At 29.9% G+C, this 117,025-nt stretch overlaps 5 protein-coding genes and 3 long non-coding RNA genes across 13 annotated transcripts; 4 read left to right on the plus strand and 4 right to left on the minus strand.

The window, feature by feature from the left end:
* Positions 1–10,699: 10,699 nt before the first annotated feature.
* On the minus strand, positions 10,700–32,184 carry cass (apoptosis inhibitor cassowary). The gene is made up of 9 exons (XM_075296704.1): positions 31,794–32,184; positions 31,559–31,720; positions 31,309–31,461; positions 14,745–14,918; positions 14,319–14,522; positions 14,041–14,241; positions 13,769–13,974; positions 13,509–13,695; positions 10,700–11,204 (listed from the first exon to the last, which is right to left on the minus strand). Exons 1-9 carry the CDS (start codon positions 31,860–31,862, stop codon positions 10,959–10,961), a joined length of 1,602 nt encoding a protein of 533 aa, XP_075152819.1. The 5' UTR covers positions 31,863–32,184; the 3' UTR covers positions 10,700–10,958.
* Positions 32,185–35,456: 3,272 nt separating this feature from the next.
* Positions 35,457–36,767, plus strand: LOC142224260 (uncharacterized). The gene is made up of 2 exons (XM_075294035.1): positions 35,457–36,190; positions 36,256–36,767. Exons 1-2 carry the CDS (start codon positions 35,543–35,545, stop codon positions 36,580–36,582), a joined length of 975 nt encoding a protein of 324 aa, XP_075150150.1. The 5' UTR covers positions 35,457–35,542; the 3' UTR covers positions 36,583–36,767.
* A 3,557-nt stretch (positions 36,768–40,324) lies between these two features.
* On the minus strand, positions 40,325–41,051 carry LOC142224261 (uncharacterized). Of its 2 annotated transcripts, XR_012719097.1 has the most exons (3): positions 40,987–41,051; positions 40,702–40,867; positions 40,325–40,637 (listed from the first exon to the last, which is right to left on the minus strand). It is a non-coding gene; the product is annotated as an uncharacterized LOC142224261 (long non-coding RNA). The 2 variants fall into 2 exon arrangements; XR_012719096.1 differs by lacking the exon at positions 40,987–41,051 and having other exon boundaries at positions 40,702–40,969.
* Positions 41,052–41,911: 860 nt separating this feature from the next.
* LOC142226611 (uncharacterized) lies at positions 41,912–44,944 on the plus strand. The gene is made up of 3 exons (XM_075296705.1): positions 41,912–42,570; positions 42,629–42,724; positions 44,665–44,944. Exons 1-3 carry the CDS (start codon positions 42,172–42,174, stop codon positions 44,881–44,883), a joined length of 714 nt encoding a protein of 237 aa, XP_075152820.1. The 5' UTR covers positions 41,912–42,171; the 3' UTR covers positions 44,884–44,944.
* A 631-nt stretch (positions 44,945–45,575) lies between these two features.
* Sgt (small glutamine-rich tetratricopeptide containing protein) lies at positions 45,576–47,376 on the minus strand. The gene is made up of 2 exons (XM_075296706.1): positions 47,126–47,376; positions 45,576–46,708 (listed from the first exon to the last, which is right to left on the minus strand). Exons 1-2 carry the CDS (start codon positions 47,265–47,267, stop codon positions 45,852–45,854), a joined length of 999 nt encoding a protein of 332 aa, XP_075152821.1. The 5' UTR covers positions 47,268–47,376; the 3' UTR covers positions 45,576–45,851.
* Positions 47,377–48,390: 1,014 nt separating this feature from the next.
* On the minus strand, positions 48,391–48,914 carry LOC142224262 (uncharacterized). The gene is made up of 2 exons (XR_012719098.1): positions 48,661–48,914; positions 48,391–48,593 (listed from the first exon to the last, which is right to left on the minus strand). It is a non-coding gene; the product is annotated as an uncharacterized LOC142224262 (long non-coding RNA).
* Positions 48,915–49,116: 202 nt separating this feature from the next.
* On the plus strand, positions 49,117–49,621 carry LOC142224263 (uncharacterized). Its single transcript, XR_012719099.1, has 2 exons — positions 49,117–49,350; positions 49,408–49,621. It is a non-coding gene; the product is annotated as an uncharacterized LOC142224263 (long non-coding RNA).
* A 1,284-nt stretch (positions 49,622–50,905) lies between these two features.
* vari (MAGUK p55 subfamily member vari) lies at positions 50,906–115,719 on the plus strand. Of its 5 annotated transcripts, XM_075296708.1 has the most exons (12): positions 50,907–51,107; positions 51,452–52,106; positions 56,450–56,568; positions 95,831–95,983; positions 98,793–99,284; positions 105,387–105,485; positions 105,568–105,729; positions 109,986–110,196; positions 110,616–110,786; positions 114,709–114,869; positions 114,948–115,022; positions 115,088–115,719. In XM_075296708.1, exons 2-12 carry the CDS (start codon positions 51,965–51,967, stop codon positions 115,262–115,264), a joined length of 1,962 nt encoding a protein of 653 aa, XP_075152823.1. In that variant the 5' UTR covers positions 50,907–51,107; positions 51,452–51,964; the 3' UTR covers positions 115,265–115,719. The 5 variants fall into 5 exon arrangements, with proteins under 5 accessions (XP_075152824.1, XP_075152823.1, XP_075152822.1 ...); XM_075296709.1 differs by having other exon boundaries at positions 50,906–52,106; positions 98,793–99,236; XM_075296707.1 differs by having other exon boundaries at positions 50,907–52,106.
* Positions 115,720–117,025: the final 1,306 nt, after the last annotated feature.

The raw sequence follows: 117,025 nt of genomic DNA on the forward strand, positions 1-117,025 counted from the left end.
TAAAATTAACAAAAACTTTCCTTTCCTGGATTCACTGTTTCTTGAGTGTATGAAAAATGGTTTGTGCCTTAAGTCTTTCGTTTTTATTCCTACTAAATTTTGGAATTATTATGACATCGCAATAAATCTATTGTATACGTTTAGTTGGGATACACCGAATGTCATTCTTCACAGTGATGCAATGGTTAGCATGCCCACCTTGCATACACAGAAAAAATATCACCAAAATATTTCCAATTAAAAGTTTAATTGAAGTTAAAAATGTTATCAATTAATAAATTAATTGATACAATTAGCTTTTTAATCAAGATAGAAACATTTAGTTAATTAAGTAAATGATTGAAAATTTTAAAAATTTTAATTAAAAAATTAATTAATACAATTAACTTTTTAATCAAATTCAGAAGACTAATGCTATGGTCACACTGGGCAAATATTTGACAGAAATCAAAAAAGAATACGTCGCCACAGCCAAACCAGCAAACATTTTTAGCTCATATTGTATTCATAACATCATGGTAGGATTGTTTTCCAAAACCCGTATCCAGATATTGGGAAAATAGTTCTGGAAAAATGTTTGACACTCATTTTTGGTCAAATATTTTCCTAGCGTGCCAATAGCCTAAGTCAGTTAAAAAAAGTGATGAACATTTTTTTGTTTTATAATTAAAAATGTATTTCAAACAATCAGTTGTTATTCTAAATAAAAACTCTAAGCCAATTCAGAAAGTAATTGGAAATATTTACCTTTAAAAAAAAAACTTAATTGAGTTTTGCAATCAACATCAATTAAATTTTTAATTTAATCAATTAACAAATTAATTGCAATTTGCTAATGAAATCAATTATTTTTTTATTCAAGATTTTTCTCTATGCCCAATTATTGATACTATCATTTTCGTGATTGAAACCATTTCAATTAAAAAATTAATTGGATCAATTAATTTCGTGATTGAATCAGAAAAACATTTTTTTTTTTGTGTTCAAAGGATGATTTTAAATTTAATGAAAAATCTTAAAGTAATTGGAAATATTTACCTTAAAAAAACTTAATTGAGTTTTGCAATCAACATCAATAAAATTTTTAATTGAATCAATTAACAAATTAATTGCAATTTGGTAATGAAATCAATTATTTTTTTAATCAAGATTTTTTTCTATGCCCAATTATTGATACTATCATTTTCGTGATTCAAAACCATTTCAATTAAAAAATTAATTGGATCAATTAATTTCGTGATTGAGTCAGAAAAAATTATTTTTTTGTGTTCAAAGGATGATGGATTCAATTACAGTTTCGACAAAACACCAAACAGTTTTTCAGTGTGGTGGATTGTCCCCTCTCAATTATGCTGGTGGCATTTCTGAGTGTTTCAAAGCTTCTTTGCGTGGTTGAAATGCCGTTCTGACTCGGCTATAAAAAGGAGAGAAGTTCATCCCGGATTCTCACACATTGTGAACTAACAGTTTTTCGTTTCTTTCTTAAGTCTTTTGTTTTTTTTTTTCAACCCCAAATAAATGACATCCAATGAATAAAGCTTGTTTCTTATGTCAAAAAGATGGCACAAAAAAGAGATGGCACTGCGGTGCCGAGCAGAATCTCGATGTGCTCCACGTGCACTTCCAACTCTGTTTTCCCCCATACCATTGATCACATGAACATGTTGCAGAATTTCACTAGTCCATAATTCTCTCCCCGGCATCGTAAAGTTACACTCGACGCAAAGAGTATCCGGCCGTGAACTGCTGTTGAAGGAGGAGCATCTCCAATTATTATCTCCAATATATTCTAATGGTTCGTTTGGTTTGTTTCCTAAGTCTTTTGTTTGTTTTCTCTCAAATGAAATACGATACATAAAGTTTGTTTCTTAAGTCTTTAGTTAGTTTTTTTTTATCCCAAAGGAGATGGCACCGTATACATACGATTTGTTTCTTAGGTCTTTTTTTAAATCCCAAGATTCCAATAAATACGTGTTAATTCGGATATTTAATAATTTGAAAAAACATACACAGAAAAACAAGTAAACTGTGTTATAGGAAGAATAAACTAACTCGTACGAAAATTGAACTAAAGGAAAATTGAATGCCCTGTTGTAATTTTTAACTTCAGTTCAGTACATTACACCCTCTCATAGAAGAAAAAATTAACTAAAAGTAAAGAAAAAAATCATTGACTCCAAATCATGACCATTTTAACCATACAGTAGTTCATTCTTACTATTTTTGGGAATGGTAGGAAAATGTTCATTTGCTTTAGTTTAATTGTACTTATATGTACGGTAATCGAACTTTATATCAATGTTTAGTTTATAAAATATTTGACACATACTTAAAAAAAACGAAAATTTCATTGGGCTCTGGAAATTTTCGCAAAAAATAATAAATTTTTTTTATTTGCATTAAATCGTTGTACCTTTAATTTAAAAATGTTTCAGTTACTCCATCATATGCATATCACATTCGCTTGTATTTGCCTTAAAACTTACTAAAATATGTACAATCTACTAACTTCTATGAACTTGTGTTATATTCTGAAAGATATAGAAAATTTGTTAATTTCACATATAATGATTATTGACTAATTAAATTTTTAGATTCAAAATTAATAACTGAATTTATGTGGAATCATTCAATCGTACACAGATTTTGATTGATATAGGAGGATAAACATGAGAATATTAAAACGCAATGTTAATCTACTTTTTCCGATAAACAAAATCACAAAACTATAAACAATTATACTAATTTAGTAATATCTGATATTTTTACCATTCCCAATGAAAAGCCCCATATTAAATAGTTAGAAATTTAAGCAAATAAAAAACCTTCTCTCATTCCTTCCCATAAAACCACTATAACAATATAACATTTAAAATAGCAAAAACAACATAAAGTTATACATTAACAATATAAATAAACCAAATGCTCACCGTACAAATTGGCCTAAAATTGATCTACTATATATAGTTATACGAAAAAATATATACAAAACTAAAATAAGTTAATTTTAAAACAATTTAAATTTTATCTGTGAATATCAATGATATTGATGTATATGTTGTTTTCTTTTCTTTTTATTGTTGTAAATGAATGAGGTTCAAAACTCTCTTCCTCGCCCTCCATACACCCAATAATGTAAATGTATTTTGTTACTAATCCATACTATTGTATAATTGATGTAAATATGTTGCACTATATTTTCTTTATTTTAATTAAGTTTTTTCTATTATCTCAAATTTAAGTGTTTTTGTTACTGTCACTATTGACTACATGCAATTAGTTATAAATATAAATATATTTTTTAATTATAATTATTACTATTATATTAATCTTAATGGAAAAAAAGAAATTTTAAAATGAAATAAAAACATATTTTTCCTTGATGTACAAGAAAAACAAACAAGTGTTTCATTTCCATTGAAAATAATACCAGCATTTCTTCCAGATAATTTGACACAAGTAAGCTTTGTATAATCAAAACTATCATATGCCATGAATTTTTATACCCTCCACCATAGGATGGGGGTATATTAACTTTGTCATTCTAAGACCCCATAAAGTATATATATTCCGAGTCGTGGTGAAATTCTGAGTCGATCTAACCATGTCCGTCCGTCTGTTGAAATCACGCTAACAGGCTATCGACTTGAAACTTGGCACAAGTAGCTGTTATTGATGTAGGTCGGATGGTATTGTAAATGGGCCATATCCGTCCACTTTTACGTATAGTGGACCGATATGGCCCATATAAACCGATGCCCAGATTTGGCTTGCGGAGCCTCTAAGAGAAGCAAATTTTATCCGATCCGGCTGAAATTTGGTACATGGTGTTTGTATATGGTCTCTCACAACCGTGCAAAAATTGGTCCACATCGGTCCATAATTATATATAACATAAGCAAATTTCATCCGATCCTGCGGAAATTTGGTACATGGTGTAAGTATATGGTCTCTAACAACTATGCAAAAATTGGTCCACATCGGTTCATAATTATATATAGCCCCCATATAAACCGATCCCCAGATTTGGCTTGCGGAGCCTCTAAGAGAAGCAAATTTTATCCGATCCGGCTGAAATTTGGTACATGGTGTTTGTATATGGTCTCTCACAACATTTGTCCACATCGGTTCATAATTATATATAGCCCCCATATAAACCGATCCCCAGATTTGACATCCGGAGCCTCGTGGAAGAACAAAATTCATCCAATTCGGTTGAAATTTTGTACGTGGTGTTAGTATATTGTCTTTAACTACCGTGCAGGAATTGGTCCATATCGGTCCATAATTATATGTAGCCACCATATAAACCGATCCGCAGATTCAAGGCCGTATTCAGGGGGGGGATGAGGGGGATCAAACCCCCCAGAAATGAATGAATATTTTTATATAAAAAAATATATATATGTATTTTTAGCTGCATAAAAAAATCTTATCGAAGATGTTGAAGAAAAGCTGGAGGTTTTATTTTGAAAAACTCTTACCTATGAAACTTGCACAAATCATAGAATACTAGTTGAAAAGCCCGTCAAAAGACGGTCGAAAAAAACAAATTGTTTTTGTTCTCGCACCACAAATTTCATTTTTGCAATAAAGAGATATTTCCAAACGTGCATATTCTTTTAAAAATTTTGGTCACTTTGCCAGTTACTCAGGGATGGAAAATACAATTTTTAAGAAAGTACAAAAAAGGTATTTTTTGAGCGGAAAGGGGTACTTTTTACTAAATTTCAACAAAAATTTCACTGTAAGATTATTGTCAAGAGACTGAATTTTAAAGAAAATAAAATTTTGACAAAATTTTCTATATAAATAAAATTTTGCAAAAATTTTCTATAGAAATAAAATTTTGCAAAAATTTTCTATAGAAACAAAAATTTTGCAAAAAAATTCTATAGAAAAAAATTTTGCAAAATTTTTTCTATAGAAATACAATTTTGCAAAAATTTCCTATAGAAATAAAATTTTTACAAAATTTTCAATTGAAATAAAATTTTCACAAAATTTTCTATAAAAATAAAATTTTGCAAAAATCCTATATAGAAATAAAATTTTGACAACATTTTCTACCGAAATAAAAAGTCGATAATATAGAATCGCATTCTTTTTTCGACTAAAATACTCTTGAAGTTCAATAAAATCCTGTTTTTTACTATGTCTTTTACAAAATCGAGATTTTCTTCCCACATGAACATGTCTGTTTTGCCACATTTGTAAAAGACTATTAGCAAATAAGGTTGATAAAGACTTTCTCAAAATATTAAAATATTTTGTCAAAGCTATTGTACCATAAATCTGAGATCGACTCAAAAATGTCTACACAAAAGGTAACGGACGGACAGACGAACAGACGGACATGGTTATATCGACTCAGGGACCCACCCTGATCATTATTGCCAAAGACACCATGTGTCTATCTCGTCTCCTTCTGGGTGTTACAAACATATGCACTAACTTATAATACCCTGTTCCATAGTGTGGCGCAGGGTATAAATACGGGAAGCATTTAAATCTGAAGCAATTTTAAGGAAACTTCGCAAAAGTTTATTTATGATTTATCGCTCGATATATATGTATTAAAATTTTAGGAAAATTACAGTCATTTTTACAACTTTTCAACTAAGCAGTGGCGATTTTACAAGGGAAATGTTGGTATTTTGACCTTTTTTGTCGAAATCAGAAAAACATATATAAAAGAGCTATATCTAAATCTGATCCGATTTCAACCAAATTGAGCACGCATACCTACAATGCTAATTCTACTCCCTATGCAAAATTGCAACTAAATCGGAGTATAAAATTGGTCTCTGTGGTCATATGAGTGTAAATCGGGCGAAAGCTATATATGGGAGCTATATATAAATCTGAACCGATTTCAATCAAATTTGGCACGCAAAGCTACAATGCTAGTTCTGCTCCCTGTGCAAAATTTCAACCAAATTGGGCCAAAACTCTAGCTATTAGAACCATATTAGTCCATATCGGGCGAAAGATATATATGGGAGCTATATCTAAATATGAACCGATTTCAATTCAATTTTGCACACTTAACTGCACTACTAATTTTACTCCTAGTGCAAAATTTCAAACAGATTGGGCAAAAACTCTGGCTTCTAGGACCATATTAGTCCATATCGGACGAAAGATATATATGGGAGCTATATCTAAATCTGAATCGATATCAATCAAATTTGGCACGCATAGCTACAATGCTAATTCTGCTCCCTGTGCAAAATTTCAACCAAAGTGGGCCAAAACTCTGGCATTTAGGACCATATTAGTCCATATCGGGCGAAAGATATATATGGGAGCTATATCTAAATCTGAACCGATTTCAATCAAATTTTACACACTTGACTATACTACTAATTGTACTCCTAGAGCAAAATTTCAACAAATTTCGGCCGAAAATCTGGCTTCTGGGGCGATATAAGTCCATATCGGACGAAAGACATATATAGGAGCTATATCTACATCTGAACCGATTTCAATCACACTTGACTATACGACTAAGTGTTATGTTTGTACAAAATTTCAAGAAAATCGGTATAAAACTCTGGCTGCTGGGTCCATATTAGTGCATATCGGGCGAAAGATATATATGGGAGCTATATCTAAATCTGAACCGATTTCTTCCAAAATCAATAGGGATCTATTCTGACCCAAATTAGGAACATGTGCCAAATTTGAAGGCGATTGAACTTAAATTGCGACCTAGACTTTGATCACAAAAATGTGTTCACAGACAGACGGACGGACAGACGGACATGGTTATATCGACTCAGGGACCCACTCTGAGCATTATTGCCAAAGACACCATGTGTCTATCTCGTCTCCTTCTGGGTGTTACAAACATATGCACTAACTTATAATACCCTGTTCCACAGTGTGGCGCAGGGTATAAATATTGTATACATACCTATGCATAAATAAAATTTTCTACACATGAGATTATATGAATATTTTTTTTAAGTTGAACCCCCCCCCCCGAATTAAAATCCTGGCTACGGCCTTGCGCAGATTTAACCTCCGGAGCCTCTTAGAAGAGCAAAATTAATCTGATTCAGTTAAAATTTGGTACGTGGTGCTAATATATGGCTTCAAAGACCCATCCAAAAATTAGTCGAAATCGGTCCATAATTATATATAGCCCCCATATAAACCGATCCCCAGATTTAGTATATGGTCTCTAACAACCATGCAGGTATTGGTCCATATGAGTCCATAATTATATATATCCCCCATATAAACCGATCCCGAGACTTGACCTCCGGAGCCTCTTGGAGGAGCAAATTTCATCCGAGTCAGTTGAAATTTGGTACATTGTGCTAGTATATAGCCGTTAACAACCATGTTTAAGTATTACCACAACCCAAGTAATTCGATTGTGGATGACAGTCTTTCGTAGAATCTTATGTACCCTCCACCAGTAAGTTCGGCCTGCCGTATATACTTGTTTTAACTAACAGAGGCGATTATATTAATTCAAGTCTATTTCTATAGAAATAAAATTTTAACAAAATTTTCTATAGAAATAAAACTTTGACAAAATTTTCTATAAAATAAAATTTTGACAAAATTTTCTATAGAAATAAAATTTTGACAAAATTTTCTATAGAAATAAAATTTTGACAAAATTTTCTATAGAAATAAAATTTTGACAAAATTTTCTATCGAAAAAAAGTTTGACAAAATTGTCTATAGAAATAAACTCTTGACAAAATTTTCTATAGAAATAAAATTTTGACAAAATTTTCTATAGAAATAAAATTTTGACAAAATTTTCTATAGAAATAAAATTTTGACAAAATTTTCTATATAAATAAAAGTTTGACAAAAATTTCTATAGAAATAAAAATTTAACAAAATTTTCTATAGAAATAAAATTTTGACAAAATTTTCTATAGAAATAAAATTGTGACAAAATTTTCTATAGAAATAAAATTTTGACAAAATTTTCTATAGAAATAAAATTTTCACAAAATTTTCTATAGAAATAAAATTTCGACATAATTTTCTATAGAAATAAAAATTTTAACCAAATTTTCTAAAAAAATAAAATTTTGACAAAATTTTCTATGGAAATAAAATTTTGACAAAATTTTCTATGGAAATAAAAATTTGACAAAATTTTCTATATAAATAAAAATTTGAAAAAAATTTTCTATAGCAATAAAAAAATTTACAAAATTTTCTATAGAAATAAAAAAATAACAAAATTTTCTATAGAAATGAAATTTTGACAAAATTTTCTATAGAAATAAAATTTTGACAAAATTTTCTATAGAAATAAAATTTTGACAAAATTTTCTATAGAAATAAAATTTTGACAAAATTTTCTATAGAAATAAAATTTTGACAAAATTTTCTATAGAAATAAAATTTTAACAAAATTTTCTATAGAAATAAAATTTTGACAAAATTTTCTATAAAATAAAATTTTGACAAAATTTTCTATAGAAATAAAATTTTGACAAAATCTTCTATAGAAATAAAATTTTGACAAAATTTTTTATAGAAATAAAATTTTGACAAAATTTTCTATAGAAATAAAATGTTGACAAAATTGTTTATAGAAATAAAATTTTGACAAAATTTTCTATAGAAATAAAATTTTGACAAAATTTTCTGTAGAAATAAAAGTTTGACAAAATTTTTTATAGAAATAAAATTTTGACAAAATTTTCTATAGAAATAAAATTTTGGCAAAATTTTCTATAGAAATAAAATTTTGACAAAATTTTCTATAGAAATAAAATTTTGACAACATTTTCTACAGAAATAAAATGTTGACTTTTTTGGTATTGTTTGTACAAATTTCTTCAAATTTTGGTCGATTATTTTTGGCGTGAGTGCCAACCGTGATGTTGATACAAGTTGGTATACCAAAGCATAAAACAAAAAATGAATGAAATCACAAAAAACTGGTACAACAACCGGGGTCACCTGGATCGCGTCGATAAAACAGACCTCTTGTTCATAAAATCTGCGACTTTCCCAATTCCTTTTCATCCCGTTACGAGTTCCACTTTGTTCCTATCAAAGGAGAGGACTGCTGCATCAGGTGACATCTGTCGTACATTTTATGATACCTCGTGTCAGTCCCTGCATACAACAAGTGTCGATCGTTGATCGTTGTTTTAATAACAAGACTTTAATGCAGACGAATTTAATGGGACCCCTATTTATTAGATAACATTTGCAGATATTTAGGAATGAGTAGTGAGTGAGATTTGCACCTATTGTCCACTAGAGGCGCTGCTGTATATTTTATATCTAGATTACTTTTCTGACTGTTACATTATTTCACGATTACCTTTCTTTTATATTTAATTTCATATTTTGAAAGCATACATATATATTTATTGCATTGGACTAATTCGTTTTCCTGTTGGTCAAAATTTTATATGAATAAGCACGGTTTTATATTTTTTTATTTTTCTGAAGTTTAACCAGTGTACCCACCTTTATTAAAGAAAACCATTTTTTATGTTTTATTACTTTAAAAATTTATTGAAGGTTATATTGTGTTTTATATAAATATTTATGATGCAAACTACGATACATACACGCTCTTTTCAATATCGTTATTTCCATCATCATCATAATAATATTTATATGAATTATATTTGATCATTTATTATTCAATTTATTTTATTTTAGAAAAAACATCTATAGCTATAAATTAATCAAAATAAATGGAGGAAGCCAAACAATTTGTCTTTTTGTGGAAAATGGTTTCAACTCCATACGAAAATAACTAAATTCCATTGTAATTTTGTTTTTGATTACTTTATAGAGTTTACTTCGTGTTATTGTATTTATTAATCATTTTAATTGATTTTATATTAAAAAACATTATAATATATATTTTTGAGAGATTATAAATAATAGGAAAAAAGAGAAAAGGATTTGTTAATAAATTGCAATAGAAGACAGTAGAAAAAAACTGGCAACAAAACGTTTCGTGGCTTAAAAAAAGATAAAATAAAATGTAATACTCTGGCGCTAGTCCAATATATATGAGAAGAAAATAAAAAAAGAAAAACTAAAGAAATAGAAAACATAAACAGATACTATTGGTGTGGGGAAAACGGGTAAACAAAACGTTTTGTTTCGAGTTTTTCTTACTGTCCATTGTATTTGTTATTGTATATTGCTGTGATACATTTTTTCGAAATTTAATTGAGAGTGTGTCTTTTGAGAGTTAGAAAAAAAGATATTTTCCCTTTTTTTGGATTTCTGTATGGATACATATAAATATAGATAAGGTTTGTGTACATTTTTCAAAAATGTTAATTGCAAAAAAAAGTAATAATGTTACGTTTATAAATTAAGCTTTTTACAATGGCTTACACAAAAAAAAAATAAACAATTAATAAAAATGAGGGAAAATGAGAATAATTATGGTGTAAAAAAATCGGCATTTATGAATTGACTTTCGAAATCAATCTCAAAAATATTCATTTGATATTTCGAAAGCAAGTCTAATGCTCGATGAAGGAGTTTGCTGAAATAAGAAAAGAAAAACAAATTAGTGAGAAATGAATTTGATATCTTACCTTTGGCGTATCGTTTTTATTAGCTTTCCAAAGGACCAGGTCGTCTTTTCCAGTTACCCCATACGATATTGAATAAGGATCAAGTTCATGTTTCCCATTGAGAAGCAGGCCATAGCAAAAAAAGTAAGACATCAAAATCATGTTTGTCGAGTTTTCATTAAATCACACTCTTCGAGTAGAATATCTTGCGGAAAAAGATAGAAAAGTATTTGTAACCCTAGTGTTGAAGAAAATTATAGACTAGTTCTTGTTGTTGGTTATTTTCATGTCGAACTAAAGATGATTCAGCATTTGTATCTTGACATCTTTATTTGCGTGGAGGAGAACGAGGTGTGTTGTGTTTATAAAAATATCAGTTCGTTTTCGTTTCCCAACTTGCTATCGCCGCCTTCTTGTTTAGTATTTCTTGTTAAAGTTGCGTCGATTTCTAAAACCTCCACCGCCACCACCGCTACCTCCATTACGGGATCGTTGACGATTATTGTTGCCACCATAGTTTTGTACTTTGCCCGAATATTTGCCCGATGGTGGTGAGTAGATCTTTTGCTCAGAATTACTTTTCGTTTTCTTTTCATCGTCTTTACCATTTTCAGCTTTGCCATCGAATGTTATGGGTGCATGACGTTTAGAACCAATTTTTGTCTGTGAATAGAAAGGCAGAAGATTTAATTAGACTTGTTGAAAGTTTTATGAAAAAGAAAAAGTTATATAATTTATAACATATTCGACTGTTGACATCAGCTTTCGACTAGAGGTGTGCGCGTGACACGAAATTCTCGTGACACGCGTGATTCACGCTTGAATCAAGTGAGTCGTGAACAAAATCTAAAGCAACTCTCGTGAATGTGCGTGAATGGGACTAAAATAAATATGTCGTGCGTGAGCGTGCGTGAAAAATAAAATCAGTTCGTGAATGTGCGTGAATAAAATTTCTGCAAAATCACGCTCACGAATATAATCAAGATTTAATTCACGCTCGTATGTTAACTGAAATTAATTTCACTCTCGAATTGTATTCTATTTTTGAATTTTGTTACATTGGTTTATTTCCGTTTGGAAAATATCGTGAGTCTCGTGAATTGGTCATGAATCACGTGAATCGTGCGTGAACGTGAGTCTTTAAAAGTAGTTCGTGCGTGAGTGTGCGTGAGTACTGGGTTTCATTTCGTGAATGTGCGTGAGTGGGATTGGTTACCACACGTATCGTGCGTGAACGTGCGTGAATAAATATTTAGCTTCGTGAATGTGCGTGAGTGTGAGATAAATTTCAGTCACGCGCACACCTCTACTTTCGACAATATTTTTTTGTTAAAAAATCTCGTTTTGGCAAAGGCCGACTATCATGTAAAACCTTTTTTTCGGAAGGTTCAAGTGTGGTTCACTTTGGGTTTAGTGAATTTATTCCGATAATTGGTTGATAGTACTCAATTTTTCAGCTCAAGTTTTAAGCTGAACTCAAAAACAACACAATTAAATAAAATTTTGACAAAATTTTCTATAGAAACAGAATTTTAACAAAATTTTCTATAGAAATAAAATTTTGACAAAATTTTCTATAGAAATAAAATTTTGACAAAATTTTCTATAGAAATAAAATTTTGACAAAATTTTCTATAGAAATAAAATTTTGACAAAATTTTCTATAGAAATAAAATTTTGCAAAAATTTTCTATAGAAATAAAAATTTTGGCAAAATTTTCTATAGAAATAAAATTTTAACAAAATTTTCTATAGAAATAGAATTTTAACAAAAATTTTCTATAGAAATAGAATTTTAACAAAATTTTCTATAGAAATAAAATTTTGCCAAAATTTTCTATAGAAATAAAATTTTGCCAAAATTTTCTATAGAAATAAAATTTTGTCAAAATTTTCTATAGAAATAAAATTTTGCCAAAATTTTCTATAGAAATAAAATTTTGCCAAAATTTTCTATAGAAATAAAATTTTGCCAAATTTTTCTATAGAAATAATATTTTGACAAAATTTTCTATAGAAATAAAAATTTTGACAAAATTTTCTATAGAAATACAATTTTGACAAAATTTTCTATAGAAATAAAATTTTGAGAAAATTTTCTATAGAAATACAATTTTTACAAAATTTTCTATAGAAATAAAATTTTGACAACATTTCTATAGAAATAAAATTTTGACAAAATTTTTATAGAAATCAAATTTTGAAAAAATTTTCTATAGAAATCAAATTTTGAGAAAATTTTCTATAGAAATCAAATTTTGACAAAATTTTCTATAGAAATAAAATGTTGACAAAATTTTCTATAGAAATAAAATGTTGACAAAATTTTCTATAGAAATAAAATTTTGACAAAATTTTCTATAGAAATAAAATTTTGACAAAATTTTCTATAGAAATAAAATTTTGAAAAAAAATTTCTATAGAAATAAAATTTTGACAAAATTTTGTATAGAAATAAAATTTTGACAAAATTTTGTATAGAAATAAAATTTTGACAAAATTTTCTATAGAAGTAAAATTTTGACACAATTTTCTATAGAAATAAAATATAGAAATAAAATTTTGGACATAATTTTCTATAGAAATAAAATTTTGACAAAATTTTCTATAGAAATCAAATTTTGAGAAAATTTTCTATAGAAATAAAATTTTGACAAAATTTTCTATAGAAATCAAATTTTGAGAAAATTTTCTATAAAAATAAAATTTTGACAAAATTTTCTAGAAAAATAAAATTTTGACAAAATTTTCTAGAAAAATAAAATTTTCAAATTATTTTTTTGTTGGTGTTTGGTGTTTTTGGCTCGAGTGGCAAACGTTAGGACCCATTGATGCAAAAATCGATTTTTGTTTCCTGGATTTTTTTTAATTAAAATTTCAATTCATATGAAAATTTTCTACACTAACCGAACTGTTAGAAAATCTATTAAATCAAAATGAACATTTTATTTTTCTGTTTATACTTACATTTTTTCTATTAACCCAAGACAACTGAATTTCATGCTTGAAACTAGGAGGTGAGTGGAAAAGATCACGAATTAAAATGCTAATATTCGAAGTTGTCTTCAACGCTGTCAATTTTAATTGATTCTCCTCAGTACTAAGTTCTTCGGCGGTTTTGCCTTTTACAGCTTCTTCCAATTTTTTAATATATCTGAAAAACATAGTAAATACGAAAAACTTAAATTTAAATATTCCGTTAATAATATATTCCTCCTTCAACATACCCTTGTGTTCCTCTGGCCAAATACTGAAGTCTTGAGCGAAAATCTTTCAATTTCTCTGGATCTGTTACAAATGTTAACATATCTGGATGTTTTTTGCCTAAAGTATGCAAAGCATACAATAAACATTCGGCATGAGAAAACTGGAAGGACGGTGGAGGGCTACTGGCATCTTCTTCTTCAGATAATTTTGGTAAAGGCATATATTCCTAAGTGAGTATTAGTAATTGTTGAAATCGTCATCTTGGATGTTTTTTTTTTTTTATTTTGCTTACCCTTAATACTTGATAAACATTATCAATTCGTTGAGCGGCATTGTCCAAAACATCGGTAAAAGTGCACATTTCAGCGAAAACTTTCAACAATCGAAGTTGCACTTGATCCTGAGCCACGGCTGTGGCTATCATATTCCATGTGCTCAATGGTAAAAGTTTGTCGCAAACATAAACAACAAAATCTGTGGATTTTATTGTGTTCTTAACATGGACGGACATAGGAAAAAATATCGATTAATTATAGTAAATTCTATAAAAGAAGATTTATGTGTTCCTACCGAAAAGTATGGCATAGCATGAGTAGCACATTGTATGAATCGTTCGACAATTTCATCTTCTACGGTTATAGCATCTATATCGGCATTTAGTTCAGCTTGTTCTTTAGCCAAATTTACAAGTTCAGCGTGTCCAGTTATTGTTGTGCCAAGTTTTGTGCTACCCAATATATTCATACACAAAAGAAATTCATCTGCAGTAACATCCTATTGAGTAAGACAAGAAACATTTTTTTTATCCCAAAAATATTTATGTGATAAGCTTTGGCAAACTTTGAAAATTTCCCCCAATAAATAGAAATCATGATTTCCACTGTATTTACATTCATAAATCTAGAGGCTATTTGTTTTTCTATTTTGTTTTGTATTATTTATTAATGCTTTTATTTTAATCTAATTTAACCATAAAATAATATAAAATTAACTTACCTGCAATATTTTTTTAATCTCATCAATAATAAACTCTTCAATTTCTTTGGTGACAATAGTTGGTCCCATAGCAAAGAGTTTTGTGGCAATAAATTTAAAACACCTTTCTCTTGTTGCTTCATCGCCCGTTGAAATTTGAGTGAAAACGCCAGTTAATGCACCTTTGGCATCCATCTGAAAGTGAGATCAATTGTTGATTCTAAGCAGAATATGTTTAGGTTTGTAAGGAGAATGAAAAGGTCGACTTTTTCCCTTATCACCCTTTTTGCTCAAAATTTGAAAAAGTCAATTTGTGATTTTCGATTTGTTGTTGTTGTTGTTGTTGTTGTAACAGTTTATTGTGATCTCATCCATTTCATGTTATACGCTTGGTACATCAGCTTGTTGGCAGATCAAGGAACTCTGCGACTAAGATGGGGTGTGTCCAGAGTGATCTGGTGGTAAGTCGGGTTGGTTTGGCTGGGCAGGAGAAAAGATGACGCGTGTCGTGTGGCCCTTGGTTGCAAATTGGACAAACGTCAGCTACGCTGCTATCAATCACCGATAAGTAGGAATTGAGGCGGCTGCACTTGCCTGATCTTAATTGGGCCAAAACTACCCTAGTCTGCCGTGGGAGGTCTCTTTCCTCCGGTGCTATGGGCGGTGGTCGGACTCCAAGAACAGGATTAACCTTGTAGCTTCTCACCGCTTCAGCTACAGTATCCTCATGAATCCTGTTCAAACCTGCCTGGTACGCTGCTTGATCTAGAGGCTCTCTTTTATAGCACTGGATCTCGCGCTCTAGATTATGTATATCAACCCTTACGTTCCTGGGTGGTGGTTGTGTATCCATAAGATGGTGGTTTGGATGATTACTGCGATAACAACCCAGGAGATACTGCTTTGACAACATGTAGTTGTGTCTTCGCACAGGGATGATCTTTGTCTCCACATAAAGGTGATCCAGGGGTGTGCTGCGGAGACACCCAGTCGCAGTTCTAAGAGCAGCGTTCTGGCAGGTTTGTATGTTATTCCACTGCGTATCACTGGTCTGCGGTGTCCACACTGGCGCTGCATAGTTTACCACTGACCGGCCAATTGCCTTATAAGTAGTTAGCAAGGTTTCTTTGTCCGCACCCCAAGTACTGCCGGCTAGTGACTTGAGGACCTTGTTTCTACCACGGAGCTTATTACAAATTGCAGTGGCATGGGCAGATGACCTAAAAAGGCTGTCGAATGTGACCCCAAGAATCTTGGGGTAATTTGTGGTCGGAATTATTACTCCATCGACTCTGATATTCAACTGCCTGCGCACTTCTGCCGTCCATGTAGTAAATAGTGTGGCTGAGGATTTGGTGGGGGATATCCTCAAGTTTCTCGCAGTGAAATAACTGGTAAGATTAGCTATGTAGACGTTCAACCGATCGCAAATGTCATCAACATTGGGCCCAGATGCCAAGATTGTACAGTCATCCGCATATGATACAATCTCGACGCCGTCAGGAGGGGGTGGAATCGAGGACATGTAGAGGTTAAACAGTGCCGGAGATATCACCCCACCTTGGGGAACTCCCTGTTTAACTCTACGCGGTCTTGACTTTCTGTCCCTGAATTCCACGTACGACTGGCGTCCACACATATAATTCAGCACCCAACGCTTCGCTCCTGCCGGTAGGGACGTATTCTCGATGTCCTCAAATAATGTGGCATGGTTGACCGTATCGAATGCTTTCGATAGGTCAAGCGCCACGAGGACCGTCCTGTGACACGGCCTGGGCTGGTTAAGTCCCTTATTAATATGTGTCGAAATGGCATGTAAGGCTGTTGTCGTACTATGTACCTTACGGAATCCATGTTGATGGTGGGCAGCTGGAAAATTCTCCACAAGGCTGGGGAGGAGTAATGCCTCAAGTGTCTTGGCTACTGGCGACAGAAGGGATATCGGTCTGTACGATTCACCTTTGCTCGAATCTTTGCCCGGTTTCAGTAGTGGAATCACCCTTCCCATTTTCCAGACATCGGGTATAATGTGTGATTCCAAAGACAAATTGACGAGTCTGGTCAGGTACTCAACTCCCAGTATTCCCAGATGCTTCAGCATTAGCATTGAAATTCCGTCAGGGCCCAGCGCCTTAGATGGTTTCGCGCTGTTGATGACATTGGTAACTTCGACTGCAGTAAATTGTGGTGTGTCATCGGCTCGGAGACCACGTACACGACGGGTGGCTCTCCTTTTCGCTCTATCACTCTCGGGATGCTCGACAAACTGTCGGTTGAAGTATTTGGCGCACCTCTTCGGATCAGTCACAGTCACGTCGCCAAATGTGACTGAAATCCCATCATCCCTTGTGGAGGGGTTCGAGAGGGCTCTAACTGTTGACCACAATTTACCAGTTCCTGTTCCTAAGTTACATTGCTTCAGGTGCTCTAACCAAGTGTTCCGCTTGTGCTCGTCGACTATCTTACTAATCTCTAGATTTAGTTCTCTGATTCTAGGATCAGCAGGGTTAGCACGACGGCGTTCATCACGCTCGTCTGCGAGTCCCGCCGCTTCGGCTGGGAAGTTGGGCCTCACCTGGGCAATTCGACCAGCGGGTATGAAGCGAGCGGCTGCTGCGTTGATGATGTCCCGGAACTCCCTCTGGGCAACATGAACATGTGAGGGGGACGGGAGCTCACTGAAGCGGCGATCGGTGTATTCTCTGAAGCCTTCCCAGTTGGCTTTCTTTTGATTAATAAACGTCCGGCGTTCAGAGGTTATGAAATCGGAGGGTCGGTTGATGGTGAGAATTATGGGGAGGTGGTCCGAACCCAATGAAATGACGGGTTGCCAGGAGACGTCATTTATCAGACCAGGCGATGCTAACGATAAGTCTGGCGAACTGCTGCAGTCACCCATAATTCTCGTGGGGGCCTCTTCGTTCACCGTGCAAAATGTGGAGTCGTCTATCTGCTCTGCCAAAGCTATGCCCCTCTGGTCATTACCCAGGAGAGAATGCCAGAGTTCATGGTGGGCATTAAAATCTCCTAGAACCAATCGGTTATGCCCGCTCAACAACCACTCAATGTTTGGGCTATAACCAGGAGCACAGCTACCAACCGGCGGTATGTACACATTGTATAGCTCTATCTCGGCAGCCCCACACTTAACTGCTACCCCCATACATTCCATGTACGGGTCATTAGTGTCTAGCACAAGCGTGATAGGTCTATACTGCACGGAACGGTGTAATATGAAAGCCAGGCCACCACCTCCATTTCTTGTGCGATCCTTCCGTAGGACATTGTACCCATCACAATGTCGTAGGCTGCAGGTGGGATTCAGCTTTGTTTCCTGGATCGCCGCGACCCTTATCCTTTTCCGATTCATAAAGTCTACGATCTCACTAATCTTACCACGGAGCCCGTTGCAATTAAATTGCAAAAATGATGCACTCTCCGGAACTGGTACAACAATATTCGGTGTAAGATGCTGCGGCGGAGAATATTGTTGTGCGGGAGAAGTCGGTGGGGTCACATAATCAGATGACCCACTGCTGCTGTCATTGGCACAGCATCCTGCCACGAAGTCAGTTTGACTATACTCCCGCAGCGATGTTAGGCCGGAGCAATTCCGGAAGTGCACCCATTCCATGCACCGGTTACACCTCACCGAAACCGAGCGATGGTGAATTCGATTTCGGCAGACGGCACAGTACCATGGTCCGGGGTTTTCCTCTATCCCGGCTCGGACCAAAAGCAGGCGGAGAAGGCTCCCCGGGATGCACCTTCTCCAACACGAAAAAATGGACGAGACAACACGTACACTGAGGTGGCAGCCGCTGGCCGATGGCTGGTATCCATCGGGTCAATCCGGTGCGTAGAACCCGCCGCCGTGGGATTGCGATTTGTTTATAGGCTTTTAGTTCGCCTCAAAAACAATACTTATTGATATTTGGAAAAAATCGGTTTAGATTTACATATAGCTATATACATTTATCACCGATTTGGTAATAATTGACGCATGTATTAACCGATCTTCAGTTTAGATTTAGTTGTAGCTCTCATATATATGTTTCAGCCGATTTTTAAAAATATAGACATATTACTTTTATCAGTCGATCTAGTTCCATTTGTTCTATACTGACAATTAAATTTGGAAGTCAAAGTTCACAAATGAATAAGTCAAGACGCTAAAAAATACTTTTCCAAATTTGGAAAGTGGGAAGTTCTCTCGACTGTCGAAATCTCTAATTTTTGACGAGGGATGTTTCGACTTTCCTTGAGAAAGTCGAAAAATTTTCTACAGAAATAAAATTTTGACAAAATTTTCTAGAGAAATAATATTTTGACAAAATTTTCTAGAGAAATAAAATGTTGACAAAATTTTCTATAGAAATAAAATTTTGATAAAATTTCCTACAGAAATACAATTTTGACAAAATTTTCTATAGAAATAAAATTTTGACGAAATTTTCTATAGAAATAAAATGTTGACAAATTTTTCTATAGAAATAGAATTTTGACAAATTTTTCTATAGAAATAGAATTTTGACAAAATTTTCTATAGAAATAAAATTTTGACAAAATTTTCTATAGAAATAAAATGTTGACAAAATGTTCTATAGAGATAACATTTTGACAAAATTTTCTATAGAAATAAAATTTTCTATAGAAATAAAATTTTAACAAAATTTTCTATAGAAATAAAATTTTGACAAAATTTTCTATAGAAATAAAATTTTGATAAAATTTTCTAGACAAATAAAATTTTGACATTTTCTATAGAAATAAAATTTTGATAAAATTTTCTATAGAAATAAAATTTTGATGAAATTTTCTATAGAAATAAAATTTTGACAAATTTTTCTATAGAAATAAAATTTTGGCAAATTTTTCTATAATAATAGAATTTTGGCAAATTTTTCTATAGAAATAGAATTTTGACAAATTTTTCTATAGAAATAGAATTTTGACAAAATTTTCTATACCCGTGTAAAAATTGGTGGATCTAAATAGATATAATCATATCTCAAAATTGGCCGCTTCAGATCTAGGCAGATACACCCAGATATGATGATATAGAATTAGATATAATTATATGTAATTCCATATATAGGGAGATCTGACACCAGATCTCCTTACATATAGGGATAGATATAATAATATCTAAGACATTAGATCTGGGCCAATTTTGAGATCTGATCAGATCTATTTCCATAGTAATTAGATATGATTAGATCTTACCATTTTTCGGATCTACTCATATCTAATCATATCAAATTAGATCTCTCAATTTTTACTCGGGTACCCGTGTAAAAATTGGAGGATCCAATCCTATCTAATAATATCAAATTGGGTCTAATTGGATCTGTTCAGATATTGGTTCAGACATAATTAGATATGCACATATATGCTATATATGGTGCTAGATCTGGTTAGATATAATTGCAGATCTCATCATATATAGTATAATATCTAATTATATCTGGCATATCTAATAATATATGCTTGGATAGGACCATATATAGCACTATATCTAATAAGATATGGTAGATATAACATCATATCTGACTATATATGGGGTTAAATACGGTCCAAAATATAATAAAAAAATCATGAACAAGTTAAAAAGATTTTTGAAATACACGTCTAAACCTCAATGCCATTATGTCAAATGTCAACGCCGTCAGGGGCATCACTTCTAAACAAATTTAACGCCAGACTAGCTGATAAAATTAAATTTAATATAATTGTTTTAAATGTGTTCCTTTGATAAAGTGTATATCGTTTCATTTATTGCGGAGATTATGTAGGTAAATAGATTGTATTTGTTATTTCCTTAGTAGTCATTTTCATATTGTTTTACTATTTTCTCGATTTGGAAAAAAAAGGAAACCTCAGTGGTGTACTGGTTAACATGCCCGCCTTGCATTCAAAAGGTCACGGGTTCAATCCCAGTTCCGACCAACACCAAAAATTATTTCGGCGGTGGATTATCTCCTCGCAGTAATGTTGGTGACATTTCTGCTTCAAAGATTCTCTAAGTTGTTTCAGCGCAACGTGAAATGCCGATAGGACTCGATTATAGCAAGGAGGTCCCATGTTGAGCTAATTATTGAATCGAGCAGCAGTCAGTGATAAGTGAGATGTTGATCACTGTGATGTCAGGATGGTCTGAATAGTATGTATGAGCCTAAAATAACAGCCTATCGCTATACCTAACCTAATCCCGAATACACTTTAAATGTGAGTATTAAAAGCAACATAAAATTATATGGCAATTTTTATTGCAACTTAAAGAAGAATGATCCAAAACAATACTAATACTTGCTTACATAGTTCAATATATTCCCATATTTGTTTATTCCTATATTTGTTTAATAATTGTTTTTTTACTTAATTTCATTGCAGATTGTCTTAACGCTGTAATACTTTAGTCGAGTGTCTAAGTCCAAAGCAGAAGAAACAAACGAAAAAACCCTTGGACAACACTCTAACTCAACTGTCAATACTCTTAAATAGCTTTGATGGATCAATTTTAATTAAACATATTTATTATGCACATACTTTTTGTCTGTATTATTAAATAAAACAATTGATCTCATTTTATATACAAATTATGGGCTTTTATGTGTTGAAAGATCTCGAAAGATACAATTGTATCAAATAATATACAATTATATCAAATTAGATCTGATTAGATGTGTCTCATTTTTGAGATCTGATCAGATCCAATTTCATAGTATTTAGATCTGACCAGATATAACCATTTTTCGGATCTGCTCAGATCTGACCATATCTTGGCTCAGATCTAACCATATCAAATCAGATCCCCCAATTTTTACACGGGTAGAAATAAAATTTTGACAAAATTTTCTATAGAAATAAATTTTTGACAAAAAATTCTATAGAAATAAAATTTTGACACAATTTCTATAGAAATAAAATTTTGACAAAATTTTCTATAGAAATAAAATTTTGACAAAAATTTTTATAGAAATAAAATTTTGACAAAATTTTCTATAGAAATAAAATGTTGACACAATTTTCTATAGAAATAAAATTTTGACAAAATTTTCTATAGAAATAAAATTTTGACAAAATTTTCTATAGCAATAAAATTTTGACGAAATTATCTATAGAAATAAAATTTCGACAAAATTTTCTATAGAAATAAAATTTTGGCAAATTTTTCTATAGAAATAGAATTTTGACAAATTTTTCTATAGAAATAGAATTTTGACAAAATTTTCTATAGGAATAAAATTTTGACAAAATTTTCTATAGAAATAAAATTTTGACAAAAAATTCTATAGAAATAAAATTTTGACAAAAATTTTTATAGAAATAAAATTTTGATAAAATTTTCTATAGAAATAAAATTTTGATGAAATTTTCTTAGAAATAAAATTTTGACAAATTTTTCTATAGAAATAGAATCTTGACAAATTTTTCTATAGAAATAGAATTTTGACAACATTTTCTATAGAAATAAAATGTTGACAAAATTTTCTATAAAAATAAAATTTTGACAAAATTTTCTATAGAAATAAAATTTTGACAAAATTTTCTATAGAAATATAATTTTGACATAATTTTCTATAGAAATAAAATGTTGACACAATTTTCTATAGAAATAAAATTTTGACAAAATTTTCTATAGAAATAAAATTTTGGCAAATTTTTCTATAGAAATAGAATTTTGACAAAATTTTCTAGAGAAATAATATTTTGACAAAATTTTCTAGAGAAATAAAATGTTGACAAAATTTTCTATAGAAATAAAATTTTGATAAAATTTCCTACAGAAATACAATTTTGACAAAATTTTCTATAGAAATAAAATTTTGACGAAATTTTCTATAGAAATAAAATGTTGACAAATTTTTCTATAGAAATAGAATTTTGACAAATTTTTCTATAGAAATAGAATTTTGACAAAATTTTCTATAGAAATAAAATTTTGACAAAATTTTCTATAGAAATAAAATGTTGACAAAATGTTCTATGGAGATAACATTTTGAAAAAATTTTCTATAGAAATAAAATTTTAACAAAATTTTCTATAGAAATAAAATTTTGACAAAATTTTCTATAGAAATAAAATTTTGATAAAATTTTCTAGACAAATAAAATTTTGACATTTTCTATAGAAATAAAATTTTGATAAAATTTTCTATAGAAATAAAATTTTGATGAAATTTTCTATAGAAATAAAATTTTGACAAATTTTTCTATAGAAATAAAATTTTGGCAAATTTTTCTATAATAATAGAATTTTGGCAAATTTTTCTATAGAAATAGAATTTTGACAAATTTTTCTATAGAAATAGAATTTTGACAAAATTTTCTATAGAAATAAAATTTTGACAAAATTTTCTATAGAAATAAATTTTTGACAAAAAATTCTATAGAAATAAAATTTTGACACAATTTCTATAGAAATAAAATTTTGACAAAATTTTCTATAGAAATAAAATTTTGACAAAAATTTTTATAGAAATAAAATTTTGACAAAATTTTCTATAGAAATAAAATGTTGACACAATTTTCTATAGAAATAAAATTTTGACAAAATTTTCTATAGAAATAAAATTTTGACAAAATTTTCTATAGCAATAAAATTTTGACGAAATTATCTATAGAAATAAAATTTCGACAAAATTTTCTATAGAAATAAAATTTTGGCAAATTTTTCTATAGAAATAGAATTTTGACAAATTTTTCTATAGAAATAGAATTTTGACAAAATTTTCTATAGGAATAAAATTTTGACAAAATTTTCTATAGAAATAAAATTTTGACAAAAAATTCTATAGAAATAAAATTTTGACAAAAATTTTTATAGAAATAAAATTTTGATGAAATTTTCTATAGAAATAAAATTTTGACAAATTTTTCTATAGAAATAGAATCTTGACAAATTTTTCTATAGAAATAGAATTTTGACAACATTTTCTATAGAAATAAAATGTTGACAAAATTTTCTATAAAAATAAAATTTTGACAAAATTTTCTATAGAAATAAAATTTTGACAAAATTTTCTATAGAAATATAATTTTGACATAATTTTCTATAGAAATAAAATGTTGACACAATTTTCTATAGAAATAAAATTTTGACAAAATTTTCTATAGAAATAAAATGTTGACGAAATTTTCTATAGAAATAAAATTTTGAGGAAATTATCTATAGAAATAAAATTTTGACAAATTTTTCTATAATAATAGAATTTTGGCAAATTTTTCTATAGACCCGTGTAAAACTTGGGGGATCTGATTTGATATGGTTAGATCTGAGCCAAGATATGGTCAGATCTGAGCAGATCCGAAAAATGGTTATATCTGGTCAGATCTAAATACTATGAAATTGGATCTGATCAGATCTCAAAAATGAGACACATCTAATCAGATCTAATTTGATATAATTGTATATTATTTGATACAATTGTATCTTTCGAGATCTTTCAACACATAAAAGCCCATAATTTGTATATAAAATGAGATCAATTGTTTTATTTAATAATACAGACAAAAAGTATGTGCATAATAAATATGTTTAATTTAAATTGATCCATCAAAGCTATTTAAGAATATTGACAGTTGAGTTAGAGTGTTGTCCAAGGGTTTTTTCGTTTGTTTCTTCTGCTTTGGACTTAGACACGCGACTAAAGTATTACAGCGTTAAGGCAATCTGCAATGAAATTAAGTATAAAAACAATTATTAAACAAATATAGGAATAAACAAATATGGGAATATATTGAACTATGTAAGCATGTATTAGTATTGTTTTGAATCATTCTTCTTTAAGTTGCAATAAAAATTGCCATATAATTTTATGTTGCTTTTAATACTCACATTTAAAGTGTATTCGGGATTAGGTTAGGTATAGCGATAGGCTGTTATTTTAGGCTCATACATACTATTCAGACCATCATGACATCACAGTGATCAACATCTCACTTATCACTGACTGCTGCTCGATTCAATAATTAGCTCAATAACATGGGACCTCCTTGCTATAATCGAGTCCTATTGGCATTTCACGTTGCGCTGAAACAACTTAGAGAATCTTTGAAGCAGAAATGTCACCAACATTACTGCGAGGAGATAATCCACCGCCGAAATAATGTTTGGTGTTGGTCGGAACTGGGATTGAACCCGTGACCTTTTGAATGCGAGGCGGGCATGTTAACCAGTACACCACTGAGGTTTCCTTTTTTTCCAAATCTAGAAAATGTAAAACAATATGAAAATGACTACTAAGGAAATAACAAATACAATCTACTTACCTACATAATCTCCGCAATAAAGGAAACGATATACACTTTATCAAAGGAACACATTTAAAACAATTATATTAAATTTCTTAATTTTATCAGCTAGTCTGGCGTTAAATTTGTTTAGAAGTGATGCCCCTGACGGCGTTGACATTTGACATAATGGCATTGAGGTTTAGACGTGTATTTCAAAAATCTTTTTAACTTGTTCATGATTTTTTTTTTATATTTTGGACCGTATTTAACCCCATATATAGTCCGATATGATGTTATATCTACCATATCTTATTAGATATAGTGCTATATATGGTCCTATCCAAGCATATATTATTAGATATGCCAGATATAATTAGATATTATACTATATATGATGAGATCTGCAATTATATCTAACCAGATCTAACACCATATATAGCATATCTGTGCATATCTAATTATGTCTGAACCAATATCTGAACAGATCCAATTAGACCCAATTTGATATTATTAGATAGGATTGGATCCTCCAATTTTTACACGGGGAAATAGAATTTTGACAAATTTTTCTATAGAAATAGAATTTTGACAAAATTTTCTATAGAAATAAAATTTTGACAAAATTTTCCATAGAAATAAAATTTTGACACAATTTCTATAGAAATAAAATTTTGACAAAATTTTCTATAGAAATAAAATTTTGACAAAAATTTTTATAGAAATAAAATTTTGACAAGATTTTCTATAAATATAAAATTTTGACAAATTTTTCTATAGAAATAAAATTTTGACAAAATTTTCTATGGAAATAAAATTTTGACAAAATTTTCTATGGAAATAAAATTTTGACAAAATTTTCTATGGAAATAAAATTTTGACAAAATTTTCTATGGAAATAAATTTTTGACAAAATTTTCTATAGAAATAAAATTTTGACAAAATTTTCTATAGAAATAAAATTTTGACAAAATTTTCTATAGAAATAAAATTTTGACAAAATTTTCTATAGAAATAAAATTTTGACAAAATTTTCTATAGAAATAAAATTTTGACAAAATTTTCTATAGAAATAAAATTTTGACAAAATTTTCCATGAGATAAAATTTTGACAAAATTTTGTATAGATATAAAATTTTGACAAAATTTTCTATAGATATAAAATTTTGACAAAATTTTCTATAGAAATAAAATTTTGACAAAATTTTCTATAGAAATAAAATTTTGACAATATATTCTATAGAAATAAAGTTTTGGCAAATTTTTCTACAATAATAACATTTTGACAAATTTTTCTATAGAAATAAAATTTTGACAAAATTTTCTATAGAAATAAAATTTTGACAAAATTTTCTATAAATATAAAATTTTGACAAAATTTTCTATAGAAATAAAATTTTGACAAAATTTTCTATAGAAATAAAATTTTGACAAAATTTTCTATAGAAATAAAATGTTGACAAAAGTTTCTATAGAAATAAAATGTTAACAAAATTTTCAATAGAAATAAAATGTTAACAAAATTTTCTATAGAAATAAAATTTTTTCAAAATTTTCCATGAGATAAAATTTTGACAAAATTTTCTATAGATTTTGAAAAAAATTTTCTATAGAATTAAAATGTTGGCAAAATGTTCAATAAAAAGTACATTGAACAAGCTTTAAAATGACACCTAGCTCGTTCCGATTGAGTAATAAATGAAGGAGATATAGTAAGTTTTTATAGACCCCCTTTGGAGGGTAATATCTCAAGACCCGGGCACTTCCGGGACAAAAAATTTACTTTGTTAGAATCAGCATCGGAGCCATCGTGGTGCAATGTTTAGCATGCCAGAATTGGTTACACAAGGTCGCGGGTTCGATTCCTGCTTTGACCAAATACCAAAAATGTTTTCAGCGGTGGATTATCCCACCCCAGTAATGCCGGTGACATTTCCGAGTGCTTCTTTTAGTGGTTCGGACTCGGCCATAAAAAGGAGGTCCCTTGTCAGTGAGCTTAACATGGAATCGGACAGCACTCAGTGATAAGAGAGAAGTTCACCACTGTAGTATCACAACGGACTCAATAGTCTAAGTGAGCCTGACACATCGGGCTGCCAACTAACCTAGCCTAGAATCAGCACACCAAGCTACATAACATACATTAAATTCAAACAAATCGGCGAGGGGCCCATAAACTGCATATTAGCCAAATTTTCATAGAAAAAATTTGTTTTTTGGCAAATTTTGGTAGATTATTTTTGACCCAAGTGGCATCCGTGATTCCTGTGCCAGTGTCCAGCATTATCTTTTTAAAGAAAGAAGATTCTGGATTCCTTTTTCTTTCAGGCTCTCACCGATCTGCGGGAGTGTGGTTTAAGGAATATAGTCACCTTCATCAGACTGATAAATGGCAGTTCTTGAGCGACTTGAGAGCACCTCAGGAAGAAGATAGTTGGAAATACCAATAGTCCTGTAGTTTTTGAGACAATAGACCTATAGTCTTTGAGAAGAGTGACGAATCACAATGGAACTATAGTGCTTTAAGTGGATATCAATGGATGTCACCTCTCTATAATCTAACCTAATGGTAATTTCGATTGGTAAAAAATATGTTGCATATTTTACATATGAATTATTTTAGATATGAATTAAAAAACATTGCTTTATCTTTTCATACATTAATGCACTATTTTTTTACTTTGATTGTTTGTGACAATAAAGTTAAAACCAATTGTACCGGTCATGCAAGTAATTTCTCTAAAAAACCAACCTAAGCATGTATTAGTATTGTTTTGAATCATTCTTCTTTAAGTTGCAATAAAAATTGCCATATAATTTTATGTTGCTTTTAATACTCACATTTAAAGTGTATTCGGGATTAGGTTAGGTATAGCGATAGGCTGTTATTTTAGGCTCATACATACTATTCAGACCATCATGACATCACAGTGATCAACATCTCACTTATCACTGACTGCTGCTCGATTCAATAATTAGCTCAATAACATGGGACCTCCTTGCTATAATCGAGTCCTATTGGCATTTCACGTTGCGCTGAAACAACTTAGAGAATCTTTGAAGCAGAAATGTCACCAACATTACTGCGAGGAGATAATCCACCGCCGAAATAATGTTTGGTGTTGGTCGGAACTGGGATTGAACCCGTGACCTTTTGAATGCGAGGCGGGCATGTTAACCAGTACACCACTGAGGTTTCCTTTTTTTCCAAATCTAGAAAATGTAAAACAATATGAAAATGACTACTAAGGAAATAACAAATACAATCTACTTACCTACATAATCTCCGCAATAAAGGAAACGATATACACTTTATCAAAGGAACACATTTAAAACAATTATATTAAATTTCTTAATTTTATCAGCTAGTCTGGCGTTAAATTTGTTTAGAAGTGATGCCCCTGACGGCGTTGACATTTGACATAATGGCATTGAGGTTTAGACGTGTATTTCAAAAATCTTTTTAACTTGTTCATGATTTTTTTTTTATATTTTGGACCGTATTTAACCCCATATATAGTCCGATATGATGTTATATCTACCATATCTTATTAGATATAGTGCTATATATGGTCCTATCCAAGCATATATTATTAGATATGCCAGATATAATTAGATATTATACTATATATGATGAGATCTGCAATTATATCTAACCAGATCTAACACCATATATAGCATATCTGTGCATATCTAATTATGTCTGAACCAATATCTGAACAGATCCAATTAGACCCAATTTGATATTATTAGATAGGATTGGATCCTCCAATTTTTACACGGGGAAATAGAATTTTGACAAATTTTTCTATAGAAATAGAATTTTGACAAAATTTTCTATAGAAATAAAATTTTGACAAAATTTTCCATAGAAATAAAATTTTGACACAATTTCTATAGAAATAAAATTTTGACAAAATTTTCTATAGAAATAAAATTTTGACAAAAATTTTTATAGAAATAAAATTTTGACAAGATTTTCTATAAATATAAAATTTTGACAAATTTTTCTATAGAAATAAAATTTTGACAAAATTTTCTATGGAAATAAAATTTTGACAAAATTTTCTATGGAAATAAAATTTTGACAAAATTTTCTATGGAAATAAAATTTTGACAAAATTTTCTATGGAAATAAATTTTTGACAAAATTTTCTATAGAAATAAAATTTTGACAAAATTTTCTATAGAAATAAAATTTTGACAAAATTTTCTATAGAAATAAAATTTTGACAAAATTTTCTATAGAAATAAAATTTTGACAAAATTTTCTATAGAAATAAAATTTTGACAAAATTTTCTATAGAAATAAAATTTTGACAAAATTTTCCATGAGATAAAATTTTGACAAAATTTTGTATAGATATAAAATTTTGACAAAATTTTCTATAGATATAAAATTTTGACAAAATTTTCTATAGAAATAAAATTTTGACAAAATTTTCTATAGAAATAAAATTTTGACAATATATTCTATAGAAATAAAGTTTTGGCAAATTTTTCTACAATAATAACATTTTGACAAATTTTTCTATAGAAATAAAATTTTGACAAAATTTTCTATAGAAATAAAATTTTGACAAAATTTTCTATAAATATAAAATTTTGACAAAATTTTCTATAGAAATAAAATTTTGACAAAATTTTCTATAGAAATAAAATTTTGACAAAATTTTCTATAGAAATAAAATGTTGACAAAAGTTTCTATAGAAATAAAATGTTAACAAAATTTTCAATAGAAATAAAATGTTAACAAAATTTTCTATAGAAATAAAATTTTTTCAAAATTTTCCATGAGATAAAATTTTGACAAAATTTTCTATAGATTTTGAAAAAAATTTTCTATAGAATTAAAATGTTGGCAAAATGTTCAATAAAAAGTACATTGAACAAGCTTTAAAATGACACCTAGCTCGTTCCGATTGAGTAATAAATGAAGGAGATATAGTAAGTTTTTATAGACCCCCTTTGGAGGGTAATATCTCAAGACCCGGGCACTTCCGGGACAAAAAATTTACTTTGTTAGAATCAGCATCGGAGCCATCGTGGTGCAATGTTTAGCATGCCAGAATTGGTTACACAAGGTCGCGGGTTCGATTCCTGCTTTGACCAAATACCAAAAATGTTTTCAGCGGTGGATTATCCCACCCCAGTAATGCCGGTGACATTTCCGAGTGCTTCTTTTAGTGGTTCGGACTCGGCCATAAAAAGGAGGTCCCTTGTCAGTGAGCTTAACATGGAATCGGACAGCACTCAGTGATAAGAGAGAAGTTCACCACTGTAGTATCACAACGGACTCAATAGTCTAAGTGAGCCTGACACATCGGGCTGCCAACTAACCTAGCCTAGAATCAGCACACCAAGCTACATAACATACATTAAATTCAAACAAATCGGCGAGGGGCCCATAAACTGCATATTAGCCAAATTTTCATAGAAAAAATTTGTTTTTTGGCAAATTTTGGTAGATTATTTTTGACCCAAGTGGCATCCGTGATTCCTGTGCCAGTGTCCAGCATTATCTTTTTAAAGAAAGAAGATTCTGGATTCCTTTTTCTTTCAGGCTCTCACCGATCTGCGGGAGTGTGGTTTAAGGAATATAGTCACCTTCATCAGACTGATAAATGGCAGTTCTTGAGCGACTTGAGAGCACCTCAGGAAGAAGATAGTTGGAAATACCAATAGTCCTGTAGTTTTTGAGACAATAGACCTATAGTCTTTGAGAAGAGTGACGAATCACAATGGAACTATAGTGCTTTAAGTGGATATCAATGGATGTCACCTCTCTATAATCTAACCTAATGGTAATTTCGATTGGTAAAAAATATGTTGCATATTTTACATATGAATTATTTTAGATATGAATTAAAAAACATTGCTTTATCTTTTCATACATTAATGCACTATTTTTTTACTTTGATTGTTTGTGACAATAAAGTTAAAACCAATTGTACCGGTCATGCAAGTAATTTCTCTAAAAAACCAACCTATTTTAGACAATCATCCAAACAAACCCCTGTTTATCAGGGGTTGACACAACAAATAAATGCAATCGCATGAATGACACCTCATGTCTCAGATCTTTAAACGTAAAGTCCATTGAGAGGAAATTGGAATAGGTGCAACTATGGCTACTTTTCTATATAATTTTTTTCTTAATGATAACTTCTTGATGGAACATACAAATCCCAGACGCTAAGACAATACATTAACATTCCATTATTGGTGTCTAGTATTATCAAACAACTTGAATAATGTTCTTAATTGATAACGAAAACCGAAATTGTTTGGAATATGTACTATATGCGATTGGAAAATGTAGGCATTAGAGACTTCACAACAACATACCTTAATGATTGTCTGAAGAGAATTATTGACTTGTTGTAATTCTAGAGGGTCATCTAAAACCAATAGTTGAGCTAATGTATCACCAATTTTTGCCGTTGTACTCGATGTGTCCTGGCATAGCTTAGGTAAATCCTTGATAGCTTGGCGTCGTATCTAGCAAAAGGGAAACAAACAGTTATTTGGTAAACTATACACTCTAGCTGCTAATATGTATACATAAACAATACATGACAATGGAACAAAAATTTACCTGCATATCATCATCTTCACATAAATCTAGTTGGGCATCTATAGCGGCATCTGACAAATTGGGAAAATGCTTGAAGAATTTTCCTATGAATTGTGAAGCCAAACGTTTTTCTTTTGATGAACCTTTGACTGCTTTTAATATGTCTTCGTATTCTTTAACATGCTGTTAATGAGAAAGCAAATATTTTGTATAAAAAATACATCATACGAAGATGTTTTTCGCAAAAAAAATTTACCTCGGATATTTTATCTCCGGCCTCCGACAAGATTTCATAGCACTTATACAAATGTTCAATATTATCCATCTTTGATTTTTCTTTTGTGTTTTTCGGTCTCAAATAATGTCGGCGGTTTTTATGTTTAGTTATGGGAGCGGGCGTCAATTATCCCACTCGTTTTCTAGGTGATTTTTCCAATTGCTTTAGAAATCAGAAAACGTTACCCAAATACCAGTCTTGCTTCTTTATATGTTATTACGTATTCTTTTTTGTCTTCTTCACTGCTAATTTGGTTCAAAAGAACGGTTCTTTCACTATTATCTTTATACTTTTATTCAATGATGCTCAATTCTCTCTATTTTACCGAATTTCTTAAATGTTTAGAGCTCTGAAAAGTAGCAGCGTGTACTCAGTTAGTGATGTACGAAAGCAAAGTAATCATTATACAGCATTTTTATAAATTACAGATTACCCGTTTTTTATTTAGGGTCTCTGCGCACTTAAAGATAATAATGAATGTAAAGCTAATATTCAATGCGCCGTTCACATTATAAGGTTTACCAAAGACACTGTAAGATTCTCTACAAACACAGACATTCCGTCCGGAAAAACTTATAGTCTGTAAAGGTAAGTACTATGTTCGCTTTTCGAGTTGAAATTTTCGCGGTTACTTTATTAAAACCCCTGCCAGCATTTCAAAGTTCCATTTCATCCTCATCGCTACCACAGACTCGTAAATGTCACCACAACCATCGCGAACTGTGATGGGGGAAGCATATCAAAAAGTACAAAATGTACATGAAAGTATTTTGCCATCACTACTGTTAGAAGAGCCATTTTATTTTTTGTGAAACGCCAAGCGCAACCAGCTTGTTATATTTTATTTAAATAAAAACGAAAATAAAGTTCTGAAAACATAGATATTACGCTTAAAATTGTGAAAGGTATATGGTGAACAATTTTCGACTTTCCAAATAGAATAAAGTGATCGTTTTTCAAATATTTTTCCAGGCACGCTGTCTCCATCGAAAATAAACAAACTGGCTGATAGACGCTTCAACATGTAACTTGCTACTTAAAACTCAACACCATTCTTTTATTAATGCAAAAAATTATGTTAAATGTGATGAGATAAACCGAAAAATTTTATATTTATAAGAAATTATAAATGTTTAATCAAATCAATAAACATCTACACAATCGTGTTCTACTTGACCACAATGATTCTTCTACAATTGCCTTAAAATGCACTTTTTCTGATAGTTTGCAGGTGTTCTTATTGGCGTCCTTCGAAATTGATCTAAATAGGCACCTAATAATTGCACTGATGAGAAACTTTTTCTTAGTAACTTGGCGTGGTACAACTTCTCAATAGTGACGGCGCTTTTCCGACGAGTTTTTGATGTCGTATATGATTGTTTTCGACGTAGTGGGGATTCTCAGAAGTGCCCCCAAATTCAAAAAATGTTGGCAGGGACAGTTCAACATAAAGCAGTTAATTAACTTAACTAATGCGCAGTTTCTTGTTCCTTTAAATTTCGGCAAGGCATAATGGGAATATATTAGTTTTCATTTATAATATATGTTAGTTTTCATTTATAACAAATATGTATAATTTTATGGCTTTTTTTATTGATTTAGTTTTCACTTTAGTGAAATTTAGCGGCTAAATTCGAACTTAATACTCACCTTAATAATTCATTTCACGTACGTAGTATTACTTTTCACGAACGTAGTATTACTTTTCATTAAAGTTTTTTTAGTTTTACTTCAAAGGTGAGTATTAAGTTCGAGTTTAGCCGCTAAATTTCACTAAAGTGAAAACTAAATAAGTAAAAAAGCCATAAAATTATACATATTTGTTGCAGATTTCATTATAACTTGATTTGCAAATTTGCTTAAAATGGATTATTAAAGAAAAGTAATCGTGAAAAAATGACGATTTTAGCGGCTAAAGGCCGGTACTATGTTCATTCTTGCGAAAAATTTTTATGGAAACCATTATTTCGCACATAGAAAGCGGCGTTTTTTTAGGTAGCTTGGAGCGCTATTATACAGGGAGCTATATTGGATTAAGTTGGTGGTTGTTGCTTGTTTTTACAAAATAACATTTTATTTCTCCTTGGGCAATTGATCTGCTATTCCTTTGATCCTTTGTATAGTTTCGGAACAAAAATATGGTCCGTGTTTGATTTATAAACCCGCACAAATAGTTTTTAATAAATAAATTATTTCTTAATTCACATTGCAAATGGAGCTGTGCTATAAACGTCAGTTTTTCAACACGAAAAAACAAAGTATCACAAATGGAAAAAATTTCGCAAATTTTTCGCATTTTTTGGTTTTGTATGGAGTTTCAACGCGAAAACCGAACAGAGTACCGGCCTTAAACTCGAACTTAATACCCACCTTACGGGGTTATTCCCCATCAAGTTATAATGAAATCTGCAACAAATCTATATAATTTTATGACTTTTTTTACTGCTTTAGTTTTCACTTTAGTGAAAATTAGCGGCTAAACTCGAACTTAATACCCACCTTTAAGGTGGGTATTAAAGGTTGAATTACACACCATGCGTCAATCCGTGCGTTGATGGAAGGGTTGATTTTTTCTGTTTGCGGCAGACTATTCGAGCTTTTGATTTCAGAGAGAAATTTCAACTCTTCAATCATCGGATGCATTGAACGCATGGTATGTAATTCTACCTTGAGTTCGAGTTTAGCCGCTAAAACCAAAAATAAATCAGTAAAAACAGTATAAAATTGTACTTATTTGATGCAAATTTTATTATATTCTTTTTATTGGATTATTAGTGAAAAGTAATCGTGGAAAAAAACCACGAATTTAGCGGCTAAACTCGAACTTAATAATCACCTTAAATTCAAAAATATACAACGTTTATTCAAATAAATACCGCGACCGCCAAGGAAAAAATTTTGTATGTTATTTTCTGATCCTTATGTTCTTCAAAGCTATTGTTTATTCGTTTTGTTTTTCTATGAAATTTATACCCTGTTTCTGTATGTCGAACGAAAACCCAGTCGACTGGAAAGCAGTCACTCGAATTCGAATCAATTTGGGTTTCTCTATTTTTGAAAGTTCATATCGTTTGTATGAGAGTACATTGATTATCAAAAATGAGGTAAAGTCATCCTTTAATTAATATGCCTTGTCGACATAGAGAAACCCAAATAATTTTTCTTCATTTGAAATACTCTCGTTCGACATACAGAAACAGGGTATTATTTCCATAATTTGACGTATATTTAAGAGTATGTTCAGTCGGAGCATATTCCAAAATAGGGGCGTACATATTATAAAGTAACGTGTGTTTGAGGAAAACTAGTGTTTTTTAACTTGATTTTTTGTATAGGAAAAACGACTCGTTTTGAAATGCTCAAAAAGGGGAAACATTTCAAAACTTAAAACATGCTTTGTTAGAACGCAGTATTAAGCCGACAATTCCGCGTCACATTAAAAATTAGCTTTTGGCCACACTGTAAGATTATATACAAACAAGGATATTTCGTCCCGATAAACTTATATATGAACGGCATATTATTTGTGACAAACAATTATTTATCGGCCAACTTATCCGACAATGTGAATAATGATTTACAAAGTGCGAATGGGACATATGAAAAAAATCAACCTTGTGTTTGTTTTCAAAACATATCAAGCCGGTTCCATTATAAATTTACCACCCCCTCTATTTGAGTTTCGTATTTATCAGTGAATTTAAACATCTGAACGAAATTATGCTAATATGTTGGCATATGTAGTCAAGCCAATTCTTGGATTTATGTACTTTATACATAAAACATTCAGTGTTATTCTAGCAGTTGGTATTTACGTAGGACGAACTATTTTTCTAATTTTAGCAAAACTAGTTGAAGTAGTTGGAGCATTATTCGCGGCATTGGCCATTATCGGTGAAGAACTCTATTATTTTTTGTGTGAATTAAATGCAAGTGTAAGCGCGGTTTCCCAATATGTACGGACGTCAGCAAACGGTGGTATCAATGGTGTTATCGAAGCTGTAGTGATATTCTGTCATCATATTCGGAGATTTTTTCTCAACACTCAATTATTTTCTAAGCTATTGGCAACAAAACTTGGAACTTTCGTGTGTGATTTTTTCGAATTGTTCCACAATGCCCTTTTACTGATAGGCGACTGCGCTTGGTGGCTAATAACTCTACTCCCGAGGTATCTTGGCCATATAGTAATAGTAGTTGGCGACGCTATTGTTTGTGGCATAACAGAAACCCGTAAAATTTTAATATACACGTTAGCGGTTATTGTGGAGGATATTTTTCGTTTAACAATTGGTATAGTACTACTTTTTCTATTGTGGCATAACAGAAGACGATTAGGTTTATACGTGCTGAGATGCATTTTAAAACTAAAAAGAGTAAGTAGGAATATCTAAGATAAATGAAACTAATTACCCCTTAATATCATATTTTCTTTTTTAAGGGACTGATCTTATGTTATCGTCGATTGCGTTCTTTGAGCATTTGGATACTACGTCGTCGCAGAACTACACCATCGGCGGTTAGGACTACTCCAACACGATCACGATTACCACGACAGAGTATTTCACCGGCACCAAGTGATAAATCTGTTGAACCACACCAACGATGTGTAGTTTGTCGTGATAGACAAAAATGTGTTGTCCTTTTGCCTTGTAAGCATTTGTGCTTGTGTGAGGAATGTGCAGATTATATGATATTTTCAGCACAAAGCCAAAAGTGCCCCCTTTGTCGAACGAATATTGTACATTCAATGTCAGTATACACTTGATATTATATACCTTTAGGTCTTCTATATTTCCATCCCAATGACATGCTAATGCTATTCATAATATTTTGTAATTAATATTTTGAACAATTTTTGTAATTAAATGTAAGTTAGAATTAAGTTTCGCAATAAATATTGATAAGTTCTATCTATCAAAATTTTAAATAATCTATATATATAAAATTCAATCTATGTTTGTTTATTTGTTTGTATGTTCCGAGTTGGCTCCGAAACGGCTGAACCGATTTACTTGAAACTTTCAGAGATCGTAGGGGTTGTTCATGTGGTGAAAATAGGGCACCTCATTTTTTGACACCTGGTCGCGGAGGGGGACCTCCCCTTTGTCGGCTTTTTGAAAATTGGACCAAAGTTTACCGATTTGCTTGAAATTTTCATTGAAGGTTGGGTTTGGTATCTAGACAAAGATCCGCTACTTTATATTTCGATATTTGGTGGCGGAGGGGGACCTCCCCTTTGTTCGACTTTTTTAAAGTACAGTGAAAAAACTAAAATTCTCTAAATTATTTGAGATTTACAGAGAACATGCGGTGAGGTTATGAAATTAATATGGGGTACCTGATGGTTCCATATGTGGACGGGGAGGGGGACCTCCCCCTTGCCCTACTTTTTTAAACTTGGAACAAAATTTTGCGATTTGCTTGAAATTTTCATTGAATGTTGGGGTTGGCATCTAGACAAAAATCCGCTACATTATTTTTCGATATTTGGTCGGGGAGGGGGGCCACCCCTTTGCCCGACTTTTTTTTTTAAAGTACAGTGAAAACAAAACTAAACTCCCCCGACTGAAATTTTACGGAAAAATTAGTGAGGTTATGATATTTATATCAGGTTCCTAATTTTTTAATAAAAATAAAAGGACATAGGGAGACATCCGCTTCTCTTAAGTAACTACATACAGAGAAACAATTAAACTTTACCGAGTTACTTGAAATTTACAGGGGACTGGGGAGAGGTTACGATATTAATAGTTGATACCTGATTTTGTGGTCGGGGAGTAGGTGTCCTCCTCTAAAACTGCAAAAAAAAAACAAAAATTCTTAAGTTTTCTTGAAATTTACAAAGGCAGTGGAGGAAGGTTATGAACGAAGGAAAGTTTCAAGAATTTTCAGGGAAGGTTAGGGATGCTATTCACTACGGTGTTTGTCGATATTGTATCGGGGAAAGTGACGTCCCTTTAAAACAATAAGCAAAATTTAAACATCTCCGATCTAGTTGAAATTTACAGGGAACGTGGGAGGAGGTGATTAAATTTATACATGCTTTTTAAATTAGTATATGATTTTTCGGTATCTGGTTGGAGAAGGGGAAAATTGAAATAAACTTTGTCGATTTACTTCGATTGAATTTATAGGGCCCATTGAGTAGTTGTGAAATTAATATAGGGTACGTGATAGTCCGATATCAGGTCAGAGTGGAGCGAAGGTGGGGAGAGGGTTCCCTTTTGTCCGTTTTTTTTCTTAAATTGAAAGTAGAGGGTTGTCCGTAAATGGGAATTTTATGATTTTTGCACAGGCTTCTGTCAGACTTATTTTTAGTACAGAACTTAAATTTACATGAAATTGGCAGAGGGTGCATCATTTTCCAACATTTTATCAAATGTAAATGTGGTAAAATTGTTTACTACTTTTGATTTTTCCGATTTATTAGATGGGAAACAGTAATTCTTTGTATGTTACTATAATATGGTGCTTAATTTTCAGATATGTTGAGGAGAAGGATACCTTTCATTGACAAACCACACTTAAAATTCACAAGAAATGTAGAAGTTTGTCCAACTACTTGAATACAGAACATTTTTTAAGACGAACCATTTTACATATGCATTCCGCCGTATTTGTACCTATAAACGAAAGAGCAAGTAGTCCGATTTGTTTGAAAGAATTCAAATCTTTTCGAATTTGTTTTCAGCACGAAGAATATGGTTGACTAAGTTAACGCAAAATGTTCCTACAAATACGCTTCGGAAGGCGCAGCGAAGCGGGCCGGGTTACGCTAGTATTATAATACAAACCAGAAACTAATTTTTTGTACAATTTATTTAAAAAAACTTTCCTGTTATATATTTTTTTTTCGCACCTCAGGTTTAATTATAATAATTTAATTTTGGTACAAAGTTTATCAAACCACGGCTTCTTAATGCTGCCCGATTCTATATTTAGCTCCTGGGATATTGGTCCCCCCTTAATTTGCCGAGTCCGAACCGCGTTTCACAAACCACTTAGGTAAGTTTTGAAAAACTTATCTATCGCCCACCAACATTACTGATGGGCGATAAGCCCCAGCTGAATATTTTGATGTTTGGCCGAAACTGTCGGGCAGGTTAACCATTGGAATTTCGATTTGATAATAGCTATTAAAAGTGATTTTATTTTGAACCAGATGTTTAAGCGTTTTAAGCCAATTTTGCCGATAAATTTTGCAATACAAAAGCTTGAAAAAAAAGAGTCTTCGGAAGTCCTAAAAGTAATCTTATTTGAAGTGTATGACCTGAGTGAACCTGAAATAAATTAACTGCGATTTAAACCTAGACATGTGATAAGGCAGACAAGACCAGCATTTCTTAACAAAAGGGAAAATTGGTACCTATTGGAGTGAACTTTTAAAAATCGATATAAAAGTAGCAAAGAGTTAAAGGAAATAGCGAGGACATAAGAGAATTGAGGCCTTGCCATTTGCTTCTTTCTTAAAAGAATTTTACCAAACGATAATTTTCGGCTTTGAGTAGCGAAGAGCAGATTGAGAAACAATGAAATTAAGAACAATTAAGTTAATTCCAGCAAACTAGAGTTGAGTGAGAGATTTATTTGGTCAACAGGGAAAGCCATTAGGGCTGCCACATTTTCTCCAATTTAAAATAATTTTTATTAAATAATTTAATAATTAAGTTTAAAGTACCTCTTTTTTAATTCATTTTAAAATAAAACAAATCATGAAAGAAGTTCAACACATATTGAAGACTGATAATACAGTTTTATGTTATTCCTACGGGAGAGAAATGTAAACAATCGATAATAACTCCATATGGGATTTTCGATAGCATTAATGCCAATGTATTTCTTTCGTGTGGCGGAATTTTTCACTGGAGCAGCATACTGGTTATAAAATGTGGTGTTGTAGATATATGGGTCTCGTTAAAAAAAGATTTTCACCAATCATTCAAATTTTTAGAGCCAATTTCGTATTCACTATTTGGTATTTTTTCGTCAGGGTATATCTAAATGGCATTGTGTATTACTGTATTAATGATGCTTGCAATTTGCAAACTTTTTAAATCCACCATTGACAGTGGATGAAAATATTTAGCGATCAGTTTTATCGTGAGACCCAATGTTGAATTTTTCCAAGGGATTTTGAATAAGCTTGGGTACCTTCTCTGAAAACAATTGGATTGAACCAGCTGAAGTCAACGACATTATTATTCATACTATTCGCATGAGACGTGATCCATGTGATGCTTTAAATTATAGCTCCCACCTACACCCAATGCAAATTTTTTCAAATGCAAACGTTTTTAAGAAATCAGATAAATTTTTCACTTTGTTCAAAGGTGAAGGCATATATCCTTTCAATTAATATTTTCCAAGAAGTCAAGAATTTTACTTCCAAACCGTACTTACCGTCAGAAGAAAAAAACTGGCATTGAGTACTCTTTTACTAGTAACGAGTACTTGTAACCAAATACTCGTTACTTTCCCAACACTATTTCAGTCAAAAACAATAGAAATACCTGTTCGATACATTTTTAATTTGCAATATTTTTTGTTAAAAACTCACAAATGATGTTAAATTTTGTGTAAATAATAATGAGAAACTTTTGACCGATTGTTCTACGTCATTTCCTGATATAAATTTCTTTTTATTCTTATACTACGTTCGCACTAGACACGAAATCCTCGTAAACGAGGATTTTTGCCGAAATCCTCCTAAATCTCAGTAGATTTGCAATAGGCAAATATCAGCTAGTTAATTGTCCACAATTTTTTCATCGGCCAGCTTTTTAATGTTTTCAAGAACGTAGAATCCATAATTTCAGTTTTCTGCAAAGAGATATACATTTCGTGACTTCCTTAAAGTTTTATTTCATTTTTTATTTTCACTTACCTATTTTTATAAACTATTTGGTTATTTGTCTAAAATTTTCCATTTTTTTATTTCTTGCAATTGACCACGAACTTCGTTGCACAAATAAGTATTGAAAACCACATGGTTTTTTCGTTGCATTTTAGGGTAGTGTTTTGTCAAAGTTTTCTCAAATTATCTTCAACACCTTTTCAAAGATTTCGTCAACATTTTGGCAAATTGGAAGTAATTCGCAAACAATTTGAAGATGTATTGAAGATGAGCTATTTCAAGTCATGTTGAATTTATGTTGAAAATTATATTTACCCTCAAACTGAAAAGTTGTTGCATTTGAAAAACGCTCATCCTGTGTTTATTGGGCTGGCTCTAGGGATCTATAAATCGAAAATCGATTAATCGATTATTCGAATATGGGCATGAAAATCTAAAAAATTGAAATCGATTATTAATAAATAAAATAATCGCAAAATCGATTTTAGATTTTCAACTAATTTTTAATTTTGCTATCAAAAATCTATTTTAGATTTTGAACTATTTTTTAATTGTGACAATCAAAAATCGATTTTAGTTTTTTCTGTTTTCATATTCATTGGTTTCAATTCAATTGAAAAATACCTAGATATTTCTTAATTGTTATCTATAGAATTATATTACCAATAAGAATAAAAATACTGATTTTATTAAATAAAATATCAAATTGGTAGGAATGAATCCTTTGTGTTTTCAATTTCCTTGAATTTATTTGGGGAATTAATGATAAATGATTCGTACATGTTAAAAATTTTATATTTAACATTTTAAAAATATATTAAACAAATTAAAAAAATTTAAATGTTTGACTGGAACACAAATTTTTGCATTTCTCTCCAACTATTGTTGATAACACCAACAAAAGCAAAATATATTTCATAAAATCGAATATTTTGTATAATCATTATTTCTATGAAATTCGATTATGAAAAATCGAATATTCGAATTTTGATTGGTAAAAATAATCGAAAATCGACTTTTGATTAAAAGTCAATAATCGAAAAGTAGAAAAATCGATTATTGGTTTGTACTATAGATCCCTAGCTGGCTCATAGAGGATTTCAACAAAATCTGTTTCAAAATCCCCTATACTGCCTTGTACAACTGTGGTTTTAGTACTAAAAACGCGCTTTTTGCAACCCTGTCCCAATTTTCCTTGTAGGTGAATGTGTGTGTGCGTTGTGTTGATATATTTACAAACAGCTGTTAAAGCCCTAAATCTACGAAATCTCGTATTTGGCCAGTCCGAACACTTGAGATTTGTAAAGAGATTTGAGTTTTAAATAGAGAGATTTCGTGCCTAGTGCGAACGTAGTATTAGTTTAATTTGTGGAACAAAAAATCATAAACGACACGTTTGCATCGAACGCCGTCAATGGTTTGATACCCTCTGCTGCCATTTTCCCATCTTCATCTTCCATTGTTTTTGTTTTTTTTTTGTTCCGAGAGTCTCCGTATCGTATGGATCTTATAGTAACATTCATTTCGGATCTTGTGCATCAAGTATTCGATTTTAGTTGCATCCTAACATGGATATGTTTACGTGTGACATCTTTGTCAATCCTGACCTGTAATTTCTTCTTCAATTTATGGTTTTCTCTGAGCAATGGATTAGAATGTGCATTCGATTATCTAGAGGGCTGTGACCAGAATTTATTCGTGTGTACACTTAATTCTGGATGGATTTTTATTAAGAGCTTAAAAGACTTCTATTTCGATATCACATATTCCATGACAATGTGGCAAATTTTGGCTGTATGCCTGTGGCTTGGAATAATCACTTTTTCTCCCACCATTAGAAAAATTATGTTAAATTGCATTGCATTTTTGTTAGTGGGTTCATTCGCTGCCTTAACAAAGGTAAACGTAAATGAAATCATAATAAAATTAATATTTTCAACTGTATTTTGTATTTCAGTTGGTCCGTAGAAAAATGCAAAACAAAAAGGTCCAGGCAAAAAAGTGGTCTTTGATCGGTGTCTTTACGTTCCTTGTTACAGCATCGGTTAAAGGGGTAAGACCATTTAATGTCTTCTTCATTTACAATAGGCCAATTTAATAAAATAAGATCTGCAGACGTTGATAGATCGATTCGAAGACAATAACAAATGTTTCAATCTTAGGTTTATCTAAGGTTGTCCTTGCAACGACAATGCATGGTGGTAATTGTTTATAAAATGAAAAGTTTAGTGTGTGAACCTGTGTTGGGGCACGATTATACCTGTAAAAAAATTTTTTTTTTTGGTTAAAAAAATATTTTTAGTGGCTGTGGATTTCAACAACTAGACGAATACTAGGTTAGGTTAGGTGGCAGTCCGATGTATCAAGCTCACTTAGACTATTCAGTCCATTGTGACTTCTCTCTTATCACTTAGTGCTGCCCGATTCCATGTTAAGCTCAACGACAAGGGACCTCCTTTTTATAGCCGAGGCCGAACGGCGTTCCACATTGCAGTGAAACAACTTAAAGAAGCTTTGAAACCCTCAGAAATGTCACCAGCATTACTGAGGCGGGATAATCCACCGCTGAAAAACTGTTTGGTGTTCGGTCGAAGCAGGAATCGAACCCACGACCTTGTGTATGCAAGGCGGGCATGCTAACCATTGCACCACGGTGGATGGGAGCTATACCAAAACATGTACCGATCCACACCATATTGGCTATACCTATTTGCAGACCGAAAATACCTCTAATTTTGAATTTCTTTAATCGTATAAAAATGGCGGTGCCTCGAAGTCCAATCGAAAGATCGTTCTATATGTGGGGTATATCAAAATCGATCGATACGACCCATATTCGGATTACTTATGTGTGGACCGAAAAATACCCAGGCAAATCGCATGAAAATTGGGATGTCTACACACTTCAGAGGTCAAATCTAGAGATCGATCTGTACGAAAACGTTAACCGATACACACCACATTCGGCATACTTAAGCATAGACGCAAAATATCTCCAGATTCCGAATTTCAGGTAAATCGGATAAAATTGCGGTGTCTTGAAGCCCAAGAAGTCAAATCGGGAGATCGGGTTATATGAGGGCTGCCTATGATGCAGATGATTAAGATTATTTCCAAATGGAATGACTTACTTATTATACACTCTTGCCTATGATGCAGTATATAAAAATACATAATTATTCGAACAGTTTTATGGTTCTAAAAAAGCCAGATTCCATTTAAATCGGATCAAAATTACGACTTATGCAAATCTAAGAATTTCGTCGAGTGATAGGTTTGTATCGAGATCAGGGAGACATGTGGACTTCAGAGAAGATCTGTCCATTTCACTATGAGAAGCTGTGGTCCTACGAATATACAAAAATAAAGCGAAATTTTAGAATTAGTGAAGAAATGGAAGAAGGATAACTGGTATTTTTATTTTATTAATTTATTTATCCACAAAGTAATACAAAAGCCTCAAGGCCAGTGAAACCTATCAAACTTGGACACTCTGAAAACCGTACACCTCCCAAATTTGGACAGTTGTATGGGGACGTTTGCTGTATTAACACATTAAAATTAACCTTTTATAACTGGAACCTCCCAAATGTGGACAGCATTTAGGCGACCTTGGGTGTCCACCTTTCAGAGGTCTCACTTTTTTATTTATATTCCATTCATTGGAACTTTTGAGAGCAACCGTTTTGCCGAAGTTTTCCAGCAGTGATTTACTTTCCCTCAGTAAAGTTGCCGTTCAAAACTTCTCTTAGCCGTTTCACACATAGTGTGGCACGGCAATCGAATAAAAATATCGCTGAGCTAAATATAGAATTGGCAGTACTCATTGATAAGAGTTCTGTCGATTCTATCAATGGTATCAAAATTGATTTGTTAGTCTCGAATATGTCTGTAACAACAAAACGATACTCAATCTAATATTTTTAAAATCTTAAATTTTACCCTTTTTTACATAATTTTATTTATAAAATATTACCTAACTTTCTTTTTCAGATTTACAGAATATGTTTTCGTCGAAAATCAAAGAAAACCATCGATCCCAATTTGACCTGTGTTGTTTGCATAGATCGCCAAAAATCAGTACTTTTAATGCCATGCAAACATGTTTGCCTATGTGAAGAATGTGCAAGCGGCTTGTTTAATAGTCGTAAAATTGGGATCTGTCCATTATGCCGTGTAGTAATAACCAACACCATGTCGATTTATATGTAATATATGTAAGATATATTTTTCCAATAAAGAATACACATTTTTTTACAAGAAAAAAAAGAAATAGTAAAATCCTCGGACTAACACATCGAAGAAATTTCAATTAATAATTAATTGGACCAAATAATATCGTGATATAAACCAACACACATTTTTTCTTATATGTCAAGGAAAAATACATTCGCTGAGCTTGTCTCCGTATTAGAGTGATCAAAACCTGTGTAGGTTTTGTTAAAAATCTCCCATATCTCCAGATCTGTCCCAAAATTTCATGTTCTAAGATCCCGCTGCTCTTTGTAAGAAATTTTCATTAAATTTAACTATATTGAAGCAAAGGACAAACTGAACTGCAAAAATGTTATAGAAATATATGAGGGTCGCTATAACCACCCTAGAAGGGAATTAAGTTAAACAAAGCAAGGGGATTTCGTTAAAAGAAATTCTGCTCTCATAAAACTCATATTCAATTAATTACTTTTCTTGTCGCTCTATTTATGTAAGAATGTTGAATTAAATGAAAGTTTACACTGTTACGGCTCCAGTAATGAAACAATGACACGTCTCCTTAATCCTTACCCAACTTCGAGATGGATCTAAGAATTGACCAACATTACCATCACCAAAACTTCAGTTATATTATGTCCACTTACCACCCTTTATCTTCACACGAAGTCTTAAGGAATAACCAATTTCAATTTCATTACGAATAATTAGTGTGAAGCACTATATGATATTGCCTTATTAAGCATTTTTTATTGAAAATCCGCTCATTTTTATAAATAACTTGGGGCGGATATTCTAATAATAATTTTCGTTACAAAGTAGTTCACTGTTAAATACCATTTCTATAAAATAACTAAAATGCATTATCGAATAAAGTAATACAAAAAATTAAAAGTGAAAAGAAACATCATATTTACGACTGTTTTCGATACATAAAACAAAGGAAACTCTTCTACCATTCTATCATTTTAATTTGATGATGGTGGTGGTTGATCATTATTTGATGAAGAATTTTGATTTCCGGCATTTGGGGGCTGCCCTGCCGCTGCGCTTAGTTGTTGAGCAAATCCTTGGAATAATTGCAACATATCATTCGGCATGGGACCGAGACCACCAGCTCCACCACCCAGTCCGGCACCGGCACCTCCACCACCCTGCATTCCCGAAAATAGTTGACCAATCGTATTCATAACCATGGGATTTTGTGTCATAGACTGCAATTGGTCTAAATCAATTTCTGCACTGCTGAATAGATTACGTATGGCAGGATTTGATATCATTGCATTAAGTCCCTCTTGCAGATTGGGTATGACATTAACGTTTGCATGATTGCGGGCATTACGTGCAACTTCTAAATTATTGCGATAATCTTGATTTTCCGGTTCTAATTCAATTGCTTTAGCATACGCCTGCTGGGCTTCCTCGTATTTGCCCAAATTGGAGTAGGCGATACCCAAACGACCGTATGCTTTACCGTAATTGGGATTATATACTAAAGCCGATTTGCAATCTATAATAGCTTTTTCATTATCTCCTAATCTTATATAGGCTGCAGCTCTATTACAGTAAAATATTGGATTCTTGGGATCATATGTGATGGCTCGGTTATATTGCAACAAAGCTTCGTTATACTTGCCATCCTTCATTAGACGATTACCTTCATTCTTAATTGTTTCAGTCATTTTTAAAATTTCTGGATTTCGTTCCAAATAATATGTTTCGAATAGATCGAAAAGTTTTACTTCTTTGGCATTCACTTTTGACGACGTACCGGAAGAGGGCTCTGCCGTTGTCTGTGTCTGTTCCTCTGCCTCTTCCTCTTCACCTAGATAAAAAAGAAATGCCATTTTTAAGAATCGGTTCAAAATGGTAGGTTAGGTTTGTTAGAAAGTACCACAAACTATATAAAAGAAATGTATTATTGGTTTCCGGGCCCCGACATTTCGGGGGAAACTAGTGATTGGACTTGCACTTTACATCCAAGTTTCTAATATATAATGTAATTTAAATATTATGGAACATTGAATCACTCAAAACAAATCTTCCAATGGGATTAATAAACTGTGTGCCTTTATAAACGGTAGTTTCCAGGTCTTTAAGTAACCTACCAAATGGTTGGTAAGTTTCACTTTCCTATCATTCTAAAGAAATCTTTTCAAAACCGGCTGATTGTATAATTTACAACCAGCCGATCTTGTGTGGGAAATTTAATATTAATTTGTTAGTAATTAATTCTATTCACCTAGATCAAAAGCTGCCTGCAGACATTGAATTGCCACTTCACAACTCTCTTGCGCATCCGGAGAAAAGGCTTGTGAATTTATTTGATTTTTAAGGTAATCAATAAAACTACGAACAAATGTTTGCTGCACCTCGTCTGGCATTTTGAAATTTGTTATTATTTTTAGTTCTAACACGTAGTTTACTGCAATTAAATAATAGCTTCCCGGACACTATCTAGTCGCTCTTAAAAAAATGTGTCAATGATTATTCATTGGGGTTGCCAAGTTTTTGCCAAATCCAAAGCCGGCTACATATAAAAGAATACCAACATTATGACTGAAATGAATATAAGTCTCATTGGAACGGGTGAAAATTTAAGTCAAATCTATTGATAAAGTGGCAAACTATGTAATTGATATCGACACTATTAATACATATTTTAATTAAATTAAATGGAATAGCTGAAAAATTGAGGCAATATTACGTGGTGATGGCAACCTCAATAACTCATCAGTGCAAATATCAATTCATTTACACAGTTGTTTTCAATGGTACTATTTACTATACTCGATAATTAATCCGATTGCACGGTATCGATAACAAACTTTATAATAGCTATGTTTTCCTAATGCATGAGGTCAAAGGTTGAAGTCCTTATGGCTAGTTATGTGTGGGTTATATAAAAACATTGACCAACATTGCTGATCAATTTAATTTAAATAAATGTACACGTAAGTGGACACGATACCAAATCATAGACATTGTAAATTAGCAGAACATGCAAGATATCAATGATGTTCTTATGAATGAATATTGGTCAGTTTATAAATATTGTACATAAGCTTCAAATTTTGATGGGAATAATATATAAATTAAGAACAATATAACCACTATGGACATATCTGGTCGTCGTGCCTAAATATTCATATGCCAGTTAGGAATTTAACCGCTGACCATTTTTCAGTTAAAGTTAACCGAAGGAAAGATATCTGCAATTTGCTTTTTGTTAACTTCCGATTAAAGCCTAACCCCTGCCAACATTTTTTGAATTTGGGGGCGCTTCTGAGAATCCCCAGTACGTCGAAAACAATCATATACGATATCAAAAACTCGTCGGAAAAGCGCCGTCACTATTGAGAAGTTGTACCACGCCAAGTTACTACAAAAAGGTTTCGCATGAGTGCAATTATTAGGTGCCTTTATAGATCAATTTAGAACGACGCCAATAAGAGACCCTCCAAACAATCAGAAAAAGCACATTTTAAGATAGTGGTAAAAGTATCATTGTGGTCGAGTAAAACACGTTTGTTTAGATATTTATTAATTTGATTAATCATTTACAAATTCTTAAAAATATAACATTTATACCACTATCACATCACATTTAACATAATTTATTGCATTAATGATGATGTAGAGTTACAAGTAGCGAGTTACATGTTGCAGCGTCTATCAGCCAGTGTTTTTATTCGATGGAGGCAGCGTGTCTATAAAATATTTGAAAAACAATCACTTTATTCCATTTGGAAAATCAAAAATTGTTCACCAATATACCTTTCACAATTTTAAGCGTAAAATCTATGTTTTCAGAACTTTATTTTCGTTTTTATTTAAATAAAATATAACAAGCTGGTTGCGCTTGGCGTTTCACAAAAAATAAAATGGCTTTTGTAAAAGTAGTGATGGCAAAATACATGTATGAAGTACATTTTGTACTTTATGATATGCTGCCCCCCATCACAGTAGGATGGTTGTAGTGACATTTACGAGTCTGTGGTAGCGATGAAGATGAAATGGAACTTTGAAATGCTGGCAGGGCAATAGAAAAAGGTCTCCAATTACATATGTAAGTTAACTCGATAGTTATGTGTTTGTTTGGTCTATGTGGAAACAATATCAACACATGGACTTATATTGACCATCGTCGGTTCATTTCTTATATATTTGAAAGAATACAAGATTTCAAATTTATCATAACTGATTATATCCGAACTTGATCAGTACCCTGCCAGCATTTCAAAGTTCCATTTCAACCTCATCGTTACCACAGACTCGTAAATGTCACTTCAACCATCATGAAAAGGTACATCAAAAAGTACATGCAAGTAATTTGCCATCCCTACTGTTAAAAAAGCCATTTTTTTTTTGTGAAACGCCAAGCGCAACCAGCTTGTTATATATTAATTAAATAAAAACGAAAATAAAGTTCTGAAAACATAGATTATACGCTTAAAATTGTGAAAGGTATATTGTTGAACAATTTGGCGATTTTCCAAATGGAATAAAGTGATTGTTTTTCAGATATTTTACAGACACGCTGCCTCCATGGAATAAAAACACTGGTTGATAGACGCAGCAACATGTAACTCGCTACTTGTAACTCAACATCATCATTAATGCCAAAAATTATGTTAAATGTAATGTGATAGTGGTATAAATGTTATATTTTTAAGAATTTGTAAATGTTTAATCAAATTAATAAATATCTAAACAAACGTGTTTTACTCGACCACAATGATTCTTTTACAACTATCTTAAAATGCACTTTTTCTGATTGTTTGGAGGGTCCCTTATTGGCGTCGTTCTAAATTGATCTATAAAGGCACCTAATAATTGCACTCATGCGAAACATTTTTGTAGTAACTTGGCGTGGTACAACTTCTCAATAGTGACGGCGCTTTTCCGACGAGTTTTTGATGTCGTATATGATTGTTTTCGACGTAGTGGGGATTCTCAAAAGAGTCCCCAAATTCAAAAAATGTTGGCAGGGTAAGTAGACGAAAAACGAAAATATAACTATATTCCATCACCAATAATATTCCTTAGAGTGTCCGATTTACATATGGAAAAACTATTACAGTTGATAAATTATTTGCTGCGGGGGTAGTAAAATGAGTTGGTTGATATTTTTTATTGTGCTACTTATATTCCAATTTAATTTATAAAAAAAAAAAACAAACAAAAAATGCGGCTATCCCGTCATGAATGAAAATTTCCGTATGTTTTAGAAACGTTACAAATTCGGATAAATCTGCTAATGTTTTCAGCTAAATTAAATAAAAAATAGTTTAAACTGAATTACTATTTTTTAGTATTTTTTGTTTTACTTGATCTATATTTGAACTAACTAATTTTAACGCACATTTTCATAAAATATAATATAATTTAGATTAATTTGAAAATATTTAATATAAGTTTAGATAATCTTAATTAAGCTGAGTAAATATTTTTCGACAAATTCAAGAAAAGTGTTTACACATGATAATTTTTTCCCCTTCTTAAAGAAGATTTCGTAGTTTGAAGGAAAATTTTGACAAAACTGTCTTTAGCGTCATAAGAAGTTCGATTTGGACGATTTTGTTGTAAAATTCACAAATTCATTTAACTAACGTAGGCAAAAAACTAATAACTCCATGAACTAAAATGGAGTACAATAGGCTTTAGTGCCCTATAGGGTTCATTTGTTTTTTTTTAGTGTATATTTGCAATCCTTACTTAAATTTTTTGTATGGATTTTACTGTTCAATGCGTGCACAAATGGAATTGCTTGTTGCAGCATTAATTTCATGGGTTTCTTCATATATAACAGTACTTTTTCTTTGCCATAACTCAAACTGAAGCAAAAATACACTCCATAAAATACAACTCTGTTTCCTGTCGAAGTTCTCTTTATCACTGGGTATTGTTATGCTAATACAAATATAACATATCTTTTGGTTGGTCTCTTTTATTCTCTGTGCTTTTTTCCGTATTTCAAAGTTTTGTTGTTATGTCTACATTTTCTCATTAGTCAGTTGTCTACATTTCATTGAAAGCAAAGCATTGGCTTCCGCTGGCTAAAAAAGAAATAAATGAAAAGCGAAAATACAAAAATTGTTAATCTCGTGGTAGTATTATTTGTTTACAGTGTGTAAAGGCATTTCGGTTTATTATATTGTTGTTGCGTTATCGTGTGTGTGTGCGCGATTGTCTTGCCCCTTTGGCGTTTTCTATAGTATTGTGTGAGTGAGAAACATAAGAAAAAATTGTTTTGAATACCAATAATATCTTTGTAATATAAGAAAAAAAAAAAAACGAAGATTAATAAACCCCCAATGTCCAAACCAAACAACAATCAAGTAAAGAGATAAACAAACAAACAGGAAATTATGTGGCATAAATAAAAAAAAAAGTTTGTTGGCAACAGATTGTTGCGTAAATCATTGCATGTGAGCAAAAAAGAGAAGATAAAAAATATTAAATATATTTATCCATATAGTAACAGCCAAGTGGCAAGAGAACGTATAATTAGTCTAGCCAAAATAATAAAGGCATTTATAAGGCCATTTCTCTCGCATTTATCTAGGAAAATAAATAAAACAAAAACAACACTTGAAAAGAGCAATGGAATAAATCAAAGCAACCATATTCTCCAACAATACAAAAACTTATTGCATGACAGCAAACTTTTCTAAGAAAATCCTTTGTGCAGTATAATAAAACTACTTTGATTTCGTGGTGCGTCATCTTCCAGTTTTCTTCTTGCTTCTCCTTGCGACTGTTGTTGGTTGTCCTGTCCTAGAAAGTAGTTCTGGGCAACTTTTATATATTCTGTGGGTTGTTGGCCTGTTAACCCAAACCGACAGCAGTTCGTTTAAATTGCCTTTCACTTTGCTTGCCCCCCTTCCTATCCCAGTGGAATATCCTTCAATCACCCACTTAAGTTTTATATTACTTGGACTCCTTTTACTTCAATTTGGATTTAGATTTCCTTGCGTTTGCTTTTTTGCAAGGAAATAAATTACGTTAGTATCACATAGTCTCTGAGAGAGTGTGTGTTTGTGTGTGCGTGCGTTTGTGCGGTTGAATATAACGGTTTATGCACTGTGGCGTCACGTCGTTCAAATCACCGAAATCGGTCATGGTGCGTTTAACACGTAAAGAAAGACAGGATAAAATCAATTTATTGTCCAGCAGCAATAAAGTGAACATAAGTGATGAAGTGGAGGCCACCGATAATGGTAAGTATGTCCTCAATATGAGTGCGTACATACTATATATTTATATATGAGTACATTTAAATTTTACTACGGAAATGTATGTACTACACAGTTTGATAGCGAAAATTGCATAGCATTTTGTGGGGTATTGCTGCTGTGAATATTTGTATTCAAAACCCCAATATTATGAATTTAATATATGAAAATATAACTTTTTTGTAATAGTAGTAAAGAAAAATTGAAACAATGCCTAAAGTTTGATGAAGTCGAGAATGTACATTATGTTACTCGTAGGTTATGGTTACGTTCTCACAAACTCTTAGTTTGCAGCTACAAAGAAAAATTATTACCAAAATATTTCCAATTAAACGGTTTATTACCTTTGTAATTAAATTAAAATTATTGAAAATGTTTGCAATTTTAACTAAAATTTTAATTAATTATTATTAACATTTTAATTAGATAAAAAAATTGTATTCGATTAAAAATATAATTGCAAAATTTGTGCCGATATAATCATTTATTTATTCTGTCTTTCTGAAACCGTATCGATTTATTTTATACTATTCATTGGCTCATTAAATTTTGACTCATTCTAAATTTAAAGAGCAGTCCATCTATAATTAGAATCGGAAAATTCACAAGAAAGTATAAACTCTTATAAAATTATGAGAAATTTATTTCATTTAAAAGTAAAGTTATTCCTTTTAGATAAATTTTATTTATAATTTTCGTGATTGAAGAAATTTTAATTAAAAAATTAACTGGATCAATTAATTTAGCGATTAAATCAAATGGCAAGGTATCTTAAAACCTCCTAACACCATCTTCTAAATTGTATGTAAGTCCATACGTGGTATATATTAAATCAAAAAAGATTGATCAAATACGTATATAATTCAGTTTGACGAAATTTTCTATACACATAAAATTTTGACAAAATTTACTATAGAAATAAAATTTTACCAAAATTTTCTATAGAAATAAAATTTTGACAAAATTTTCTATAGAAATAAAATTTTGACACAATTTTCTATAGGAATAAAATTTTAAAAAATTTTTCTATAGAAATAAAATTTAAAAAAAAATTCTATAGAAATAAAATTTTAACAAAATTTTCTATAGAAATAAAATTTTAACAAAATTTTCTATAGAAATAAAATTTTGACAAAATTTTCTATAGGAATAAAATTTAAAAAAAAAAATTCTATAGAAATAAAATTTTGACAAAATTTTCTATAGAAATAAAATTTTAACAAAATTTTCTATAGAAATAAAATTTTAACAAAATTTTCTATAGAAATAAAATTTTAACAAATTTTTCTATAGAAATAAAATTTTGGTAGATTATTTTTGGCTCGAGTGGCAACCATGATTACGAACCGATATGGACCAATTTTTGTGTGATTGGAGATCGGTTATATATAACTATAGACCGATATGGACAAATTTTGGTATGGTTGTTAGCGACCATATACTAACACCACGTTCCAAATTTGAACCGGATCGGATGAATTTTGCTCCTCCAAGAGGCTCCGGAGGTCAAATCTGGAGAACAGTTTATATGGGGGCTATATATAATTATGGAACGATATGGTCCAATTCTGGTTGTTAAAGATCATATACTAACACCATGTTCCAACTTACGACCAGATTGGATGAAATTTGCTTCTCTTAGAGACTCCGCAAGTCAAACCTGGGGATCGGTTTATATAGGGGATATATATAATTATGAACCGATGTGGACCAATTTTTGCATGGTTGTTAGAGACCATATTCCAATATCATGCACCAAATTTCAGGCGGATCGGATGAAATTTGCTTCTCTTTGAGGCTCCGCAAGCCAAATCTGGGGATCGGTTTATATGGGGGCTATGTATAACTATGGACCGATGTGGACCATGGTTGTTAGAGACTATATACCAACACCATGAACCAAATTTCAGCCGGATCGGATGAAATATGCTTCTGTTAGAGGCTCCGCAAGCCAAATCTGAGGTTCCCTTTATATGGGGGCTATACGTAAAAGTGGACCGATATGGCCCATTTGCAATACCATCTGACCTACATCAATAACAACTACTTGTGCCAAGTATCAAGTCGATAGCTTGTTTCGTTCGGAAGTTAGCGTGATTTCAACAGACGGACGGACGGATAGACGGACATGCTTAGATCGACGCAGAATCTCACAACGACCCAGAATATATATACTTTATGGGATCGTAGAACAATATTTCGATGTGCTACAAACGGAATGACAAAGATAATATAGCCCCATCCTATGGTGGAAGGTATAAAAATATGGAAGTTCTTCTTAAGGCACAACTTGGGAGCCACCGTAGTGCAATGGTTAGCATGCCCGCCTTGCATACACGGGGTCATGGGTTCGAACCCAGTTTCGACCGAACACCAAAAAGTTTTTCAGCGGTGGATTATCCCACCTCAGTAATGCTGGTGACATTTCTGAGGGTTTCAAAGCTTCTCTAAGTGGTTTCACTGCAATGTGAAACGCCGTTAGGACTCGGCTATAAAAAGGAGGTCCCCTGTCATTGAGCTTAACATAGAATCGGGCAGCACTCAGTGATAAGAGAGAAGTTCACCACTGTGGTATCACAATGGACTGAATAGTCTAATTGAGTCTGAAATATCGGGCTGCCACTATACCTAACCTATGAGTTCATTCGCCTACTAAATAGATTTGTTGCTTATTTCTCGCAACTACGCTGATTGCTCATATCTCCTACACGCTTACAAGTTAGCTCATGGCAATGCTGCAGAGAAGTACTGCCCCATAGGACAGAAAATAAGAGAGATTTTCATTTTGCTTACCAATTTTGGACTAAGTTACCTCATAGATTGGAAATGAGGGTTTTTGCTGGGTATTTTGATTGGCATCTGAATTTGAGTCGAGATGAGTTGATCTAATCAGCGGAGGCTTCAACTGCCAGAAAATAGTCGGCGGCTAAAATCTCTGACTTCGTTTTCTGATCGCAACATCAACATCATCGTTTTCTGATCGCAATATCATAACATATGTTACTCGCAGAAGTTATATTGAAATTTCTTCTTGGTGTGACTCGTATTTTTATCAACGCCACGAGTTTAAGATTTTCTGGTGTGCTATGCACTGACAGAAAAACAAGTAAAATATTTTGTGGGAAAAATGAACTACCTCGTGCGAAAATGGGCTAAATGTTATTCTCTTTTTGAGATTTCCATAACGCGTTGTTGAAATTTTAACAACTATTTACGAAATCCGTCCTTCTCATAAAAACAAAAATGATCGGGAATTAAAGACCAAAAGCTCGGACAGGCCGAACCTTATGTACCCTCCACAATGTATTGCCCACAAAGTTTTACCAAATACTGTCATCCACAAATTAAAATACTTGGGTAGTGGTAATTGTTGTATATAGGAGTCTATATAATCATGTACCAATTTGGACAAATTTTCGCATTATTAATTCGCATCATTAATTTGAGAGCATGTATTGGTATCACGTACTTTTCTACGGGATCTGGTAAAATTTGCTCCTTCAGAAGGTTCCCGAAAATCTGAGGATCGGGCGATAGATACTTATGGGCCAATATGGACTAATTCGTGCATGGTTGTTTAAAGACATCACATACCGAATTTTTATCAGAAAAAAATTTTCTGTGTATAGGCCGGTACTCTGTTCGGTTTTCGCGTTGAAACTCCATACAAAACCAAAAAAATGCGAAAAATTTGCGAAATTTTTTCCATTTGTGATACTTTGTTTTTTCGTGTTGAAAAACTGACGTTTATAGCACGGCGCCATTTGCAATGTGAATTAAGAAATAATTTATTTATTAAAAACTATTTGTGCGGGTTTATAAATCAAACACGGACCATATTTTTGTTCCGAAACTATACAAAGGATCAAAGGAATAGCAGATCAATTGCCCAAGGAAAAATAAAATGTTATTTTGTAAAAACAAGCAACACCACCAACTTAATCCAATATCGGTCCCTGTTAAATAGCGCTCCAAGCTACCTAAAAAACGCCGCTTTCTATGTGCGAAATAATGGTTTCCATAAAAATTTTTCGCAAGAATGAACATAGTACCAGCCTTATGTTTCCAATATTTTTTGTAATATTTTTCTTTTGTTGTGGCCCACTGTGCAATGTGTGAATATTTTTGCTATTCATTGTATCCATTCATTTATGTAGCATTTCGTTTGCTGTTGCCTTTTTGGGGGAAAATGTATAGGTCATTGTCTTATTTTTAGTAAAATAAATACAAGAGCAATTTGTCGGGTGTGAATTTTAGTAGTAGTGGCATTTATGTACTATTAAATTTGGAATTTTTAAAGAAAATAGCATTTTTTTATATTTTTTCAGATGGTTACAATGACGGTGTCGATGGGAAACAAAAAACGTTGGTTCGCTCCTCCACGAATGAAATATTTCTGAAAGGTCTGCTACTAAGCAATCCATCAACACCGAACAAGGAACTATTGGTAAGAATTTTTATCAATTAAATAAGTGGTTTATAGGTCTAGTACCTCAGGAATATGCAAGGGGGTTTATAGTCTTGCTAACTTATCCGGTTTATTGTTCCTTGGTATGTTCCAGTAAATAAGTGCCATATAGACCATATAGAATCTATACAGGGTGACTGATATGTAATGCAACAAAGTAAAGGTCGATATTTTTTTAAATTTATTGTTCAAAAGAAAAAACTATAAGAAATAACTTCAGATTTTATAATCGTTTTAATTTTATTCGAATTGGCTACCTTTGGTACGAATTATGACCTTCAAACGACCGACAAAGCCAGCATTCTACCGTCTTGAGGTGTTCTTTGGCAAGTAAACGCTGTTGCCACTCGAGTCCAAAGTAATCTTGGAGAAACTTTTAACAAAAACCTACCAAACAAAAAAATATATTGTGCAAAATTTTATTTCTATAGAAAAGTTTGTCAGAATTTTATTTCTATAAAAATTTTGTCAAAAGTTTATTTCTATAGAAAATTTTGTCAAAAAATTATTTTTATAGAAAATTTTATGAACATTTTATTTCTACAGAAAATTTTGTCAAAATTTTATTTCTATAGAAAATTTTGTCAAAATTTTATTTCTATAGAAAATATTATCAAAATTTTATTTCTATAAAAAATGTTGTCAAAAGTTTATTTCTATAGAAAATTTTGTCAAAAGTTTATTTTTATAGAAAATTTTATGAAAATTTTATTTCTACAGAAAATGTTGTCAAAATTTTATTTCTATAGAAAATTTTTTCAACATTTTATTTCTATAGAAATTTTGTAAAAATTTTATTTCTATAGAAAATTTTGTCAAAATTTTATTTCTATAGAAAATTTTGTCAACATTTTATTTCTACAGAAAATTTTCTCAAAATTTTATTTCTATAGAAAATTTTGTCAAAATTTTATTTCTATAGAAAATTTTATGAAAATTTTATTTCTACAGAACATTTTATCAAAATTTTATTTATAAAGAAAATTTTGTCAAAATTTTATTTCTATAGAAATTTTTTTCAAAATCTTATTTTTATAAGAAATTTTGTCAAAATTTTATTTCTATAGAAAATTTTCTCAACATTTTATTTCTACAGAAAATTTTGGTCAAAATTGTATTTCTATAGAAAATTTTCTCAACATTTTATTTCAAAAGAAAATTTTGTCAAAATTTTATTTCAAAAGAAAATTTTGTCAAAATTTTATTTCTATAGAAAATTTTGTCAAAATTTTATTTCTATAGAAATTTTTGTGAAGATTTTATTTCTATAGAAAAATTTGTCAAAATTCTATTTCTATAGAAATTTTTTTCACTTCATAAGGAGCTAGCATAATGGACCCAAAATTGAGTTATCTCTCCCAGCCAGATCTATACTAAAGGCTGTGGAAAGGTTCATTCGCCCGAACCGAAACATGTACAGTCCAGGCGTGTATAGATTTGTATCTGGCGTTTTCTTTTCAATGGCTCTATTAACCATCTTCCTTAATCTATATCTGTCCATAAAGCTCGAAAAATAATTGTATAATTAGATATAATGCATTTGGACGTCAATTGCCTTTTTCGGTATCAGGCTAACATGAAATATAATAAAATTTTATTTCTAAAGAAAATTTTCTCAACATTTTATTTCTACAGAAAATTTTGTCAAAGTTTTATTTATAAAGAAAATTTGGTCAAAATTTTATTTCTATAGAATTTTTTTTCAAAATCTTATTTTTATAAGAAATTTTGTCAAATTTTTTTCTATAGAAAATTTTGTCAAAAATTTTTTTATAGACAATTTTGTCAATGTTTTTCTGTAGAAAATTTTGTCAAAATTTTATTTCTAAAGAAAATTTTCTCAACATTTTATTTCTACAGAAAATTTTGTCAAAATGTTATTTCTATAGAAAATTTTCTCAACATTTTATTTCAAAAGAAAATTTTGTCAAAATTTTATTTCTATAGAAAATTTTGTCAAAATTTTATTTCTATAGAAATTTTTGTGAAGATTTTATTTCTATAGAAAAATTTGTCAAAATTCTATTTCAGTAGAAATTTTTTTTTCAAAATCTTATTTTTATAAGAAATGTTGTCAAAATTTTTTTCTGTAGAAAATTGTGTCAAAATTTTATTTTTATAGAAAATTTTGTCAAAATTGTATTTCTATAGTAAATTTTCTTAAAATTTTATTTCATATATTATGGATGTTTTTATATTATGGATGTTTTTATTAAAAGAAAAATTTTCCCGATGAAGTCTTTCAATGAAAAGACGAAATATTGAATAAATAAAAATTAATCATCCAGACCTCGAGCTCGTTTTTATCAACAATTATCAATTGGAAAAAATTTTATTTCTATAGAAAATTTTGTCAAAATTTTATTTCTATAGAAAATTTTCTCAAAATTTTATTTCTACAGAAAATTTTCTCAAAATTTTATTTCTATTGAAAATTTTGTGAAAATTTTATTTCTATATAAATTTTGTCAAAATTTTATTTCCATAGAAAATTTTGTAAAAATTTTATTTCCATAGAAAATATTGTCAAAATTTTATTTGTATAGAAAATGTTGCCAAATTTTATTTCTATAGAAAATTTTGTCAAAATTGTATTTCTATAGAAAATATTGTCAAAATTTTATTTCCATAGAAAACTTGGTCAAAGTTTTATTTCCACACAAAATTATTTCACATTTTTTTTTGCAAATTTTGTCAAAATTTTATTTCTATAGAAAATTTTGTCAAAATTCTATAGAATCTTTTCTTAATTTTATTTTTATACAAAATGTTGTGAAAATTTTAGTTCTATAGAAAATGTTGTCAAAAGTTTATTTCTATAGAAAATTTTAGAAATTTATGAAGTACCTCTTAGTTGGAGAGGGATATGTTGCAAAATCTACCAAAACATCAAGAATTCTATCATTCTAGTATTCTACCAACTGTGGCAACCGTGCAAGTAAACCCGATCATGTTGTTTGTTCACAAACTGCTCAATGTGGAGTGTCTTCTCATCTGAGAAAACTAAATTCGGTAACTGGCCACGTTTGGGCAAGCGAAGCAACTTTTTGGCTCTTTCTAATCTTCCTTTTTATGTGTGCATCGGAGTGCTCGTATACTTTTTAGAACTTTATAGTCCAAGCTCATTTTTCAATATGTGTTGCATCCGTTCTCGCAATATGTTCAGGTCTCGATCAAGTTATATATGCAAGTATCGCGGTATTGAACAATGGTACCAGAGATAAAAGATTTATTCCCATTTAAATGATAGAAGGGCCCTAACGATAGTCACTTTTGGTTTTCCAGCCAAATATAAAGTAATCACACTTGAATTCCATCGCGAAAAAAATTATTTCTGAAAGCAATAGATCGAAATGCTTTTATAAACTTTTAAACAATAAAATGAACTGTTGCTGGTATAAAGCTATCAACTTTCAGACGAGCGGTTTAGAAATGATACCAACCTGAAATTGAGAGCAATACATATCAGCACACCTTGTATATACGTTTGATAGATGTATTCGTTCCTTCATTCTTCTGAACCAAATTCCATGCAGATTGGACAACAATATCAAACAAATGAACGGGAATGTTTACGCAGGAGATGAAGTGATTAGTATATGTGGAGTCTAAGGCCAATATTTCTATGCAGTTTAAAATTATTTGACCCTAGGCACATAGTATTTATTAGTTAATTTTTTGCGCCTAAATTCTATCCCTCATGCTAGGTCTTTGAATACTGCTAATGATCAACTTCCGTGCTAAAGTATTTATCACATTGGTATATCTCTGATTGGGATTGCTTTTAAAGCTCGCTGCTCACTGGAATTTTAATTGACCCATATTTTTTGTTTTGGTAGTCCTCTCTCTATCTTTTGGTCTGAATCACATTGACATTGCGTGTTTGTGGTGGTGTCGATTTATTATGTTTGGTATGTGTTGTTTTTTGCGGGCCCATATTGGGATGGTTTTTTATTGTTTACGAATGAGTCTAGAAAGAGAATGCGAATTGTGATTACGATAAAGTTTATAAATTTCCCATGGGGACAATTTGCCAACGTTAATCTGCAGAGATTTGCAAAAACAACGATTGAGATAAGTTTTTCCGCAGGAGAGTGAATGGTGTCAGAGATGTAGATATGAGAGAATATTATAATAGGCTTAGTTTCCTATTTTCTCCGGATATGAACGTCACCAAAGAGATAGGCTTTTAAAATTTTGTGTGTGCAATGCTAAGCTGAAACGATATAGCATTGGTGTCTACACTGAAAAATTATAAAAGAATTTTCAACCTAATTTTTAAGATACGCAATTTACACAATACTAAGGATAAGTTTCTTTAAAATAAAGAAATTATTGTTAAAAGAAAGTTGAAAATAGTTACTATAAAAAAAGATTTTTCATTAAATTTAGGACACAAATCTTTGAAATTTGCATCTCTCCGTTAAAGCCGTACATCTGTAAATTAAAGAAAACATTTTTGAAACAATCTTTAAAATAACTGAGATATTGAATCTTTGGATTAAAGAAAACAAGTATATACGGCCGTAAGTTCGGCCAGGCCGAATCTTATGTACCCTCCACCATGGATTGCGTAGGAACTTCTACTAAAGGCTGTCATCCACAATCGAATTACTTGGGTTGCGATAACACTTGCCGATGGCAAGGTATCGTAAAACTTTTTAACACTGTCTTCTAAATTGTAAGTTAGTCCATAAGGGGTATATATTAAACAAAAAAAAAAAGCCGATTAAATACGTATATAATTCAGTTTGACAAAATTTTCTATAGAAATAAAATTTTGACAAAATTTTCTATAGAAATAAAAACTTGACAAAATTTTCTATAGAAATAAAATGTTGACAAAATTTTCTATGGAAGTAAAATGTTGACAAAATTTTCTATAGCAATAAAATTTTGACAAAATTTTCTATAGAAATAAAATGTTGACAAAATTTTCTATAGAAATAAAATGTTGACAAAATGTTCTATAGAAATAAAATGTTGACAAAATTGTCTATAGAAATAAAATGTTGACAAAATTTTCTACAGAAATAAATTTTTTACAAAATTTTCTATAGAAATAAAATTTTGACAAAATTTTCTATGGGAATAAAATGTTGACAAACATTGCTATAGAAATAAACTTTTTACAAAACTTTCTATAGAAATGAAATTTTGACAAAACTTTCTATAGTAATAAAATTTGACAATTTTTACATGGCTGTTAGAGGCCATATACTAACGAAATGTACCAAATTTCAACCGCATCGGATGACTTTTGCTCCTCCAAGAGGCTCCGGAGGTCAAATCTGGGGATCGGTTTATATGGGAGCTATATATAATTATGGACCGATATGGACCAATTTTTTCATGGTTGTTAGAGACCATATACTAACACCACGCACTAAATTTCAATTGGATTGGATGAATTTTGCTCATCCAAGAGGCTCCAGAGTTCAAATCTGGGGATCGGTTTATATGGGAGCTATATATAATTATGGACCGATATGGACCAATTTTTGCATGCTTGTTAGAGACCGTATACTAACATCAGGTACCCAATTTCAAACGGATCGGATGAATTTTGCCCCTCCAAGAGGCTCCGGAGGTCAAATCTGGGGATCGGTTTGTATGGGAGCTATATATAATTATGGACCGATATGGACCAGTTTTTGCATGGTTGTTAGAGACCATATACTAACACCACGTACCAAATTTCAATCGGGTAGGATGAAGTTTGCTCCTCCAAGAGGCTCCGGAGGTAAAATCTGGGGATCGGTTTATATGGGAGCTATATATATTTATGGACCGATGTGGACCAATTTTTGCATGGTTGTTAGAGACCGTATACTAACATCAGGTACCAAATTTCAACCGGATCGGATGAATTTTGCCCCTCCAAGAGGCTCCGGAGGTCAAATCTGGGGATCGGTTTATATGGGGGCTATATATAATTATGGACCCATATGGACCAATTTTTGCATGGTTGTTAGAGACCGTATACTTAGACCACGTACCAAATTTCAACCGGATCGGATGAATTTTGCTGCTCCGGAAGGCTCCGCAAGCCAAATTTGGGGATCGGTTTATATGGGGGCTATACGTAAACGTGGGCCGATATGGCCCATTTTCAATACCATCCGACCTACATCAATAACAACTACTTGTGCCAAGTTTCAAGTCGATAGCTAGTTTCGTTCGGAAGTTAGCGTGATTTCCACAGACGGACGGACAGCCGGACAGACGGACGGACGGACGGACATGCTTAGATCGACTCAGAATTTCACCACGACCCAGAATATATATACTTTATGGGGTCTTAGAGCAATATTTCGATGTGTTACAAACGGAATGACAAAGTTAATATACCCCCATCCTATGGTGGAGGGTATAAAAAGCTTCCAAAAAAGTCCAACTTTTATATTAAAGACTATGCATCTTTGGTTTAAAGTTTGTTTGATCTGAAGATGTCAGTTTTGCTTTGAAGTGTTTTTTTATAATTTGTATTTTTAAACTGGCATCTATTTGCACATGAATATCTTTCATGATATACCGCAAAAAGAGAAAATTTTCGATAAATGAGATGTGTTTCCTAATTTTAAAGAGCCTAATTTAATTATAGATAGATCCCTGAAAAGTGTCTTTATTTTAAAGAAGCAGCACCTTTGGCTGGAAATCGATACCAAAATCCTTAAAGCAAGGTCAAAATCTTCGAATTCAAGTAATTTGTTTGTGTGGATAAGATAATCTCAAAATTAAAATACAATATATTGAGGCACAAGTGTTCGCGTATTCTTCCAGTAAAACCCAGCGTTACCGTTGTGCCACTTTTTTTGGGCGGTGCCACTTTTTACGATTTTGTGCCACATTTCCAATAATGTGTGCCACTTTTTTAAAAGTTTAAATTTTATGGGTAGTTATCACCATAAAGAGATGTGTTATTCAGAAAATTGAATATTGTGCACCAACGATAAACAGCTTTCGTCCATTAATCCTTATTATTAGGTGAACAGTTATGATTCAATTTATTTGGTAAACGTTTATTTTGAATATGCCAAATTTATTGTTGTATTAAATATCAGGTCTATGATAAATGTGAAAATGTTTAAGGTTTGTACTGCGACCGCAAGGAATAATTGATGATGGCCACAGTAAAAAAATGCAATCTCACTTTGAGACTTATTGTTCCAATTCGACAGACTATATCCCTGTAACTGAATGCTGGAACAGTGGACAATATTGAAGCATTACTTCTTTAGAGAAAAGATGGAAGAAAATGTCCTAAGAATAAGAAGAATATAAAGAATCCAAAATGCACTTTCAAATACCAACGAGATTTATCTCAAATTTTTTGTTTATTTTATGAAAAGTATGCATATATTTAGCAAAACATTCCAAAGCGAATCGAATTATTTATTTAAAATATATAACAATAATTATTCTATTACAAATACACATAAATTTTGTAAAAGAGTTATATTGTAATTAGTGATTTAGCAGATATCGACTATAAAAATTCTTTGTATATTAAAGAAACTACGAAATTATGTATAGATTGGTCACAAAACCAAATCACAAATTATTTCAGAAAACATCCCTGAAACTGATATTATTACAGTTAAATTTTATCCGAAAATTGTGGAAAAATTTTATCATGAACTGATATAAATGAAAAAAAAAATTGAATAAAAGAAAATTCTTAGCTTAACAACCAATGATGATATAAATTATTTTGATATCGTAAATAAATCGAATGATATAATTGAAAGGTCTGATTATTTTATAAACGCATAAAAAATAATTTTAAATAGGATTTGTTCTCCAGTTTAAAAGAATCGCAAAATATATTTTAACTTGACCTCATATCAGTATTTATTTTTTAAGGTTTTTTGTAAGTTAATAAAAGAGAATATGCCACTTTTCAAAAATAATTGTGCCACTTTTTGAAAATTCCCAACGGTAACGCTGATAACAATTTGCTAAAGAGTAGCCCACATTAGAGCTCGACCGAACAATCGGCTTTGGTATTTGGCAATACATTGACAATCGGTTTATGGCGTGATGAAACCGCTTAACCGAAGCCGAATCTTTACCCTAACGTTTGCTTCAGCTAGTTATAAGACAATTTTGATTTTAAAAATATTAGTATTTAGTTTTGTAACTAGAAGCGAAGCCACACTGAGAAAAAGCATAGACGGTTCCAAAGATTTTGTCTTTTCACTAATAATTTTGGCATTGATTCCGAGCCATAGAAGCGGAGACTTGAAGTAAGGTAATAACTTTAACACACAATTCTCTTTTAAATTTGAGTTTTGCCTACTTGGCACTACGAAACACATTTGAATTTATTCGTTTTTTCTGCTTTTTTCTTCGTGTGCTATAAGAGCACATTACTTTTTCAAGTAAAACACATCTTTAAAATAAAGTGTCGAAAGACATCTTAAGCTTTGTAGTCAAGACGATTTCATGCATTTTGAAGAATTTTCCAGATTTATTAAAGTAAAGTTGATCTTAGTCAAACAAAATTTTCTTTCATTTAAAGATATCCAGTCGAATCACTTAACTATACAGCTTCAGTGAAAAGTTTTTCGCTTTTGGGCAAGGAAAACAACTTTATGCGTTTGAGAAATATGCTAAGTAGAATTTGCATTCGAATTTTAAGGGCAAAAATCCTTGGCCTCACGAAAATATTTTTTTCAGTATAGGCAAGTACTTTATTTGCTTTCAAACAACTTTTACCATATGACACCATGTTTTTACCATAATGAACCAATATTCGCACCATAATTAGAGAACCAAATATAAATCAAATTGGATCAGATTGCGCGCTTAGACGAGAAGTTTATGGTACCTATAAAACTCAAAAATTGTTCTTGTGGTGAGTACACTAATAGAAAACAAGTATATACAGCACTAAGTTCGGCCGGGCCGAATCTTAAATACCCACCACCATGAACCAAATATTAGGGTTTCCTTTGATATTTCAGGAAGGCTTGAGGACTTGAGGACACTTCCCGAAGATAAATTTAAAGATTTCACCTATGAGGACTATATCAGATTCTGGATTTATAAGAACGAGTTTTGTTTGAGTTTTAGAAGAATCATTAACATCTCTTGTAAGTGTGCAAGAAAATTATAAAATAACGTCTTGATTTGAAATCTTAAATCTGTAGAAGTAAAATTTGGAAATTTTACATTGAGTTTCAAGCAATTTTCATGATCAGTGCGCCTTCTACACCCTCAAGAAGTGAAGTCGGTCTATATGGAGGCATTACCAAATGGACCGATAAAAACTTAATCCGATACACGTTTTTGTGAGCCTAAAATACCAGAATATTTACAATTTCAGGCAAATCAGATAAAAACTACGGTTTCTAGAAACCCAAGGTGTTAAATCGGGAGATCGTTCTTATGGGGGATATACTAAAATATGGACCGATACTCACCGCTTTCGGCACACCTCTTTATGACCCGAAAATACCTCTAGATTTCCAATTTCAGGCAAATAGAATAAAAACTTCGGATTCTAGAAGCCCAAGAAGTAAAATCGGGAAATCGGTCTATATGGGGGCTATACCAAAATATGGACCGATACTCACCATTTTCGGCACACCTCTTTATGGTCTTAAAATTCCTCTAGATTTCCAATTTCAGACAAATTGGATAAAAACTACGGTTTCTATAAGCCCAAGACCCCAAATCGGGAGGTTGGTTTATATGGGGACCATACCAAAACATGGACTGATACTCACAATTTTCGGCACACGTATAACAATCCCTCTAGATTTCCAATTTCAGGTAAATTGAATAAAAGCTGCGGTTTCTATAAGCCCAAGAAGTAAACTCGGGAGATCGGTCTATATGGGGGCTATATCAAAATATGGACCGATACTCACAATTTTTGGCACACGTATTTGTGGTCCTACAATACCTCTAGATTTCCAATTTCAGGTAAATTGAATAAAAACTGCGGTTTCTATAAGCCCAAGAAGTAAAATCGGGAGATCGGTCTATATGGGGGCTATACCAAAACATGGACCGATACTCACCATTTTTGGCACACCTTTTTATGGTCATAAAATACCTCTAGATTTCAAATTTCATGCAAATTGGATAAAAACTACGATTTCTATAAGCCCAAGACCCCAAATCGGGAGGTCGGTTTATATGGGGACTATATAAAAACCTGGACCGATATAGCCCATCTTCGAACTTGACCTGCCTGCAGACAAAAGACGAGTTTGTGCAAAATTTCAGCACGATTGCTTCATTATTGAAGACTGTAGCGTGATTACAACAGACAGACAGACGGACATCGTTATATCGTCTTAGAATTTCTCCCTGATCAAGAATATATATACATATATATATATATATATATATATATATATATATATATATATATATATATATATATATATATATATATATATATATATATATATATATATATATATATATATATATATATATATATATATATATATATATATATATATATATATATATATATATATATATATATATATATATATATATATATATATATATATATATATATATATATATATATATATATATATATATATATATATATATATATATATATATGTATATATATATATATATATATATAGTCGGAATTCGATATTTCGATGTGTTACAAACGGAATGACAAACTTATTATACCCCCGTCACCATTCTATGGTGGTGGGTATAAAAATAAGTTCCAAAATCGTGAACGGCTGGTAACAAAATGAAACGGAAACATTGACGAAAAATATTAGATGAATGTTCACAGTTTCGCCCACGGGCGTTCACGATTTCATGGCCGGATTTTGTTTTTATTTCGTCATGACGATCCAGGTTCGAGTCACGGCAGCGGAATGGTTTTTATACCCTGCGCCACACTGTGGAACAGGGTATTATAAGTTAGTGCATATGCTTGCAACACCCAGAAGGAGACACCCTGAAGGAGATAGACACATGATGTCTTTGGCAAAAATGCTCAGGGTGGGCTCCTGAGTCGATATAGCCATGTCCGTCTGTCTGTGAACACATTTTTGTGATCAAAGTCTAGGTCGCAGTTTTAGTCCAATCGATCAAATTTGGCACAAGTATGTGTTTTGGCCCAGAATATAACCCTATTGATTTTGGAAGAAATCGGTTCAGATTTAGATATAGCTCCCATATATATCTTTCGCCCGATATGGACTTATATGGCCCCAGAAGCCAGAATTTTACCCAAATTCGCTTAAAATTTTGCAGAAGAAGAACAATTAGTACCATAGTCAATTGAAATCGGTTCAGATTTCGATATAGCTCCCATATATCTTTCGCCCGATATGGATTAATATGGTCCAGAGTTTTACCCCAAGTTGGTTGAAATTTTGCGCTTGGAGTACAATTATTAGTGTAGTCTAGTGTGTCAAATTTTATTGAAATCGGTTCAGATTTAGATATAGCTCCCATATATATATTTCGCCCGATTTACACTCATATGACCACAGAGGCAAATTTTTTGCTCCGATTTAGTTGAAATTTTGCACAGGAAGTAGAATTAACATTTGAACTCTCTGTACCAAATTTGGTTGAAATCGGTTCAGATTTAGATATAGCTCCCATATATATCTTTCGCCCGATTTACACTCATAGCACCACAGAGACCCATTTTTTGCTGCGATTTGAAATTTTGTTGAAATTTTGCACAGGGAGTAGAATTAGCATTGTAGCTATACGTGCCAAATTTGGTCGGTTCAGATTTAGATATAGCTCCCATATATATGTTTTTCTGATTTCGACAAAAATGGTCAAAATACCAACATTTTCGTTGTAAAATCGCCACTGCTTGGTCGAAAAGTTTTAAAAATTACTCTAATTTTACTAAACTTCTAATACATATATATCGAGCGATAAATCATAAATAAACATTTGCGAAGTTTCCTTAAAATTTCTTCAGATTTAAATGTTTCCCATTTTATTACTAACATTGTGTTCCACCCTACTTCATTAGCCGGCTTATGAATTATAAGTCTATAGATTTTGTAGAAGTCTATCAAATTCTGTCCAGATCTAGTGATATTTAAATGTATGTATTTGGGACAAACCTTTATATAGAGCACCCAACACACTTGACGGATGTGATATGGTATCGAAAATTTAGATCTACAAAGTGGTGCAGGGTATAATATAGTCGGGCCGCCCGACTTTAGACTTTCCTTACTTGTTTTTTATAAATTCATAACTATTACGTTTTCAGATCATGAATCTGGTTGTCATGATGTAATTTTATCATTGTCAGATTGACACTGTCTGTTCTCCGTTTGACACCACATGTGTGTTGATTCACTTTCATGAACGGATCGTTTTGACACGTGTATGTCGTTCATGATTTTTTCTGTGGGTGTATTTAAGATTCGGCCCCGCCGAACTTAAGACCGTATGTACTTGTTATTTAAAATTTTGCCTCGGCGACACGAACGGAAGCCATATAGTGTTAATTAGGTTAAAAAGGAGTCTTTGAACCGTCTACAGTTTCATTACTATTTCTGTATATGACACACGCAATAGAAAGCAATAAATTATCCTAATGTTGTTCATATTCATAATTTCATATTTAGGTGATTTCACTCGCCATTATAACAGAGAAATAAGAGCTACTGATTCAAAAGCTAATTAAAAAGTATAACGAGCCCCACAAAAAAAAACCTAAAAGCAGGACAAACTAAACAACCCCAATTCTGTTAATTTTTCCTCATATGCATGTTATTATCCTACATCCTACATTCCTGTAGAATATGGTCTTATTTTGCTTGAATAGAACAGTGTATTTGCTTTGCTCTTTGATGGAGTACGTAATGAAATTCCCCCTCCAATGTTTATACCCAACGATGTGGTTTTCGAAATTCCCTCTCATTCGCATATTCTCTAATCGTATAAATACAAGGAAAACCAATCTAAATCACGCAAATTTATTTCCATGAATGATGGCGTGACCTCTGCTATTTGGATGAATGAATAATTTTCGATATAGTTTCTCACTATGTCCGTGTTTTGCCATCCTTTAGCCTTTATTTCAGAGTGAAAGTTATATGGAGAACACTTTACATGTTTAAGCATAAATTAACACAAATAGATTGAAATGATAAGACACAGAGACTGACATGCATTGAAAAATATTCTTGGGAATTTATCGTGGCTATACGATAGGACATTAAATTTTCCATATATACTTGTTCCTCAGTTGTAGGCGAAACGTTAGTTTAAGTAAAAGTGGAAAATCGTTCTTGGTTATTGAAATCTTGATTAGCAGTGGAATTTCTTTAAATTAACGCGAGTGAGGAATATATGACTTAAGCACGAGTATCAGGTAAATTGTATGGAATAATTCTCTCTAAAACAGACATGTACATGAGGTTTTGTAGCTGGAATTTACAACTCGATGTTGCAATTCTTTGCAGCATGCTTATATGAGACATATACTCAAAAAAAGTTTACTTGGATTTAAAGATTTTGACCTTCCTTAAGGATTTTGGTATTGATTCCGAGCCAAAGATGCGGCTTCTTTAAACTAAAGATATTTTTAGGGAACTATCTAGCTTTAAATCTTGGATCAATAAAATTAAAATTAGGATACAACACTCATTTATCTAATTTTCATTCTGTTTTTGCGATATATTAATAGAGTAAATAATGTTTTCTTAACCCTTTCGACCCTAAAGTTGCCTGTGGGCAACTTTTTGTGTTTTGAGACTCACTGTCAGCGTTGTTTTTGTTTTTGTTCATAAAACTGTAACGGTATCGAAAGCTACAAGTGTTTTCTTCAAGTTGAATGAAAAATCAGCTAATTTGGTTGTCAATTAGCAAAAAATTTTTCATTAATACGCACGTACCTCAAGAAAAAAAATATTTGCGAATTTAAAAAGAGGTTTTTATACATGTGATTTTTTTCAAAATTACAACTAAAATGTTGAAAGTTTTTATTAAATCTATTGTAGTACATGTCAAATAAAATATTTCTGGAAGTCAAATCTTAGAATTGCAAAAAAACAACAGATGGGAAATTTTTAAAATTGAAAAGTTGCCTGTGGGCAACTTTGGGCAATTGTGGTAGTAAAATTACATATTTTTGAACACTAGACCTGGAGAAAAAAGGTTTGAAAAACAATGATTTTGAAAAAATTTTGAACTTCAATTGGGATGTCCCAGTGACGAGAAATGCGGCGATGATGTGGAAAACATATCTGCAGTGCAGTGGGGAATTTGGAAGGAATCGTAAAAAGGGAGGAAGCCACTTCTTGGCAACATACTAGTGGATTAGCACGAATATTGACGCTTTATAATACTTTGGTTTTTTTCACCGCCAGTTAAATTGACATGGGTTAAAAACAAAAAAAAAAAAAAACATTTTCGTAAGTCACGCGAAGCCGTGAATGAAATTTAAACGAAATCTCGTGAATGAAATTTAAACGAAACCTCGTGAATGTGCGTGAACGGGATTAAAGAAAAAATGTGTGGCGCGTGAGTAAAAATCAAATTGTGTTCATGATTGTGAGTGAGTAAACTTTCTCCGAAATCACGCTCCCGATAAAAATTTACTTTCACGATCCAACCCACGCTCACGATCCAACTCACGCTCAAGATAAAATTCACGTTAACAATAAAATTCATATTCACGATAAAATTCGCACTCACGGTAAAACAGACACAAAAAGTCACAATCACGAACAAATTCACGTTCACGATTAAATTCAAGCACACCGATTTTAATCACCTTTACATATTTAATCACGCTTAAGACTTCAATAGCGTGAGTCACGAGAAATTTCGTTAATTACCAGAATTTTATTAAGCCACGAAAATTGTCGTGTTCCGAAAATATTCGTGACTTACGAGATTTGTCGTGAATTACGAAAATTGTCGTGAATCGTGCGAAAGCGTGAGACATAAACATTGTTCATATGTGAGCGTGTGCGAGTATGACTTTTCATTTCGTGACCGTGAATTCCTACTCACATGGCATGCGTGAGTACAAATATTTCTTCGTGAATGTGTTTGAGCGTGATTGAAATTCCACTCACGCGCGCATCTAAGTATATATTTACTGTAAACTAACAAAAAAAACTTAACAAAAATCCAAAAAAAAAACGTAATACGTCTATCATTACAAAACGAAATAGTTTGTAGTCACAATTGCCCAAAGTTGCCCACAGGCAACATTCCCTACCGCCTAAACGAATGGGCGTGGCGACCCGAAATTTTGGCTAGACGCTTCTTAAATGACTTGAACATGATTAAAAGTAAAAAAAAAAAATTTAGCGATACCTATAAAAATTCGGGGTCGAAAGGGTTAAAACCAAAAAAACACATTAAACCAAAGATGCAAAATCATCAGAATAAATCTTAGCTTATATTTGAAACGTTTTTATTATAACATAAATCTTAAGATGCAATATATCAATTAATATAAACACGATTTTTCTTTACTTACATCAAAGACATACGATTTTAACAGAGGGACGCAAAAAAATTAATGAAAAATGATTGAAGAAAAGATTTAAAACTTACTTTCAATTAAAATTTCATTATTTTAAAGAGACTTATCCTCAATATTAGCATATATTCGTATTAGGATAATATTTTTTAAGTGTATGAGCTGATCTTACGATTTTATATCTTAAGCGCATACACCAGGAAAGAAAATTTGAGTTAATTTTTGAAAAAATAAATTAATTTTAGAAAATGTTAACTAAACTGCATTAGAAAAAATAAGTAAATATTATGTTAATAAAATAAGTAAAAAATAAGTAAATAATTTTCGACAAATTCAAAAAAAAAAATATTCAACATAATTCATTTTTTTCACTAGTTAAATAAAATGTCCATGTTTTAAGGAAAAAATTGGAGTTCACAATTGCAAAAATCTCTTTAGTACCATACGAAGTTCATGCTGGACTCATTATTGGTAAAACTTAGAAATTTTAAGAAATTCTGAACTATTTTGGGGGAGACACGAATTTAGTTAATCTTTATGCTTTATTTGTGTATTCCTTTTTTCTTATGTTTTAATTAATTTAATTGACGTACGTAAAAATTATTAAAGGCATGGAAAGGGTTAAAACCAAAAAAACACATTAAACCAAAGATGCAAAGTCATCAGAATAAATCTTAGCTTATATTTGAAACGTTTTTATTATAACATAAATCTTAAGATGCAATATATCAATTAATATAAACACGATTTTTCTTTACTTACATAAAAGACATACGATTTTAACAGAGGGACGCAAAAAAATTAATGAAAAATGATTGAAGAAAAGATTTAAAACTTACTTTCAATTAAAATTTCATTATTTTAAAGAGACTTATCCTCAATATTAGCATATATTCGTATTAGGATAATATTTTTAAGTGTATGAGCTGATCTTACGATTTTATATCTTAAGCGCATACACCAGGAAAGAAAATTTGAGTTAATTTTTGAAAAAATAAATTAATTTTAGAGAATGTTAACTAAACTGCATTAGAAAAAATAAGTAAATATTATGTTAATAAAATAAGTAAAAAATAAGTAAATAATTTTCGACAAATTCAAAAAAAAAATATTCAACATAATTCATTTTTTTCACTAGTTAAATAAAATGTCCATGTTTTAAGGAAAAAATTGGAGTTCAAAATTGCAAAAATCTCTTTAGTACCATACGAAGTTCATGCTGGACTCATTATTGGTAAAACTTAGAAATTTTAAGAAATTCTGAACTATTTTGGGGAGACACGAATTTAGTTAATCTTTATGCTTTATTTGTGTATTCCTTTTTTCTTATGTTTTAATTAATTTAACTGACGTACGTAAAAATTATTAAAGGCATGGAAACTTTCTTAAAACGTAATAATTCCTTGAACTAAAATAGAATTAAATCGGCTTTAGTGAAATATAGGGTTCAAGTTTTTTGAGTGTAGGTGTCGTAATTTACATCCAATTCTTACTTCTAGAAGTGAATCTAGTTTTAATTCAGAGGTTAGGATAATATGGCCTTATTTGTGAAAATGAGGATATATATGTACGACATATAAATGCATTCAAAAATACTTTATATAAAGACGTTTTTTTATTTGAAACATAGCATTATTTCTACTTGAAATCGAGTCTGTATTTTAGTTTTCGTTAAAGGACTTTGATAGCACATGAAGAAAAAAGCAAAAAAAAAACTAATAAATTCAAATTTGGAGAATGGTGCCTTAATTGTATCCATAAAGGGTGATACGGTCAAAATTTGGTCAAGGGAAAACGCGTGTAAATAGGTGAAATCGTTTATTTAAAAAATCAAATTAAATTTCTTTTTCAAGTTCAATTAGTATAAAATTCAGGAAAAATATTCAGTTAGGCTTTCGCTTTTCCAAATCCGAATTGCCGCGCCTCACGCTTGACACCTGCCATCAGATTTTTTACAGCCACCTTGTCCACCTTCTTCGCCGCAGAAAGCCAGTTTGCCTTGAACTGCTGCTCGTCCTTAGCAGTTTTTTTGGTCTTCCTTAGATTCCGCTTGACAATAGCCCAGTATTTCTTAATTGGGCGGAGCTCTGGCGTGTTGGGAGGGTTCTTGTCCTTGGGAACCACCTGCACGTTGTTGGCGGCGTACCACTCCATGACCTTTTTACCGTAATGGCAAGATGCCAAATCCGGCCAAAACAGTACGGAACAACCGTGTTTCTTCAGGAAAGGCAGCAGACGTTTATTCAAACACTCTTTCACGTAAATTTCTTGGTTGACAGTCCCGGAAGCTATGAAAATGCTGGTTTTCAAGCCACAGATACAGATGGCTTGCCAAACCAGATATTTCTTTGCGAATTTTGACAGTTTTATGTGGCCGTCGTATTTTGTTTATCATCGCGATTTGGAGTCACTACCTTCTTGTAAGTCGATAGTCCGGCTCGTTTTTTGGCTCGATGCACGGTTGTAGACGATACACCCAGCTTACTTGCGGCATCTCGGCGAGAGAAGTTAGGGTTTCACAATGGACTGAATAGTCTAAGTGAGCCTGAATCTTAATCGGGCTGCCACTTTAACCTATCCTAGGGTTTCGCTTGAAACTACCGGCAACTCTCTTTGTCGTCTCAGCGGCTTCCGGTTTTCGATTTCCCCCCGATCCAGACTTCCTGGCTTTCGACAAACGTTCCCCAAACACTTTAATTACATTTGTAACGGTTGATTTGGCAACTTTTAGCGATTTTGCCAGCTTTGCGTGCGAGTAGCTCGGATTTTCGCGATGCGCGAGCAAAATTTTGATACGCTGCTCTTCTTGCTTGGACGGCATTTTGACAACTGAAGAGTGAATTCCAAAATCAAAATAGGAGCAACATTCTACACACACACACCTTCAAAATGAGGGGTGTTCAGGTTTTTTAAATGCAAAATTGAAAGAAATACGTCAAGTTTATATTGACCAAATTTTGACCGTATCACCCTTTACTTCAATTCTCCGTTTCTTTGGAGATAAAGGTAAGCACAAATTTAAATAGGACTAATGGTTTCACATTTTGCAAAATTTAACTAAAATCAACAAATTTCCATGAAAAAAATGTTGTGGATTTTTTTGTGACATCGAAGGCTACATCGACTAAGGATTCTTAATTCAATACTTCTGGTAGACACATTTCCATAAAAATTAAGTCCGCCAGAGTTTAATTTTTTTATAGAAATAAAATTTTGAAGAAATAATTTTCTAAAGACAAAATTTTCTATATAAATAAAATTTTGACTACATTTTCTACAGAAATAGAATTTTGACAAATTTTTCTATAGAAATAAAATTTTAACAAAATTAGCTATAGAAATAAATTTTTGGAATTTTTTTTTTGAAATAAAATTTTGACAAAATTAGCTATAGAAATAAATTTTGGAAAAAATTTTTTGAAATCAAATTTTGACAAAATTTACTATAGAAATAAAATTTTGGCAACATTTTCTATAGAAATAAAATGTTCATAAAATTTTCTATAGAAATAAAATTTTGACAAAATTTTCTATAAAAATAAAATTTTGACAAAATTTTTCTACAGAAATACAATTTTGATGACATTTTCTACATAAATAAAATTTGTAAAATTTTTTCAGAAATTAAATTTTGACAAAATTTTCTACAGAAATAGGGAACTAAATTTTGACAAAATTTTCTATAGAAAAAAAAAATGTTGACAAAAATTTTTATAGAAATAAAATTATGACAAAACTTTCTATCGAAATAAAATTTTGACAAAGTTTTATTTCAAAAGTTTATTTTTGCGTCCGTGGTTGTAGCGCTCTCTGTCTCAAAGTTCGATGTCCGAATTCGAAGTAGAAGTTTGTCAGTGTTTAATTTTTCTATAGAAATAAAATTTTGAAGAAATAATTTTCTAAAAACAAAATTTTCTACAGAAATAGAATTTTGACAAAATTTTCTATAGAAATAAAATTTTCTATAGAAATACAATTTTTTTAGAAATAAAATTTTATAGAAATAAAATTTCGACAAAACTTTCCATAGAAATAAACTTTTGACAAAATTCTCTATAGAAATAAAATTTTTGAAAATTTTTCTATAAAAATAAAATTTTGACAAAAAATTTCTATAGAAATAAAATTTTAAGAAAATTTTATATAGAAATAAAAGTTGGACAAAATTTTCTACAGAAATAAAATGTTGACAAAATTTTCTATAGAAATAAAATTTTGACAAAATTAGCTATAGAAATAAATTTTTGATTTTTTTTTTAGAAATTATATTGTGACAAAATTTTCCATACAAAATTTTCTATAGAAATAAAATTTTGACACAACTTTCTATAGAAATAAAATTTTGACACAATTTTCTATAGAAATAAATTTTTGACACAACTTTCTATAGAAATACAATTTTGACAAAACTTTCCATAGAAATAAAATTTTGACAAAATTTTCTACATAAATAAAATTTTAACAAAATTTTCTACAGAAATAAAATTTAAAAAAAAAAAATTATGTAGAAATAAAATTTGAAGAAAATATGCTGTAGAAATAAAATTTTAAGAAAATTTTCTGTAGAAATAAAATTGTAAGAAAATTTTCTATAGAAATAAAATTTTGACAAATTTTTCTATAGAAATAAAATTTTGACAAAAATTTCTATAGAAATAAAATTCTGTTTATGTATGATCCTAATGAAGTAAATACAACATTATGTATGGCGTCTATCAATTCCACATTTACTTTTTCTATTGAGTTTGGTCTATGATTAAAATTTAGATGATCGGATCAGAACCACTGCTTGGCCCTCAACAATCGTTATGAAACCTATGCCAGTACATATTACATTCCAAAACGTTATTAGAAATTCTGGGGGGAGCCTATACTTTACGCACCTATGAGCTCAAATTATTTACATTTAAAAAATGTGAATGTTTCTTGCACCAAGAAAACTCAAGTATGATATCTTTGAGACAAATAAAAAATTTCACATGTTGATCATTGAAAAATAAAAAAAACCTTCAAATTCGGTTAGATTTATCGTCATACAACATTGATTACCTCTCCCCAAAAATTATTCTAACCCCACGAGTAATTGCTTCATCAGAAATCTTAGATTTCTTGTTGGAAAATTTTCTTAGGTTCGTTCATCTGTTTCTACCAATTGAATCAACCATTGGCACTCTTCAGTCTAGTTATGTTCTTCGCTACTAAAGTCTTTGTAAAGCTCACATACTTTTACATGGATTTACACAAAAGCTCTATACCATTCTTCCTCTCCCATTTTCTGTGTAAGTATTTACGTTTAAGTCACTGAGCAACATAAACGTTTACCCGTACCTTACACAAAGCTTTGACACTTTGACTCCTCTTCAATATATATTGTTAGGTTAGTTTTATGCGCCGTAATAAAATTGTCGTGACTTTTATGAAAACCGGTCTATCTACCAAATATTTATATTCATAAATAAATAACCAAAAACAAGTCCTAATTTGAAGAGTCTTCCGTGCACTTTATCTATCATAACCATGTATTGAAGTGTTTTTGGGTGAGTTTATATTTGAATACCTGTTTTTGGGGCCTAAATTAAAACACACAAAAGTTTAAGCCAAGTGCAAATGCAATGCATTGTGTAAGTGTTAATTTGAGCTTGAGTTGAGAGAGAATATCATGATATTCACATATGCGAGTATGTTAATGGTGAATGGGGAGTGTGTTTAGTTTCAATTCAGAGGCTAAAATGAATTCATTCATGATCATGAAAAAATTTTCTAAAATCCTAACCATAAGACCAATTTTAAAATTTGTAAGAAAAATGGATTTACTCTTGTGCTTTTTTACAAAAAATCAGAAAGCAGTGAATCCAAAATTTTCCAAATAAAATTGTCGTGGTTCAAATTCAATATATTAATTTTAATTAGTAAATTTAAAATGCGAAGATTGTTATGATTACTCGTACATGAGCGATATAAAAGATTATTTCAAAATGTTAACCCAGAAAAAATATCACCAAAATATTTTCAATTAAAAAATTAACTATAAAATTAACTTTTTAATCAAATTAATAAAGAAAATGATTGGATATTTTCACGTTTTAAATTAATTTATATTGAGATAATAAAACAGTAATACGACTTTAATGAAGCGACGTAAATTTCAGAGATTAGTGTCCTAAATTTAGAGAAGAATTAAAGATTATGAACTTTGTTTTAATTACAAATTCTTTATTTTAAGGAAATTTGTCCTCAATATTGTGCAAGTTCCGTTTCCTAAAATTAAGGTTAAATAGTCTTTTTAGGTCTGTATAGAAGTGTGCACACGGAAAATTTCTCGTCAATAGTATGTTTATTCATGATGAAACTAACAATTATCGTGTATGAGTACACTAGTTTACAACATAATTTTTTTTTCATGTACATTTGATGAGATGTGACTTTTCTTATGTATTTTGATCTGCTGAATTCTGTTCCATAAAATTTTGTTTTAAAACTAGCGAAAGCGAAAAACTAAAAATAACGGTATATCTCAAAAACTGTTCCATACATTTTTTTAACCTTTTTTTTCGAATTCAGCAGATCAAAATACATAAGAAAATTCACCTCTCATCTTTCATGAAAAAAAACTGCACAGTTAATGGATATCAATAACATTATAATTGAAGTCGAAAAATGTTCCCAATATTTTCTGAGAATACGTGTGTCCTCAGAAAAAGTCAACGAATTTTTTCTATATCTGATTTAAATTTCTTTTAGTTAAATTTTGGAAAATCTGATCAAATTTTCCTTATTTTAAGTAGTCTTTGATGATACGGAGTAAAAATGTAACAACAAATTATTCAAATGAAGTACACAATTTTACTATGTATGCAATTCTCACAAAATAGTTCATATTTTTCTTATTTTATTGAAATAAGTATAACACTAAAGACATTTTAACATTTTTTACTCCTACACGCAAAGAAAAAAAAACGTTTGGAAAACGTGTACCGAAAACGTTTTTCTTTTGTTAGAGTTTTTTGAATTGCTTCGAAAGTATACACTTTTATCACCAAAGAACAAAATGTTAATTTTTTTAATAAAAAAAGTTGTTTTTGAACCACCAACACAGTCCATTTCGTTTATATCAAACACTGTTCTTTTCTGACTTTAGGGGTTTAATAAGACACATTTTACAGTTAAAAATTTAATATACTACAATGTAATGTTGAACATTTTTTCGGAATCTTCCTAACATATCTGGAATATGTGTAAAAAAAAAAAAAAACTTTGGTCGAAGCAGGGATCGAACCCACGACCCTTGGCATGCAAGTCAGACGTAGCAACCACTGCTCCATGGTGCCCAACTAAATGTATTTTTCTGTGAAATAAACTTTGTTTAATCGGCTCGTGGGCGCCGCAAGCTATGCTATATAAATATAACTTATATGGGTAATTGACTATTGATGACAATAACGGCTACATAGCTCAGTGGGTAGCTCAGTGGATTGCATGGTCCGCGGTTCGATTCTCCGTCCAGGCGAAAGGTAAAAAAATTTAAAAATTTATAAAATCGTATAATTTCTTCTACATTGTTTGTATTACAGAAAAAGGCGCTAAAGAACTAAAAAACTTCGTGGAAGTGTGAAAGATGTGAGGGAAAATGCAATTAGCCAGAAATTTTTTTTTCAGTTAGTCGTTATGACATTGTTTTTACATCCTGGAAAAGAATAAACGTTTATCACAAAAAGTATATACTTTTCTTCCAAATACACTTCCTTTCAACGAAAAGCAAATGAGAAACGAACTTTGTTCGTTTAAAATTTCGTTTGGGAGGAAAGAATTATTTTTTTGCGTGTATGTTTTCCTTCAAGATATTCAATTTTCTTAAAAAATATATATATTTATTATTTTCAATATATTTTCTTAACATTGAATATTAATTGCGTTCACGGTTCCCACATTTAGTAGAATTTTACCAAAAATGTTAGATTTTTTACTGTTTGGTAGATTGGAAGAATTTTTGATGTTTTGGTAGATTTTGCAAAATATTCCTCTCAAACAAATTTTCTATAGAAATAAAATTTTGACAAAATTTTTTATAGTAATAAAGTTTTGAATATTCTGTAGAAATAATATTTTGACAAAATGTTCTATAGAAATAAATTTTTAACAAAATTTTCTATAGAAATAAAATTTTGACAAAATTTTCTATAGAAATAAAATTATTATTGTTGTTTTTGATCTCAGCTTAAAACCATGCATTGACTAAACTACAAGTGTAGCTTAGCCAACAGAGGAAAAGCATGCTTGTCAAATTTATTTGGGCTAAGCCCTACAGACTGCAAGATGTTTTGATGTACAGCTGTTTCAGAATTACACAGAAAAAATTTCCGTAGTTAAACTAACGCTAAATTTAACTTTTTTATTGGAAAAAAATTATTTGCTTGTAGTTAAATTTTATTATTTTTATCGAAATTTTGTTATTGTTGGTTTCTCTTCAATCATTATTGTTGTTTTTGATCTCAGCTTAAAACCATGCATTGACTAAACCACAAGTGTAGCTTAACCAACAGAGGAAAAGTATGCTTGTCAAATTTTAAGCTGCACTTGTAGCTTAGTCAATGCATGGTTTTAAGCTGAGATCAAAAACAACAATAATGATTGAAGAGAAACCAACAATAACAAACAAAACGAATGAAATAAAATTATGACAAAATTTTCTATAAAACTAAAATTTTGACAAAATTTTCTATAGAAGAAATAAAATTTTGACAAAATGTTCTATAGAAGAAATAAAATTTTGACAAAAATTTCTATAGACATAAAATTTTGACAAAATTTTCTATACACATAAAATTTTGACAAAATTTTCTATAGACATAAAATTTTGACAAAATTTTCTATAGAAATAAAATTTTGAAAAAATTTTCTATAGAAGAAATAAAATTTTGACAAGAGTTTCTATAAAAATAAAATTTTGACAAAATTTTCTGTAGAAATAAAATTTTGACAAAAGTTTCTATAAAAATAAAATTTTGACAAAATTTTCTATAGAAATAAAACTTTGACAAACTTTTCTATAGAAATAAAATTTTGAGAACATTTTCTATAGAAATAAAATTTTGACAAAATTTTCTATAGAAGAAATAAAATTTTGACAAAATGTTCTATAGAAGAAATAAAATTTTGACAAAAATTTCTATAGACATAAAATTTTGACAAAATTTTCTATACACATAAAATTTTGACAAAATTTTCTATAGACATAAAATTTTTACAAAATTTTCTATAGAAATAAAATTTTGAAAAAATTTTCTATAGAAGAAATAAAATTTTGACAAGAGTTTCTATAAAAATAAAATTTTGACAAAATTTTCTGTAGAAATAAAATTTTGACAAAAGTTTCTATAAAAATAAAATTTTGACAAAATTTTCTATAGAAATAAAACTTTGACAAACTTTTCTATAGAAATAAAATTTTGATAACATTTTCTATAGAAATAAAATTTTGACAAAATTTTCTATAGAAGAAATAAAATTTTGACAAATGTTCTATAGAAGAAATAAAATTTTGACAAAAATTTCTATAGACATAAAATTTTGACAAAATTTTCTATAGACATAAAATTTTGACAAAATTTTTGAATTTTCTGTAGAAATAAAATTTTGAATTTTCTGTAGAAATAAAATGTTGAAAAAATTTTCTATAGAAATAAAACTTTGACAAAATTTTCTATGGAAATAAAACTTTGACAAAATTTTCTTTAAAAATAAAATTTTGACAAAAGTTTCTATAAAAATAAAATTTTGACAAAATTTTCTGTAGAAATAAAATTTTGACAAAAGTTTCTATAAAAAAAAAAAATTTGACAAAATATTCTATATAAATAAAACTTTGGCAAACTTTTCTATAGAAATAAAATTTTGAGAACATTTTCTATAGAAATAAAATGTTGACAAAATTTTCTATAGAAGATTTGTTTGTTTGGTAGAATTATCTCCAAATTTTGGTAGATTATTTTTGGCTCGAGTGACAACCGTGATTGCGTTGCAATTAATAAAATATTTTAGTTAATAAAACAAACCTACATTTTCCTTCATGGTGGATTCACTTCACTTAGGATGTGACCATATGACTTTTATGTTACTTTAGATCAATAAATTAATACTTTTAAATTATTAAAAATCAACAAAAACTAAGCCTAATTCACATTTAGCAGTTATATATGGATCAAAAATTAAATCAAATCGACTTTCATCGTCCTAACAATCGAAAAGTTAACTTTGGGGAAACAAGTTCAATTTTTTAATTAAATTTTTACTTTTATTTTAAATTAGAGATTCTCAGTCGATTTATACTACATTATTTGCCTTTTTATTTTTTCTCAGTGTATTGTGATTGATTGGAACCTATTTGCCGATAACTTCTTGTATGAAAAAAACATAGTAAGCTTAGTTATTCACCACGCCAATGCTTTCAGCTATGTTCATTGTTCATAAACACGCTCCCCAATTCAAAAAAAACAAGCTTGATTGTTTTCCCCCCAATCAAATTGTATCTCATTTGTCAGTGAGTAGTTTGGGGTTTGGTCGTTTAAAAAGCAGCTCACCACAAGTTAGTAACATTTGGACTGTGTTTAGGTAAGGTTCGTTCGTTCAATCGGTTAACAAGTAAGAAAATAAACGTACAAAATGAGAGAATCGGGCTTTGTATAAAACCATGTTGTATGCTTCTGTTACTCTCATCCAAACATGCCGCTAACTATGCTCATTGTGTGTACAATAAATATGGCTTAAATACTGAGATGTGTGTGCGAGTGTAGTGTACAAGTTTAAACCCTAATACGGGCTTTCTCAAAAGAGTTAAACCACTCAGAGGTTTCTCCTAAACGTGTGTATGTGAGAGAATGTGCTTTGATGTATAAAGGCCTAAACTTACGCTTAATTGATATTCAACAGTTTCTCATTGCGTTGGAGATGAAAAAAAAATACTTCTGTAAATCGAATTTTAAGGTGTATCAGTCATTCATTTAGTCATAGCGTACTCTTCAATACGGGAAATTGTGCATTTAACATAAATGGATGTCTGAATTTTATTCAAAGGTGTCTTAAGCAAAGTATCTCTGTAGCAAATACCACAGAGAGCAAAGAAAATCAATAAATAAATTAATTAATAATTCCCATACACAACGTGTACTTTGTGAGTGAGTGAGTGGGTATCGTATGGGTGGTTCCCAACTAAACATAAGTGTCCCCCAATAGAAAAAATCCCCAAGTTCCATTGCAAATACCTATTAATTGGAACAAATAACTATAAAAGTGCTTCTTGCTACCTTGGTGATGACAATAGTTTACAAAAAAATTATGGGGGGAAAAAGTAAAATATGTTTAATAACGAGTGTTTGTGTGTGTGTATGCATGTGAGTTTGTGTTACAACCAAAACAACCAACCAGTTATAACCACTTTTTCTTCATTTGCCCCCCCAAGACAACGACTACAACAGCAAGAGTGGTGGCGGTGGCTGGCGATGACGTATCCATATAAAATGTCTGTACATATTTTGAGTTCGTGTTGTGACTTTTTTGTCTGTTTCAGCCGTATTTTTGTTTTGAGTAAATATGCGCCAAGATTCCCCTAGTTAATCTTTTAAAAAGAAAGAAAGCGCCCATTTCTAAGCGCAGAATTATGCAGATGCGACAATATCTGAAGAAAAAACATTTAGGCCCATTGTGGTGAAGAGTTTAAGTCCATATAACTGATCCAACTCGAGAAATTGAGAATTGTGTTCTGTTTAACATAACAATCGCTCATTGTGTTTATTAAGCGTTGCCAATATGTTTCTATACACGCAAAGAAAAAAAAACGTTTGGAAAATGTGTATAGAAAACGTTTTTCTTTTGTTAGAGTTTTTTGAATTGCTTGGAAAAGTATACACTTCACCAAAAAAAATCGTTTGTTACAAAATTTTTATTTTTTCAATAAAAAAAGTTATTTTTGAACCAACAACACAGTCCATTTCGTTTATATCAAACACTGTTCTTTTCGGACTTTAGGTCTTTAATAAGACACATTTTACAGTTCATAGTAAAAATTTAAAATAGTAGAATGTAATGTTGAACATTTTTTCGGAATCTTCCGACCATATCTGGAATATATGTAAAAAAAAAATTTTAGTCGAAGCAGGGATCGAACCTACAACCCTTGGCATGCAAGTCGGACGTAGCAACTTCCAGGGTGCCCAACTAAATGTATTTTTCTGTTAAATAAACTTTGTTTAATCGGCTCGTGGGCGCCGCAAGCTATACTATATAAATATAACTTATATGGGTAATTGTCTATTGATGACAATAACAGCTACATAACTCAGTGGATAGTGTGTTGGCTTACAAATTGCATGGTCCGCGGTTCGATTCTCCGTTCAGGCGAAAGTTAAAAAAAATTTTAAAAATTTATAAAATCGTATAATTTCTTCTACATTGTTTGTATTACAGAAAAAGGTGCTAAGAACTAAAAAACTTCGTGGAAGTGAGAAAGATGTGAGGGAAAATGCACTTAGCCAGAAACAAAATTTTTTTGAGTTAGTCTTTATGAAATTGTTTTTACATCCTGGAAAAGAATAAACGTTTATCACAAAAGGTATATACCAAATACACTTCCTTTCAACGAAAAGCAAATGAGAAACGAACATTGTTGTCTAAAATTTCGTTTGGGAGGATTATTTGTTTGCGTGTATATTCTCCTCACACTGCAAATCGTTTATTCCCAATTATCCCAATTTCAAAGTAATTTTTAAAACTAAAATCAGAAAAAATATAACAAAAATTAATTAAATAAAAATTGTTGTTTTTATGATGATAACCATCATACCATTTAAATACTAGAAAAAGTTACAATTTTCTTCAGAGAAACAAATTGTCTCTTGAAAATTTTTGCACAAGAAATTTATCTCAACAAAGTTTGTTTCAATTGTATTTTTTTCGAAATTTCGGTCACATCAATAATTTCTGATAAGGTTTTTTGAACTAAATGGTAGTAGTAAGCTCATTACCCGCAGACTCAAATTCAAGTAAAGTTTCTGGAATAATAGAAATTTATTATTTATTTTATGGTAAGGAAACATTTTGCAATTGATGGTTGAAGAATAACTTTGTTTTAATAACTTGTTTTGAAAAACTGAAAAAATGAAATAAAATTCCTTGCAATTTTCCACGTAATAGTTTTTTCTTGTGTAAATGTCTTTCATCTCAATTTTCAAAAAACATGGGAAATTTTGCAACGTATTGTTATTAACCACATTCTGACATTATTTTTATTTGAATTAGTGTCTACAGATAATTCAAATAAAATAATGTCAGATTTTGTTTAATAAATTTACACTGAAGAAACTACGTTGTCAAACTATCGCTGAATTTAACTTATTTTTATTGCAAAAATATTGTTTGTAGTTAAATTTCATTATTTTTTTCCACAGCCAATGACATTTTCCTTTTTTTAAGTATGTATGTCTCAACATTTTACGAACTTATCGTACTGTACACATATGTTCAATATGAACTAAAGCAGAAGGAAATTTTCGTATGATTTCCAAAGGTAGTAAGAATGAGCTAATCTGTGGTTAAAATTGTCATGTTTTGGCGCCAATGACTTTTTCTTTATTTGTAGTTAATTTTTTCTTCTTTGAGAGGGTGTAATTTCGTGAGTTGCAGTTAAAAAGAACACCGGGTCATTAAATTCCCCTGGTTTTAACAACGTTTTGTGGAAATCTCGAAATGTGAAGTACAATTTAGTTAAATTTTCCCACAAGGTAGTTCATTCTTCCCATAAAATAGTTCACTTTTTTCTGTGTACGTTGCAAAATTTCCTATGTTTTTCGAAAATTGAGACGAAAGGCAGTTAATTTCGGAATGGTGTCAATATGTACTAAGCCACAAGATAATTTAGATATTTTGAAAAATGTGTAAATTTTTTGTGATTTTATCATCATAGCTGTCATTGGTTCCATTTTAAAGAACTATTCATTTTAAAGAACTATGGATTCAACCTTCCTTTAAAGATTTTGGTATTTATTGCAAACCTAAGAGGTTGCTTCTTTAAAAAGAAACCATTTTCAGGGAATTGTAGTATACAGATATCGTTTTCATTTCAACTATTCACATAAAAATAAATGATAAGTAAACGAAAAACTGTTTTCTTAATTAAAAAATATTAAACCAAAGAAGCAAAATACTCAAAATAATTCCTAGACAATGTTTGAGTTAATTTAAAGATTATTTTTTGTTTTTGTTTTCCTTTACTTTAAGGAAATTTTATCTTCCTTGAAAAATACGACTTTTACGGAAGGACACAAATTTCAAAAATTTGTATCCTAAATTTAAATGAAAAAATTTAAAAATGAATATTATTAACATAGTTTTAATTAAAATTTCTCTATTTTAAAGAAATTTCTCCTTAATATTGTCTAAATTGCGAGACCTAAAATTTAGGTTGAATAATTTTCATTAAACTACATTAAAAGCGATTTATCAATCAATTTTAACTAACATCAAAAGTGGATTGGACATTTTCTGCCAACATCAAGGTCAGTTACTTGATAGTGTCAAATAAAAAACAGATTTCGACATTTTACAAAAAAACAATTGGTCGATTTGCGACATTTCAAATTTGTCATTCAATATAATCAACCATCGATTAAACTACAATTTTTCATTGCCGTTATGAAATTGAAAATATTCATACTCAAATAATAGCTGATTTAATGCATATTTTTATCAATCACGTTAATTATAATTATAAATATATATTACAAATAGTATTTAAAAATGCTATAGTATTCCAACTTTTCCTTATTCTATTCGAATGTCTCTTCAAAATCCATAAATAATGACTCAAAACTTGCATCCCAATTTTCAACCAAAAATCTCTCCATACTGGCAACTCTGATATTAATTGTGTAATATTTGTGTTATTGCTCTCTCGCACTCTTTGACAAACAACTCTGGCTTGAGAGTGGCGCTCTGCAAGACTTACGTTAAGTCATGGTTAAAATTGAGCTTTATTTTTGGGAGTGGTCCAGAGTACTCAACAAATTTTTGTTTTTAAAATTCACAAAAGGTTTTCTTGGCAAACAATTGGGCTTTTTCAATTTGGGATGGCAATATCTATTGAAAAAAAAAATAATAATATTGAACACCTGCATAAACAATAGAATTAAGTTTTAAGGTATTTCTATTGTTATTAATTTTTTGGTAATTCCTCAATTCTCGAGTTTATGAAAGAAATTCCCTAAGTATAGCTCTTCCTAAAATTGTGAACATTCGTTTCTGTTTGTTTTATTTACACCCAGTTTTGGCATGAGACAATAATTATTCATGCATTTTGTTCCCCTGCCTCCCAAAGCCACCCTCTGAAATGCATACATACTTATATGTAGTATGTCATTCGTTACTGTCATATTAACTGTTGAACATTTAAACAGGGTAACCATATTGTATTGTGACAAAAACAAAAACGTACCAACAAAACACTCATCGTGTATGTTTTTGTAATGACATACTATGAGTAACAAACGGTATGTTCGGTATAAGCGCTTGCAACTGTCTCCGAAGGAAATGGAATAATCGGAGAAATAAAGGTTAAAGCCCTTCTTTTTGTGAACACACAATGAAATTGCATGTGTATTGCATATTCTCTCTTCTGTGGCTTCTTAAGTTATTCGAGCAATTCAATGCACAAGTCAATGCAATTTATTTGAGAACCAATATATCCACACGGATTATATGACGTCGTGTCATTGCTATAGAAACAATAAAATGATATAGAAAAATATGCTAGTGGGGAATATGAAAGCTACACTAAAAGCATTGTGTAAAACGCATAGATATGTACTTTGTCCTTAAAATAAAAATGGGGTTTTTGCCACAAACTTTGTCCACATGATGACAAACTATGATACGTTCCACAGACGTATGTTTAGCTTATCCGTGACTTTCATTTTACACTAATAGAAAAAGTTTCGTTATATTAACGAAATGTGTCGTTAAAAGTCAGCCAATGAAACAAATTCGTTAATGCAACGAAATTTTTCGTTATTATAACGAATTTTCTGTTAATCAACGTAGCGTTTCGTATTATTAGCGAATATTTTATTGTATTAATGAAAATGTTTCGTTATATCAACGAAAATTTTTCGTTGGCTGACTTTTAATGAAATTTTCTTTGTGTGTATAGGTTAAGCTTTCTAGGTTTAATTGATCCAATTAATTTTTTCATTGAAATGTCTTTAATCACGAAAATGATAGTATCAATCACAGTTTTAATTGAACATTAAAAATACTTGATTAAAAAATTAATTGATTTCATTAGCAATTAATTAATTTAATTGTATTAACTAATTTAGTGATTGAAAAAATGTTCAACTTCAACCAACTTTTTAATTTCAAATATTTTGGTGATATTTTTTGTGTTCTCTTTTAAATTTGGATTTTGCATACCTGATTCTACGAAAAATTTTAATTTATCCGCTGACAAATTAAATGTTCAAATTCAGAGTCCACTTCAAGTAGAAATTATGTTATGTTTCAAGTAAAATACGTCTTTGAAATAAAGTATTGTGAAACATTTCCTATTTTTTAAAGCTTTTTTGAAAACGTTTAATACTTATTAAGATAAATTGTCTTTTTCGGAGTTTTCTAGAAAAAAATTATTGGCCAAAAAAAAAAATTGTTACAGTCGGTTATAGTAAAGTCATCACTGCATTAAACATTACCCAGCAAAAAATTGGGAAGTTGTTCTAAAGGCACAACTTCCAAAAGAACTTCCAAAACTTTCCTCCCAAAAGATGTTTTTAATTTTAACTACACAGAAAGTTCTTTTAATTCAATTTTTCATAACTACCCTTTTCCATAACAGTAATGAGTAATATTAAAGATTTTTATTACAAAACACAAAAAACTGAGTAAGAATTAATAAAATTGTACAAATTGTATAAAATTTGTCGAAAAAAATGCTAAATCCATTCTAGAGATATTGCGAAATTTTAAAAATATTTGAGGTCAAACGTTTTAGACAATCGTTAGAATGCATTAAAAAGTATAAAAAAATTATAAAAATTATTTATTTGGTAAAATATCACAGAATTTCTTAATTCACATCCAAAACACTTAATTCGGATCACACTTTAAGAAGTGATGCAAATACAGTACAGCGGCTGTTGTTGACATCCCTTCTATGACATGCCCATGTTAAATGCATCGCTTCTGTGTCAATTTTGCACCACTTCCGGATCTAAAATGTAATTTTTACTACTTTTCAGGTACGCTTTTTGTTGCTGGATAGTTTTTGAATAATTTCCTATTTGCTGCCTCCGTCTTATTCATAACATCCTAACTACTAAATGAGAGTAGTACAGACATGCAATTGAATAAAAGAATTATGTCAATCTACAATATAAGATATATTTTTATATTGCAATTTAATTTTGATTTTCGTATGTGAAAGTGCGAGTTTTTATAGCTTTTCTAAATGATTTTGCATGAACCCAATATCAACGTATTTTATTTAAGACCTATTGATATGGTTTGGCCCTTTCCCCTTTCATTGCTTTCCACGGCTTGAAGCAAGCAAGTTTCCAATATGAAACCTTATGAAAACCATCATGATCACGTGAATCTTATAGATACTAAAGATGAATGTATGGATCCATATGTACATTCATTATCGCACTATGGACTTGCATCTATGAATCATAGAAAGTAATTGCACTGACATTCCCCACACCAACGAAGCTATAATTCGTGCAATAATTTTCAATTACGTTCATTTTTTTTGGGTCTGGGTATTGGAAACTGCATCTGTGCATGATTATGGTGATAATGTTCTTCGTATATGTGAATAAAGACAATGCCAATAGCTTCTGCAGTTTTTTGTTTTACATTTCACACATATTAAAGAGAATGAGTGGAAATGGAAAGTAAATTCAAAAACAAAAATGCGAATGAAAAATAAATTCAATGTGAAAAAATTATGTTAATATACTACACTATATACAAAAAAATACATGGTTTTAATCATGGTTAAATTAATTTGGTTATAGACCCAAAAATGATTTTTCCGGACCAACAGGGATAAATAGACCTTGTACGTTCCCCAGTTAGCTGAAAGACTCTTTGTACGATATCTCTTGTATTGTATCAGCATAAAAAACAATAAAATTTTATTCATAACACCAAAAAAGTTTGGTGGAACAGTAGTTTATACACGCAAAGCAAAAAAACGTTTGGAAAATGTGTACCGAAAACGTTTTTCTTTTGTTAGAGTTTTTTGAATTGCTTCGAAAATGTTAAACTTTTATCACCAAAAAAATTCGTTTGTTACAAAATTTTTATTTTTTCAATAAAAAAAGTTATTTTTTAAATAACAACACAGTCCATTTCGTTTATATCAAACACTGTTCTTTTCTGACTTTAGGTCTTTAATAAGACACATTTTATAGTTCAAAATTTAATATACTACAATGTAATGTTGAACATTTTTTGGAATCTTCCAAGCGTATCTGGAATATATGTAAAAAAATTAAAAAAAAACTTTGGTCGAAGCAGGGATCGAACCCACGACCCTTGGCATGCAAGTCGGACGTAGCAACCACTGCTCCACGGTGCCAAACTAAATGTTTGTTTCTGTTAAATAAACTTTGTTTATTCGGTTCGTGGCGCCGCAAGCTATGCTATATAAATATAACTTATATGGATATTTATCTATTGGTGTCCATAACAGGTACATAGCTCAGTTGTTAGTGTGTTGGCTTACAAAGTGCATGGTTCGCGGTTCGATTCTCCGTCCAGGCGAAAGGTAAAAAAATTTTAAAAATTTATAAAATCGTATAATTTCTTCTACATTGTGGAAAAGGTGTTAAGAACTAAAAACCTCGTGGATGTGAGAAAGATGTGAGGGAAAATGCAATTAGCAAGAAAACAATGTTTTTGTTTTTTTTTTTTTTGAGTTTGTCTTTATGAAATTGTTTTTACATCCTGGAAAAGAATAAACGTTTATCACAAAAGGTATATACTTTTCTTCCAAATACACTTCCTTACAGCGAAAAGCAAATGAGAAACGAACTTTGTTTGTCTAAAATTTCGTTTGGGAGGAAAGAATTATTTTTGTGCGTGTAGTTCAGTGTAATGATCGCTAACTTCAGCTCTTTTTCCAATCAAGGAACTAGTTCGGTCACTTAGTTCATTGTCAGTCAGTCAATGATCGGTTCATTTCTAGTTATTTTGTTGCGAAAAGAACTCGAACAGCTTATGTGCAAAAAGATCGATATTAGTGTAAAAGCAGAAAATTGTTCCATTGTCAAGGAAAGCGAACAATCTGGCTCAATGTGCCTACATGTTCCCAGTCAATGTTACATGTTCCCCGTCCAAAAGTAACATTTTACTCTTGAAACATGTTTGAGATGATGAGATGGGTGCTGAAAAAAGTTAACCCAGTTTTGATTCCCGCCTTGCATACACAGGGTCGTGGCTTCAAACCCAGTTTCGACCAAACGCCAAAAAGTTTTTCAGCACTGGATTATCCCACCTCAGTAATGCTGGTCACATTTCTGAGGGTTTCAAAGCTTCTCTAAGTGGTTTCACTGCAATGTGGAACGCCGTTCGGACTCGGCTATAAAAAGGAGGTTCCCTGTCATTGAGCTTAACATAGAATCGGGCAGCACTCAGTGATAAGATAGAAGTTCACCACTCTGGTATCACAATGGACTGAATAGTCTAAGTGAGCCTGAAATATCGGCCTAACCTAACCTAACCTTTAAAATTAGGGCTTGCGTAGTTGAACTAGACACAATTTTTTTTTAGTTTTTCAATTGGTTTTCGTCAAGTAACTTCAAAATTCCGTTTTAAATGCGTTAAACTTAACAACTTAAAATTCCAAATTCGCAACTTAAAACTCACTGTCATAGATAAATTATGAAATTTTTCAAATAAAAAAGTCTTCAAAGCCTCTTCCCATTTTTGAACGCTACACAAAACAAAAAAATTCTGATTCAATTACGAAATTAAATGATTCAAGTAATTTTTTAATTGAAAAGTTTTCAATCACGAAAATGATAGTATAAATCACAGTTTTAACTGGTAATAAAAAAATGCTTGATTAAAAAATTTGATTTCATGAGTAAATTTCAATTAAGTTTTTAATTGATTCAATTAAAATTTTAATTGATGTTGATTGCAAAACTCAATAAATTTTGTCAATTAAAAACGTAACTAATTTCAATTAATTTCTTATCTGACTTTGTGTTTTTTGTTTGAATAATAGATTGATTGTTTGAAATAAATTTTTAATTAAAACTAAAAAAAATCCATCACCATTCTTAACTGACTTACGGCCATTTTCATGTAGCTCCGTTAGGCTTTAACTCCCAGTTAACATAAAGTAAATTGCAAATATCTTCTCTCCGGTTAACATTAACTGAAAAATTTTCGGCAGTTATGTTCCTAACTGGCATATGGAATATATAGGCATGATGGCAGCTATGTCAATAATACGGTTTAAATGTTCGTTAGTTAACGGAGCACTAACGGAGCTTCATGAAAATGGGGGTTAGTCTTTTTTATTTTTTATTGAATTCATTATGTACAAAAAAAAATGTGCTTCAGCGCCCTCAAGGCATTTTTGAGACAATCCGTCAAAATATTTAAAAAACACCGTTAAAATTTAAAACAAAAAAGTATGTGATATTACTTAGTTAATAATTAATTATTTTTATAACTATTTACACTAATGCAAGAAGTATTACAATGTTTTGTAATAAGCGCTCTTTTAGTCTTTTCTTAAAAATTGAAATTGTCTGAGAGTTTTTGACGAACAAAATTTATTGTACTCCTTACTACCATGATAATGATTTCGTGGTTTTGTCATTTCTAATCGAGTTTCTTCCGAGTTTGATTAAAAAGTTAATTGTATTAATTAATTTTTTATTTGAAAATTTAAAAAAAAATTCAATCATTGACTTAATTAACTTAATGTTTCTACCTTGATTAAAAAGTTAATTGTATCAATTAATTTATTAATTGGATTTTTTTTTCAAATTCAATCAACTTTTTAATTGCAAGTATTTTGGTGAAATTTTTTGCTGTACACTGCTAAGCAAATCTATTTATAGACTAATGTTGTATTTGCAAATGTCAGTTTCCGTTATGGATAGAACAAAAACGGAAATAATAATTCAATATAAGCTTAAGACCCCAGCAGTTAAAGCTTACAATTATATTTATAATTTTATTGTAAATGTAATTAATTAATAAATAAATAATTCAATATATAAAAACATTGTAAATTTAGGATGTATGGAATCGCATAGCACTATGTACCCCGAAACATTAAGATTGGTCATGCTTGCGTCTAGAAGCCATTGGTTCTTCAGAAATGAACAACGCTTGGTATAAATAAAATCTATTGCGGTTTTACAATAAAATTATTTTTATTCACGACAAAAATAAAAAATTTGTAATACCAAAATTGATTTGGTGATAAAAGTTTAAACTTTTTGGCGAGATACAAAAAATGTGTACACTAAACAAAAAATATTTACGTGATATTAAAGATTACGCAACCTAAATTTTGGGATGCGAAATTTACAAAATATTAAGGACAAATTTCTTTAAAATAATGAAATTTTAATGAAAATAAAGTTTATAATCTTTGCTTCAAATATGAACCCTTTAATGCCCAAGCCCGCCTTTAGGCGGCCTTCTTTTAATAAGGAAGCTTTTAGTAAAACACACCTTAAGACAACAAAAATGGGCACAAATAAAAAGAAAACTTATTTGAAACTATTCAAGAGGCCTTGCAGCATATGCTGAATTTTACCGTATACATTTTTCTTGCTTAGTTCTCTTGCTTTTTTGTCGTTAACATTGAAAATGTAATCAGCTGGCAAAAATTTGGGGCATTAGAGGGTTAAATTTAGGACACAAATTTTGTAAATTTACGTCGTTAAAGTCGCATGTCTTTGAACTAAGTCTAATTTTCCTTAAAGTAAAGAAACAAATTTTTGATGTAAAGAAATTGTCTATAAATTAACTGAAATATTGAAAGTTTAGATTTAAGATAAAAACGCTTCAAATATAGGCTAAGACTTATTTTGAGGATTTAGCGTCTTTGGTTTAAAGTTTTTTGGAATTAAGAAAATATTTTTTTACTTTGAAGTATCCGTTATAATTTGGATTTTTAACCTGGCATTTGTTTGTACGTGAATAGATTTATTAATAAACCTCGAAAAGAGAATAAAAATTTGATAAATGTGATCTGTATTCTAATTTTAATTTTAGTGGCCCTAGATTTAAAGCCAGATAGGTGGCTAAAAAATTTCTTTATTTTAAAGAAGCTGCATCTTTGGCTCGGAATCAATATCAAAATCCTTAAGGGAAGGCCAAAATCTTTGGATCCAAGTAAACTTTTTTTTGAGTGTAACATAGGAGCAAATGGAACGCACGTTGCATAATCGTGAACGGACAGTGACAAAATGAAACTGAAACGTTCACAAAAATTAAAACGGAATGTTCACGATGTCGTCCACGGGCGTTCACGACTTCATGAACGGCATTCGTTTTTCTTTTGGCCATGAATAGTCTTAAAATAATCGTAATACGTTGTTATGGCAACTTCGCCGATGGCGACTGTTAACGCATATGGTGCAGACAACATAGGTTCGAAATCTTTTTTAATTTGGTTTATAAATTCGTAACCATTACGTTTTTAGATCATGAACGCTGGTTGTTGTGTTGACAACGCATGGTGTCATTTTAACGTTGTTAGATTGACCCCCGTTTGTTTTCGGTTTGATTCGCTTTCATGAACGGATCGTTTTGAACCACGACCACGCCATTCATGGTTTTTTCTATGGGTGTAGATGTGGGAAAAACCGAAATATACCTTATACAGTGAAACCTCTCAAACTTGTACATTCTGAAAAGCGGACAAATTTCGAGAGATGTTTCCTTAATTAGCACATTAAAATGAACCTCTCAGAAGTGGACACCTCCCAAATGTGAACAAAAATTTGGCGACCGTGGGTGTCCACATCTGAGAGGTTTCACTGTATTCGTTTGTTCTCATATCATATTGTAGCCCCTAGACCATAGAGTTCGTTTTGCACTACCGCATTCTTAGTTACGTAGCTCAAGTTTAAATTAATTAAGCCAGTAGCAATTTTTCAATGTTCCAATGCTCTAGCAATGAAACATTCGCATATCTCAATGAACGAATGAATGGAACAATGACATTTACGAATTTTAACTCTAAACGCTGACCTAGCCTTCGTTGAAATATGTTGCAACAGTAGCGCCTCCCTCCCCATATAAAGCAAAAGAAATCTGTTGTTAAATTCCTATTGACATGATATGAAATGAACATGGGAATATGGTCAGAGGTTAAATACTTATTATTAATGTTATTATTTCACATTTGTAAAATATTCCCAATATTGTTTTATGTCTTCTTGCTCGCTAGTTAAAAGCTGTATGAATGGCTTCATACAATTAAAGCCTACAAGTCATAGTAAGCAATTTTGTTTTCTATGATTCGTCATCATTGTGGTGCGTGTTTGAAGCTTGAAAATTTCATACCGAGTCCCCCTGGCAGATGTCTCTTGACCTACGCAATACCAATTAAGATCACTTAATTAAATTATTTTCACAGACTGAACATTACTTTGTATGAATGATTGAATGAATGTATGAATGGTATAGGAGGGTTATTTCTTCTTCTGATTATATCATTGGTGTATTTTCCTACTCTTTCAGCTGAATCCGACTGAACCACAACCAGTTCCTGCTTTTCTGCCAGCTCATTTGAATAACAAGCCCATCTGTGACGATATCATCAGAAAATTTTCACCATCCAGACGTTTGGAATCGCGGGAGTTAGCAAAACTTTTGGCACAACCACATTTTCGGGTGAGTAAATTTCAAAATTGAAATTGAGTTATTTTCAATAAAACATCTTTAAGAAAGGAGAGACATTGGAAAACAAACTATCCCTGTTCCTTGCCATTATCTATAGAAAATTTTGTTAACATTTTATTTCTATAGAAAATTTTGTCACAATTTTATTTCTATAAAAAATTTTGTCAAAATTTTATTTCTATAAATTTTTTTTTCAAAATGTTAATTCTATAAAAATTTTTGTCAAAAATCTTATTTCTATATAAAATTTTGTCAAAATTTTATTTCTATAGAATTTTTTTTTTAAATTTTATTTCTATAGAAAATGTTGTCAAAAATTTCTATAAAAAATTTTTTCAAAATTTTATTTCTATAAAAATTTTTTTCAAAATGTTAATTCTATAAAAAATTTTGTCAAAAATCTTATTTCTATATAAAATTTTGTCAAAATTTTATTTCTTTAGAATTTTTTTTTAAATTTTATTTCTATAGAAAGTTTTGTCAAAATTTTATTTCTATAGAAAATTTTGTCAAAATTTTATATCTATAGAAAATTTTGTCAAAATTTTATTTCTATGGCAAATTTTGTCAAAATTTTTATTTCTATAGAAAATTTTGTTTAAATTTTATTTCTATAGATAATTTTGTCAAAATTTTATTTCTATAGAACATTTTGTTTAAATTTTATATCTATAGAAAATTTTGTCAAAATTTTATTTCTATAGAAAATTTTGTCAAACTTTTATTTCTATGGAAAATTTTGTCAAAATTTTATTTCTATAGAAAATTTTGTCAAAATTTTGTTTCTATAGAAAATTTTGTCAAAATTTTGTTTCTATCGAAAATTTTGTCAAAATTTTATTTCTATAGAATATTTTGTTTGAATTTTACTTCTATAGAAAATTTTGTCAAAATTTTATTTCTATAGAACATTTTGTGAAGATTTTTTTCTATAGAAAATTTTGTCAAGTATTTTTTATAGAAAACTTTCTCGAAATTTTATTTCTATAGAAAATTTTGTCAAAATTTTATTTCTATAGAAAATTTTGTCAAAATTTTTTTCTATAAAAAATTTTGTCAAAATTTTATTTCCATAGAAAAACTTGTCAACATTTTATTTCTATAGAACATTTTGTTTAAATTTTATTTCTATAGAACATTTTGTTTAATTTTTTTTTCAATAGAAAATTTTGGCAAAATTTTATTTCTATAAAATTTTTTTTTTGAAAATGTTAATTCTATAAAAAATTTTGTCAAAAATCTTATTTCTATATAAAATTTTGTCAAAATTTTATTTCTATAGAAAATTTTTTAAAAGTTTATTTCTATAGAAAATTTTGTCAAAAATTTCTATAAAAAATTTTGTCCAAATTTTATTTCTATGAAATTTTTTTTCAAAATGTTAATTCTATAAAAAATTTTGTCAAAATTTTATTTCTATAGAAATTTTTTTAAAATTTTATTTCTATAGAAAATTTTGTCAAAATTTTATTTCTATAGAAAATTTTGTCAAAATTTTATATCTATAGAAAATTTTGTCAAAATTTTATTTCTATGGAAAACTTTGTCAAAATTTTATTTCTATAGAAAATTTTGTTAAAATTTTATTTCTATAGATAATTTTGTCAAAATTTTATTTCTATAGAACATTTTGTTTAAATTTTATATCTATAGAAATTTTTTCAAAATTTTATTTCTATAGAAAATTTTGTCAAAATTTTATTTCTATAGAAAATTTTGTCAAAATTTTGTTTCTATAGAAAATGTTGTCAAAATTTTGTTTCTATAGAAAATTTTATAAAAATTTTATTTCTATAGAACATTTTGTTTAAATTTTACTTCTATAGAAAATTTTGTCAAAATTTTATTTCTATAGAAAATTTTGTCAACATTTATTTCTATAGAAAATTTTTTCAAAATTTTATTTCTATAGAAAATGTTGTCAAAATTTTGTTTCTATAGAAAATTTTGTGAAAATTTTATTTCTATAGAAAATTTTGTCAAAATTGTATTTCTATAGAAAATTTTGTCAAAATTTTATTTCTATAGAAAATGTTGTCAAAATTTTATTTCTATAGAAAATTTTGTCAATTTTTTTTTTCTATAGAAAGTTTTGTCAACATTTTATTTTTATAGAAAATTTTGTCAAAATGTTATTTCCATAGAAAAATTTGTCAACATTTTATTTCTATAGAAAATTTTGTTTAAATTTTATTTCTATAGAACATTTTATTTAAATTTTATTTCAATAGAAAATTTTGGCATAATTTTATTTCTATAAAAAATTTTGTAAAAATTTTATATCTATAGAAAATTTTATTTCTATAGAAGATTTTGTCAAAATTTTATTTCTATATAAATTTTGTCAAAATTTTATTTTTATAGAAAATTTTGTCAAAATTTTATTTCTAGAGAAAACTTTCTTTAAATTTTGTTTCTATAGAAAATTTTGTCAAAATTTTATTTCTATCGAAAGTTTTGTCAAAATTTTTTCCTATAGAAAAATTTTGTCAAAATTTTATTTCTATCAAAAGATTTGTCAAAATTTCATTTCTATAGAAAATTTTGTCACAATTTTATTTCTTTCGAAATTTTGTCAAAATTTTATTTCTGTAATTGTGACAAAATTTTATTTCTATAAAAAATTTTGTCAAAAAATTTATTTCTATAGAAAGTTCTGTCAAAAATTTATTTGTATCGAACGTTTTGTCAAAATTTTATTTCTATAGAACATTTTGTTAACATTTTATTTTCTGTTGAAAATTGTGTCAAAATTTATATGTTATAACCTACTATGAACTAAAGCGTTTTTTATTTGCAGGCTCTCATTCGTGCCCACGATGAAATAGGCTATCTCTACGAAGCCCGATTAAAAGCTGCCGGCGGTTCTCTTACAAAACTTGAAACTATCTCACAACGAAAATCTGGTGGTTATCTCTTTCCTCCAGATCTTTTTGCAACCAAAATGCCTATAGAAACCATTAAGATGGTTGGATTGCGTCGCAATCTTAATCAACCTCTCGGACTAACTGTGGAGTTGGATGAACATAAACAACTGGTGGTGGCACGTATTCTGGCTGGTGGTGTTATCGATAAACAGGGTTTATTACATCCTGGTGATGTCATCCTGGAAGTTAATGGTACTCCAGTACACACTCCTGAAGATCTACAAGTGGAAGTATCGAGAGCAAAAGAAAATTTAACTTTGAAAATTGGACCAAATGTTGAGGAGGAAATACGTTCGGCACGTTTGACAAGGGGTCAGGTAAAACAAAATGGTGTTGCTAAAATTGAGCCGGGCAAAAAATTAACGGTAGGTGGTGTTGTATGTATTGAAACATTTGTTTTCATGAATGTGGAATGATTTTTTATATAGTTTTTTTTAATGCTATGGAATTTTTTTGAGTAGCTTGAGTTTTATTTTACATGCCTTTCAGAAATGTTTTCATTGAAGTTTTCCAAATTATATATTGTGATATTTTATGCTACCTGAAAAGTGTTTAGATCACCATTGTTGCAATTACCCAAGCTATTATACTATTACAAAAACAGAACAACACCCAAACGAAATTATGACAACTTATGTCAAGTAGTGATACTTCCACAAAAAAACTTTTTGACGTTGGAATACGCTTTCGTATTAAACAAATTATTATTATGTGATATATAGAGTAGTCAAAACCTGTGGACCGGTTTATCGTTTTACACGGATTGTCGGTTTGATACACTAAAAAAACATATTGTCGTGAGACCAAAGATTTCATGTCCTTAAAATACAAATTCGTTGTTTTGCTTAGCAACAAGACACATTTCTCTGATATAACAGGTTGGCTGATAAGTCCCCGGTCTAACAAAGAAAAACACATTTTTTTTTGTCAAAATTCGTTTTTATTATTCAACATAGTTCCCTTCAAGAGCGATACAACGATTATAACGACTTTCCAATTTTTTGATACCATTTTGGTAGTACTCCTTCGGTTTTGCCTCAAAATAGGCCTCAGTTTCGGCGATCACCTCTTCATTGCAGCCAAATTTTTTCCCTGCGAGCATCCTTTTGAAGCATCCTTGGGAAGCAATTCGAAGCCCAATTCATGAATTTTTGCCATCGTTCTCAATGACTTGTGGCACGGTGCGTTGTCTTGGTAGAATAACACTTTTTTCTTCTTCATATGGGGCCGTTTTGCCGTGATTTCGACCTTCAAATGCTCCAATAACGCCATATTATAGTCTTTGTTGATGGTTTTTCCCTTCTTAAGATAATAGATAAAAATTATTCCATGCGCATCCCAAAAAACAGAGGCCATTACTTTGCCAGCGGACTTTTGACTCTTTCCACGCTTCGGAGACGGTTCACCGGTCGCTGTCCACTCAGCCGACTGTCGATTGGACTCAGCAGTGTAGTGATGGAGCCATGTTTCATCCATTGTCACATATCGACGGAAAAACTCGGGTGTATTTCGAGTTAACAGCTGCAAACACCGCTCAGAATCATCAACACGTTGTTGTTTTTGGTCAAATGTGAGCTCGCGCGGCACCCATTTTGCACAGAGCTTCCGCATATCCAAATATTGATTAATGATATGACCAACACGTTCCTTTGATATCTGCTATCTCGATCAACTTCATTTTACGGTCATTCAAAATCATTTTGTGGATTTTTTTTGATGTTTTCGTCGGTAACCACCTCTTTCGGGCGTCCACTGCGTTCACCTCCTCCGTGCTCATTTCACCACGCTTGAATTTTGCATACCAATCAATTATTGCCGATTTCCCTGGGGCAGAGTCCGGAAACTCATTATCAAGCCAAGTTTTTGCTTCCACCGTATTTTTTCCCTTCAGAAAACAGTATTTTTATCAAAACACGAAATTCCTTTTTTCCATTTTTTTCACAATAACAAAAGTTGCTTCACAAAAGACGCTCTATCTCTCAAACTAACATTATTGACTTACAGACGTCAAATTTTGACACGAATCATTTGAAGGTTGGTACTATATAAAAATAATATGCATTTAATACTAGCGACGCCATCTATGTGTCAGACCGGACTTATCAGCCAACCTGTTAAGATTTAACTAAGGTCAATTTACCAATTCCGAAGGAATTCTTAAAACTTAATGAATTTGTCTTTGAGTTTGTTTTCAGTAAAAAAGCGTTAAAAAATAGGATATATATTTCAACACTTCATTTTAAAGATTTTTATTTGTATCATAGAACAATTTCTACTTGAAGTCGATTCTGAATTTGGAATTTTAAGTTATCGTTAAAACGGGTCTAAAGGCCTTTAATAGCTCATGAAGAAAAATGCCAAAAACACGAATAAATTCATTTTTTTCTTAGTACCATTTACGCGAAACTCAAATTTAAAAGGGAATTGTGTCAGAGTCGATCTTGCACTGTCCATCCTGTGATAAAACATGACAAAATTTTCTATAGAAATAAAATTTTGACAAAATTTTCTATAGAAATAAAATTTTGACAAAATTTTCTATAGAAATAAAATTTTGATAAAATATTCTATAAAAATCAAATTTTGAGAAAATTTTCTATAGAAATAAAATTTTGAGAAAATTTTCTATAGAAATAAAATTTTGACAAAATTTTCTATAGAAATAAAATTTTGACAAAATTTTCTATAAAAATAAAATTTTGAAATTTTGACAATTTTCGTCCAAATCAAATACTTACATATTATTACAATTTTTAAATGCGAGCTAATTGGACATGGAGATTAAGGAATTGTGATTATTATGCTATTGAAAAGAAAATGCCAGATACCCATCTTACAAGCCTGACTATACATATGTTTCAGTGTCGGCCAATCCACATTTCCATAGTCTCTAGTAAGATCTGGCTGGGTGAGATGATTCAATTTGGGTGTTATATGAAAATTACATACGAGAATCATTTCTCTCAAGTTGAATCATTTTTTCACCACCACTGTGGTGAATTTGATACTACATTACAGCATAACACAAACTTTTTGGTGTTTGGTTGAAACTGGGTTCGAACCCACGACCCTGTGTATGCAAGGCGGGCATGCTAACCAGTGCACCACGGTGGCTCTACAAGATTTGCTGTTTTAGCAAACGAGACTGCTTTCTCTTGTTCAGTAGAAAAAACCTGTTGAAATTAGTTACTTTGTTGCTGTTATTACTGATCTTTTCGTTCGAGTTTAAAGAGTTGGTGCAACACCTGTATAAGACAGAGCCAACTTTCGTCCGCAGATAATTTGATTTATTCGATATATCAAATAAAAAAGGATTTTTCAAGCTTGAAACATATTTTAAATCCAATCTAACTGTAGTGAATACATGAATAAAAATATCACCAACATTTTTCCAAATAAAATTTTAATTGAATTTTAATAATTGTTCCAATAAAAAAATTAATCGATTCAAGTATTTTTCAATTATCTTTTTTAATTAACAAGGGAAATCAATTAAAATGTTATATTAATTTTTGTAACTGATTAATTTAATATTTTATTAACCCTTTAGACCCCGAATTTTTATAGGTATCGCAAAATTTTTTTTTTACTTTTAATCATGTTGAAGTCGTTTAAGAAGCGTCTAGCCAAAATTTCGGGTCGCCACGCCCATTCGTTTAGGCGGTAGAGAATGTTGCCTGTGGGCAACTTTGGGCAATTGTGACTACAAACTATTTTATTTTGTAATGATAGACGTATTACGTTTTATTGGATTTTTGTTAAGTTTTTTTGTTATTTTACAGTAAATATATACTTAGATGCGCGCGTGAGTGGAATTTCAAACACGCTCAAACACATTCACGAAGAAATATTTGTACTCACGCATGCCATGTGGGTAGGAATTCACGGACACGAAATGAAAAGTCATACTCGCACACGCTCACACATGAACAATGTTTATGTCTCACGCTTTCGCACGATTCACGACAATTTTCGTAATTCACGACAAATCTCGTAAGTCACGAATATTTTCGGAACACGGAGCCATGAAGGCTCAATAAAATTATGGTAATTAACGAAAGTTCTCGTGACTCACGCTATTGAAATCTTATGCGTGATTAAATATGTAAAGGTGATTAAAATCGGTGAGCTTGAATTTAATCGTGAACGTGAATTTGTTCGTGATTGTGACTTTTTGTGTCTGTTTTACCGTGAGTGCGAATTTTATCGTGAATATGAACTTTATTGTTAACGTGAATTTTATCTTGAGCGTGAGTTGGATCGTGAGCGTGGGTTGGATCGTGAAAGTAAATTTTTATCGGGAGCGTGATTTCGGAGAAAGTTTACTCACTCACAATCACGAACACAATTTGATTTTTACTCACGCTCACGCGCCACACATTTTTCTTTAATCCCGTTCACGCACATTCACGAGGTTTCGTTTAAATTTCATTCACGAGATTTCGTTTAAATTTCATTCACGGCTTCGCGTGAATCACGCGTGACTCACGAAAATGTGTTGTTTTTTTTTTTTTTTGTTTTCAACCCATGTAAATTTAACTGGTGGTGTAAAAAACCAAAGTATTATAAAGCGTCAATATTCGTGCTAATCCACTAGTATGTTGCCAAGAAGTGACTTCCTCCCTTTTTACGATTCCTTCCAAATTCCCCACTGCACTGCAGATATGTTTTCCACATCATCGCCGCAATTCTCGTCACTGGGATATCCCAATTGAAGTTCAATTTTTTTTTCAAAATCATTGTTTTTCAAACCTTTTTTCTCCAGGTCTTATGTTCAAAAATATGCAATTTTACTACCACAATTGCCCAAAGTTGCCTACAGGCAACTTTTCAATTTTAAAAATTTCCCATCTGTTGTTTTTTTGCAATTCTAAGATTTGACTTCCAGAAATATTTTATTTGACATGTACTACAATAGATTTAATAATAACTTTCAACATTTTAAGGCCGGTACTATGTTCATTCTTGCGAAAAATTTTTATAGAAACCATTATTTCGCACATAGAAAGCGGTGTTTATTTAGGTAACTTGGAGCGCTATTTTACAGGGAGCGATATTGAATTAAGTTGGTGGTTGCTGTTTGTTATTACAAAATTAACATTTTATTTTCCTTGGGCAATTGATCTGCTGCTCCTTTGATCCTTTGTATAGTTTCGGAACAAAAATATAATCCGTGTTTGTGTTATAAACCCACACAAATAGTTTTAATAAATAAATTATTTCTTAATTCACATTGCAAATGGCGCCATGCTATAAACGTCAGTTTTTCAACACGAAAAAAACATAGTACTAAAAATGGAAAAATTTCGCTAGTTTTTCGCATTTTTTAATTTTGTATGGAGTTTCAACGCGAAAACCGAACAGAGTACCGGCCTTTAGTTGTAATTTTTGAAAAAAGTCACATGTGTAAAAACCTTTTTTTAAATTCGCAAATATTTTTTTCTTGAGGTACGTGCGTATTAATGAAAAAATTTTTTGCTAATTGACAACCAAATTAGCTGATTTTTCATTCAACTTGAAGAAAACACTTGTAGCTTTCGATACCGTTACAGTTTTATGAACAAAAACAAAAACAACGCTGACAGTGAGTCTCAAAACACAAAAAGTTGCCCACAGGCAACTTTAGGGTCGAAAGGGTTAATTGAATATAATTCAAATAAAATTATAATCGCAAAACTTTGGGTGGTTGAAGAAATTTCAATAAAAATTTATTAATTTCGTGAAGACAACATTTTTTTTTATTAATTGAATATAATTCGATTAAAATTTTAATTGCAAAAATTTGGGTGATTGTAGAAAATTTAATAAAAATTAATTGCATCAATTAATTTCGTGATTGAAGACAAAATATATTTAAATTAAATTTTTCACGGTTTACACGCACATCTTCTTCAGGTAGCGATAAACGAATTTAGTTATTATAGAAAATTGGCACTTAACGACCATACTGTTAAATTAACATTTTTTTTTTTTATAAATTAAAAATTAAATACTTATTTTAATTTAACATATTATAATTTAATATCTTTGGTCTAAAATATTCTAGAAAATATTACAAAGTCCTTTAGAAAGGAATAAAAGAAAATATGTTATTAGTGCATGTTTAAAACTATACTCTATAACAATGCATCAATGTATTTGATGTTTTAATTGAAAGTTTTTCGTTTAATAAACAAATTTTGCATTGGTTTCAATAATATTTTAAATTAAAATTTTAATAATAAATTGTGTTACTTCATTATTTTCATTAATTGAAACAAAAATAATTAGGCATATATACAAAATTCAGAAAGAAACTAAATTGAAACGAGTATGTAAGTAGAAATTAGACAATAAGATATGAAGAAGGTTTATTTGCATAAAAAAAATTTTCAGGAATATATAAATAAAAAATATTTAAAATATGTATAATTATATAAAAACTAAATTAAAATAAAATTTTTAAATTTTTATTTATATCTATCTAGTGTTACATGCGTGCCTTATTTAGTTATCATCCTTCTGATGACTCTTTACTGCCTTGTAAGGATATTGGATTGGCTTTCAAATCAGGAGATATTTTACAGGTAATGTTAAACAAATTAAATAGAAGTTATTAAAGCTGTTTTATTATTATTAATATATATTGTTTTGTTTAAATATTTCTAGATTATTAATGTCAAAGACCCCAATTGGTGGCAAGCTAAAAACATTACTGCTCAAAGTGATCAAATCGGTTTGATACCCTCTCAGGAATTGGAAGAAAGGCGTAAGGCTTTCGTAGCACCTGAAGCTGATTATGTACACAAAATTGGTATTTGCGGCACCAGGGTAAGTACAGAAATAGATTATTTGTTTTTTATTTTCCTGATTACACTTTTAACTTGGTTATTAAGTTCGTGCTATCACTTTGAATCTTCATGTTTTCATGGTGACTTTTGTTTAAAAACAAATAAACCTTTTGAATAAATTTACATAGAACAATAGGGGTGTGGTTACACTAGCCCAAAATGGGTGTAAATTTTTTCTTCTGGAGCACTTTCGAAATATTTGGATACCGTTTTTGGGAAATATTCCTATTGTGATGTAGAATATCCAATATGAGCTAATAATGTTTGCTGGTTTTGACTGTGGCAACAAATTCTTTTTTTATTCTTGTCAAATATTTGTCCAGTGTGACCACACCGTAAGTAAACTATTTTATGGGAAAAATAAACTACCTCGTGTTAAAATTTTACTAAATTGTATTGCATATGTGAGATTTTCGTCGATAATACAGTCAACTCTTATACACGGGTTAAAAAATAATAATAATATAATAAATATTTTTGTAATTTAAAAATCTCACTGTACTCAACGGGCGCTCAGTAAGTGCGAAAGACATTTACCATTACAGTGTTAGTTTCATACTTTTCGTTTATCGAACCAAACGCGTATACGACAAGTTTTGACATAGCATTAAAATGCAAATAAAAAGAACTTAAGTACAGGAAATAAATTTCCATAAAGGGGAAAATGTATTTTTTTTGTTGTTGCCTTAAATTTAACATTGTTTCATTAAGAAAATTAGGTTTTTCATTTAAAAAATAAAAACGAAAAACAACTAAAAAAATTAGAAACATGTATGGAACTAACATGGTAAATGCAACATTTGGTATGACGCAAGCCAATTTCCTATATTCCTAAAGTTTATTGTCTTTGCTTAAAAACTACATAAGGTGCTTAATGAATTGTTGTCCTACACACGAAGGTCCAGTGTGCACCTCTACCGAAATATTTTGCCAACATTTTCTATAGAAATAAAATGTTGCCAACATTTTCTATAGAAAAAAAATTTAAGAAAATTTTCTATAGAAATAAACTTTTGACAAAATTATCTATAGAAATAAAATTTAGGCAAAATTTTCTGTAGAAATAAACTTTGACAAAATTTTCTATAGAAATAAAATGTAAACAAAATTTCCTATAGAAATAAAATTTTGACATAATTTGCGATAGAAATAAAATATTCACAAAATTTCCTATCGAAATAAAATGTTAACCAAATTTTCTATAGAAATAACATTTTGACAAAATTTTCTATAGAAATAAAATTTTAACAAAATTTTCTACAAAAATAAAATTTTGACAAAATTTCTTGTAAAAATAAAATTTTGACAAAATTTTCTATAAAAATAAAATTTTGACATAATTCTCTATAGAAATAAAATTTTGACAAAATTTTCTATAGAAGTAAAATAAAAAAATGTACAAATTTTTCTATAGAAATAAAATTTTGACAAAATTTTCTATAGAAATAAAAAAATGGATGTACAATTTTGACAAAATTTCCTATAGAAATACAATTTTGAAAAACTTTTCTATTAACATTTTGACAAACTTTTCTATAAAAATAAAATGTTGACGAAATTTTCGATAGAAATAAAATTTTGACAAATTTTTCTATAGAAATAAAATTTTGACAAAATTTTCTATAGAAATAAAAAAATGGACAATTTTGAAAAACTTTTCTATTAACATTTTGACAAACTTTTCTATAAAAATAAAATGTTGACGAAATTTTCGATAGAAATAAAATTTTGACAAATTTTTCTATAGAAATAAATTTTGACATTTTCTACATAAATAAAATTTTGACAAAATTTTCTATAGAAATAAAATTTTGACAAAATTTCCTATAGAAATAAAATTTTGACAAAATTTTCTATAGAAATAACATTTTGACAAAATTTCCTATGGAAATAAAATTTTGACAAAATTTCCTATGGAAATAAAATTTTGACAGAATTTTCTACACAAATAAAATTTTGACAAAATTTTCTATAGAAATAAAATTTTGACAAAATTTTCTATAGAAATAAAATTTTGACAAAATTTTCTATAGAAATAACAGTTTGACAAAATTTGCTATAGAAATAAAATGTTGACAAAATTTTCTATGGAAGTAAAATAAAAATAAGTGTACAAATTTTTCTATAGAGACAAAAGATTGACAAAATTTTCTATAGAAATAAAATTTTGACAAAATTTTCTATAGAAATAAAATGTTGACAAAATTTTCTATAGAAATAAAATTTTGACAAATTTTTCTATAGAAAAAAAATTTTACAAAATTTTTCTATAGAAATAAAAATATTACAAAATTTTCTGTACAAATAAAATTTTGACAAAATTTTCTATAGAAATAAAATTTTGACAAAATTTTCTATGGAAATAAAATGTTGACAAAATTTTCTATGGAAATAAAATTTTGACATATTTTTCTATGGAAATACAATTTTTACAAAATTTTCTATACAAAAAAAATTTTGACAAAATTTTCTATAGAAATAAAATTTTGACAAAATTTTCTATAGAAATAAAATTTTGACAAAATTTCCTATGAAAATAAAATTTTGACAGAATTTTCTATAGAAATAAAATTTTGACAAAATTTTCTATAGAAATAAAGTTTTGACAAAATTTTCTATAGAAATAAAATCTTGACAAAATTTTCTATAGAAATAAAATTTTGACAAAATTTTCTATAGAAATAAAATTTCGACAAAATTTTCTATAGAAATAAAATTTTGTGAAAATTTTCTATGGAAATAAAATGTTGACATATTTTTCTATGGAAATAAAATTTTGACGAAATTTTCTATAGAAATAAAATTTTAAGAAAATTTTCTATAGAAATAAAATTTTAAGAAAATTTTCTATAGAAATAAAATTTTGACAAAATTTTCTATAGGAATAAAATGTTGACAAAATTTTTCTATGGAAATAAAATGTTGACATAATTTTCTATGGAATAAAATTTTGACAAAATTTTCTATAGAAATAAAATTTTGAGAAAATTTTCTATAGAAATAAAATTTTGCGAAAATTTTCTATAAAAATAAAATTTTGACAAAATTTTCTATAGAAATAAAATTTTGACAAATTTTTCTATGGAAATACAATTTTTACAAAATTTTCTATACAAAAAAAAATTTGACAAAATTTTCTATAGAAATAAAATTTTGACAAAATTTTCTATAGAAATAAAATTTTGACAAAATTTCCTATGAAAATAAAATTTTGACAGAATTTTCTATAGAAATAAAATTTTGACAAAATTTTCTATAGAAATAAAGTTTTGACAAAATTTTCTATAGAAATAAAATCTTGACAAAATTTTCTATAGAAATAACAGTTTGACAAAATTTTCTATAGAAATAAAATTTTGTGAAATTTTTCTATGGAAATAAAATGTTGACATATTTTTCTATGGAAATAAAATTTTGACGAAATTTTCTATAGAAAGAAAATTTTAAGAAAATTTTCTATAGAAATAAAATTTTGACAAAATTTCCTATAGAAATAAAATTTTGACAAAATTTTCTATAGGAATAAAATGTTGACAAAATTTTCTATGGAAATAAAATGTTGACATAATTTTCTATGGAAATAAAATGTTGACATAATTTTCTATGGAATAAAATTTTGACAAAATTTTCTATAGAAATAAAATTTTCTATAGAAATAAAATTTTGAGAAAATTTTCTATAGAAATAAAATTTTGCGAAAATTTTCTATAAAAATAAAATTTTGACAAAATTTTCTATAGAAATAAAATTTTGACAAATTTTTCTATAGAAATAAAATTTTGAGAAAATTTTTATGGAAATAAAATTTTGACGAAATTTTCTATAGAAATAAAATTTTGAGAAAATTTTCTATAGAAATAAAATTTTAACAAAATTTTCTATAGAAATAAAATTTTGACAAAATTTTCTATAGAAATAAAATGTTGACAAAATTTTCTATGGAAATAAAATGTTGACATAATTTTCTATGGAATAAAATTTTGACAAAATTTTCTATAGAAATAAAATTTTCTATAGAAATAAAATTTTGAGAAAATTTTCTATAGAAATAAAATTTTGAGAAAATTTTCTATAGAAATAAAATTTTGACAAAATTTTCTATAGAAATAAAATGTTGACATAATATAAAACTTTTTTTTTGTATGGTAGTTTGTGGGTAAAATGTTCTCCATTATTATATTATTCTTTAAGTATTTTTATTATTAACTGATATTCTTATATATTTCTCATTTCTAGATCTCAAAACGTAAACGTAAGACTATGTATCGTTCGGTTGCAAATTGTGAATTCGATAAAGCTGAATTGATGTTATACGAAGAAGTTACAAGAATGCCTCCTTTCCGTAGAAAAACTTTGGTTCTCATCGGTGTGTCTGGTGTGGGTAGAAGGACATTGAAAAATCGTTTGGTCAATAGTGATCCAGATCGTTTTGGATACGTAATACCCCGTAAGTATTAAGTTTTTGTGGCTTGGTAGGTCAGAAAAAGGTTCACTATACACACAAAATATTAATTTATTTTTTGGGAAACGATATTTTAGATTCTTTTGGGGTCATGGTCATGATGAAAACGCTTAACAAAAACAAAGATTTATTTGTCAATAAAAAGACAAAGTTATCAGTAAAAGAAACTTTCGTTAGTCTAAAATTTCGTTTCGAGGAAAAGAATTATTTTTTGTTTGTGTATACCTCTCGAACATCTCAGATGAAGAAAAGTCAAACTATTCTCAATTCACTGATTGTTCAATTGTACTTTTGTATCATGATCAGGTGTATATGTCTCATGCAGCATTCCGAATATAATGTGACGAAGTGTACGACTCCACTCATGTGTAATAATGCTAAATTTTTTGTTCGTCTTCTTCCAGATACTACACGTCCTAAAAGAGCTCTAGAAGAGAATGGCGTTAGTTATTGGTTTGTTGATCGCGAATGGATGGAACAAGAAATAAAAGAGAACAATTTCTTGGAATATGGTGAACATAATGGAAATCTATATGGTACCCATATACAAACCATTAAGGATGTTATTAATAGTGGTAAGTAACATTTTTATACCTTCAACGAAGATAGAAATTTTTATGTATCAGTTCATAGCATGAAAATGTGTAGATTGTAACAACTGTGGCTGGAGAATCACACTCAAAAATATTTGTCAGCAGAAAAACCTGAAAATCCTAATAAAATACGCTGAAAAAATCAGTCACTGGGTGCTCAAATAGCAATCATTATCTGATATTTTTGCAAACATTGTTATATGAAGGATAATTTTTTGAAGAGCTATAGGAAAATTAAAAAAATATAAAATTCAAAAGAAATCATGAAATCTTTATTGGAATCGATAGCACTGTTTGACGATTATTTCATGCAAATGTTGACCGCCACAAATAGCCCATCCGCTTAGTCCAATTTTGGCATACTTTTTGCAACATTTCGGCCGGTATCTGGAATAAATGCTTCAATGTTGGCTTCCAATCACGGTTGCCACTGGTGCCAAAAATTATCAAAATTTTAAAAAAATCTACCAAATTAAACAATTTTTTTTTGTAGTTTTTTTGATCAAAATTTTGTGGTTGGTATGAAAAAATTATTTTCTTCGAAAGAAATGTTTTATTATTTTATTTTAGAAGTTTATTTATAATATATTTTGATCTCTCTGACAAGTTTTGGATGTATAAATATCCCTTGAATTGTAAATGTGTCGAATTTTAAATTTTATAAGGATTTAAGCTTGCATCATCAAGGGAAAGTTACTACTTCTACCAAAAAGGAGAACTTACTCATAATGGATTTTGATAGTATGATGTAAAACGAAAATTAAAATTTTTTTAAATATCACAGAAAAAATCTCTTCAAAATAATTCCAATTAAACAGTTGATTGAAGTTGAACAAAATTTCAATAAATAAATTAATTGATACAATTAAAATGTTAATCAAGATAGGAACATTAAGTTAATTAAGTGAATGATTGAAAATTTTTAAATATTTAATTAAAAAATTAATTGATACAAATAACTTTTTAATCAAACTCGGAAGACTAGGCCAGTTAAAAAAGTGATGGAATTTTGTTTTTTAATTTTAAATTAAAATTTCAAACAATTAACTTTTTTAATCACTCTAACAACACAAACTCAGTTAAGAATTTAATTGAAAATAGTCAGGTTTTTTATTAAACAATTAAGTTTTACAATCAACATCAATTAAATTTTTAAAGAATCGGTTAAAAAATTAATTAAAATTTGCTAATCAAATCAAATTTTTTAATCAAGTATTTGTTATGCCCAATTAAAACTGTGATTGATCATTTTTGTGATTGAAGACATTTAATTAAAAAATTAATTGGATCAATTGTGATTGAATCAGAACTTTTTTTATGTGTATTGAATCCAGGGCTGTGGAGCCGGAGTCGGAGTCTTGGAGTCGGAGTCTGAAGATTTTCCTGGAGTCGGAGTCGTAAAAATTTTGCTCGACACCGACTCCGGCTAAACCAAATTTTTTAAAACACTTCACATTTTTGTAACTAAGCAAGTTTTTACGCAAATTAGTTTCCATTGCGTTATTCATTCGATCAATGTACAGCATGATTGTAAATGAAAATCAACTTCCATTACGGCTATCTTTTTATGTTTCCTAGAATGTTAGACTAGCAGATGGGTTGGATCGATCCACTTTAATGTCCATATCAATTTATTTTAAATATTTCGAACAATTGAAATTATTTTTTTTTAAATTTCATTTTAAGGCCATATACATATGTGGAATATTGACAGAACAAAGTTGTTTTTTATAGAAAATTTTGTCAAAATATTATTTCTATAAAAAGTTTTGTCAAAATTTTATTTCTATAGCAAATTTTGTCAAAATTTTATTTCTATAGAAAATTGAGTCAAAATTTTGTTTCTACAGAATATTTTGCAAAATTGTATTTCTATAGAAAATTTTGCAAAATTTTGTTTGTTACACAAAATTTTTTTCAAAATTTTATTTCTATTGATAATTTTATTTCAAAATTTTATTTCTATAGAAAATTTTGCCAACATTTTATAGTAATAAATTTTTTTATTAGAAAATTTTATGTCTATAGAAAATTTAGTCAAAATTTTGTTTCTGTACAATATTTTGCAGAATTTTATTTACTACACAAAATTTTTTCTAAAATTGTATTTTTATTGATAATTTTTTCAAAATTGTATTTCTATAAGAAAAAATTGTCAAATTTTATTTCTATAGAAAATTTTCTCAAATTTTTTTTTCTTACAAGTAGAGGATGCTGATGAGGAATGTGGTAATTCCGAAACGTGCGTCCATCCAACCATCTTGCAGTCTATAGGGCTTTGCCCAAATAAATTTAACAAACATTCTTTTCCTCTGTTGGTTAAACTACACTTGTAGTTTAGTCAATACATGGTTTTAGGCTGAAATCAAAAAAAAATTATTTCTATAGAAAAATTTCTCAAAATTTTATTTCTATAAAAAATTTCTCAAAATTTTACTTCTATAGAAAATTTTCTCAAAATTTTATTTTTGAAATTTTTTTTCAAAAGTTTATTTCTATAGAAAATTTTCTCAAAATTTTATTTCTATAGAAAATTTTGTCAAAATTTTATTTCTATCAATGAAATTTTTAAAAGAATCGATTAAAAAATTTAATTGAAATTTGCTAATGAAATCAAAATTTTTTAATCAAGTATTTGTTAAATTAAATTAAAACTGTGATTGATCAATTTTGTGATTGAAGACATTTAATTAAAAAATTAATTGGATCAATTAATTTTGTGATTGAATCAGAAAAATTTTTTGTTGTGTACTCGTATATTGAAATTATAGAAAACTTTTGTCAAAATGTTTACATCTACAGAAAATTATGTCAACATTTTTAATTCTACAGAAAATTCTGTCAACATTTTTACTTCTACAGGAAATTCTATCAACTTTTAGAACATTTTCTCAAAATTTTATTTCTATAGCAAATTTTCTCAAAAATTTATTTCTATAGAAAATTTTGTATATTTTTTTCCAAAATTTTATTTCTATAGAAAGTTTTGTCAAAATTTTATTTCTATAGAAAATTTTCTCAAAATTTGATTTCTATAGAAAATTTTGTTAAAATTTTATTTCTATAGAAAATTTTCTCAAAATTTTATTTCTATAGAAAATTTCGTCAAAATTTTATTTCCATAAAAATTTTCTCAAAATTTTATTTCTATAGAAAAATTTGTCAAAATTTTATTTCTATAGAAAATTTTGTCAAAATTTTATTTTTATAGAAAATTTTCGCAAAATTTTATTTCTATAGAAAATTTTCTCAAAATTTTATTTCTATAGAAAATTTTATTTCTATAGAAAATTTTGTCAAAATTTTATTCCATAGAAAATTATGTCAACATTTTATTTCCATAGAAAATTATGTCAACATTTTATTTCCATAGAAAATTTTGTCAACATTTTATTCCTATAGAAAATTTTGTCAAAATTTTATTTCTATAGGAAATTTTGTCAAAATTTTATTTCTATAGAAAATTTTCTTAAAATTTTCTTTCTATAGAAAATTTCGTCAAAATTTTGTCCAATTTTTAATTATATAGAAAATTTTGTCAAAAATATATTTCTATAGAAAATTTTGTCAAATTTTTATTTCTATAGAAAATGTTCTCAAAATTTTATTTCTATAGAAAATTTTGTCAAAATTGTATCTCTATACAAAATATAGAAAATTTTGTCAAAATTTTATTTCTATAAATTTTATTTAAATATTTTAATAACCAACTCCATCTTGGTATACGCTTTCCCTTATTCGAGTAAAGAAACCCTGCAGAAACAATAAACTGACGTTATTAAAAAAATTCTGTTTTATTACATCATATTATTTTAATTTAATTAAAAACAAGACCAAATAGAGATTATTGAAGTCAATTTATATTTAAGAATACTATTAAAATTGTTTTCGCATTTTTTTACAGGTAAAATGTGTGTTTTGGATTGTGCTCCAAATGCTTTGAAAATTTTACACAATAGTCAAGAATTGATGCCATTTGTTATATTCATTGGAGCTCCTGGTATGGAACAGTTAAAATCCATTTATGCTGAGAGACGTGCAACGGGTTCTAGTAAAAATTTAACTGTAAGTATAGCTATAAATATTGAATATATTTTAGAATTTGCTATATCATATTGTTTTTGTTTTTTATAAAAATTACAGTTCGATCGTCAAAGCTCCATACGTTTCAGTTCAAGGAGAGCCCGTACCTTGGAATCACTGGCATCTTTATATGAAGTAAATATATTTCAAATTAAAATTTGTGTATATTACTAATGTCAACTCATATGTTCCCATTATAGGATGATGATTTAATTTCCACCGTTGAAGAGAGTGCATTTGTACAACGAAAATACGAAAAATACTTTGATATGGTCATCATCAATGAAGATTTCGATGATACGTTCCGCCAGGTCGTCGAAACACTTGACGAAATGAGCCATCAGGAGCAATGGGTTCCAGTTAATTGGATTTATTAAAACACCACCAATTTATTATAAATAATTAACGAACGATATGGAAACAAAACAAACAAACACACACACACCACAAAGAAGAAACTACGAATATATATGTCTTACAACTGCTTCCTTGGAAATGCTCTTAAAATTGTTATTAATTCGAAACGTTTTGCTGTATTGAATGGACCGCAATAATTACCGAACGATGGTAAAAGTATACATCCCTGAAGGGAAACATTAGTGAAGAATAAAGAAATATCCTCCAACTATATACCTATGATTAATAACTGAATAGTTTAAACAAAGTGTTCTTAATTGTTAATTTAGCTTTTAGTGTTGGAGTTTTCAATACATATATTTTTAAGCTAGATCTAGCTCCTACCGAATTAATTTTGTAGCTCTCAGCGAAAAATATAGAGCCTTAATGTATGGGGTTTTTACAACTAAAGAAAATCCGAAAGAAAAAATTTTTTTTAAATATAAAAACAAATGCAGTTGTTAATTATTTGTTAGTAAATATATTCTTCATTCTATTGTATTTTTTAGTTTATTTGTGACAATAGCCTTAATAAAAAGAAATACAAATTTATAGTTTATTTTATTTGTATTGACTATTCATACTATCTGTAACTCGAATTCGTCCATTTACAATTTAATTGTTGCAATTTTTTTATATATACATTTTTGTATTTAATTTTAGTTTAATATTTCCCAATTTTTTTATATATATTTTTTACTGAATAAGTACAAGATTGTATTTCTCTAAATTTTTTTTTTGTGTAGTTTCATAGAAAACGAAATAATTTAGTTTTTTATTATTATCTTTATTTCGTTTGTTTTTTTTTTTTTTTCATTTAAAGTCTGCGAATATGATAAATCGAATATTAAACGATGAGGAAAATACAAAGAAACCCTTAAAAGTTATTTCTGCATTTAGTGTTAATACAGTATATCATCTACAATTTATTAAATTATATGTATTATTAAAAAAAATATAACTATGATACTTTACTTCGGAAATATTCATGAAACACTCTTACAAATTGTCATCATAGAAAAAAAGTTTATTCAAGCTATTTTGTGCTTTCGAAAATATTACAAATAAATCATAGAATGCATATTTGGCTCAAATATATAAAATCGACATGTGTTTTTTTATAATCTTTAATATAACATACTGTAATATTACATTGCACTATTATTTGCTTTACACTCAAAGGAAAGTGCAATAACAGATTCTTCCCATTTTTTGGAAAATAAAAAAATATAAAATTATTCACAAAACTATAATAAGGTCTTGTAAAATCTCATCAATTTATCGGATTAATTTGGAATGAGTCCTAGTTGTTTTTGTAACAGGTGTTGTGTTATCATCCATCTCGTGTAGCGCTGTTGGTACTTCAGCTTATATCCAGATAGAGAAACTCTGCGCCTAGGATGGGATGTGTCCAGAGTGATCTTGTGGTGAGACGGGTAGGTTTAGCTGGGCAAGCAAAAATGTTACGCGTCGTGTGCATAATTGCCACAGTTGGTACAATTCTTATATTGTCTTTAGAAATAAAATTTTGACAAAATTTTCTATAGAAATAAACTTTTGACCAAATTTTCTATAGAAATAAACTTTTGACAAAATTTTCTATAGAAATAAACTTTAGACAAAATTTTCTATAGAAATACAATTTTCACAAAATTTTATGTAGAAATAAAGCTTTGCAAAAATTGTCTTTAGAAATAAAAGTTTGACAAAATTTTCCATAGAAATAAAATTTTGGTAAAATT

Source organism: Haematobia irritans, chromosome 2 (genome assembly GCF_050003625.1).
Source record: "Haematobia irritans isolate KBUSLIRL chromosome 2, ASM5000362v1, whole genome shotgun sequence".
NCBI classification, from domain to species: Eukaryota; Metazoa; Arthropoda; class Insecta; order Diptera; family Muscidae; genus Haematobia; species Haematobia irritans.

What these genes read in the sequence shown, in the direction of transcription:
- cass (XM_075296704.1), bottom strand. Translation starts at nt 31,862, where the DNA reads ATGGATAATATTGAACATTTGTATAAGTGCTATGAAATCTTGTCGGAG. An exon ending in CCGGAGATAAAATATCCGAG is followed by an intron (nt 31,721 to 31,793) that starts GTAAATTTTTTT and finishes TCTCATTAACAG; the next exon opens with CATGTTAAAGAATACGAAGA. An exon ending in AGATTAAAAAAATATTGCAG is followed by an intron (nt 14,523 to 14,744) that starts GTAAGTTAATTT and finishes CTTACTCAATAG; the next exon opens with GATGTTACTGCAGATGAATT.
- vari (XM_075296707.1), top strand. Translation starts at nt 51,965, where the DNA reads ATGCACTGTGGCGTCACGTCGTTCAAATCACCGAAATCGGTCATGGTG. An exon ending in AGCCGGGCAAAAAATTAACG is followed by an intron (nt 99,285 to 105,386) that starts GTAGGTGGTGTT and finishes ATATCTATCTAG; the next exon opens with TGTTACATGCGTGCCTTATT. An exon ending in GTTCTAGTAAAAATTTAACT is followed by an intron (nt 114,870 to 114,947) that starts GTAAGTATAGCT and finishes TAAAAATTACAG; the next exon opens with TTCGATCGTCAAAGCTCCAT.
- Sgt (XM_075296706.1), bottom strand. Translation starts at nt 47,267, where the DNA reads ATGCCAGACGAGGTGCAGCAAACATTTGTTCGTAGTTTTATTGATTAC. An exon ending in GCAGGCAGCTTTTGATCTAG is followed by an intron (nt 46,709 to 47,125) that starts GTGAATAGAATT and finishes TTTTTTATCTAG; the next exon opens with GTGAAGAGGAAGAGGCAGAG.
- LOC142226611 (XM_075296705.1), top strand. Translation starts at nt 42,172, where the DNA reads ATGGATCTTATAGTAACATTCATTTCGGATCTTGTGCATCAAGTATTC. An exon ending in CATTCGCTGCCTTAACAAAG is followed by an intron (nt 42,571 to 42,628) that starts GTAAACGTAAAT and finishes TTTGTATTTCAG; the next exon opens with TTGGTCCGTAGAAAAATGCA. An exon ending in TTACAGCATCGGTTAAAGGG is followed by an intron (nt 42,725 to 44,664) that starts GTAAGACCATTT and finishes TTTCTTTTTCAG; the next exon opens with ATTTACAGAATATGTTTTCG.
- LOC142224260 (XM_075294035.1), top strand. Translation starts at nt 35,543, where the DNA reads ATGTTGGCATATGTAGTCAAGCCAATTCTTGGATTTATGTACTTTATA. An exon ending in GCATTTTAAAACTAAAAAGA is followed by an intron (nt 36,191 to 36,255) that starts GTAAGTAGGAAT and finishes TTCTTTTTTAAG; the next exon opens with GGACTGATCTTATGTTATCG.